The following is a 142,262-nucleotide window of genomic DNA, read 5'->3' as shown; positions in this document are numbered from 1 at the left end:
CCTACCCTTGAGCGGATCAACACTCCTGCCCAACTTGGAGTCATCTGGGAACTTACTGAAGGTGCACTCGATCCCCTCATCCAGATCATTGATAAAGATATTGAAGAGAACCAGCCCCAGTACTGAGCCCCAGCCCCAATTCTTACACCACTTGCTACTGGCCTCTAACTGGATGTCTTTTTTCACCTTTTGTATAATGCATTTTTGCTGTCAGATAACCAAATGGCTCCTGACTCAGGCACCCTGGTTTCTTTCATCACTGTCCTTGCCAGCAGGATAGCTTCCTATGGGACCTTCAGTATATGGACTTTTACCAAATTGCCTGTTTCTTTCCTTCCTCTCCCCTTTCAGCCCCTCCCTGAAGGACCTTCCCTATCAGTTCCCTGAATGTGTGGAAATCTGCCTTACAGGAGTCATTTGGTCTTGCTCTCCTCCTTTTCCACCAATGCATGAGCTCCAATTGCCTTTGAGGAAGTTCCTCTTCATTAGTCATATCTATCACAACCTTATCTGGCCGTGTCTCCTGTAGCTGCCTCCACACTTTGAAACAGAAAGTTGTCCCAACACATTCCAAAAACTTGAGGAACTGTCTGTGCTCTGCTGCTTTTTGTGGTTTTATTTTTGATTTTTCTTACAACAGATATCTGATTAGATAAAGCCCTTGATTACCACTACCTCATATCCTCAGTACGCTTCTGGTAGTTGCTCGAAAAAGTTGACATCGACCTCCTCTTCCTCTTTAGGTGATCATTAGTAGAGACATACTGTTCCTCTCTATTTTATCTCCAACAGCTCTGTCTCTCCCCACTTTCTGGCCATGCATTCATAATATGTCAGATAATACTCCTCCCTTTTCTCCTGCCTGTCCTTCCCACACAAATTACACTCTCCACTAATATTAAAGTTCTGCAATTTATTCTGCAGAGTCTGTGTGATGCTGATTAAAGTGTAGCCTTTGTTGTGTCCCAAGACTTCTAGTTCTTCCTGTTTATTCTCCATACTCTTAGCATTAGTGTAAAGACATCTCAGATGTTTGGCAGTTTGCCCTTACATTATCCCTTCTGTCCTTCTATGGCCCTCCTGTAATTTCCCACTTCCACCCCAGAAATGAGTTGTCAACCAGACCTCCAATTTTTGTATTCACCTGAGGTCTCTCCTGCCCACCCAGATGAAAGCCAGTGTCCTTGGATCCTTCTCACTTGTTCTTCCCTAGCGCTAAAATTCTGTCACTCTGAAAAATAATGGTATTTTTTCTAATTAAGCAATTGCTCTGCAAGATGGAAATTCCCCTGAGAGTCTTCATAAAGAACAGGGCGGAAAGCTGTTAGTAGGAAAGGGGTCTTGGGGGGATAAAAGTCCCCAGTCTGATTTCAGGCTCCTCATCTCCAGAGAGAGCGTCGACAGCAGATGTAATTAAACCAAACACTAATTTTGCAGCAGCTCGTGGTGGCCCAAATGCTAGCATGTGACCAAATATAGGGGCCCATCAGGCTGAAGGCAGGCAAAACTAGTCCCAGTTAAAACCTTGGAAGAACCCTTCCTAATTCCCAGCTGTACAATGTACTAAATAATAACGTGTATTCACTGAGATTGGTCAGATCGAGCGGTACTTTGCAGGGCTGTAGTCATCGAGGAATAGGCAGCTGATGAGCACAGCAGGGGTAACACACTGACTCTCCTCCCTCACAATCACGAACAGCTGGAACATCCACAGTTTACAACCGGCCTGACATCGCAAAGCAACAAGCACAAATATTTGGAAATCTAACGGTATAATATAGCTGGATGCTGACAGAAGAACCCCACTCCAGAGGAAAAAACTCCTTCACGGCACATGGCCGCTATGCGAGAGAACAAATTGCACGCTATTGTAACCTACTGTCCTGCTGCCCAGCCTCTGGATGACTGACAGACCTGAACTTCAGTCACTTGGCTTCCCCAAGGCTTCAGATGTGCTTCTGAGGCAAAGGTGGAGAGATTATAAAGGAAGAAGCTGAATTCAATGTCATTGACTCTGTCCCTCTGCTAACATTTGAGGTTAAACTCTGAGGTGTGAAAAATGGACATGCTAATTTTACATATTTCAGTGAACAGACTGAACTCTCATCTACATGAAATAATGGAGAGGAAGGCTGGAACTATTGGTCATGTGGGGGATGAGGGGGTCCAGCATTTTTCCGCACACACACAAAAAAGAAAGTAAAAATATAGCCCCCCTAAATACATGTAAGAGAGAACTTGGGGTCTATAAAGGGGGAACAGCACTTGCAAAGAAAAGACTTAAGCTCCAAACCATTTCTTTTTTCATTCAAATACTCATTATTTAATTGTTCTGCTGGATAATATCTCTATTTTAGAGAAGTGTATGTCATTTTTTTTGTGTGTTTGAGCAACTCAGCCAGTGGGATGGATGAATTGGGTAACGCTCGCTGATAGGCATCCCACAGCCAGGCAGACTGACCTCAGCTGTCTTCTATCTGCTGGTGTCTGTTCCCACTACTTAATAGATTCTGCTCCCTCTTCTGGCCAGCAACATAATAAAAGAAATCATTTCCCCTTTTCAAACATGATTTTGAGCATGGGGAGTTGAGAAATGGAAAAGAAAATTCATATTACTTTGGCAGGACAAAGAGATCTGAGCTACACATCCACTGAGTTACCATATTTGGATTTCTCTGTAACAAAGGCTTTCAGTATTTGTGGTAAAAGCTGAAAAAATAGTTACTGGTATTTTTGTTCAGCTCGCTGGTTAGCACTTGGGGGGAGAGTGGGACAGGGGCAGAGAGAAAAGACCATCTGTCAGCCCTGCTGTATCCTTACGCTTCTCCTCCTCAGCACTGTGCTTTTTCTCTCAGTTTTTTACAAAAGAATATTGCAGAACTAAAAAAGGAAATGGAGAGAGATTCCGTCTTTAGGAAGAGCAGACTTGCCAAAATGGGCTCAGATGTTACATTAGCTATAGCATCCAAAGGACGTGCTCAACAAGGCCAGCGTTTCCTCTCTTGCAGCAAGTGAAGTCCAAAAGGTTTGTCTCCAAAGCAGATACTGCAGATTCTTAATGCTTAGGTATTTTTTTTTCTCGTTCTCCTAGGAGATAAAAAATCAGAGACATTTGGTAAAGGGCTTTCAAACCTTTTCTGGCCATCAGAGACGTCTCCTAAAAACCGGTTAATGTAGGAGAAGGTACAAAGGGCTCTGCAGTGCACATCCAACACACAAAATCTTCACTGTTGCTTCTTAAGGACTTCTTTTGAGGAGAGTTCTCCTAGGTCTCCCCCAGCTGGACTTTGTCTGACCAAACTCCCCAGAAGCACACCTGAGGTGCACCAGAAAGGAGAGCTCAGTGACACTGCAGCTTGCTACCAAGCGTGCCACGTACAGGCTTGCAACAGAAGCCATACTGGGCTTCACGCTGAAAGGAAACTGCATGAAAAACACGGTGTTAACCAAAGCACGGTCTGTACACCTGATGCAGTTGTGCTCCCCGGTCAGTGAAATCAAGAGGTGATTCATTCAGCCTTCAATCAATTTGCTATCTGTGAATTTTGTAAAATCTTGGCTTTTTACATTGTGTTCATTTCCAGTTTACAGCACCCGACGTGTCTTGATTACCTTTGCCCAGAGAGCGCGTTCCAGCCTGTTGGGTTGTGGATTTTCTGTGTCATTTTTCCATTGCTTTCCTCCATAATGAGAGCAGGAGCTTGGTCCATAGATCAAGGAGGTGGGAGCAGCCACCAAAATCCACGCCAGCCGGAATACCACTTTAAACCCAGCTTTAAAACCAAAGCTCTTTTTAAAGCTGCTATTCCCAAATCTACTATTAGTCATGAACTTGAAGCACTAGTAAATACTAAAGAGAAATATTCCTCTGAAAGTTGTACCGACACTAAGGCTGGACTCTTCTGCAGGTCTCTCAGCTGCTGCTGTTCAGACGCCCAGGCCCAGTCCTGCAGCCCTTTGTTCAAGCACCAGTCCAAGCAGGAGGTTTGCCAGAGAAAAGCATGCAAGATCAGATCTTGTGATCTGGTAGCAATTCCACTTTATATGAAAAGAACCTTGTTTTCAAACACGTTCCACGGTTGCCGCAAGGTAAGCAGCTCTTGCAGGTCTCGGGCATGTAAGATGAGGCTTTTTTGGGGTGTTTTGTTTTGTGACGGGGTCTCAGACCCCCCCGGGCTTCCTGCACTCGAGAGCACCCCGTCCTCTGCACACATTGTCATGAGAGAGGACGGGACTTCTCTTACTGAAACAACTACTCAGTGAATAGTTCTTCATTATCTACGAGATAACCAGGAAAGATTTAATAAATATATTACCCATTGCATCAAAAAAATAAATATCATTTATAAAACATTCATTATCTTTTGCTCATCGTCATAATACAGTGTATATACACGTGCCCAGTACAGATGAGATTTACAAACGGTTGCCTGAATTTTTCCACTTCATGCATTCTCCCACTTACAGTACCGTAAATCACCGCATCAAATGCATAAAATCATAATGCAGCTTCTTGCAAATTTCTGCCACCAGTACATACCAAAGATCTTGTGAGAGTACAAAAAGTCTTCGAATAGGAAGAATGGCTTTAGGTAAGTCTTAAAGTGGCACTTGCTCCAACTCAGCTCTGCAGCATTTTAGCACTGGAGCCAACATTTGAGAGCTCAGATCTGCTTAACCAAAATAATAGAACATATAAAAGCAAGCTGACTTTTTGGAAAAAAAAAAGTTTAATAATACAGTAATAGTTGTAGTATCGTCCAGTAAAGGTGTATTGTAAAAATGTTCTGAATATTAATTTACCTCAGATAACTTTAGAGTTGTAAATACTTGCATTATAGTGAGGTAGACAGTAAAAAAAAAAAAAAAAAAAAAAGTCTTTTCTCCATCATTAGCACAGAATTAAAATCTTGTAATAATATTTTAAGGAAATGATAATGTTAAGTAAGAATGAAATATTTGATTAATGCTTAATTCTGTACAACTCAAATATAAACTTTTAAAAATATTAGAAATTATAACATTTCGAGTGCATATAATGTTTTGTACATTTAAAAAAAAAAAAAGAAATGCCTGTTGTTCATCTCCATTTTGCACTTTTCAGTCTGTTTAAATAAACGAATATTTACAACTTTTATATGAACAACAGTGCATCCCAGGCAAAATGTGCATTTTAAATTATTGCTCCTGGTCGAGTCTTTTTACTAGCATTTTATATTATTATTCTCTTCTCTCTCTTTTTTATTTTTTTTTCCTTTTTCCACCCATTTGTAGCTCTGCGACACCGGAGAAGCTAACGACTCCGGCCATCGGTGGGGGAAAGCCTGAGCCTACAAACAGTTGCATCAGGAAAAGGGCTCGGCACGCCTCCAAGTGCGCTTTCCTCGGGTGAAGCTGAGCCCAAAGGTGGGAAGGGACCAGCAAGCGGACATAAATGCCTTTTCCAGCGCCACTTGTGCGTGTAATACTGCTGCAGGTTGCCGGAGCCCCCGAGCTGGGGCTGCCCAGGGATCCGGAGCTGCCCAGGGATCCGTCCCCGCGTTGCTGCACTTGGTCGTGAAATCCGAGGGAGTTTTCCTTTCCCCTTCACCCCGCTTGTGCTTTCTGTAACACTTCGCTCTTTTCACAGTTTTTTTTTCATTGCTGTCTTAAAATATAACCTAACTGGTAATTACAATCTTGAGCAATTCTTTTTTTTTTTCTTTCTTTCTTTCTTTTTTTTTTTTTTTCCTCGAGGGGGAGGGAGAAGGGGGAGGCTATTTGTGGCCGGTAATCTTGCAGGAATGTGAAAGAGAGAGGGCAGAAATGAAATAGCCCTTTTCAGAGGAACTTCAGAGACGGGGCTCGGTCCGCTCCCTCTCCCTCCCCCAGTTATTTTTTTTTTTTTGTGCTTGGGGAATTGCCTTCACCTTCGGAGGGAGGGGAGATGGCCAGATAAAGCCCGGGGGTGGGGGGGAGGCACGGGAAGGGAGACCCGGTGGGGCGCTAGGAGGAGGAGGAGGAGGAATTGGAGGAGGAGAGGAGGAGGAGGAGAGGAGGAGGAGGAGGAGGAGGAGGAGGAGGAGAAGGAGAGGAGGAAGAGGAGAGGAGGAGGAGGAGGAGGTGAGGAGGAGGAGGAAGAAGATAAGGAGGGGAGGAGGAAGAAGAGGAGGAGGAGGAGGAAGAAGAGGAGGAGGAAGGGAATAGGAGGAGGAGGAGGAGGAAGGGAAGAGGGGGACCATCGTCCTCCCCGCGGCTCCCGGCTCCCCGCCGCCCCCCTCCTCGCCCTTCCTCGCTCTTCGTCCGACGTCTTCCTCGCCCTCCGCCGCCAGGCGCAGCCCCGGCCCCCCGCCGAGGGGCGCCCGCCCGCTACCTGCAGCCGCACGACTCGACCACCATGTCCTCGTACTGCTTGTACACCACGTTGTTGCCCGCGTCGATGTAGAGGATGCTGATGGGAGTCAATTTGGTGGGCACGCAGCAGCTGGGCGGCGTGGAGCCGGGGTCCATGGAGTTCATCAGGGTCTGGATGATGGCGTGGTTGGTGGGCTCCAGGTGGGAGCGCAGCGGGAAGTCGCACACCCCCTCGCAGTGGTACGCCTCGTACTCCAGGGGGGCGATGATCCAGTCGTCCCAGCCCAGCTCCTTGAAGTTGACGTGCAGCGGCTTCTTGCTGCAGCGCAGCCTCGCCTTCTTGCCGTGCCTCTTGCCGTGCCGGCTGGCCGAGGCGGTGCGGCGCTGACGGGGCGGCCGGCGGCCGGCGGGGGGAGGAGGAGGAGGGGGCGGCGGCGGAGGAGCCCCCAGCTCTGCCCGCAGCTCCCCGAGGAGGCTCCGCCGCCGGGAGCGGGTGAAGACCACCAGCAGCGCCCTCTCCTGAGGCGGCCTCGTCCCCCTGCCGAAGCCCAGGCCGCGCAGGTCCAGCCAGCGGCGGGGCGGAGGGGAGCCGCGGCCGGGCGAGGCGCGGAGCTCCAGGCAGAGCTGCCGTCGGGGCCGCTCCCCCCGCAGGCCCTGGCGCACGTCGAACACCTCCCAGCCGCCCGGCCGGGCCTCCAGGCTGCGGGAGCCCAGCGGCAGAGGGGAGAGGCAGGGGAAGAGCTGCAGGACGGGGGCGGCCGGAGGGGGCGGAGGGGGCGGCGGGCGGCCGCGGGGGGGGCGGCGGAACAGGCGCAGCTCGGCCCCCACCAGCTCCTCCTTGTCCGAGAGGGTGGACACGTCGAACAGGTACTTCTGGCGCCTCAGGGGAGCGGGAGAGAGGTCGTCTGCGGGGGGGAGAAAAGAGAATTGAAAGGGAGTGCTCGGGGAGGGTGAGCTGAGGGGGGTACGGGGATGGGGAGGGAGGGAGGGCAGGGCGCCCCAAAACCACCCCGGAGGGACCCCTGGGCCTGAGGTGGGGTCGGGGGGCAGAGGGAGGGGAAGGGATGGGGATGGGGATGGGGATGGGGATGGGGATGGGGATGGGGATGGGGATGGGGATGGGGATGGGGATGGGGATGGGGATGGGGATGGGCAGGGAAGAAAGAGAAGAGAAGAGAAGAGAAGAGAAGAGAAGAGAAGAGAAGAGAAGAGAAGAGAAGAGAAGAGAAGAGAAGAGAAGAGAAGAGAAGAGAAGAGAAGAGAAGAGAAGAGAAGAGAAGAGAAGAGAAGAGAAGAGAAGAGAAGAGAAGAGAAGAGAAGAGAAGAGAAGAGAAGAGAAGAGAAGAGAAGAGAGAAGAGGAGGAACCGCACCAGACAGGAGATCCCATTCCCACACCAGAGGCAGCACATGGCAGCCCCTACTCACGCATGGCCTTGGCCAATCAGCCCAGCCAGCATCCACAGTGTGCTTGGATACATATATACATATGTACATATATACTTATATGTTCTTCTTCAAGAGAAAAAAAATAGACTTCTTTTTTGACACATGGGTGTACAAAATGCAGCACAGAAAGCAAACCAGATTCCCCTGAGCTGCTTTCCAATAAAATGTTTACAGCCCAGCAAATACAAAAATTCCCAAAGCCCCCGGGTTTCCCCAGAAGCTAGTAAAGCTTGTGTATATTTCAATAGTAAAAGTGTCACTGGAGCCTCTGTTCAGCAGCCCCTCGCCGCTTTTCTAAACCCAGCCTGCTCCAGAGGCCGAAAGGGAGCCTAAAGAAATATACAGCCCCTGTTATTTATTGATACCAAAGGTCATCGCTATTCCTAATCAGTGTATTTCACAACCTCGGCTCTACTTGACAGGTCTGGGGGAACCTCCGGGGGGGGGGGGGGGGGGCAGGAGGGACAACGGGATGATTTATGGAAACCAAGACCTTCAGGCATGCCACAGCGATGTAAAAATGAGTGCGGCTCAGCACGCAGGCCAGCAGCGCGGATTTACGCACCGGAGAGTCGCGGTGCGTGGCTGCGCGTTCCCACAGCCACCGAGAGGGAAGAGATGGAGTGTGGGGGCTCCGGTGGGGATGGTGGGGAAGAAACCTGCCCCAGTGGCTGCCCCGGGGAGAGAAAGCCCTCTCGGGGGGATCCCGGGGGGGGACTGTGAGAAACAACCCCCGAAAGATGGGGATGTCCTAGGTGATGGCAACAGCTTCTCTATAGACCCGAAAAAAAAAAAAAAAAAGATAGGTAAAAACGGCCCTGGGGAGCGGCGCAGAGGGGGGTCAGCCAGAAGGGGGTGTGCACCCCGAGGGCACGACCCAATCCCCCAAACCCCTCTCCTCCTCCTCCTCCTCCTCGCCTGTCGCCCCCCCAGCGCTGCCTGCGCGCACACGGCCGGGGGCACCTGGTGGGCGCAGCGGGGGCTCCTGGCATCGCCGGGCTGCGGCGAAGCTTTCCGCCTCCTCCCCTTCCCCAGCGACCCCCAGGGACGCAGAGCAGCCCCTTAACCCTGCCCCCACCCCCGGGGTTAGGATGCGGCCCCCTTACCCCTGCCCTCAGCCCCCGGCTTTAGGACCGGCCACGGCTCCATCTCTGCTGGGGGGCGGGGGGGGGGGGCAAGTTTGGTTCCCGAGGGAGATGCTCGCCCTCTTCGGCACTCCCCTTTCGGCATGGGCTGGAGGGGGGAGCGAGGGGCTGCTTCCAGCCCCGTGTCCCTCCGGAGCCAAATCTCCTCCCCCAGCCCTTTCTCGGGGAAGGGCACAGGTGGCAGCGCGGCGCGGCCCCGCCGGGGGTGTGGGTTAGGAGGCAGGGAAACGGGGGGACAAATTCCCCGCGGGTCCCTGCTGCAGGGGTTGCGAAGGCTCTGCAGACCCTTTTGGGGGGGGGGCAAGGGGGCAGCCAGCTCCGCTCTGCGGCCCCCAGAGTTTGCCCCGGGGGGGGGGTGGCCGTGCAAAACGCGCTCTCCACCGGCACCCTCCCAGGCCGCAGCCTGGCGGGGCTGGGGCACGGCGGTGGCCCGTCGTGTGGCACGGCACGCTGGGGACACGGCCACCGGGAGCAGGAAGGTGGCCCCGGGCGAGCGGGGCCGCGAGCCGGGCTCCGGCGGCAGCAGCTCCGCGGTGGAAAAGTCCCGCTGGTTGCGGCGGTTCCCGGCTCTTCTGTCAGCGAGGGGCAGGGATCCCGGTTGTTTCAAACAAGAGGCTTCGGATCCGATCAGATAAACGCTATTTATTCGCTCTCGTAACCTAATAATTCCAGATGAATACATAATCCTAACCCGGGACTGGCTCGCTCCCAGTGCGGTCGAGAGGGTGGGAAAAAAAAAAAAAAAAAGAGGAGGAAAAGAAAAAAAAAGTACGGAAAAAAAAAATCAGGGAGAGAAAGCGGCACCTCGGGAGCCTCCAGAAGCAGGGCAGGGGTGGCTCTGCTTTGGGGACCTTTGTTCCGGCACACAGGACAAGGAAGGCGAGGGGACACCCGGGCTGTCCCCATCCCTTTGTGCGACCCGGGACTCGGCATCTCCGGGTTTCCCCCGAAGCAGAGAAGGGTTTGGGGCGAACCCCGTGGTTTCTACCACCCTGCTCAAAGCTCTGCCTTTTTCTCGGGCCAGCTGAGGCTGTCCCTATTGTTATTCCTGTTCCTGAATTATTTGGAGAGAGCCGGGCAGGGGAAAGCACACGTCGCTGCAAACGCCCCGAGGGGCTGTGTTTATGCTCGCAGCGTTAATTTAGACGAATGTTAGCTACGTAAGGGGCATTAGCCTTATTTCCACTCGCCGTTGTTTATTTTTGCAGGCCAAGATAAAATATTGGGGGCGGGCAGGGGGGGAGAGAGAAAGGAGCAGGCTACGCCGGATTTAAGCGTGTGCCACCGGCGGGGGACGGAGCAGAGCCCTCCCCAGGGCTTCGGGACAAGGACAGGGGCAGGGACAGGGGCAGGGACAGGGGCAGGGGTCGGGGGGGCTGTGCCGAGCCCCCTGCCCGCCCCTTCCCCGGCTTCGCCCCGCTTGGCGGTGCCGGCGGCTCTGCCGTCCCCGCGGCGAAACCCCTTTCGTGGCCGCGACGTTTCCTTTAGTTCCCCGTGGGAAGCACCTCGGGCTTCCCGGCTCCTCTTTGTCGCAGGCAGCCCGGCCTTTGAGGCGAGCCGGGGGTTAAGGAAGGCTACACCGAGTTTCCCTTTTCATGGCAGATCAGGTACCGGGCTGCCGGCCAATACATCAGGGCTCGGATCTGAACTTTACATCACTGCAAATTATACCCAAAACCGCATTCGAGAAGAATTTTCCCCCGTTCCCGAATTCTCTTTCGAGCCGTATTTAAACTCGCAAACCAAAAGCACATTCGCAGTTTTAAAAGACCCCTCGCAGCCGCTCGCTGGAAATTAAAGCCCGGGTAATTGGGACGGGCTGTCCCTTGCCTGCGGAGTCGCAGCGCTGACAGGTATTTGCCTTCGGAGCCCTGCGAACAAGGGGCTGCCTCCCCACGTGTGGTATTTCCCCGGCTCTCAAGTCCTCGGCTCCGATCGTTTGGTTTTTTTTTTTTTTTTTGTTACACCGGCTTGAGGAGATCGAAACGTTTCGTTCGCCCGGCTGGCGAGTTACAGGGGGAAGACGGACGAATTCCTCGGGCGAGTTCCCAAATCTACCCAAAGCCGAGCAAACCACCGTGTGGGTGTGGGGGGGCTGTTTCCAGCCCCAAAACGCGGCGGGGAGGCACACGGCTGCAACCTACCTTCCATCCCCGGCTCGCAGCATCCGTGCCGGGAAGGCTGCCCCGGGATGGGCAGCGGCAGCCCCGGTCCCCGGCTCGGTTTCGCCGCTTCCCAGCAGCCGGTCCCGGTCCCCGAGAGCTCCGCAGGGGGCTCCGGGGGGCTCCGGGGAGGCTCCGGGGGGCTCCGGGCTCCGGGTCTGCCCGCCCCGCCGCGGGAGATGCGCTGGGGAGGAGAGGGGCTTCCCCGGGGGGGCTCTGCCTGCCGTAAGAGACACCAGCACCCCCCTCGTCTGCCACCGTTTCGCCCCCCGAAATATTTCGATCGACGAGAAATCACGGCGTCTTCCTGCCCCTCCCGGCTTCGTTCGCGTCGCCGAAACGGGACCGAATATCCCCGGGGCTCGGAGCTAAGAAAAGCAGCGAGGGGACGCTTCGGAGGATTATTTCTGGGCTGGAAGAGCCGGGATGCAGGGAAGAAAAAAAAAAATCCAAACAATATCCAGATCTGCCCACAACTAGCAAGGGCTGAAACTTCCCCTCTCGCTCGGAAACCGCATTTCAGGCACACAACGACTCCCGATCGCAGCCTGCCGCGAAATCTCCAGCACAAGGGAACGAGCATTTCTCCGACCAGCTGCTTTTTTTCTCCAGGACTGCGAAGGGAGGAGGAGAACGAGTACGGCGAGGCTGCGGGCTGGGGGCTCAGCCGCTGCCCGGGCTTGGCCCGGGGCTGCTCAGGGTTTTCTCGCCTCCCGGTTCCCGGTTGGGGTCAGCCCAGCCCTGGGCGCTGGAAATTGGGCAGCCCCAAAGCGGAGAGCTCGATCCCACCGTTCTCAAAATAATAATAATTAAAAAAAATAAAAATCATCGTAATAATCATAATAATAATAAAAGGGGGCCTCCTAGCAAGCCCTGCCGGGGGATTTCTGGATTAAAAATAATGATAATAAAATAAAATAAAAATCGGTTGTAGGATGGGGCTCGAAATGAGCATCCTGACACGCTCGAGCCCCCACTACCCCTTAGCCGAGCGACCCCGCAGCGCTACCTGTGCCGCGGGCGCTGCGCGTCCCCGCTCCGCCACTGCCCGCGGAGGATTCCCGAAAGAAAACGAACGCAAACTAAGGAAAAAAAAAAAAAAAGGAAAAAAAATCATCGAAAAAAACCCCACATTTTTCACCCAGTTTGCTCCGGTAACGGCTTTAGCGCTCGCTCCTCGCCCGGGCGCACGGCTGGGCTTGGAAGCGGCTGCTCGCTGCCTCGCCGCGGCCGTCTGGTGTGCATTAGTGTTTTTATAAGGGGCTCAAACAAATCGAATACAAGGTCACCAAATAATTAACAGTTGCGAATTCCCTCCTTCCCCATTAAAATACTTCCCCGCTTATATTTCATTTTCCTCCTGCCAACGACAACACTGCCTGGGCAAAAGGCGCTGCGCGGATTGCACTGCGGCGCAGCTCTCGGTCCGCCCAGAAACCCGCTGTTTTGCATCAACATGTTGCACCAGAGGAACTCCGAGAGGGATTTACGCTCTTTCCTTCTGCCCCACGAACAGCCGGACCACCTCCAGCCCCTGCCCGGGGGCTCTCCCCTTCCTCCTCGCCCCCCTCGCTACCCTAAGGGCAGCGCACCCCAAGCCCATCCGATGGAGCCGGCGGAGGAAAAAGGGAGGAAAAAAGGGGACGAGCTCACGTTGCCGTCTCCCCGTCCCTGCCGGGCGAAAATCCCGCTGCTCCGGGAGCCTTTCGGCCCCAAAAAGGGGGAGGCGAGACGAAACCCCGGCAGCCCCCCCCCCCACCACCACCCGTGGGTGCTGCTCCTCCAGGGACACCCCGCTGAAAATCGCGCATCCCTCGCACGATTTAGTTTTCGGTTTGTTCCGAGCCATGCCGCCGTTCGTGCTCCTTGTGGCTTTGCTTGTTTAGGGGCTGCCTTATCCAGCTCCCTCCCGCTTTCCTTATTTTTTTTTCCTTTTTTTTTTTTTTTCCTGCCTGGTGGAGCCCTTGCAGCTCCTAATTGTCCTGCCTTGCCGTGGAGCGCCAATGCTGGGGGTCCTGAGGCCAGCGAGAGCACCATCTGCGTTTTAATGAGTTACTTCATGTGCCAACAGTAATTTTCCTACATTCAGCTAGGTCCTGTCTGATCTTGCGACCGTAACAAGGGGGAGCGAGTGGGGGGCGGGAGGGGGTGGAGAAGGGGGAATCGCAAATCCTTCCCCCCCACACTTTCTGCACTCTTTCTATCGCTAGGAAAAAAAAATGCATATATATATATATATGTACGTATATATGGCAGTGGTGTGGCTCTCGAGCTAGCCTGAAAGGGATCCTATTAGCTCCAGGGGGAAGGAAAGAAAGAAGCCGAGAGCAGGGTGCGATGGCTGGGGCCGGGCCGGGCCGTCCTGGGGTGCAAACCCCATCGGGGAGCGATGCTGTGCGGCCAAAACCGCCCCCTTATTCCGCTACAGTCCCCCCAAACCCTGCCGACAAGGTAGAGCCACGGCCGTAGGTAAAGCTCAGCCCGTCTAATTGGGTCCATTTGGGCGGCTATATTGTCTGCAAATGAATCGACAGCAAGTTTCCCCCCCCCCCCCCCCCGCCCCGCTTTCCCCGAGCAAAGGCTGCTCATCAGCAGCACCACCGCAGCTCGCCAATTAAGCGGGCTAGGAGCCCACGGGGAGGTGGGCAGTAAACCAGCTCCCACTTCAGAGGAACGGAAGCTTCTCTTGAAGTTTTTTTGGTGATGTGCCATTGGCTGGTCCGCTTCATTACGGGAGACTAGACAATATTTGATATGTTATGACATGAACACTCAATTAGATCACTGAGTTGAAATACTCCAATCAGTGGCTTGATGCTAAGCAACCCTCCGAAGGTCCAGCAGAAGGTCACAGCCTGTGACACATCAAATCAAAATCAATGGGGGAAAAGTGAGGCTTTCCCTTAATCAAACCGGGACTTCTGTTAGCAAATCACTTCCCCCGGAGTACAATCTCCCATGCAGCAAGATGAGCTAAATTTGTTAAATTAACTGTCTTTCTTCGGCTTAGCAAGAATAGGATGATCTCGATTATCTCCCCCGATTTTCCTGCGGGGCAAAAGCGGCCGAGGCCGTTCTTTTAAGGCTGAGCTTTCGAAACCCTGTGCCTGGAAAGTCCCCCACCCGCACCCCCTTTTTTAAAAGACCTTCATGGGGCGAAGGCAGAAAGCAAAACCCTCCTGTCCCCTGCCCCTTGTCCCTTGTCCCCTGTCCCTAGGAGCCGTCTGGGCACCGCGGGGGCACCGACCCGCGCCCCCAGCCCCGACGGCGCCCCCGGCCCCGGCACCCAAGGGGCGCAGAGGGACACCCAAGCCCCCGAGCCGGGTGGGGGGGACACACGGGGACAAGGACGGGGGCCAGAGCTGGCCCCTGCAGGGGGTGTAGGGGAGGAGAGGCTGAAGGCTCGCAGAGGGATCCGGGTTGGTTTTGGGGCTGCGCGGCCGCTGCAGCTCCGGGGAGCCGTGGGGTTTGCGCGGTGCCGTGTTTTGTCGCCAAAATCGAGGGGTCCCGGCGAGTCCCGGGGGATCCCGGGAGGGGGCTGCGGGGTCTTCAAGCGGGGGGGAAGGAAAAGACGCGCAACCTTCGTTAAGAACCTCTTAATGAGTCTGTCATTAACGGCCCGCAAACCGGCACAATGCGAATTAATAAATACCTAAATAAATCAATAGCTATCCGGGGGGCATTTTGAGGGAAGGGAATTTCTGTTTTCCCCTGGACCCGCACGCAACCTGCGCCCTCTGCCCTGAGTCCGAGCTATAAAAGACCGAGGGGAAAGCCGAGCGAGCCCACCCCCCCACCCCCCCCCCGGGGCTGCGGGTCGCGGAGGGGTCCCGGGAGGCCAGCGGCATCTCTGCTGCCTTGGGGACAGCGGGGTCAAGGCCTGGGACCCTGCTGTCCCCGTCCTACCTGTGCCTCTCCCTCCTCCGGGCTCCCCTCGAGGGGCGCAGCCCCTGCCCCGAGGGAGCCGAGGGCCGGGTCCTCCTCATCCACGGCCACCCCCGGGGCTGTCCCCACATCCAGGACTTTTAAAGCAAGCGGGATGCGGCCCCAAACAGGCGGCAGCCCGCAGCTGAGCCCCGCTCCGCCCCCCCCGTCGGGGCCCGGCGCTACCTGGGCTCGGAGCGGCCCCGGCCAAACGCCGCAGCCCGGCCCCGGCGCTTCCCGGTGCTCTCGCAGGTAAATCCCGATAAAGCAGGGCGGCTTTAGGCAGCGAGTGTTTGCCCTCGGTCAGTTTGAACTTTCTATTTGCCTTAGAGCTGAAGCGATAAGGGAGAGATCTTTTCTTTGGCAGAAGGAAATAAACCAGAAGAGCTTTTTCTTTTCTTTTTTTTTTTTTTCTTTCATTTTTTTTTTCCAAGGTTGCATTTACACCCGTGCTTCGCCTGCAGATCGGGGGCTGCTTTCTCCCTGCCCCCGAGCCGATCTGGGGACGACCACGCGTGGGTCCCGCACGCAGCTCCGGGATTCGCGCTGCGGGCCACTTTGCTTTAAAATAAATGCACGAGTTCCCCAAAGACACCGAGAGGAAGGAAAATAAAAAGAAGGAAAGGAAAGAAGAAGAAGAAGAAGAAAAAAAAAAGCCTAACCCAAAAAATAAAGCACGCTGCGGGGAGATGGGGGGGCGTAGGGGGGGGGGTCGGCGCTTACCTTGTCCCCTATCCACGAAACTAGTGATGGTGTTGGCGGACTTGGAGGACTGGAAAAAGCTGGCGTTGATGCCCAGCTTCTCGGCGATGGAGTAGGTCCTGAAGAGGGACAGCATGTACTCGTGGGGCTCCGCCCTGGGGGGCGCCCGGCCCCCGGGCTGTCCCCCCTGCCTCTGCCGGCTCTCCCGGGGGGACCGCGGCGCCCTGCGGCCCCTGCCGCCCTTGGCGAGCTCCTCGGCGGCGGGGAGGGAGGCCGGGAGGCAGCACGGTAAATCCCAGAGGAGGCCGGCGAGCAAGGCGGCGGAGAGCAGGGCCCGGCTCGCATTCATAGCGATCGCGGCGGGGCGGCGGCCCGACGTGAGGCTCCGGCGGCCCGACGTGCGGCGGGGACTGCGCGGCGGAGCGGCGCCGAGCGGGGAACTGCACCCGGGCGGGCCCGGCCCGGCTCGGCCCGCCCCGCCCCGCCGCCGCCCGGACCGCCCCGCCGCCCCCGGACCGCCCCGTGGGGCGGGCTGGGTGCCCGAGCCGGCCGGCGGCGGGGGGCCAAGGGAGGGCCAAGGAGGGCGAAGGGGGGAGAAGGGTGCTCGGTGGGGTCGGGGAGGGGAAGGGGAGACGCGGGGAGAGGGGAGGGGAGGGCTGATGGGGAGCCCCACGGGGTGCGGGGCACCTGCGGAGCCGGGGGGGGGGCGGCTCTGAGCCAGCCCCGGGTCACGTCGCAAGTGACAGTCCCGGCTACCTGAAAGGAGGTGTGGGGAGCTGGGGGTCGGCCTCTTCTCACGGATAACTGGTGATAGGACTAGAGGGAATGGCCTCACGTTGCGCCAGGGAAGGTTCAGGCTGGAAATGGGGAGACATTTCTTCTCAGAAAGAGCAGTCAGGCATTGGGACGGGTTGCCCAGGGAGGTGGTGGTGTCACCGTCCCTGGGGGTGTTCAAGGAAAGGTTGGACGTGGTGCTTGGGGACACGGTTCAGTGGGAGACATTGGTGGCAGGGGGGTGGTTGGACCAGGTGATCTTGGAGGGCTTTTCCAACCCTAATGATTCTGTGATTCTGTCTTTCTCTTAAAATCTGCCTGAGAGGAACCACCCCAAGAGGAGCAGGGTGCCGGGCTGGGGCCCAGGAATGGCAGCACTGGACCTGCACCACCTGCAGGATCAGCAGGGCAGCCGGGGCAGCCTGCTCCCAGCAGGGCCCACCCAGGTCCCTCCTGCACTGTCGGAAGGGTTCACCCACCCAGATCCATGTGGCTTTTCAGAAAATTGCGTCCCCTGTTGTAAGACTTGTCTATCCAAATGATTACATCCATCCACCTCTGTGGTTCACAGCCCTGGACAAAGAGGACAAATTTGCACAATCCCGTCTCTCCTGCTCCCTCCTTGCTTCTTCCCAGCTTCTCCTTGTTACCCTGCCTGAACCATAGCACTCTTTCTGCACGCAGCCACAAGCCATCCTCCTCTGCTTCCCCACGTTGCTCTGCCCTGTGCTGAGCTCCCCTGCTCTCCTCTCCTCATCTTCCCCCGCTGTCCTCTTCCCCATTTCTTCCATGAGGAAGGTGAGGGGGGCACTCAAAGCCAACAAGGGGCTTGGGTCCCAAGTCACCGAGACATCTCCACCAGGGAACAAGACCACGCTGGGGCAGCCCCACACGATGCTGAGCGGGCTCCCTGGGCTGGTACTGGTCCGTGCCAGCCAGCGCTTTCCCAGCCAGCTCCCAGGCTTGCTCCAAGCTGTGGCTTTTGCCAGGGGCTGCCCCCAGCCAGCACTCTGGATGGGATCACGTGGATGTGGGACACGCCGTATCACTTGGATTAGAGAGGGCCAGCCCTTGGCTTGGCTTCTTTCTTGTCTTTCGCTTCTCATGCCCATCCCCTGGCTTCACGTCCCCCCTCGTGTTCGTTCCCTTCCCTTTTATCTGCTGCCTTCTGCTCCCCTCCCCTCAGCCCTGCTGCTCCGGTGCCTCACTTTTGTTCCTTCTGCTCCCCTTTGCCGTTCTCATCCTTTCTACTCCATGCTGAGCATTTGGGCTATTTTTTCTTGCCGTGACCCACTTTCTGCTGGAGCCTTATCACTCCTTCTTTTTTGTTTCCTCCTGCCCCTTTTGTGCCCTCCTCACCCTTTCCACGCTCCTTTCTGCTATCTCCCATCAGCTGCCCAGCTCCAGTTTCTTCTCTGCCAACTTCTGCCCAACCTGAGTCCCCTGGGGCCCATTCTTTTCTGTCGTGCTGCATTTCATTGTCCTATTTTCTCTTTTCTGATATTGTTCCGCTTCCCACATCCCCTCCTTGTGGTGCCCAGCACTGCTGCTACTGCACTGCTGCCCTTTCCCACTCCCACCCCGCTGTTTTCCAGGGTCCCCCTGCAGCTCCCCACGTGCCTGTTCCCTTCCTCCCTTTGTCTCTCAGTCCCTCTCTCCTCTTCCCTCTTTGTTCTCTGCTTTTTCCTCCACTGGCCTCCTGGTGGTTTCATACTAATGCAGAGCTGCAAGGGTCGAGTGGTCCCGAGAGCACCTCTCATCCCGCTGACTTCATTTCTACCTGCTGCTTTCGCGCTTTTTATGCACTCTCTAAAATCGACTCAGACGGCTGCTCTCCACCCCCATTTGTGTATCATGGGCCCGATTCGAAGCCCCTTGCACTCAACGGGGGTCTTTCCGTGGCTTGGGTCACCTCTCGGTGCTCGGGCTGTCGTTACTCCCGCACACCGGGGCACACCCGACAGCGTAAGCAGGTAGCAGAAACAGCAGCATTACCCAACCCGTGCTGCCCCTCGGTCTGTTTATGGCAGCGTCAGGCCCCGTCCTATTGACATGACCGAAGACAATGCCATTGTTCAAGAGCATGCAGTTAATTGTCACGACAGCGAGCTAAGTGAACGACGGAGCGCAAGGAACTGAGAAGACGCGGTGTGCCGCGGTCCCATCAGCGCGAGGGACTCGCAAGTCCCCAGATGCCTGGAGAAGTTTGGGGTCATACTGGGGAGGAGAAAATTGGGAGGCTCAGGGCCCACGAACCAAGGTGGCGGCCCCGGGGCTTGCGGCTCGGCACACGGCACGATGCCGGCAGCAGCAACAATGAGAGCAGGGAAAAAAAGAATAGCCGCGGCCAGAAAAGAATAATAGCATTTTTATTTTTTTTAAAATGGTTTCCTTTCCGGTTTTCTCAACAATAAAAGTTGGACGGATTTCAGGTTATAATTGCATTATAAATATTTTGTAACAATTTTCTGTTTGATATACATTTCTCCAAGCTGAAGCAATTTGGGGAAGCTTTCTAAACCGCAGTTTTAAAAGCTGTTTCCTGAATTTCCTTGCACAAGGACACACAATTTTCACATGTTTCGAATTTCTTGCTTTCTGTCAATTTTTCTATTCTGGAAAAAAGAATCACCAGAGGCAAAATCTGAAAACCAGGAGACGGCTAAAAGCAAATACATTTTTTTTTCCCCCTGAAAACTTAATGGAAATTTCTCTTGTTATTATCACAAAAGGAGCAGCATTGTTTGGGGCTAGTGTCAGAGGTGGAAATTCATCCCTGCACAAGTGGTCGAGCGATGGCCTAAGCAATACCCGGTGCATCTCTATTTTGTGGGTTCTTGGAAGATCTACAAAAGGTGTGCGAGTGGCATTTGTACAGAGCTGACCAGTTTGCAGGCAGTCCCTCTTACTCTCTTTTATTTTTCAATTATTATTTTTTTTTCAGCTAGACTGTGGTTTATTTTAACATGAACGACCCATCGTAGGCTTTTATTTCTGTGACCCCAAGTCATCGTCTGTTAGGATGACTAGCGAATACACCCAGTCACAATATGGACTTCTTCCCCCTTTACCACAAACAGCTCTTAAAGGCTGTGTTCAAATCACGTAATCAGGGGGTAGGGATTCCTACGGGCATGGCAGTCAGCATAACGTTTTCTGAAACGCCCGTGTGGTCCATATGTGCTGATTTCCAGCCTTACAACAGCCCCCACACGCCGTGGCTGTGAACGGGACTTGTCTTCCAAAGGCCCCAGGTTTGGGGCATGAAGCTCCCGTTGGTTTTAGCTACAACATATTTAGCATCTCTGCTTCCTTGCTGCAGCACTCCCGAGAATGTTGTTGTGCAGTGCCCCGTACTAGCAGGAATATTCGTGTTTTCAGGAGGTGGCTTTTGACCCAAAAGTTGCTTCCACTTCCCAGAGCCACCTTCCTCCTTCCAGCTCCTCTCCCTCTCCGTGCACATCGGGCTTCCTGCTCCTGGCTCACAGCATCCTTGAGGACAGAGCACTGAGCTCCCTTGTCCTGGCCCACCACATTAGCCAAATTTTGTGTTTTCGCTCGATACAGCAAACCATCACTTTTTCTTTTTCTCGGCGTGCATGTTTCAGCTGGCACACTTTAAAAACTGTTACATAAACCTCAAAAGCCTAAGCAGACCAAGAATTTTAACCATCAAAACAAGAGCATGCGAACCAAAAGGCGGTGAAAATAGCCAGAGCATGCCTAGATAAATCGGGTTGCTTTAGGAAACCCTGCACCAGCCCTGTGTTGTGGCCCGGCAAGGAAAGCAGCTTCGCTCCCCGGCCACCCCGTACGGGATGCTTGGCTCCCCCAGGGAAGCCCCACACGCTCTGCGGGCACTTGTGCAGTCCCCCAGGCAGGCAAGGACTTTCATGTTGCTGCTCATTTCGCTTCTGTCTTTGCCGGTCGGTCTTTTCACAAGAAAAGTCAAAGTCGGGGAAAGTAACGGGGCTAACCCTATGCGACAACTGTTGCTCTCCGCAGCGTTTTATTTTGCCATGAACCAGTGGCAACGTCGCTTCCCTGCAAGCTCTCCGCATTTTTGTCACTGTCCTAGATTAGAACCACATTGTCTCCTGCTCACAGTTAAAAACTTAATATATGGGCATGAAAGCGGAGCCACTCCTGCATTCTTGGAGCATCAAAACACATCCTGACATCGGGGAAACAAACTGCGGCACGAGAAAGTGGGGATGTTTGTAATATCAGAGTGGTTCTCATTTCGTCCGCCCTGGCGTAGAAAATCAAAATTATGTAGGAAATTGTCTTTCCTGTTTAGGATCAGATTTGTTTTTGAAAAATTACTACCAACTTTGTAAACATTAAAATAGAAGCAATAAAGATGTGAAGGGGATCTACAATGTTTGTATAATTATAAGCATATGGTTACTTTACATGAGGTCTCTGTTATACTTTTATTTACTAGTGCTTTGGGAAAACAGAGGTTCTCAAATTCAGTGTTTATTTACATGTATAGGGAATGTCACAATCCCCGTTAACCTGTCATAATCTGTAATTCTGCTTCGGAGCTCCAGCTATATAAACTGAACCACCAGTTTTATTATCATTTATGATTTGTTCGGCTACGCTGCTCACTCGGACAATTTCTCCTTTTTCTAAATAACGTGCGTGCCCTGCTGCCAGCTGCCAAATGGGAACAACTCACTGCCTAGGTGCCTGGGCAGCTCCTCAGAGCTAATTCCAGCTGCCAGAAGGCTAAAAGCAAAAGGCGACAGCTTTGGTGCAGTTTTTGTCTCGTCCGAGCTTGGTGGCACTTGGATTCATTGTTTTCTGCCTGACTTTCTGCTAAGCCCTGAGTCCAGCCCCGGAGGATACTCGGCATTTCTGCTTTGGTGCTGAGTATCCGCAGTTCCTAATTTTGTAGGACACAAAAGGACCTCAGCCCTGGCAGGATCCAGCCCTCCATTTGTGGGCTGAATTATTTTTGTTGAATTATATTTGTTGTCTTTAATACTTAGTGCCCATATGCCCAGCACTGCTTTCTGTTTCAGTGCAATGAGAGCAGGAACTAATACATGAATAGTAGCTTCAGATCTTAGAAAAAAGGGAATAATTTGCAAACATTTATTGCACTTTTCCATTCTGCATTAGGATGCTTACAGATTTGACAAATTAGATTTAACTGTGTTTGGGGGGGGGGTTGTTTTCTTTTTCCCTTTTTTGTTTTGTTTTGTTTTGTTTTTCCTTTGGTGAATACCCCAGCCGAGGCTTCCAGCTTTGGCTTTGCGCAGGCTGGTGCTTTGAAACGATGTTCGCTGTCATGAATGATCCCAACCACACACTCTGCCTGCAGATTAACCGGGACATGCAGCAAATTCTTTTTTTTTTTTTTTTTTTTGAGAGTGACTCCTTGCAAAAAAATGTATCACCGCGGTTTGGCCTAACAGCACAAAGGAATTTATTTACATCCTTTCATTTTACAATTCCTTTCTGATTTTCCTTGCTTCACTCTCAACACTTCAGCCTTGCAAGGGCACTTTGAGCATGGCAGCTGGGTATTTCGGGTTTCAGGCCCTTTCTACGCAGGGGAATTTAAGATGTCCCAACCATTGTCTTTATACTAGGACAGGCCCCTCAGCCCTTGGGGGTGTCGGGGTGCAGCTTCGTGGAGAACCCAAAGATGTGGGTACCAGCCTCATCTGTACTCACGCAACCTCAGCAGTTTCCCTGCATCTTTCCTTGCTGCTGTTTCTGCCTCTTCCCTCATTTCATCTGAGAAGTCCCTGGCAAAGGTGTCAGAGGAAGCCCCCTGGGAAACATCTCCTTCCAGGGCAAAATTCCTGTAGAGCCGTGGTGATGCCTTGGTGCCAGGAGCTGTGCTGCAGCTGTCCCCGAGCTGCAGGGCATGGGAAGGGAAGGCAAAGACTGAATGAACCCTGTGATGGTGACAGCTCTTGTGCTAATTCCACTTCTTTTTCCTCATTTCTTTTTTATTCTGTTGTACTCCATCTCACCAAATGTCCAGATTTTCCTTTCCTTTCCTTTCTTGTCCTTTCTCTTTTCTTTCTTTTCTTTTCTTTTCTTTTCTTTTCTTTTCTTTTCTTTTCTTTTCTTTTCTTTTCTTTTCTTTTCTTTTCTTTTCTTTTCTTTTCTTTTCTTTTCTTTTCTTTTCTTTTCTTTTCTTTTCTTTTCTTTTCTTTTCTTTTCTTTTCTTTTCTTTTCTTTTCTTTTCTTTTCTTTTCTTTTCTTTTCTTTTCTTTTCTTTTCTTTTCTTTTTTCTCTCTTCTCTTCTCTTCTCTTCTCTTCTCTTCTCTTCTCTTCTCTTCTCTTCTCTTCTCTTCTCTTCTCTTCTCTTCTCTTCTCTTCTCTTCTCTTCTCTTCTCTTCCCTTCCCTTCCCTTCCCTTCCCTTCCCTTCCCTTCCCTTCCCTTCCCTTCCCTTCCCTTCCCTTCCCTTCCCTTCCCTTCCCTTCCCTTCCCTTCCCTTCCCTTCCCTTCCCTTCCCTTCCCTTCCCTTCCCTTCCCTTCCCTTCCCTTCCCTTCCCTTCCCTTCCCTTCCCTTCCCTTCCCTTCCCTTCCCTTCCCTTCCCTTCCCTTCCCTTCCCTTCCCTTCCCTTCCCTTCCCTTCCCTTCCCTTCCCTTCCCTTCCCTTCCCTTCCCTTCCCTTCCCTTCCCTTCCCTTCCCTTCCCTTCCCTTCCCTTCCCTTCCCTTCTCTTCCCTTCTCTTCTCTCTCCTCCTCTTCTCTCTCCTCCTCTGTTTTGATTTAAAAACCCACTGTTCCCATCCCTGATGCAGCAAGAGACAGGCACCAAGAGGGGCAGCCAGAGACCTTGCCCCTGGAAGCACCTTGTCCATGGGGCAGTGAAGTTGTCCTCGCCCAGAGATGCTGTCCCGTCCCCAGCCAGGCACGGCATCCGCATTCTTTCTCCTTCCCAAATTAACTCAGTTATTTTGCTGAGTAAAAGAGGATTAAACAAGTAGTAAGATGTTATCATTAGAGGCTTCCTATTAAACTATTACTATAAATACTGGCACAGGGAGGATTCAGCTTCCTCAAGCTAAGCATGTTAACAGCTAATGTTTCCTTAAACATTGCCCGCAGAACGCATTGGCTGACCCAAATGTTTATCGGCGCTACCCCTCACAAAACCAGACCCGTTTATTTGAAGTTACTCCGACTGCTTTATATTTAGGGCGGCAGTGCAGTTACCTTCTACATAAAACTGCACCATTAAATAGATTCTCCAAACGATTTTCAACACCACAAAGGCAAAAGAATGATGCAAAGGACTGCTGAAGCTCAAAAAGAAGCTTTCACAAGGCAGAGCACAGCAAAAATCCCTGACCCATAGTGTATTTCGACTCCTTTTGCAGTTTAATCATCATCTTGGATTCCCTTATTTGAAACACTTGCTCTGGGATTAATTAAATCAGCTGGTCTGATCCTGGAGCTACCGATACGTACACTCAGCCTTTATTCTTTCCTAATGTAAGGTTTTTTCTACATATAGGGGTACTGGTAGCAAGCCAGAGAAATGCTAGCGTGCTGTAGCATAGCTTGCATGAGCAAAGAGCATTTCCAGCAGCAGACTGAAAATACTAGCTCCTCCAGAAGCAGAAAACATGGGCATTGTTTTTACGCTCGGTGTTTTATCAATGACAACCAAACAGCAGACAAGCCCTATGGAAAGCCAGGCTGGAAACGCACGGTGCAGGTTCATCCCCTGTGCTCACTGCAGATGAAGCAGAGGAGAGATGCACAATGCTTTGGGATGTACTGGTCTGCCTCTGAATTTCCAGGGTCCGGAGAGATTTATCCATGCTGGGCCTGAGACCAAAGCCCTCTGAAGGTGAGGGGAGCCTTGGACGGGGCTGAGGTGAGAGGTTTTGTTTCTAGGGCTTTTGGGAACGAGCTGCTTCTGTTCAGAGTGTGTCTCCATCACACGAGGAAGGGTGTAAGCATGGCTCCGACTGACATCTGTGGGAGTCGTGGCTGTGGTGCCTTCCCCATGTGCTGAGCATCCCGCAGGTAACAGCCCAAGTGCCTGCATGGGAATTCCTTCCCAAGGCTGCACACGTTTCTCCTCGGTGTACAAGAAGACCAGGCACTCTGTAACTGCTAGGAACAGGCTGTCTGAAAGGTGTTTTATTAACTAAAGTTTGGGGAGAAAATGAAACTGAAAAGAATACGACTGCATATTAAACTACATGAAGTGGTCATGACAACTGGGGAATCTCTGTATCATAAAATTTTAACAGCTGGATGCAATCAATGGGGATTTTCCTTTTTTTTTTCTTTTTCTTTTTTCTTTTTGTTGAGCTTAAGAAAGAAATAGAAAAAAAAAAAGAAAAAAGAAAAGCTTCATTTTACTCAAGCAAGCTATTTATTCAGTTCAGCTTTCTCTGCTCAATTGCAGCAGTTGTCTGTCTTTCTCCACAAATATAAGTCCTGCCCATGCCTTTACTATGCCACCCCTGGGGTAGGCATCCTGCAGCAGGAGGTGTTCCATAGAATCCCCCGATATTTCTTTGGCAAAGGGACTAAGCCCCAAAGCAAGGCAATAGCAATGCTCGGCTTTTTGGCAGGGCATCTTCTATTCCATCACCTGTAGTCACAGCCCAGACTTTCCCTTATTACGTTTATTTTGCTGTAGCACTGCTTCCTTCTTGTTGATGTCAACACTTTCTTTGAGGTAGCTTAAGAAGGATTTCACAGACTGAACTTTATCAGAGCTATAGAAAAAGAAAGCACTGGCCAAAAAAAAAAAAAAAAAAAAAAGAAATGTAGTGGGCTTCTTACCAAAAAATTAACGTAGATGTTTAGAAAACAAGGCCAGAATTGTGTATAACTTACTGGAATCATATTCCTCGATAGCTCCACTGAGGACTCCCTTATTCATTCAGGGAGTAACGGGATGTTATTCAGCATAAATAAGTTTGATGGCTCTCAGTCTAACTTGTATGGGTTTGCTCAGGCAGCCTTAGGAACTCACATGTTTCCTCACCTTGTCGTTATTTGTGTGTCTGTTAAAATGCCGACCAAACTGAGACTTCAGACTTGCCATTCCAATGGTTGCATTTCGATGTTTGTTTATTACGATAACTTTACTCTTCATTTACTGATTCCTTGTGAAACTTACCATCAATGTATCCGAGGAAAAATCTTCTGTTTTCATATTTTCTGCCCATCCAAACCCAACTTGTCTCTCAAGCCATAGTTTCCAGAGCAGAGGTTTGCTTCTAGATGAAGCTTCCCAACGTCCAGCCTGGAGAAGAGCAGACACCCAAGGGACTGAACTCCGCGAGCTCCTACGGGGGCGCGGGGTGATGCAGGATGGAGCACCAGCAGTCTGCTAGGGCAGCACCTGGGCTAACCTGCAAAAAGAACAAACAGCCTGGGAGGTTCTCCCATTCAGCCTTCCAATGCCTTTGAAGGGTTACCCCAAATCTCGTTTTCCATGTTTCTCCCACAAAAGTTGATTGGAAACCCTTATTGAAGTGGAAGGGAGTCGCTGCTGAATGCTGGTTCAGGGAGGATGCTGCCGGGGTCCTGGGCAGAGCTGGGTGCTGTAGGCCACCAACTCAACCAGGTTATCAGGGCCAAGAGCCAGGAGCATCCTCGGCTGCTCACAGCAGGGTCACACCGCAGCGGCTCGGCTCGGGGATGCGTGCCGGGGGCCAGCACGAAGAAACAAGCAGTGAGATGGCTTTGCCTTCAGCCCCATCACAAACTGCTCGCTCTCCTCGGGAGAACCATGGAGCATCACCACGCACCACTCAGAATTCACTAAAAAAAAAAAAAATAATAATAATAAACAATAAAAACACAAACGCGACGACAAGCCTTCTGGGGAATAGGCTCGGCTGAAAACCCCGGTGATGCTGTGGTGCTCCCACGCGGGGAACATCGCGGCAGCCCCACGGGCGGCGAACCTCGGCGATTTGTCCCGGCGAGGCCGAGCGGGTCCCGCGGCGGCCCGGGGCCGAGCCGGGCCGGGCCGTGCCCGGGGCGGCAGCGACACCTCGCGGCCACGCGGCGTGGGAACCGCGCCCGGGCACGGGCACGCGGGGGGCTCGGGACACGAACAGCCCCAACCGAGCTGCCTGCGGGGGGGAGGGGGGACCCGGAGTAAGCAATAAGTTACAGAAAAAAATAAAAAAATAAATCACAAAGTCGAATAACCAATTCCCCACATGGCCGGGACGTAATGAAGCGATGCTGATGAAGGTGCTGATTAAAACAGTAGTAGAATGCAAACTTTTTTATTTTTATTATTTTATATTATATTATATTATATTATATTTTATTTTATTTTATTTTATTTTATTTTATTTTATTTTATTTTATTTTATTTTATTTTATTTTATTTTATTTTATTTTATTTTATTTATTTTATTTTATTTTATTTCATTTCATTTCATTTCATTTCATTTCATTTTGTTTTATTTTGTTTTGTTTTGTTTTGTTTATTTTTTTATTTTATTTTACTTTATTTGCCTTACTTTACATTACTTTTACTTTACTTTACTTCACTTTACTTCACTTTACTTTATTCTATTATTTCCTGGGGTGAGGCTGTATGGGCAAACAGCTGAGGTGCCCAGAATTGACAAAACTCTGGCCTGTGGTGTGCTCATTTCTGTGCTCAAAGCAGCAGCTTCCAGGCTGGTTTTCACACATGACGCAAGCCTTTCGCACTGCAAGGATACAGCAGCAACTACACCAGAGATATGAAGCAGCTACAAAGAGCACGCAAGATGAAGAAATAAGAAGGTGGCTGTAGAGACACTGGGCATCCAACCTGGAAATCACAAGCACCACCTCACAGCACAGGGGACTGATGAGATAAAGGCTTTTCCCAGAAAAAAAAAAAAAATGAAGAGGAGAAAAGCAGGGCTATGAAAAAGTGATAGCTATTTCCTCTCCAAAGAGCCACACTTTTCCTTGGACTCAAAGGCTAATTTATAAACCCAGCAAGAGCTATGCATGGGATTACCATCTCGCAAAGGGAGAATTGGGAAGAATTGGGAAGTCTCGAGAGCACGGCTGGGATGAGCAGCACCCACGCAGCCAGAGGTGCCCGCAGGAGCTGTGAGCTGTACAGCCACAGCACCCCATCAGCTGGAGCATCCTCGAGGGCACGGCTGCAGGATGGCCCCATGGCACCCGAGCCCTGCTTGCTGCTCCTTGGGAAGGTTTCCTCTTGATGTAGAAGGGCCTTTTAATAATTTTTTTCTTTTCAAGCATTCACGTACATTTTGTCCTCTCGGCTTGCTGATAAATGTAGCAGTCTGCTTTCCATTTTCACAATGTGTTTTGCCCACGAACTTAATCTTCCCATCAGATGTTGAGAGCTGCAGACGCACTTGGAAAGCTCTCAGCTCACATGCGCTGCCCCAGACCACACCTTTTCCTTGAGGAATTCCCAGGCTTTCAACTTGAGACTGTGATCTCGGTAAACCCTCGTCTGTGATGTCTGAATATTTGCAATGCTTCTCATTGTTCGGGACTTAGCAGCGGCCAAGTGCACGGGGCAGCTTGCCATTCACCGGCAGAAATGTGCCGGGCTTCCTCCAGTGCACCGGCCCCGGAGCAATTTGCAGAAGGGCATTGCTCTTAAAAATGCTCGCTCTGGGCATGAGAGAGTCTTAAAACTGTGCCTGGGCTCCTCGGTGCTTCCTAAGCTTTGGCACAAGGCGAGGGAGAGCCTGGGAGCTGCAGTGAGAGAAAAAAGTCCATGGTACATCAATAAGATCTAAGACTAACGGAGCTGTAAGAACAATAATTGCAGAGCTACACGCTGGTAAATTTTTATCGCACAATAATACACACGGCACCAGCAGAGAGAGGCTCTGATTTCTTTGCTTGAACATACAAAGTACCACACATTTATAAAAGCACCATTCCGATTCTGTTATGCTGCTCGGAATGTGTTTGAAAAGCACATTAAAGTGTGGGGAAGTGTCCAAAAAAGTTGGATTGGTCTGTTTTATGACTGACAGGAAAGGCCAAGCAATTATCTGAACTCCTGATGGGACAATTTTGTTCAGATGTATTTTGGGGTCAGGAGGCAAGGATTTCATCAGAGAGAGTTCTCCAGATTATGAAACGTACAATGTGTCCAAAACAAGGTCTGAAGTTGATTAGACGTAAGTATTCAAAAGGAAATGATTTACATGACAGCATTGAATGTATTGTCCGCTCAGAAAGATCCGACCCAGCCATGCTGAGATAACTCATTTATGAAATAGGACTTGCGGACCCAGCTAGGAGACTTTTTTTTTTTTTTTCCTTATAATGCTTTGCAGGGAATTAGTATATAAATCTTTGTGGACCAGGTGAAAATACAGGAACCATTCTCAGCTGGTGCGAATCAGCGTGACTCCACCGACCAGGCTGAGGTACATCAGCAGAAAGCTGGGGACAAGGTTTCTGGGTGTGCTAAAAGGCACTGCTATGTTTGTCACGGCCACTGGGCATGCAGAGCCCTTTCGGGAGAGGCTCTTGAAGCTGGAAGAGGTGGTGCTGGTGTCTGACGGGGCTTTGCCATGAGGAAAGGCTGCAATTTGCACCAGCAGCCAGCCAGAGGATGGAGCGGGATCGCTCCGCTCTCCTGGGCTGCCTCCTCTTTACCTCACATAAGATGTAGTCACAGTCTTCTTAGGAAAAGGCTGCATAAAAAACATATTTAAAAAAAATAAACCATTCTGTATTTTCTCTTCTTCCTTCTTTTTTCTATCACTTTTTTGTATTTGAGTGGGCAAAGCTGCCTATTTGCAAGTGTTTTATCCCTGGTGTGTTTAAATGCTGTTGTTTATTTCTACGGCTTTTGCATTTTTGTCTTCAAATTCTGGCAGGCGTGCGTATTTCTCTGTGAAATACTGAGAATGAGTATTTTGAAATTCAAACAGGTTCCCCTTTGTGAGCTTTCTCCTTACAGGTGAGATCCCTTTCTCACACCTTCTTAGAGGGCTTTGCAAAGGTCCCTCATGCTTTTAGCAAGACAGGCTCGATTTCTCCGGAAGATTTATGATGAGTCACAACTTAATCAAGGAACCAAGAAAGATTCATTTTTCATACAACTTGTACAGCATCATCACCTGGGAGGCTCGGTCCTAGTAAATCTTCCTGGCATACCATGAAGGGTGATCCCAAATTTTCAGAGGCTCCCCAAATGCAAACTGAAGGGACGCGCTGCTTTGTGTCTCCTTCCAAGCCAAAAAGAAATATGTTTGTGAAATAAGCCCTCTATATGGTAATTTAATTTGTGGCAGATGTGCCCAACGGCGATGACATCACCCCAAAGCAGGTCTTTTCTCCTTCTCCACTCCCCCCACCCCAGCTTCACAGGAAAGATGCAGAACGTAAAGGGATTTATCAGGTGTCTTTTCAAAAATGTGCTTTATATCCTGAAGTGCCTCGGCAAGCTGGTTTTCCTAGGTAAAAACAGCTGTGAGCTCAGGATCGGGCCAGGCAAACAGAGACAAAGACTGCACAAAGAATTTCCAGTAAGCATGGATGTTGTGGGTAGGTGGAATAAAATCAAATATGCATCTCATTTGTCTTTAAGCATGTGTTTCCTTTTGCTTTTCATCTGAAAGCGAATTCGGTGCTGGATTTACCAGCAAGAGACCGTCTCTGGCTGATAAACCAAGCTCCATCCGTTTAATCATCGCCAGCCCTGCCGAGACAGCCAGCACAGTTGTAATGTATGTCAGCTCCCCCAGTGGTTTTGGTTCTCTGCACACCCCTCCTCAAAATTTCCACCTGCTGCCAAGTTCACACAGCATCGGTTAACGTTTGTCGTCGTGCCCAAGGGTTTGGTGTCCGGGACCCGGGGCTGCCTGGGGGATGTAGGCATCTCTGGGGAGAACTAAACCTAGGACTGAGGTGGGATTCTGAGTCCAAAGTCCCAATTTATTTGGATTTTAGGTGGCCGAGATCTTTCCTCTGTTTCATACCAGAAGAAATTTATTAAACAGAAGAAACACAGGACTTTGCAATGTAGCATGCAGAAAGGAGTTTTGGAGCATGGTTTTGCAGACGTAGCATGCAAGGGATTTTGTTTTAATTCTCTGCAGTTGTTGTGTGCTAAAGGATCTCAGAGTGGCTGAGGCCGGCAGGGCCCTCTGGAGCCACCCGGTGCCACCCGCGCCCAAGCAGGGACACCCAGAGCAGGGTGCCCAGCACCACGTCCAGGCGGCTTCTGAAGGGCTCCAAGGAGGAGACCCCACAGCCTCTGGGCAGCCTGTGCCAGGGCTCCGTCACCCGCACAGCACAGAAGGGCTCCTGGTGCTCAGGGGGAGCCTCCTGGGGGCCAGTTTGTGCCCAGGGCCTCCTGTCCTGGCACTGGGCACCACCAGACACAGCCTGGCTCCGTCCTCCCTGCTCCCTCCCCTCAGGGATTTACTGGCAGTGATGAGATCCCCTGCGCCTCCTCTTCTCCAGGCTGAGCAGTCCCAGCCCCTTTCCTTCGAGGAGAGCTGCTCCAGGCCCTTCATCATCTTCATGGCCCTTTGCTGGACTCTCTCACGTATGTCCAGATCTTGTTATTGGGAAGCACACTGGAAATACTGCAGTCTTTCCACTGTGGTCCTACACAAAAAAAAAAAGAGGGATCCCATGGCACAGGGCATCTCTCTAGCCTGGTTGTGTGAGGGGACATTCAAGATACGTCATCACCCTAGCATGGGGACACCCATCACCCTAACCTGCTCCCATCTACACAGTGGAAAACCCCCATGCTTTCACCACCAAACCCCACAGCTGCAGGAAAAACCCTTTCCTGCAGTGCCTGCTCTTTTTGCTCTTTAAATATCAGCAGCCAGAAATGAGCGCAGCGAGTGCCAGAGACGTGAAATGGTTGTTGGAGGGCGAGTGCCAGCACTATCAGCGTGGTCACGCTGGCTGCTGCTGGACCCCACCTAACCCCCACAGCCCTGCTTGGGGGGGTGCAGGGCACTGCCAGCATCCTGACCTTTTGGGGATGGAATGGGTTTGGGGAGCACTGAGAGCTGTGCTGACCATGCTGGGGGGGCAGAATTTATCCAGAAATAGGCATATTTCAGGAAAGAAAAATAGATTAGGACAAAATTATTTTTTACTGTAGCCATTTAGGTCTTGGCTTTGTGCAAATTGTTTCAAGCCATTGCCTCTTGCTAGGTGGGTCAGTGGGCCAAATCCGATGATAAATACAAAACTCTGAGATCATTATTCCCTCCTTGGATTTTAACTGATGAAAAGCTCTGTTCTGTTTGGCTGGGCTGCAGTCCAAAGCCCGGTGACCACCCCGCTGCAGCAAAATGCTGAATTAAGTTATTCTCGAAAAACTAAAACATCGCCGGGACTTTTACTGATAGGAAACAGATAAAGTCCACTGTGTCTCTTTCCTCAATATTTTGTGTCCTTGCAATCATCTTCCTCCAGGCTTGAAAAACCTCTTGCTGTCCAATAATGTAACAGCCAGGGCGCCAAGGAGCACCACTGATTTTTTCTCTAGGATTTTGTTCCTGGAGGGCAGGGGGAGCCCGGGCACCGTGGGCAAAGCACGGCAGGACAGGGCTTTCTCCTGCCTCAGCACTGACCAGGACACATCTCTGCTGTTTGCGAGTGCCCACCAAAACCTGGGTTGAAGCATCATCCTCACAGGTGTTAGCAGCATGGACTGGACCTTGGTTAAACTCATGCTTTTCTTCTGTAGGTTTTAATTTGGGTCATGACCTGAATGTATTTTCGGAGGAGGTGTAAATTGTAGGCTTATTGCTCAACTCCACCTTGCTTCTGATTCCAAGCGGGGATGAGCATTTCGGGACAAAAAGAGAGCCAAGTCCCTCAGACACATCCACCTCCACTGCAGTAGGTGAAACTTGCTTTCCACGAGGGTTCCCAAGCACGTTATGGCGAACTTCCCCAAACCTGCTGCAGCTGCGCTGGCGGTGGGCCAGCAAGCTGGAGGCAGCGTGGAACTGAATATCGAGGTGCAACATACATAGCCCAGAGCTACCAGAGCCAGAGGCTCTGCCCCGCACGCGGCAGCGGTGGCAGAAGGAGTGCGTGGGGATGGGGATGGGGTGAAGCATCCCTCACTGAGTGGGGAGGAGGAGGTAGGGATGGAGACGGTGCCTGTGGCATCCAGCACGTGCTAGGACATCCCTTGGAGGAGCCAGCCGGACTCGGATGTTAGCATCCTCCAGTCTCAGGAACTGGTTAGGAAAAACTAAAAGAGGGCAATCAGAAAGTGTAGCAAAAACTAATTGCCTCTTCTCCTGTGAAGAGTGACAAAACCCTGAGCACCAGGAGCACTTCTGTGCTGTGCGGGTGACGGAGCCCTGGCACAGGCTGCCCAGAGGCTGTGGGGTCTCCTCCTTGGAGCCCTTCAGAAGCCGCCTGGACGTGGTGCTGGGCACCCTGCTCTGGGTGTCCCTGCTTGGGCACGGGTGGCACCAGGTGGCTCCAGAGGGCCCTGCCGGCCTCAGCCACTCTGGGGTCTGTGGTTCCCCACCAAGGAGGGTATCTGTGACCTTTCCTTCCCTGCAGCAGCAACCTGTCCTGGTCTGGGTATAACAACGTCCCTCTGTTTTCCTACTTCTCTGCAAGGTCTACATGTTAACATCAGTCCTCTCCTGAATTGAGGAGAATTATTTCTACCTTGAAATGGCAACAGTTTTACATGTGACAGGCAGGAGGTGGTGACACACACCTTGACCATAGTGGGGCATTTGGATCCGTCCCTCACGAGGTTCTTGTCAGGCCAGCTAAGAAATGCAGCCCAGATGAAGTCATTAGTCGGTGGGTGCGCAAGTGGCTGAGAAACATGCTGAACTTATCACGGCTTGCCATCGAACCGAAAATTCTTCTTTAATGGGGTCACCCGGGGTCTGTCCGGGGCCTGTTTCTGTTTGATATTTTCATTGGTAACTCGGATAATGGAATAAAGTATGCTTATAAAATCTGCCCATCACGCTAAGCCAGGAGGATTGCGAGCGTATTGGGGCCCAGGATTAAAATTCAAAATAGCTCTGAAAAATCGGAGAGGTTTTCCAGAATCAACAAATGGAACCAGATAGAGACATGTGCAAAGAGGTCAAAAGGGCTCGTAGTCAGACAGGGGATGGCAGGCTGGGTGGATGGCAGAAGAGACCTGGGAGCTGCTGTGGAGCAAGCACGGACCGGGTGACCATAGTGGCACCAATGAGTGTACCCATGGGATGGGAAAGGCAAGAGCTGGGTGGTAACGTCGTGGTGGTGGGAACGTGCCAGCTCGAGTGCTGTGTCCAGCATCACCTCTTTAGAAAGATGTAAGCGAAATAGAAAGCCTGGAGAGACCAACAGGAGAGTTCAGAGGTTTGTAAAACCTGACCTGTGGGGAGGGGTTGAAAGAATTTGGGGTTGTTTGGTCTAGAAAAGATGGATGGGGCTGGAGGGAGCAGGATAACAGCCTTCAGAGGTGACTGTGAAGAGGGTGAAGATCAGTTGCCTTTATGTCCAGTAAGCGTGGACAAAGAGTAGTGGGTTTAATTGGAAACAAAGGAGGTTTAGGTCAGATATGAGGACAAACCTCCCAGCTGTAATCAAAGATAAGCTCAGGAGCAAGCTACCTACATGGGCCTGGGGACCACAGCCATTAGAGGTTTTTAAGAATCTCAGGTACCTGAAGGCAGCAATGGAGCTCTCTTCTAAAGCCTCACTCCTGAAGGTTAAGCAGATCTGGTGCTTGGGAGAGGCTCTCAGGAGCCATCTAACACCATAGCGCTGATGTTGGAAATTGAGTCAGTCTCCACAATGCTGTCCCTAATTAAAGTGCTAAAAAGTGAAATACCAAAGCTGCAAACGGCAAAGGTAGCTGTGCTTCTTTGTACCTCAAACCAATTGTACACTGGTAACTCATTGTCCTTCTATTTCCCCACTTTTTTCCTTGTGAGACAGCCTGGATAAAGTGTGCTTTAAAAAGCACACGGTTAAATAAGACATGCAATCTGCTTGCTATTATAGATCCTGCCTCGAGCCATGAATCAGTGCTTCTTCCCCACGACAGTCCTGGGTTATTCGAGCATATAGGTTTGTGTTCTAGGAAACAGTAAAAATTGTCTCCTCAATGATAAATAATTGCTTCTCCTTTAGAAGCACTTGTTATCGCCTCCTCGAACTGAATATTTTTAGTACTAGCAAAGTATCTTCTTTTCAGCTCCCTGGAGACATCTGCTCTCCATATGGCTGACTTGCCACTGCTTACACAGCCTGTTTCTGGGAAGGAGACTCTTGATATGACAAATTGCAATTATTTCCAGCTCCTCGAACCCTTCACTAGTTCCTGATTCATGTAATCAAGCTTAAAGAATTCTGCACAACCGTACGTTTTTTAATCGCTCTCGGCGACGACGTTCATGTCCCATTGCTTCTGCTGTCAGCGAGCTGCCCTTGGAGCATCAGGTGCTGAGCCCACCTAGGGTGTATCATCCCCAGGGACACTTCTGCTCCCCCCAGCCCCTCTGATCCCCTGCAGGAACCCATGGGATGCATCACGGTGGCACCATCCCTCTGGCCTTGCTGCTGGCACGGGGGTGCAGCCCCTCTGAAGAGCCCCAGAGCCATGACCCGTGCTGGAAAAGAGAGGGACCATTGCTGTGCTGCTGCTTTCTGTGGTTTCTAAACCTCATGCTCTGAAGCGAAAGCTTATTCTGCCATCACATGGTGGGGCCATCTTTTTTTTTTTGTCCAGTTTGGCAGTGCCTGCCAGAGTATGGATCAAGAGCTGAAAGATAATGCATTGTGCATATATCTATAGTTACCTCTTATTCCCTGGGGTACCCTGTGATGTATGTGTACTCTCTGATCTCACTCTGTAAAACACATGCACTATTCAAATGTATTTCCTCGTGCCTTGCTGCAGGAACTGTCAGTTTGAATCTTCATAGAAGTAGTTACAGTAAAAAGAGACACAAAGCTATGTCAAGTAATTCATTCAGCACAACGGAACGATATTGCAAATAGCAGCAGAGGAAAACCTCACAGCTGATATTTTAAGGGCAAGACCTTCATAAAGATTTAGTGGGCAGCGCTGGATATTAATACTTTTCACTCTGGATATTTACGTATTTTAATAAGTCAAAGCACGCGCTTTCCTTCCACACTATCAGAAATCAAGAAGCTGCCATGCAACCGATCACAAAAGCCTTGTGTGTGGGAGAAGCTCTGCCAAAGCCCTGCTGGGCTGCAGAGATTTGGGCAGCACTCGTGTCAGAGCAGCGTGTGATGCTGAGCCCCCACAGCACCCTCAGCCATCCCTTGTACGGAACCAGTGCTGATTTCAGCTTGAAAATCTGATGCTTGGAGCTTTCTGCACACTATCGTTCCCAAGATCTATAGCTGAAACTCCAAGGGTATAATACGTGGCCATGAGAAACTCATACAGCCATACTATCTTTTCTGTAGTATATATTATATCCCTCTTAATTAGAAATAAGAGAAGTAATTATTTTGGCAGCTGAGTGCCACATATGAAATTCTTGGAGAAAAGTACTCTGGATCCCACTGAAAATACCATGGACAAAGTAAAAGCAGAGTAGCAAAGGTGAAGAATAAAACCTGGGGGGGGGGGGGGGGGGGGAACAATGTTTTTGTTAAATTTTTGGTTAGTGAGAAACTAGCCTACCTGTCTTTTTATCCGCTAAGTAAGACATATGGGACACAGATTTTGTTTCTTGCAAATTAAAATAACATGTGGACTTGCTCTTTTGAGTGAGTTCAGAAATCTGTGCTTTATGGATATGCAAATAAATTCTGCATATGAGGCAGCATACAGGGCACATTCAGCAAGCATGACATCGCTTAGCTCCTGCACACACGACAGTTTCTGCAGTTAAACAATATTAAACGCCTTGGCAACTCATTGCATCATTAAGGACCTAAAGGGCAAGGATGTGTCAAACTCCGTGCGCTGCTTTGTCTGAACCTTTCCTACACCCAAGGTTAGAGCAGGGCAATTCAGCAGCGTGTTCCCCACTCTGAGCCACTGCCAACATTTTTTTAACGGGATTAAATTTTGCCTTGTTACTGTACGAAGACACATTTTAAGCATGCTTGGCCATTCATTTGGAGTAGGATTCTCTTTCGCTGAACTATTATTCTGGATTTGTGAATAGTGAAGTCTTTATTTCATTACTCATCATAATTCTTCTCCTTGGATTTATCCAATTAGTAGTAGAGCTAATAGAAGGAGAAGCAAAATGGATATTTCAGATCTACTAAAACCTTTAAAAGCTTTCCCCCCCTGTTAGTATCTCTACCAGTAATCGAATAAATACTGGGAGGAGTGCAGCCTTTTGATGTATGTTTAATTAAAAAAAAAAAAAGAATAAGCAATAAGCAGAGGAACTCTCCTGAGGTGCTGCCCTGCCTTACCAAAGCAGAAGGAGGTTCACAGGCTGCACCAATACCAACCACAGCTAAACCAAGGCACGGGCTGCTCAGGGAGAGGGCTCGGAGGCTGGGGTGGGGATGGGGATGGATAGGAGATCCCTGCCAAACTGTGGCCCCAGCATTTGCTGCCCCAGGCAGTAGAGCAGCAGGGGTCACCACTCCCAGCAGAGTCTTTCTTGGGCCACGATGCAGGTGGCAGTCACAGCCACGGCAGACCAAACCTGCTGAAAACACTTCTGTTTGCTGCAAATGCTGCATGAAGCTGTAACCAAAAGGCAGTTGGTGTTCAGAGCTACCCAGGCTGGTTTTCCTCGCACCGCTGAGCAGCCACTTGGGCTGTGCACCTTGTACCAGCAGAGACAGATCCATCCCCAGCACTGCGGTGCCACTTCATCCTCCAGGACCAGCACGGGGCCTGTGCTGAAGTCCACAGCAGAAGGGAGCAGTGCACACCTGGGTCAGGCTAAGGGGGTCGGGCAGGTGCAGCTCACGTCCCTGCACTGGAGGATACCGGGAGCATGCTGCGACTCTGCAATAGCTGCAGTCTTTACAAAAAACAGGCAGCGGGGCAGTATCTGCACTACCACAGACACAAAGTCTTAGCCAAGGCTTGTTCACCACCATTAAATGTCCTCCACCATATTTTTTTGAGCACTCGGCTGTGAACGTATCAGGAATGGGAAAAAGCAACCTTTGGGTCCTGCAATAGGTCGGTAGGGCAAGTCCCTCACTTGCTTAAACGTGGATTTATTAAGGACTTGATTCTGATCTTATTTCACAGCTACATAATTCCACCGCTATGAAGTTATCCCAAATGACTTTTAAATGCAACACATGAACGTGGAAAAATTAGGAGGATTGCCAAGATGTGCTTGGGGAGAGCATTCTTAGATTTGATTGTGATGTAGAAGATGGAGCACAAAGCCGGATTCTGCCCTCTGGAAGAGTGGTAGCAGCCAGGAGCGAGGATGTCACAGCTGCACTGGTAAACAGGAGAGGAAAACTAAGACAATGGCTTCTATCACAGATGGACATTTTCTTTCTAGTTTCGTTCCAAAACCCTTTCCATTTCTGCGGACCAAGCATGACCATTAGTAACTAATTGTGCTGTGTAATTAAGCAGGGTCGCTCAGCTACTTCTCGTACAGGGCCCAGGACAACACTTCTAACAATGACTGCACCGCTTCCAGCCCAAAAGCCGCTATTGGTAGAATTAAAAGAAATTTATGGCAAAAATTAAAACATTTATATTTTAACATCTCCAGACTTTATTAGGTGTTCTTTATACAGTCATCTGGTATGTTTAAAGAGTGAGCAATCATATAAAAGGAAATATGGTCATAACTGATTGAAGTAATAAAACCCTGAAACTAAATAACATCTCATAACTCATTACACAGCATATATTAGATTTCATTACATCAGTATATGACTTAGTAGTAAATTCTCTTGTTGGTCATAAACCTCCAAAGTGTTGTCATCCTGAAAAATGAAATTAAAAAAGAGAAGACAATGCCAGGACGCTCTGGTGGTGCTTGCACTGTTACGGCACAGCCCCACCTGCCGTTGGGGCCAACCAGCCTCGAAGGGATGAGGAAGGGACGTCGGGGAACCAGGCCACCAGCACATGTCACCCCATGGAAATGCCAGCACAGGAGCTTCCTAAACCCTCCCCTCTTCCTGAGGCTCAAGCATCAGCAACCCAACGGTTGGGATGCTGAGGCCTGAAGGCTCTTCAGGACACTGGTGCCTTCTGCTGTCCTTCAGAGCACGTCCTGTGAGACCCGTGCCCTGCTCACGGGTGGGGAGGAGAAAAGCAGGGCTCGTTCCCAACACGAGCTCTCAAGGTCTCCCGCGCCTGGCTCCTCCCCTCCTCCATTTAACAGTTTATAATTACAGAGCACCCGATCAGCAGCTGTGCTGCTCGCAACATCTGGGAGATCTTAAGGCAGATCCTGCTCCAAGCTGCACTGATGTAATTGTTTTGCTGGGTGAAGGATGATAACTCTCCCCACGTGTGTATATACACTCCTTCAAAATAATCCAATGGTTTTTTTGAAGATCGCTTATGTCAACACGTGCTTTATTGTGTCTTATGTGTTTTTAAAGTGCTGGATGGGAGCAGCTGGAGGAGAAGTCCCCTTTCAAAGCACACCTCCTCTCTTTCTCCTTGAAACAGTTTGTTGAATCACGGCGAAGCATCGAGGCTTTAATGGCTGCTTTGGAGGTGTCTGGCCACACAGCAGATCCACGGGGTTAGATATATGGATTAAAAGGTAAGTATAAGAATTAAATACATTTCCCAGTGCCCTAGGGGTGGAGATGGCTACTCCCCTCCTTTCCACAGGAAAGCTCACAACCAGGTAAGGAGGAGGCTGTGCAAAGCTTGGCACACTGTATCCTAAATCTTGCACCAAAAATCTACCCTGGGGACCAGCTGCAAACCTACAAGCTGTCCCGCAGAAGGTGCTGCTCCCAGCAGAAGCTGTCCTCCAGGGGTGGGCAGCAGATGAGCCACAGTGATGCTCCTCGGGGCAAGCCAGGTGGACATGGGCTACCACGCAGAAACTTTACCCTACAGATATGAAACGTGTCATAATTGTATTACCAGTCCTACAACGGGTGTAGCAGCGTCTCCTTAAAGCAGCTGTAGTTCTGGAAGGAAATATAGTTTTTATACTGTATTTTGCAGGGGGAGGAGAAGGCATCCCTGCCCCGATGCAGACTCAGGTCCTGATTCTGCCCTGCTGCAGTGCAAGGATTTCTAGCAGTGCCTCAATAAAGCTCAGAAATGCTGATCTCACCTCTCCTCTGGTAACTCGGCGTTTGCAATGCACAGAGCAGAGCTGAGCCAAGCCTCACCTGGCAGCAGCATACATTTTGCTTTTTATCAGAGCCACCTCCACACTCCTGTGACAGTCTCGTTAGCTCTAATAGCCAGGCTGGGCTCCGAGCATCAGCGCGGCCCTGCTTGTACACCGATGGAAAATTAAAGGAGCTTTCCTCCATCTTCTTCGGAATGAGAACGCAGCTGAGGATCTTTCAGCATTTGGAGAACTTTTGGTCAATTGAAGCAAACCAAACATACCTAGATGCTTTTACGACTGTTTCAGAGCAGTGTCTTTTTGAAGCTAATACTCCACCAGGGAGCACAGCTCGCAGACAAAAGCCGTCTGAAGTGCCTTGAAGAGATCTGAGCCTTGGGCTCTGCACTTTGCTGCTTATAAACAATCATTTCAATCTGCCGGGCCGCGGCGGGAGTATGAGGCTTCATAAAAGGGCTTAGGTGTTGTAATACTGAGCACAGCAGCGTTTCGCTGGGTGTCTCGCTCTCCAGCCTCCCCGTGCAGTCCAGAAGATTTAGACACAAAGAACCAGATCCGCGCAGGCCAGCAGGGAACCACTTTAGGAAACGCTGAAGAGAGCACAGCCCAGCTGTGCTGAGTGAGGTGCCTCTTTCTGATCAGGTTTCAAGCCCCAGCTCCCTTCCCAGAGTAGGGACCGAAGCAGCACACACTCATAAAACAGCAACAGCAATTAGAGCACTTGCTTAGGCTTTGGAAGGGAAAGATCCAGGTCTCCTCTTTCACTGCAGAGATGTGAACTCCCCGCTCCCAGACCCGCGCTACGACTATTGGGGTATCCTCCTGAAGCCCTTCTGGCTTTCATGGAAAGAAACGGATGAGGTTGGGCCAGGGGAGGTGGACACTTCAGTCATCCCTGAGCACTCCGGCAGCAGGACAGAGAGCTTGAGCACCTTTCTGGCCCAATTTGATGGGTAACACTCCAACAATCTTTAGAGAAGACTGAAGCCTCAGTGAGTGCCACGAACTGGGGGTTCCCAGAGTTAAGCCACACAGGTGTCACCCTCTCCGGTGGCCTGCAAAGCACCAGCTTTTTGTGAAGAAAAAGGAATCGAGCTCACGGCCTGCCAGCATAAACTAATGTTAAATCACTAGTGAATTGAAAGTATTGAGGTGGTCTTCTCCAGGCTTGCTATGAGAAGACCCACCTTGCCAGGAAAGCAGAAGCCAAGGCGATTTCTGGCACCCCAGCTTATCAGAGCAGCCTGCCACCTAGCCCAGCACCACCAGCACTGAGGTCCTGGGCAAGCCAAGATCCATTCAACACTGAAGCATTTACATAACTTTACTTGAGGAAACTTGCACCTCTGCACAGCCTGCAGAGGAGTTTGGGGAAACCGAGCTCTGGGATCAGGCCCAGTTCTCCAACGGTACTTAGATACTAACCCAAACAGTTTACAGCGGAGATAGTCGCCTAAATATTTTCCAAAATCTCAGTCCTTTGGGCCTCAGACTAGCTGGAAAAGAGGCTAAGAAGTGAAGTCACTCAAGACACTTAAGGCAGCTGCATACCAGGAGGGACACCGAGTTCCAGCTCTGGTCTCACCCCAGAGCAGCGGTGGTGCAGGTTGCATCTCCCTGCCCTGCAAAGTTTGCCCTTACCACGGCCGAAATTTCAGTCCACGAAAGCTGATGGCACAACACTGCGGTGAAACCCTTTGGATAATCTTTGACTTTTGCTACCTAGAGGGAAAATGCTTCAAGTAGGAATGTGTTTAGCATAATAATGCTAAAACAGTTCCATTGCAATGACAAGCATGATGTTTCATCAAAATTCTTAGGAGATTTGTATCTGCTGCAGCTCTCCTTTGGATGGGAGTTGGATGTAAAACAAGCATATGTTTCTCGTTACGGAGCTGCAGAAAAATCCATTGTTTCTTGGTTGACTGATGTGAAATTTAAAGAAATCAGTCTGCCATAACAAACACGATCTTCAGCAATCAAAACCTATTCTTATATTTCACTATGTATTTAATCGAAGAACTTGAAGTGAAAGTTCACTTAAAAATTATGAAAATTAATTCAAGCTAAAACTGTCAAACTGCAGGATTAATATTATTAACTCGGACTTTCTTAATTTGACACAAATAATTCTGATGTGCCTAAAATGCTGTGAACTCAGGCTAGAAAAAGATCCCAGTAATTTAAGAAATCTACATAGAATTCATATAATATATATGAAGATCAAGGTTTTAAAATCAAGTTTGGAAACTCAAGATGCACACTGTTGCCTTGTGCATTATGATATGACCTTAAGTTACAGGTTCATTTTTTTTTTCCAGTAGGAATCCCTTTCTCATTTAAGAATACTTTTCAATCTTCTGTACACAGCACAACCTTGCGTACTGCACAGGTCACAGAAGTATCAGCTCCCATATTTTTACACTTACCATCCTAGGAATGAGGAAGGAGGTCTTTTTCAACTCAAATTCCTCACGAGATTTGCTCTCAGTACCACCTCCTGTAGTATCAGTGGTGTGCCCAAATGAATACCAACACTTGTCTAGAAGTTTTTCAGAACAGAGATATTGAAATGAGCTAACGCAAATGGAAGTCAGAGATCAGTGAACAGCCAAAGTGCCTTGCACAGTGCTACAGAAGAACCTAATGAAAGAAAAAATAGTTTTCCAAGACAGGATGCTGTTTTCTTCTTCATCAGACTCCCTTTCCATCCCTGTCAATCTATCCCCCTTTAGCGCTATCAATCTTTTCCTTAAAATCAGACAATTTTTCAGATTGTAAACCCATAGCTGCAAAACCCTACGCTCTTCACAGAACAGCACACAGCCTACACCAGAAATGGGGCAGGACCCCACGGCTGCACAGGTAGGATGGAAGTGTTACAAGGAGATTATAGATATATGCAATTCCCCCCCCACCTTTTTTTTTTTTTTGCAAGACCATTCATCCCCACCCTAGACATTTTTAAGGAAAAATTAAGAACTCAAAAATGGCAATCACACTGACCCTGCATCCTGTCACTAGCAAGATTCAGGTATTTCGTACAAACTCTTACGTTTCGGCTAGCTACAGATTCACACTAGTAACTCAGAACACAGAAAAGAACTCTACAGGGTGAAATATGAAATGTCTTCCAAGTTACTCAGCTGCTAGCTGGTGGCACAAGCATCCAAATCCTACATTACGTATACTAGATAAGAGCTTACAATCTCTAACATAGAAGTGCTACAACTCCTGGTTCCAGGGCAGAGGTCCCCCTTGCACACTGACCTGCTTCCTCCCTGTTTCACGTTATTTTTAGATTCTCTCAAATGTCTCAAAGAATACTCGCCCATCTCTGCCAGAAAACCCAATACATTTTCCTTTCCAATATCACACTGAGAAATAAGCTAACAGTCCTCAATGAACTCTTGAAAAATACTTCAACGGAAAACTACTGTACAGTATGGGAACTTCACACTAATTAATCTACATCAGAAGCATCTGAAAAGATGCCTAAATGGAAGCTGTCAATCTGAGCTAGTCAACAAGTAAGCTTTTGACACTGCTTCCTTTTATCTCCTCCCCTAAAACTTCAAGAAAGATTGCTTGGAAAGACTTTTATTAACCTCCACCACTTGCCTCTGGCTCTTGAAACATGATATATGAGCGTAAAGAGGTCAATGATTTCAGAAGCGTGATGCCAATTGGCACATGGATGCTTGGCATCCTCCTCAAAGGTCAGACTATTTTCAAGTGCTCATGGCCAGCAAACCCCTTTTGTCTACCCCAACTTATTTTTGAAAACCTTTGAACCTTAATCCAAACCTATGGTCAAATAAACAGGTATTTCTACAAAACCGTAGCTTTCATAGAACTTTGACCAATTATGCCTTTCAAATGCTCCTTCCATTAGATAATTAAGTTCTCTAATATTATTTAACAGCTAATGAAGTAGTTCTAATTCCACTAGAAAAAAAAAAAAAGTATTCTAATAATTCCATACAACAGAATTGTGGAACTTTCAGGTCCTACCTGTCCCTTGAAGAAAATTAGGAAGTTCTCAAAAACCCATCAGCAAGTGACATATATACTCCAATACGATTTTGCTATAGGAGATGAAGGAAACCTCACATTCTTAATGTAACTTCCACAGAAATTTTTAAGGAATATTGGTAATGCAGATATTTTTGTAGCATTTTGTTTTACCATACCAGGTTGTGAAGCGTTGAAATAAATATTTCACCTAGTAATCGCTCTACCCACTTTACAGTTGTAAGCAACTGAAGCAAGCAGATAAGACTACTCTGAGTCACAACTAAGATACGGATTAGAAGTAGGAATGGAAGCTATTTGGTTATATATTAATCCAAAGGTACAGGCACGATTTGCTCTATATTTATGTAATTTTTTTAACTGCTCTCTAGCTTTTGGTCCACAGATTACTGCATGTCGCAGACAAGCATGCATAATAAAAGAGATATGTTACTACTGCACAAGATTGTGCACTTCATACTGAGGGATACAATAGGCCTCAAATTCTGCAATTTGTGTGCAACACCAAAGACTGTCTCAGAATTAACACTACCATTATACTATGGAAGACTAAACTCAAGGTCTTCAGCCAGCAAGGGCTGGCACTTTCTGGACACAGATGAACTGCTTCTGTGTTTAAGCAGAGCCCAAATTCTGTGCAACTCTAATATTAAAGTCTGTTAGCATGATGGTTTAAAGTAATTGGTGCCACTCACTGTAAATGACATGCTCCAGGCCAAGAAAAAAATACATGGGATGTTAATTATACTGTAGAAAGCACATCAGCTTTTTAAAAGGATAAAATCAAGATGAAATGAGACAGTCGTTAAGGTTTATATGAAAATAATCTTGTAAGCATAGACAACACACATGGTACAAAGAGCTAGTAAAATATTTCCTGATTTTATGATTAAGGAACCATTTACATTTGTCATTACTGAAATATATATGTGCCTAGATACACAGAGTATCCCATGCTGCTGTCTCATGACACCACTGTCACATCAAACACCGGTCCAGTATTCTCATCTCCAGGGAGAATTGGTGACAAAGGAAACAGCACCCCCATTTTAAGTTAACAGAGGAACTAGCAGCAGCAGCCTTGGGCAATTCTTACCTTACCCTCTAACTGCAGGAAACAGCTGTACTCTGAAAAGAGTAAGAAGCTGGAATGAAGACTGCATACCATTAAGCTAATATGTAATGTATATGCTCATAGGAAAGATTTGAACATTAGCCTGTTAACATTTACAAAGAAGTCTTCCAAGGAGATTTTATACTTTGACACATTTATTTTAGTTGGATGAACAGAACCCATGCACAAACTGAAACAAGTGTTCCTTCAGCCTCACATTTGCCTCCCTGAAGACTTCAATAACCAAATGTTTAGAGATATCAGAAATATGTGGATATTAACATGAAGTAGTAGTTCAATAGCTATTTTTTGTTCCATGCTTCTCTTTCAAGCCGTTCACGGATTACTTCTTTAAGGTACGGTTCAAGATAATGCTTATCCTGAAAAAGAAGAGAATATTTAAGATTAGTTAACTTAAACTCAAAAGGGAGGTCCAGAAACAATTCAAACCATCCTACAGATTACTTCTCTCTCATTCCTCCTCAGATTTAACTACAAACCAATGTACAGAGGGGGAAGAGAAAAAAAGAACTACGTTACTCACTCTGAAAAGGTAAACTTGGTATCTACCAAGTCTGCAATGACAAACTCTAATGCAACCACTGCTAATTCTTAATGCTTCCCCAACATTAACAAGTAAAATGATGCCTTCAGCTATAACTTCATGATTTTTTTTTGACAAATATCCAAGTGCGCAAGATTCACTTTAATTAGATCAAGTCCAAGTAAAATTTTCATCACGCTGGAGAAGCTTATTTTGAACTTAGCTTCTAAACAGCACTGCAAACAAATTCAAACAGAACACCTTGTCTGTGCATAACTGCAAACCAAACTGCTGCTCAAGCAACTTATGCAGTCAATACCAAAATACGACCAATAACACCACAAGAAACAACCTCCACTTCTATAGAGAAATTAATGCTCTTATATTATTTTCCAGTCCAAAGTTTAATGAAAAAATTCCTGCCAGGTGATTTGGAGAAAGCTGAAACGAGCAGTAATGCAAAGTCTGAATTATTCCACTACAAAGAAACACGTTAATTAAAAATAAAAAGGAAGGTGTAGCTTGATTTGGTTTTCAAATTACAGTAAGACATGTATTTTAATACAAGGCTTTCCTTTAAATTATTGACATTTTCATGAATAAAAGCTTTGGCTCAAGATTTTCTACAAAACCAAGAAACTCATTCAAAAGAATTTCCAAGCCAGTTAGAGCATACTTCCTTATCTGACAGCTTAGAATATTTCATCTGAATATACAAGTGCTATAGTTTTGAGCCGTAGTTTAAGCCTTTGTCATCTTGAGCAAAAAGATAAAATTTCCAATGTTAAAATATAGATTTTTAAACAGCATTCAAAAGCTGTGTTTTTCAAAGGTATCGCAAGAGATGCGCACTCATACTCGTTATAAATAACATGGAAGCATGCATATCTTCAGAGATTGAAAATCCCAATGACCCTACAACGATCAGTCTTAAAGACCTCCACCTTGAGGCAACTCTGTACACGTACCTCTTCGTATTTTACCCACTGGTCTTTTGGAAGGATCTGATGTTTCAGGCTTAAGTCAAGTGCTCGCTTTATGCGAAACATTCTTGCATTGTAAAGATCCTCTGGAAGTCTCTTCAGTGCTTCTTTTACATCATCATCTTCATAAAACGTATCATCTCGCATTAATCCTGTACCAACGATATTTTACATTATCACTGAGTAGATGTTCCTAAGTAAGATTTAGGACCAACACAGGTGTTTTTGCGTAACATAGACATGACACTTAAAATGCAAAATTATGAGGGAAAAAAAGAAACAAACCACAACCCACACAAAGAGAACCCCTAACTGCTCACAGAGAACAAATTGTGAACGCTGAAATTCACATACTCTATTTAATTGCTCTTTCTCCTTTTCTTAAGGAGGAATATGGAAAATCAATATTTGATTTAATGTGCTTCATAAGATTATACAGAATATATGCAGAACAGTAACTATTCAGGATCTGATGGGTAGACTTACGCTCGCTTTATTTCATATCCTTGATTTCAGATGACTGTCTAGGTAAAAGCTTTAAAAGCTGATTCTATCACAGTCAGTCAACTGCAGATGTGACTACTTCAGTACATAAGAATTATTTTCTAAACTCCAGTGTGCATAATGTCTTGATCTCCATCAGCTACAGCAAGCAATGGAAACATGAACCTACTGATTTTTTTTTGTGCCTGAGTTTCCACTTCTTCCCTCCATCAGAACTTAGTTCAGGGAGGTGTAACTAGCCTTCTGACAGCATAAGAAGATCCCCACACTGTTTTTGGAGTGAAGAATTTCTGAAATTTAACCAATCCCGCTTTAAATTTCAGCATTAGCAACAAAGAACAAAATGTTACTTCCATAACATTTCAAAATTGATACAGATCACAAATGCACACCTACTGCCTTTAGGTTAAAGGTCTTGCTCTCATGTGACTGAGTTGGCAGGAGTCTCCCAGTAAAAAAGAGATTTCCTCCGAGCTATATATTCTTGAAAATATAAGGCGTGGTTTTGCAGTTTCTGTTTAAAGGCATAAGATGCACGGCTGCTAGTTTAACCCGTAGATTTCAGTCACATTCACAGAAAATGGAACAAATGTATTAATGCCATCAAGAATTTCAGTGGATAGATAGCACTTCACCTCTAGAAGTGAGTGGTCAAAGAATAAACTTTAGTCTTTCAATTTTCTTTTTTCTTTCTAGCTCTCCTGGGGCAGGCATGTAAACTTCTTTAAATGATGTCCTGAAGTTGCAGCCAGCACTAGCAACAGTCTCTGAATATTCAAATTATCTTGTCATTTATGAACAGTTTTGCAATCTATATTGTTGAAACAAACTTGGTAATAACATGGGACGAATTAATGGCAATACCATCAAGGCAATTCCCTTTGCATACGGAAACGCTATTTTTACAGCTACTTTCCCATTATACAGGCCAGAGAGACATCAGCTCAAGTTACAGTGATACAAAGTGCAAAAATAGCTAAATCCTTTTATACAGGTTGGATACTTTGCAAAAGTAACCCAGACAGACCAACTGCTATTAGCAGCAATCTCCCAGTTTGGAATGCAGCCCTTGGGAAGGTAACAAGATTAGCAGGTACTAACCCACGCAATTAACTCGGTGGGAAATTTTTTTTTTTAAAAATCAAGCTTTCAGGACTGCTTTCTGGAAGTTTTTTCAACAGCTCCAGCTTAACCTTAGATGTTACAAGTTATTTCACTGAAGAACAAACACAGAAACAACAGAAAAGAAGTCACTGACTCATTACTAGGTAGCGGTCATGATGACCGAAGCTGTTGATAACTTTCTTCTCGAAAGAAAAGTAGTAGCTATCACTGATAAAAAGACATGCATCAAATTGCTCATACATATAACAGCTATGAACCATAACTAGATGGAGAACTGTTAATAATGCAAAGTTTTTAAGGCTTAACAAAACACTCACCGAGCTTGTTGAATCCAGCTGCATTATAATACCACTTGCGGATTCTGTCAATCAGACGGCCACCTCCTGAAACTGAAAGTGACTGTCATCAGTCAGGGAACACGATGAAATGCAACCTTACGCACCGCTACAACAGTATGCAAATATCTGTTGACCTCTTTCATGTACAGTAACGCAACACCACGTCAGGTTTGAACTTGAGCATGACCAGGCCTCTCTGCTTTCCAGTACTCTTACATGGATACCGAGCATACGGAACGAGTGCTTGTTCCACACAATATTCTGACCTCTGTTTCACTCAATTTAAAAATTAGAGTACTTTAAGACTTGGAACACTGCTAACAAGTCATTCCCAAACACATCAGCAACAGCTTTAAGCTCCATAACTCTTACTTGAGCTAAAACCATAGTGTTTACCACCCTGTTTTTCAAAGCATTTACCTAAGTTTCACAGCTCTCATTACGGGTTAATGCGATTTCAAGACCAGCATATTATGTTGTTAACCTTCTGCTCCCCTCTCCAATTACCTAAATACTATTCCAGACCTGCTTTTTCAAACAGCTGCCAAAGTCAGCGGGAAGGTCAACGCTGAAACCTCAGAAGAATCGTTGGCTTTAAGAAGAATTAAAGCACGCAAAATGCAGGATACTGATCTTTTCCTAGCTGTGATTTTGGATATCAAAGGTGGGTTGGTTGGTTGTTTTTTAAGTGTAGTCAAGTGCTGTGCAGCACCAAATTAAATTTGACAAGGGTCTGGAAACCTAAAAACAGCATAGTTCAGGCAATGCAGCGAACACAAGGTTGTATTTCACGACTTTAGGTTGGTTGCCTTATGAAGCCACTCCAGAAAGCCAGTGCTATGTGTGATACCAGCACACTGTCGGCATATCACCTGATCAGACTTCGACCTTCACATTTTAGGAGCTGAGAAGAAATCACACGAAATGAACCAAGCCCGAAGCCACTACTTATTACAGGATGGTTTGGGTTGGAAGGGACCTTAAAGCCCACCCAGTTCCAGCCCCCTGCCATGGGCAGGGACACCTCCCACCAGACCAGCTTGCCCAAAGCCCCATCCAGCCTGGCCTTGAGCACCTCCAGGGATGGGGCATCCACAGCTTCTCTGGGCAGCCTGTGCCAGGGCCTCACCACCGACCCCCGCAGCGCCCCCCAGCCGCCCCCCCCGCTCACCGCTCGCCCTGGCCGCCATGTTGACCTCGGCGCGGCGCGCTGCCTGCTGGGGAGCGCAAGGGGCGCATGCGCGGCGGGGCGGGTTCGATCCGGGCACGGCCGTGAGGGGAGGAGCGGGGCCGGGGCTGGGGCCAGGGCCTTGCCGGTTGTCCCTGAAGAAACGTCCCGCTGCGCTTCTAAAGACAAAAGTAAAAATAAAATGAAGAAAAAAAAGTTGAATTATGCCATCAATCTTGCCCCACCAGGCAATTTCAGGCGGCTGAGCGCGATGCGCAGCCTCCCGGCAGCACTGAGGGCGCCCTTCAGGCAGCCGCTGCCCCGCAGCAGGAACAGCGCCGCCGGAAATTTTTGTCAGCTTGCAGCCAAAAAAGATTTGGCGTGACTCGAGGTGGTCTTCCCCCCCCGCTCCCCTTTTCTTTTAGCACTTCTCTCGGTTGTCTTTCTACACGGTGTTTCTGGGAAGCGATTTTGGCATAAGCTCACACAGCGTTTCAAGGAACCGGTTTAGCTCTGGCAGCGGTATTTTTTTTACATTTAAATTAAAAGCTCAAAGTTTAAGAAATTCACAACATATGTATTCTATAAATTGTAATGGTTTAGCACACGGTGATTGTGCTAAGGGCAGCCAAGTAGAATTAATTTAGCATTCTGAACCCGCACGTTTTCTGTAATCATTACTCTTTACTAGATTGCTTGAAGACTATAGTTTATTGGCATTTAATAGTTAAAAACCTAATCTTAAGTTAGATTTAGATCTCTGGGTTTGAAAGGAAGGAGTGGGGAAGTGTGCAGCCATCCCCTTTTCAGCCACCACTTCAGCTGATGTTCGTGCATCTCCAGCAGGAACAGTCAACACGACAGAGGATTTCAGTGATCAGTGTCGTGATCAGAACAGGAACACGAGAGCATCATGAGAGACGTCAAATGCAGCTTTTTCCTGCGTTTCAAATGAAGATGTTCTGGTAAATCAATCTGTGTACTGCTTATCCTGATGCCATTCCTTACCTTGGGTGGTGTTGCAATTCAGATTTTGATTTTGATTCTGGGTAAAAGTCCCAAGTTGTGATGCCGAGAACTCACTGCTCTTCTCATTCTTTAAATTGCCCTTTAACGTTACTGTATTTCCCCCCTGATTAGGGGAATTTAACCTTTTGCATTTTATTCTGCTATCTGCATACAGAATCTTCAGGCTTTTATTCCTGTGGCCCAAATGGGTATTTTAAGTTCCAACCTTTAAAAAAAAACGATATTTTCATTAAATAAAAAGCTTAAATACAAATGACAACATCTGGATTTCAATTTCCTGACCTACTTTAACTGAAATAATAGAAACTTGTAAACAATAAACTATTAGTTTGCATTTGTGCAAAGTTAGTTTCTTCACTTTGCCCAAATACACTGTGAAACATTTCGTAATTCTGTATTAATGTGGTTTATTCACTGGTAGTATTAACTACTTTTAATACTCCCACAATTTCTATTTTACTTCAGTTATAACTGAGCAAGATAACTATCAATTAAGTACACGCTATAGCTTTTTTTTTTGTACAGTTTGTTATGTTTATACTAAAGCCATACAAATCACATCAGGGTGGAGTAAAACTGCTTCTGCCTCTCAACAGTGCAAAAGCAAAAGTGACTTAAAACTAGACGTGTCCCTGAAATCTAGAAGGAGCTTTTCTTCTTATAAATTTGCCTAGATTCAATTTGCTGATTTTCTGTTACACTTCAAGCCTAATTTCACTGTTTAGCTTTCAGGATACTAACTTCAGCAGCCAGCTTTACAAAGAAACACCTGTGTAACCTGTTGAAAAGTGCCTTCTTTTATGATGGGCTCCACATGTCATACCGTACTTCTCTCTACCATACAAAAGAATAAATAACATTACTAGCTCTTAAGATGACTGGGAAAAAAAATTAAGTCCCTAGCCATTTTTTCCATCTCCCAAGCTTCTGAAGTTATTGAAAGAAAAAAAAAAAATCACCTTAATTTACTTTTGTTAGCATGCTCCATCATTCATACTGAATTAAAAGTTAGCAATTAATTACAAGGATCACATCAATAGCAATCAACATATACTTACCTAATCCTTTTGAAATATACTTTTTAATTCACTGTAAAGTTACTGTACGCCTTTACATCCTACTAGTGTTTCATAAATAATGACTTCTTAAACAAATAATTAAACAAGTTTGAGACCATAAAAGGGAGCATTTTTAAAAAAATGTTTATTTTACAACTTTATTCTATTCCTTTCTACATGTGTTAATAATTAAATAGTTTTTAAGAATTTTTCAAAGTCCTGTATAGAGGCTTTGGCAATCTCTGTACAAAACACCTCATCCGGCAAGGATACTAGCTGGTCCAGAGAGATGTAGCTGGGTTTTGCTGGGTCATACTGGGCTCTTCCCAAAAATATAAGGAACATGTGTCTCTCTTTGATACGTAATAGCTTCGAGTTGAAAACCTAAGAAAGAAAAAAAGGGGAGAATGTTTTAGGTAGCCTAAATTTCAGATTCTGATGAATCTAAAAAACAAAAACATTTTTTAGACAAAATGGGGATCTAGCAAGAAAATATTCTACATCTTCTCCCCTCATTTATGTCAACCATCAGTTAGGTTGTATTTAAACACAAAAATGACAGGCTCCGCTGCCCTAGTCATGTCCTGAAACTCACCGGTTTTGAAGATGGCAAGGAACAACAGAAAGACTGACGACACCAACAACACAGAGTGGAGGAAACTAACCACTTACTCTTCCAGAAAGAGAACAAAAATAATGAGGTGAAGCATCACAAAGCCACAATAAGACAACTGAGAAGGAAGTGAACAGGACTTGTGATCACTTACAGGTCAAGGAGGACAAAAGTGAGACATGGATTGGAGTTATAGAAAGCATTGGTGCTAAGATACGTTAGATACCAAGATAAATAACCAAAATCCAGACGAGGAGTCATATTTCCCCATACAAGTTTGGCTTTTTAGCCAGTTAAATAAGAATCAGTTAGCATTAGACTTGCTTTAGGAAAATTGTTGTTGCAGTTTGGAAGTAGCAATTTATTTTTTGCCTTGTTCCTTTTTTTTCCCCCTTGTAAGAAGTTAGAGTAACTGCCTGTCAGCGCTTGATGAAGTGAGAAATACTTTGAACTTTTAGTTTGTGAGGAAATAACTGTAATGAGAAGATGGAACAAAAATCATCAAGAAATTCATTTATTTTCACTGTTTATTGCTGCAGCAGAAGGAAGGTCAATCTGACTGCATAAAGGATAAAACTTCCTTTGCCTTTAAACTGTATTTTCAGATCTTGGGATGTACAAAATTTAATTTTTAATTAAGCAAATATGAAATAAATGGTTATATGTTTATCCTGCTTACTGAGCAGATCCTCTGCATAATCTGTCTTCTTTCGTGTCTCATACACGCAGAAGATTTCAGGACAAGGAATCCCTAAGCTGGTAGTAATTCTCTTTTATGAATCCAAAAGAGACGGGCATGATTAGTTCTGTCAAAAACTTAAAATTGACCAGACTCGGGGCTGGAAGGGCACATACACAAGGGAGAGAAAAAAGGCACTTTTATACTTGAATACTCAACAGTTGCTGACTTGCTAATAAAAGTCTTCCCAATTAGAGTAAAAGCCACATATAAATTGAATAATTGTGTCCTGCATACAGCGAGCCTCCACTTTCACCAAACTAGTGAAACAGTTATGCACACAATTTATCCCCATATTAACAGCTCACCTGAGGAAAGCGAGTAAGCATGTGGTGGGGAATGCCCATTATGTTGTGCAGGTAGTCAAATGTCTGTCGGAGTCTCTTTCTACTTGCAGTTAAAATCTTGGGGGTTTTATATGCTATCTGTTGAATTTCATTACGTTGAAAACCGAACTCAATTTGACAAACCTGAAAGAGAACAGAATTTGATTTTCAGAAGTCAGCTACAGCAAACAGCTTATTTTAACATGCCACTGAAATAAACTCATGCAAAATTCTTCTACCCTTTGTCACACGGCAATATGAATGCAAGCCATATCATCATCTTCCAGTTCTCTGAAGTCAGAGTTTAATGCAGGATGGTAAACAGTTTAAAGTGCAATTTGCTTATGGAGTACTCCTGAAGTTAAGATGGCTTCTGTGAATGCTATCTATTTTTCAGTTTGTCCAAGATACGAACAAAAAAGCTTGTGTCTCAGTACGCATGGCAGTTACAAGCGTAAAAATTCTCCCCAGAGAATCCTTCCTAAGTTGAACCTGAAAGAGTTGTGTGGAACATGCAGTGTATTCAGTTTATTTTACAGTTGGTTCATGTCTAAAGTAAGATGTCTTTTTCAAAGACCGCCTTGACTTCAATTATGGTTTCCCAAAAGGAAAAACAAAACAGATTTTTTCAATAAAATCATGAGAACTCCTCCCAACACGCAGGATGGCAAGCAGTTCACTGAGTTGTTGAGAAAGGAATCCAGCATAGAAGAGTGTCTGGTAATTCAACCATTTCTTCTATCCTCCAGTGACATTTACAAGGAGCTTGTTTTCTGTCATGAACTGGGTGTGCTTGCCAGGCAACATAGCCAGACTTTCAAATCCAGCTCAGGTACTTCTTCACAGCTGGCACAAAGATGGTGCTTTTGTGTGTCCAGTTTGATGTGCCAAGACAGCTCTTTTCCAGGACTGCCTGGCAAACGCAGAGGGAAGGGCATGAAACTGGGTTTTGAAGATACTGTAGGATTTCCAGGTCCTTACACGCAATTGTTTCTAGAGATGACTTTAATCGGGTCTTTCGACTCCTGATTCTTCCTTATCTGCTTTATAAATATTTGTGCATCACAAGGAATACTAATCAACTAAGACAGCATTCAAGTATGAAGAGATGTGTTTGCACTGTTGTGGTGCTTTCCACAGATTTGAGTTAGCAGGGGTAGCTCACTGCAGTAAGAAGTATGACTGCAAGTAAAACTTGTTAAGTCACTGAGACATACAGCTGGCCCCACTGCAGTTAACTGTGGCAAGTCTCTTCACCTTTTCTTTCCTACTCCGTGAAACGTTTTCCTCGACATAAATAGTGAGCTCAAGTGTAATTTGCTTTGATTGCACTCAGATAATACATTTAATACTCAGTAACTCTCTACATCATGTATGTTAATATCCTTACTGTGCAAGTCCTGGCAGTGATCAACATACTCTACATGATTCCCACAACAGACGGTGGTAATGCAAACTTTCCAGCTTTACCCTCTCAATGAATCTCTAATTGTGCTTGAAGAGACCTTTGGAGGATAGAATAATCTATCCTTGAGCCTGCTTAGTCCATGATCAGTATCTTCTGAAAGCCAACACAAGTCGCAACCGTTATTTCCAAATAGCAGCCCACTCAGTGAGGGGTAGCACCAAATCACTCCTGAAGCGGCGTTACAGGGTTATGCTTTGAGAATGCTGCTTGCTCACCGCCACTTTAAATCACACAGGTCTGACTTCAGATTCTGAGTCAGAAACATCCAACCTCCTGAAAAGCTGGAGCTTCTAATCATCCGTAGATTCCAATATCAAGGACCTAAAATTCCTTCTCCTCTCTTCATACGTTAAAAATAAGGATGCTACACTTCACATTTCCTTGCAGATAGACAAGATAGTCACATAGAACAGCGAGTCTCAAAAAACGCATTCATTATAATATACTGAATCCCCAGCCTGTGGAAACAATGTTCATTAAAAAGAAAGCAGTATTAATTGGAACAGGCTGTTACTTTCCAGTCTCCTCCCTTACCACACACACACATTTCAGATTGCAAGATTCCCAGTGCTTAATGGTTTCAGAGCAGTCAGTCTGTGTGAAAATTATATATTTTAATTCATAGTTATGCATTATAGGGTAATGGGATTTCTCAAATTGTTAGACTACATCATGCTGTTTGGCCTAGCTGGCTTTACAGCACAATAATTAAACCAATACACAGTTACATTTTCAAAGGGGAAAGGAGTCCCTGTGGGTTTGAAGTTATTTACCCAACAGTTGTTAATAACGACCATCTGCTATCAGACAATAGGTGTCAAATGCACATTTTGGCAGACTAGCTACCTGCCAAGAGGAAAATAATCAAACGCACATTTCTTGCTCCTAAATCCTCATGAACAATTCAAGTTAGCAAAAAAACATAGTAATTAAGGGGGAAAAAAAAGGAGAGAGCAAGCCCTATTTTTCACTCATTGTAAAAAAATGGGTAACAATTTGTGTCATCAGATAGCAAAATCTGGCAGGAAGGGACCCAGATGAAGTTTCTAACCTACATCAGAATAGAAGACAGAATAAGACATTGTTCCACGTATGCTGTACACTGGCAAACCGTAGAGGAAAAGAAGTGGTCTGACAAAATCCTCAGTTATTTTCCATCTTCACTAAAATTATTTCATGGAATTCTTTCTGTACAGGATTCTTCTCCAGAGAATTTTACCTTCTGTCAACTCTTAGTCTATGCAGGTACTCAATATATTTTTAACTTCTACTAACAAGCTTACCTGAAGATTCTCTTTTACAGGCTCTAATTTGCCAGTCAGTAGCCTCGGCAGACGAATTACCAGATCCTTTGTCTGCAATTAGGGAAAACACACAAGGAAAGATTACCATGAGAGCATGGTGCAAATATATCCGTGAAAGAAAAATACAGATTTTTTTTTTTTGCAATTGGAAGAGCGATGCACTTTCACTTGCATTTCATTTTCTCTCTAGCCCAAAGCTGAGTTTGCATGAAACAGCTATGTATTAAGATGCAAAAAGTTACTCAAACATCATGTTAATTTGGAGAACAAAAAATACCATAGCCACTATAAAACCGACGGGGAGAGGGAGTAAAAACATTCCCCCAAATAGAAATCATGCTGGAAAGCCCTCTCTCAGTACTTGAGTTGTTTCTTCCCATCTCTTTAAAGAGAAGTAAACAAAACACTACCTGCTAGAGGCTATAAAAGGATTTTTCAAATGTAGTGCTTTATTTGTCTACCTTGGGATCTAGTAACACCATAACATTATGGCAACACAAGAAATTACTCCACATCCCCTGAGCCATGGGACTACTTGTAATCCACCCTGAGTACAAGGCAGTGACTAAACCCTTTTCCAGAGACATCTCTTACCTCAAGCCTGGAAAGGCCAAGAACAGGCACTGTGACAGCTATGACTCTTCAACTAATAGAAGCCAACAGAAGAACGCACGATTCCCCTTGAAAATTGACATTTATTGCAATCACCAGCTACTGCAGGAAATAACTCACATTGCCCACTCACATTCTAAGCAGCTCCAGCTACTAGCTCTTCTGACTATCCCAAAGCATGGTGCTAGATACCTGCTAAGCATGTTACCCTGTGGTAGCACTCTGAGAAACAAAGACTACTCTTGGTGAACTAGCACATAACTTGGCATTTAGTTTGATATTGTATTTGCAGATTAGACTATTTTTCACTGACAAGTTAAGTGTTACAGTATCTTGAAGAGATGGAGAGCGCCAATTAATCTGCTTCAAGTTAAAAAGCTGCTTGCACCAAAGGATTCAGTCCTGTGAACTACTGCAAATAATAAAACTGGGTACACACATGCTTCTTTGTCAATATTCTGCAGCCGATCGTCTTCAAGAACTGTACTTCAGGATATTTTGAATGTCAGATGTCCTATTACATCTATAGAAGGTTAAAATCATGTTATACCTTCCTGTAATCTTGTGTTACGTTGGTAACGTCAGCAGGGCTTGTGGTAACCTCCCAGCACTGCCATGTAAGCATTCATGTTCTGAGACTTTACAGATGTCATTGACAAGGTACCTAAAGACTTCAGAGTATAGTTTTTACCTTTTTTACACTGAGGCCAAGTTCATTTTTGAAGAAACCCAGTCTGTTATCCAATCTTTCCACTGAAAACAACAGCAAATATGGAGCTCTTGAGACCATCTGAGCAATTTCTGCGTTACCAAATTTTTTTGATTTTAGGTAAGCCACTCTAGAAAGAGAACAAAAACAAAATAAAATCGAGTGATGAAAATTTTATTGCCTCCATTTATTCAGTACTTGCTTAAATTCCTCAGTGATATCTTATAAACGGACAGATGTTCTAGCATTAACATGCAACTCTGCCAAAAATAATTAGGGGGAAATCTGCAGTTATCATAAAAGCAAAATACCATCCCTTCCAATTAATTAGAAGTAAAATAAACCTCAGAGCAGAATGTCAATACCGAAGACAGATTTTAATTCCTTCCAGCTGTACTTAAGCAGATAACTATGTTAACCTACATTTAACTACCAGCCTGTCTCCTAGATTGCAAACACATTAATAGATCATCATAGGGTATGGACAAGAAGATATACACAGCCTCTTGCTATTTTAATCAATTCCATTTCTACTGCTGAAAGAACAGAGTACTATACCTCATACATCCCTGTTTTGCCAATAGCACTGGAGGAGAAATATCATACAACAATGCCATCTGTAGGGACATTGTCCAAAGAGACATTTCTAAATCAGCTGAAGTTACTTTGGTTACCATAGGTCCCTACTTTCAGTCGCTGGTCCAAGCATTTAGTCACAAAACATCTGGTTGTCAGAAAGGTGAAGGGGCTGACTAAAGTTTTTATGTTTAACAGATCTTTGTTTCTTTCCAACTCAAAACTTTTTCCAATTTCTATTGAATTCAGTGAAAGTGAAATCCTACTTCAAGTACTACTTACAATAGATTATTACCATAGCTCCCAGGGAAAAAAAAAAAAAAAAAGAATGGGAGGGAAAATACAGCATACAAAAGAGACATGATTAACCCATTTGCCACCATCTACAAAAAACATACTGGTATCTGAAGAGGTTCCCTTTGGTTACAGATGATCAGAAACTTAAGTAACTTGTTGTCAGATAAACTTTGGGCATACAAGAACTGATTTCATCTGACTAATTAACATATTGCATAGACTGCAGAACATTCTGCAGAAATAGATACTCAGCAAAAGATGCTTGGTCTTATAGTGGGGAAAAAAAGCTGTGTTTAATTATGTCTTGTGCAGAGAAAGAAGTAAAATACCTTCTAGTACCTTCTAGCCACTACAACCTCCCTCTCTTTCCACAAACCCTCAGAAATGAAATAACTGTAAATGAAAAAATCTCTTCAGAGAAGATGTAAGAACATCTAGAGAACCAATTCCCAACTGAGCAGATATCCCAACACAGAAGGTAGCAACCTAGTCTTCAGACAACGCCGATGGAACTGGCTACAGAAACCTGAGAGACAAGGACATCAGGAGGGGGAAGAAATGCAGAATAAAATAAATAATTGTCCCTTCAAAATTTATCCCATTATGTTTTGAATGCTGCAGTTTGGCTATGCTGTACTTCTTCCATTCCATTTTTCAAGGACACAACTGCCAAGCATCCTAGAAACAGAGCTAAATGAACAGATTAAAAATAATTAAAAAAATAATCTTTTGTTTGTCCTGACTCCCCTCCTTTTTTATCCTGGGAACCAGTCATTAAGATTCATACTTGAAGCACTTTTCTCCAACCTGGAAAGGCAAGAAGATTCGAAGAGAGACAGCAAGATCGTAATCAGCTGACTCCAGGAGATGGTATATCAGAGAAGAACAGTCATTCAATCTGACCATGGCTTGAGATAACTCTGTGAGCACTGGCACCAAGGTCAGCCCTCGTTCTCCTACAGCAGTCAGCAGTTGTGTGTAGCATGTTAGCAGTTTTAAGTCATCATTAACAACACCATAAAAACAAAGCATCTGGTGCAGCTGCAGTACAGACACTGATTTGCAACTGTCAGAATTGTTATGAGTTACGGAATGTTTTGACTTTTACAGTGTTTATCTGAAGTCAAATGCCAAATCTATTGAAATTTGTGTTTTGTTTCCTGGCAACACGGAATCCACAGCAATAAAACATTCCAGAGTGATGTAACCAATACCGTGTCCATCTGCAGTGAAGCGTTTATGCGAAGGTGATACTCAGCTTTCAAAGACAGCTATCTGAGCCACATTCACCCTCTGCAGCACGCTTAGCTTAGAGATTACATTAAACCATTCATCAATGCCAAAGCAGGATAAACTTACTGAAAAATCAAGCCGTTGAATAAGAACAAATTGGATTGTACTGTTCAGCCCCCATTTCACTAACTAAATAGTGACACAGGACAGTCACTGAAAAACAAATCTGACTTCACAGGTGAGTTAGAATGCTTGTCAGAGAAAGAAAATACATTCTTCAGGAGAGTACAGGCAACTCTGACGATCTCAACTCAAGACTACTGCTGAAAAATGAACTAGTTTCTTTCTGGATTCTGTTTCTGAAAGTCCACTTACTGAACAAAAGGATGGAACAGAGGTCAAAAGAAGGAAAAGCCAGGTCTGTGTTAGACCTGAGTCTGCTAGTATACCTGTTTCCAAAAAGCTGTATTTTCAGATTTCTGTCTTGGACAGCTACTACATGCAAAATCTAAGTAGGAAGCCTTTCTTTTCTGGATTTTCTAAATACCAAGATATTTTGAGTTCATTACAAAGCACACATGCACACACAAGTTGTTCTGCAAAAGAACTGAATTAATGCAATGCCTAACGTAATTTTGAGAATACGTGCCCATTCTCCTGCATTTTTTTCTATAGTCAACACACCCAACGAAAGTATGGACCAGAAGAATGAATTAATTTCATTTCAGAATCTGTTATTAAAAAGATACACAACAAGCAAACACAGCTGAGTAAATAAAGCTAGGATATATGTAACTACAAGAGAAACCAGTAAAGTACACTCCTGTAGTCTAGAGCTGGTACCTTGAGTATCTCATATCTTAACGTTATCCCACCTGCCAGAATCTAGAAAGAAACAGTAAAGCAAAGGAATAAAGAGAAACTGTTTGTCGCCATAAACCAAAAAGGGAAAAGACTGGAACACAGTTACAAGCTACCACATTGGCCCTGTAGCAGGAACATTTGCACAAAAACATCTGCTCAAAACCTACACTCAATTATTTCAGATAAATAAAGAATTAAGAAGGACATTTTTGGGGAAAAACAGATTATTACAATGCATTATTTTAAATATCTTGAATATTTTAAGTTCAGGATATTTAACTTTAGGGAGGATTTTGTTTAAAAGTGAAGGGTTTTCTGCCACAGATACAAACTTTATCTTGGAAGTTCTGGAAATAATCCTCCAAAGTTAACAGCCCAAAAATACTGAGGACACGCTTCTGTGAATGTGTATTCAGTCACAACCATAAGACCAGCAACAGCACAGGTATCTCAGCCACTGCAGTATGAAGCCCAGCACCCCAGCTTAAGCTCATTGCACAGTTGAAATCTGCACAAAAGCAGCCAAGGTGCACATGTATGTGGCAAAACCCAATGGTTGATTTTGGACACAAGAATGAACAGCTGCTGTAAGTAACATTTTAGACCCTGCCACACACACAGCTCCTCAATAATTGTGTTTTACCCACTGTTATCCCTTCAACTCAGCTACAGTTTTATAAAGCTACTTAAAAACCAAACAAAACAGTATTATCCCATTATATCTTTAGAACTGCTCAGACAAATAATTGTTAATGAAATAATGGCCACTGAAGAGGATGTTCCACTGTTGGCAGAGAACAAGCAATACTACTAAGCAGCTTGATTCAGACAACGCTAAAACCAGTGAAATTAACAGTCAGACTTCAGTTAACAACTGACATGTATCCCAACTTTCTAAATCATGCTGCTGGAAAAAAGGAGTATACGAATATGTCTATCTTATTTCTTCACTGCTTTCAGTCAAGTAGCTGTTATATTCAGAATGCAACATGTTCTGAAGTTAAGTGTTCGCCAGACAGACAGACTGTATGAAGTACAGTCTGCAGTGCACAGGATCTAGATTTGAGACATAGGACTAGGAGGAGGTGATGCAGAAAACAAAAGTTTGACAGTAAATGGAGAAAACAGCTTGTTTCCCTTACAGTCTCTGAATAAAGATCCATGAACGCAATGACTTTTCTTAAGAAAGTAAGCCATTCCACCTCTAGGGGTTTTGGTAAACACATGCATACACAAAGAAGCTTTAAAAAATAAACAAAAATCACATCAGCAACAACAACAAAAAAAACAACTCCAAAAGGCAGTTAACTAAATAAGCTTTGGTCTAAGACATGAGATCTTACACAGAGACTGGCATTCATCCTCATGCACATACAAGCTTGAATGACACCACGGGACAGTCTAGTGCAATACAAGTCGGAACACACAAACAATGAAAATTGGTTCATGGTAGTCTTGTGCTCAGTTTGGGCTGGACAACAAGAAAAAACTCACTAAAACACTGTGCTGCTATTAAAATTAAGCACAGAAAATATCTGCTCTGCTTCTTTTACTGCAGAATCCACAAGATAAAATTACATATATCATATAGAATATGGTTTTGAAATATGATTGATAGAAGACAAAATCCATGACCAGTCATCAGTATCTCCACATCTGCAGATGACTACATGCACAATCAACATCTGACAAAAACAATACGAAAAAAGAGGTTTACATTGTTCTCCAACTTAATGGAAGCCTCAGGGAGCGTAATTTTGGAATCTAATCTGACATGGGTAAAGCGAGCGGCTTAGGATGGCAAGCTGCTTCTTCTGTGGCAGAGACAGGAACAGACATTTTAGCCTGAGCAGCCGATCTTTGCACCAGTGCTGGACAGGTAAGTAGGACATCAGGAACTGCTGCAGGGTGAGCACAGGCACGTACGCACATGGGTAGCATGAGAATTGCACCTGACGAGCAGCAGTGATTGCTTGCACCTCCAGACACGGCAGACACAAGGAACCTCGTTCTGCAGAAACCCTTTCTTTCTGTGCACCAGCAGAAGCTGCTGCCAGCCACGTCTTGGCCAAACTCTCCTCCCTGCTCTTAACCCACAGATGTTAAGGCTCCTGATGGAAGGACTAAAAGAGGTGTATACCTTGATACACAGCAAAGAATTGGTCAACTCAGCTATCCTACTCCCTCATTCCCACTGTTCCCGCTATACCTTACCCGCAGCTGATGCTATCCAACCTCTCCTGACAGCTTCCCACCTACTAGAGCAATCCTCACTCTTCCAAACTTTTAACTGTCCTGCCATTGCAAGCCAGCCTGCCACACAATTCACTTAACCAATGGTAAGCAACAACTGCATGGAGAGAGGTGGCTGAACAGCCCCACACCCAAGCGTTGAGCCCATTCAAGTACTTGGCCTAATGCAGTCCCAAGCACATACTTACAGATGGATAAATCAAGGCACGAAATCTTAGATAACACGTATGCAAGGGGCAGTCTCCTTGGTGAGTCAGTTCCAAGCTGCTACCAAAAGAGATGGTCTTATTCTGTTTCCCCTCCTTTCTGAAATACGCTTCTCCTCATCCTTTGCATGGAAACTAGCAGCACACAGCCACACATCTCACAAGTCTGACTGAAAACTTAAATGATAAGTTTTGGTAATGGTCAGTTTTCAGCTGGATCAGGGGGTTGACTCAACTTGTAACACCGCTACCACATTAATGCTGACTGATGACAAAGGAACACGGAGCCAAGGGATTAACTGAGGAAGTAAGCAGCAGCAGCAACGGGCGTTCAGACAAGCTTAAGACAACTCCGAAACTACATCTTCAAGGCCAGGGGCTTAACATCCTGTTGCTACTTAAAAGGCATACCTGGTTTCGAGAGCTTCCAGATCTTCACCTAGGATGTACGGATTTTTGGTCAGGAACAGTCCCAGCTGATTGTCTTCTACACCCACGTCCTTAAGAAACAGGAGTATTTTTTTTATATCTTTCTCAAAGTCCAAGGTCAGTAAGAGCTGACCTGCCTTTTGACGTTTCTCCACTTGGGATAAGTCAACTCCTACAACAAATAAAATGAGATACTGTTCTAATTAAACACAGACCTCATTCCCTATAAATGTTTCAGAAAGGCATGCTGATGTTTCTAGGACTTCTTTTTTTTCCCCTCACTTATTTAGTATACTTTGATTGCTTAACACAGTAAGGTCATGGTACCTCCTACATGATGGAAATATTCCAGATAAAACAAGCAGATTGGTTTCAGACTTTTGCTAAGATTATTTTCTGAAGGATGACATCTCCAATGAATCCTGCACGTGAGGAATCAAACACACCAGTATGTGCCACATGCAGTGACCTACTCTTGTCGCACGGAAGCGTCTGTACAAGGAATTCCTAACTCCATTATACCTGGGACAATTTTGCAATGAATGATTCACACAACTATTTCTTACTGCACAGTGCCAGATCTCCCCATCACATTCATTTGTTTCACCAGCCTTTCTGGTATTCCTCGTGCTTTTGGGAAGCGAGGAAGAAGCCAGCAGCCTTGGACTCAGCTATCTTTCTTGCACAGTCCAAATGCTTTCTGATGAAAACTCCCACCCCCTCATTCTTTCCTATTCAGTCTACTGTGCCCCATTTTTACAGTTCTGCATAGCAATCACTCTCCTTCCTTCCTGGGAGGGAGAGCTGCAGTATCTTTCGCAGCAAATTAAAACATCCTTATCCAGCCCAAATTAAAAGACCAACCAACTTGCACAAAGCGCTCCCTACCTCCAGAAGTTCTGGGAGATATGCCAAGGGACTAGAGCTAGGCAGCCTTGTCTTTAACTAATACAGCATTCAGTAAGTCATACAGCCTTTTCTTTTTCCATTCACCCTGCACAGCATTCTGCTGCCTGTAGCAATAGTCACCGTTCCTATAGCTTGAAATTTTCAAATTTACAAAGCCACCACTAAGATCAAAGCACAAATTACGGGAACTCCAAAGCTCAGGGAAACCACACAAACAAAATCACACATACCTAGCTGGACAAGCTTCGTTAGGGTTTCTGAGTGATCAACATAATCTCGGAGCGTGGAAGACTGAAGGGGAAGAAGTGGATCAGCAAGGATCTGTACGGCTTCTTCCTCAGAAATCTCCTCCAAAGCAGATGAAGGCGGAACATCATCCCAGTCTAGGAAATAAATACAGAACAAAGTGCATTTTGTGAATGACAAAGCCGTTCCCCTCAAACGCTATGCAGATCTTTGAATCCATTTCAAAATGCAAAAACACTTTGCAAGAGATGAAGAGCCAAACTATTGCTGTGTGAAAGCACATGAAAACAGGCTTTGCTCCCAGTTTTTGCTTCTGTAACACTGCCTTGCCACTGCCCATCAAGTCTTGCTCACATGGCCAAATCCGAGCTTAACCCCCAGGTAGCCTGCCTTCGGTCTCCCAGCTTGATCACTGCACACAACAGGTCACACCACCTTCTTGAAAATTCTTCTTTCATGTCTCCACAGATTTAATCTTGCCTGATTACCTCCAAACCAAAGCTAACGTGAAGATTTTTCATAGCCCGATAAGTGCACTACCTGGCTCCTCTTCCAAATCCAGTGCTTGAGCTGCAGTTGTTTCTAACCTTCAAGGCGTTTCACAGACAACTCCAACTGAGCCGTGATGTCTTACCCATTACAAGATGGCTGCTGACTGCCAGCAGCTCTGACAGCCAAAGAAACAGAGCTCTGCCTGCTCATTAAGGTTTCCAAGTAAGCATCATTACATTTGCTTCCACTTAAGTGTGTTCAAAGTCACAGAACTCCGTGGGTTTTTTTGGAAAAAATTTCTCTAAACTCATTTATTTTTCCTCTGATAGAAGCTCACAGAAGACAGATCAAGATTGCTGTTTTGCAGGCTGACCGCTAGCATTCACCTCAATTGTCAAGCTGATCACCCGTACTAATTACAAACTCCTCAGGATGGCAATTTTCTGTGTCCTGTTCCTTAGCATGATGACTTCCTAGAAACTAAGGTGACACTCTTGCGTGTTAAAAACACAAAGCTACACCTGAACAAGAAGAGGTTCCAAAGCCAGCAGGAAGATTCTGATGTTCTAGGAAAAGTTGTATAGACTAGCTCAATTATTGTAGCTCTTACCACTTCTTTTTCTCAAAGCCTCATAAACAGAAGCACAGTGGAACATTTTTAGCAACGTTAACAGTTTAAACAGTAATAACAGCTCTCTATGAATTTGTATGGATATGAAGCATTTTCCTTCAGAACCAAACCCATACACACCAAGGTCCATTCTGGTAGCACTTTTTTGCTACTTTTTTTTTGGTTAGACATGCATTTTTTGGCCACTCCAAGTTCTTTGAACCTCCTATCAGAAAACAGGCCTCAAATGATAAAAAATAGAAAAAAAACAACAAACAATTATGCTTCTTCCATTATGCGCTGCCAACTAGGCAAATTGCTCCACGCATACCAGTAAGTCTGCCTGTGGATAAAAATCTGGCACGTAGATCAACTGTGTCGCAGGTGTGGACACATACAAGCTGGCTGACCTGTCAGCTTTGGTGCACCACTGTTTCCAGAACCAGCTGCAAAAACACACAGACCTCAGCTGCTGCTCTGAGCCACCCCAAAAATAAGCTCTGTAGGATCCAAGCTGGCTGGACTTAAAGCTGAGTCTGAACATACAGGACTGCTTAGTAACTCCAGATCAGGTTTCCTCAACATACATACAAAAACCATTTTTCGGAGGGTGGGATACGTTATCCTCCCTCAGATGTAAGTATCTGAGTAAGGATAAAGAAATGCCACTCCGAAAACATTTACTGGAGGAAGGTGAGGCTATTTTGTCAGGTCAACAACACTAAGGAGACCTTGCATCTATCTGCTTTCCCTCAGCAGACGGTTTGACAAAGCATTTCTCATCGTGACAGTTCTTAAGGAGGCTTCACACTCTGCTGCCTCCTGTTGCCCATTCCTAACCATCCTGGAACACCCCTCAGGCGTATGGCATTGATGTGTGAGCTGCTTCGGGAGTGGCCTCCCTGACACCTGCTCAGCTACGACAAGTAGTTATGAGAAGCTCCTCAGCTGGCTGCTCTAGACTGAGGTTTCTACCCAGCATGCTGTATTTTTATATTAGCTTAAACGTACTCTTTATAGACTAGAGCTATCACAGGAATTCTGCATTAGCTATGGGGCTAAAACCAAGTGAAAGTCACGAAATTCAGGTAAATATTTTAATTAAACTGGACAACAAAAAAAGAGAGCCAATAGCAATACAAGAAACATGACTTGAAGATTAAGAAGAAAGGGTATCCTCAAGGCCTCTTACCTTCACACAGTATTTCTGTGTTCAGGTCAGGGATTGTTTCTGGTTTCGCTTGTTCCTGTTTTACTGGTAACAACAAATTACTTTCAGGAGAAGATGAGGATCCATCCTCGGCACTGGCAGGCTTCGAACAGTTCTCTACAGATACACGTCTGTACGTCTGCAATCCCCACGGAAGAAAGCTGTGTCTAGAAGCCAGCAAAACCAGAGGGGCAGCCCCCTGACATGCCTGCACCGCCTTGCTGGAGCTCCTCAGCCTCTGCAGCTCGGCAGCACAGGCTGCTTTCAGCCAGCAGCAGCAGCGGGAGGCTGGCCGAGCCCACAGCGCCATCCTCCACCTCAGCGAGGCATCCTGCGGGGAGAGAAAGGCCAGAAGGAGGAGTAAGGACGGCGCTGCCCTCACCTCACCCAGCGGGCAGGCAGCGGAGCGCTAATTACCCCCACACGGAGCCTACCGCCCCCCGGGCAGCCATTTTAGAGCTCCACACACCCAACAAACTCCACCAGCGGAGGGCTGACCACCTCCACAGCCACCGGGGAACAGCCACCGAGCCCGGCGGGGGGACGAGAGCAACCGTTGGGGACCGTTAACGGCCGTTAGGGACCACTAACGGTCGTCCGGCCGCGCCGCCGCCTCAGCTGCCCCTCTCAGCGCCCTCCTCCCCACACGGCCGCGTGCTCCCGACGAAACCATTCCGGCGCAGGCAGAGGGGTGTCCGGGCGCGGAGGGGCCGTCCCATAGTCCGTAAAAGAGGGGAGGAATGGCTCCGTCCCCCCCTATTTCTCCCGTTTCGTCTCGCCCTCCCCCGGCCGCGGTGGCCCCGCCCGTGGGGGGCGGCGGGCGCGGCGCTGCTCCCTCAGCGCCTCAGCGGGAGGCGGCGGCGGGGCCCGGCCCGGGCCGGCCCGGCCGAAGGCGAAGCCTTGGGGTGAGGGAAAAGGAGGGGAGGGGGGGAAAAAGGTCCCGAAATGGCGTCGTGCGTGGGCAGCCGGACCCTGAGCAAGGACGACGTGAACTACCGGCTGCATTTCCGCATGATCAACGAGCAGCAGGTGGAGGACATCACGCTGGAGTTCTTCTACCGGCCGCACACCATCACCCTGCTCAGCTTCACCATCCTCAGCCTCATGGCCTTCGCCTTCACCAGGTCAGCGGCCCCGGGGGGGGGCTCTGGGGTGAAGGGGAGGGGGCTGGGGTCCCTATGCGGTCCCTATAGGGTTGTGGGGGGTCTCTGTGGGGTCCCTATAGGGTTCTGAGGGTTCTCTGTGGGGTCCCGGGGAGTCTCTATGGGGTCCCTATAGGGTTCTGGCAGGTCTCTATGGGGCTGCTATAGGGTCCCTAAGAGGTTCTGGGGGGGGTCTCTATGGGATTCCCACGGGGTTCTGGACTGCACGGCCCCCCTCAGGCCCAAAGGGGTGGAAGACCCCCTTCAGAGAAGCACCCCTCTCTTCTGTGGTGTTTTCAGACTTGGGTGGTCATCTCGCTAAAAATGAGCGTGTGGCTCTAGCAGCGCCCAAAAATGGCTCTTTGCTAGGTTATCATGGAGCTCGGCATTGATATCACACCGGCAGGTAGTTTACCAAGGGTTCACGGACAGCACTGGCTGTTCTGTGTCATCGTTTTCATGCAGCGTGTTTTATCTGGGGCCCGTCGCCCGTTGGTGTAGGCCCCGGTACTGATAAGTGTAGCCACATCCTTTCCCTACCACAGGAACAGACTTCACCACCGCAGTCGTGCATGGAAATAAAGCTGAGGACAGGCACGCGTATCTTCAGGAGCCTTATCTGTAAGCAAAAGGTATAGTAGGACAGGCTGCGGGGTACCTCGCAGTGTTGTTCCAGGTAGTCCATATCTTTTATTGCCTCCTACTGAATGGGACTGTGAAGACAATGTTAGCATCCTCCTCTAGGTTCAGTTTCTCGTGCAGTTTCTGGGCAAATAGGGATTCCGGAGAGGTTCTGGCTGAGCTAGTGCATCAGGTTTTGGATTCATTTACGCTTTAGTGATGTTGTGTGTATGCAATTGCAGGTTCCAGTGGCCTTGTTCGTTATACTCTGCTTTTGACAGAAGAACATCCTTACTTATTCCTAGGCCTGAGATACAATTCAGCGTGTAATTTTCAGTATCTGAGGGATTCCTTTTTAATAGTTAAATCAGAAATGTTTCTTTGTGTCGGTACAATATTTAATCAGGAAGCCTTGCTATAAGTGCTCCTCTTGCCTCATATTCCAGTCTGATAACTTGTCCTGCTGTCGGGCTAATTTAGGTCAAATTGACGACGTATTGGGGAATTCTCATCCAGACATCATTCTGAGGGACTAATGGAATTGATTGCTCACCTTTGGGAGAAGAAAAGGCTCCTGCCTTTAATTCTTCCAAGCAGAGGATGAGTCAGGCAGCAGGTTCAGGACTATGCACTCTTCTCGGCCCAAAGAATATTCCTTGAATTCTCAGGTGGTTTTTTTTTTTTCTGAAGAGGATTGCTAGCTTTTCTTCCCATTCGTCTTGCTAGCTTTCTAACTCGCTTCGGTTTCATGTTCTTTCCCCTTTCTCTTTCTCTGCTCAGCCTCACTTCCTGTGTTTAAGTACCTATTGACTTCTCTTTAACACTTCACTGTTACTCCTCTCGTCAGGTTGTGGAGTTACTATTTTTTGGTGTTTTTTTTTTTTCCTTTCCCTTTTCTGCTATTTCCAGCCATCACAGGAATTCCCTAAATCTGGGTGATACCAGAGTGCTGCCTCTGTTGCCTTATTTGGGACATTGCTCAAACCATACGTTCTGCCTGAAAAGCCGAGGGGGAAGGGAATAGCTCCCCATGTGCTTCCAGTGTGTGCTCCCAGCTCTGGGCTTTCTGCTCCCATCAGCTTCTTGCACGAGCCTCCAGTGGCTGTGTTCATATTTCTTCCTCCCGTGCTCAGTAAGGTGTGACAAACGATTCCTCTTCCTTGCTTCCCCTACGCTGTCAGATGTTCCTTAGCACTCCTGATCAATTTATAAAGCAGGGGATTTTTTCCATGATACATTCATATTGATGTTCAGCAAAATGTTTTTTCAGGAACTTCAGCATAGGCAGAGGAAATCTGGCTTCCCTTAAAGTCTCTCTTGCCTCTTCTGTAATTGTTCAGTGCCAGAAATACACGAGGGTTCACATGAACTTACAAAATGCTTTTCCCTCGGATATACCAAGCCTCCCTTGGGATCGCTGGGAGCAGATGACACCGCCTTTGAGCTGGCAGATGAGGGTGAGACAGGACTTCAGGTAGCAGTAATGTTCACGGAGCAGTAATCAGAATCCAGAGGAAGAAACGTGAGTGTTTTTAGCTTCTCCATTTTAAAGTGTGGGGTAGTGGGCATTCTGTTTTTAAAGCACATCCTTCTGGTGCCTCTGACAATGGCTGCAGCTGCCGAGGTTGTTTCCTGCTGAACGAGCCAGATGCAGGCTCCTCTGCTTCGAGGCCGCACCCCGGAGCAGAGGCATGAAGTGGCTCTCGCTTTCCCTGCCCCTTTCCTCCCTGGGGGAGAGGGATGTGGCCCTTTCCCAGCCCCGAGGCAACCTGCAGGAGGGCAGGTGGCTGCTGGAGGGGATGTTTGTGGAGCACAGCAGCATTTATGGAAGATTTCTTTTCCCCTACACTCTAAATTTAGCGTCCTTGCTATTTTTACCCAAGTTCAGTGTCCTCAATTCTTCTCATTGTGATTTAATACCTACTTAATGTTTTTGCAAGATACTAGTGGAATGCCGTGCCCTGGAACAGGGAGAAGATCAGGAGAGAAGAAAAGATTATGAAGTTATGAGGTGCTTTGTTTTTTATTATTTCTTCAAAAAGCCCCAGACTTGAAAAACGCATTTGTGAAGTGGGTTTAAACCGAGAGAATTTTCTTCCGTCCTCCCACACGAGTGTTAGAAATCTCATTTGTGCTGCATGAACGCCGATATTTCCAAGTCAGCATCAAAGTTCCTGAGGCTAAGCGAGGAGATGATTTAGCACATTTTCCTGATAGCAGCTTGTTGTGATCGCGTCTTTCCTCCACCGGTTATTTTGCCTCCCTGTTTCCTTCGGTGTCCTCAGACTAACTCTTCTGGGCAAGCGTTATAATTCTTATCTTAACTAGCACGCCGCAGCAGGTCTCTTGCTGCTGCCTGTCTTTACCTGCTTCTGGCAAGAAGGTCGGTTATCTATCCCTTCTGAGAGGCACCTCCAAACAAACCAGCCAGAAATGCTTCTGCCACTCGCGTGGAATGAGGAGCAGTTGAGCCCTGCCTGGCCACGCTGAGTTGTGTGGCGATGTGACTTCAGTAATGTCTTCAAAATAAAGAAATCCCCCCCCCCCAGTTGGTGGCACCAGCGACAGCCTGTGGTATTTGCGTGCATTAAAGCAGGAATATGGCTTTGGCTGAGCCCTCAGGGCCTGAGGCTCTGTCTGGGAAGGGCTGTGGATGAGACGAGCTCTGGGGGTTGCCAAGGGAGCCAGAGTTAAGTCCTGGGGCTGGCGTGAAGTGTCAGCCTGTGCAGCGTGGCTGCTGGAAAATGACTGGTAAGTCCGGAGTCAGCTGGTTTAAGGAAAATGCTGTAGGGAGTCCCCAAGGCTTTATGGCTGCAGCAAATATATCTACTGTGGAGCACATTTGTGCTGTCACAGATTATTACTGAACCATCCAGAAAAGTGACAAATGCTCTGCCAGAAAGAGCTGTAGTCCCTCTAAAGTTGTCTGGGACTTTTTTTGTGTCTTGGGTTGGGAATAAATAAAGGAATTTATTTAAATCGATAAACTGATCACAAGTGCATTAAAATTACCCAGATTGAGAAACTTTGAGCAGTAGTAGCTGATACATTGTGAAATAGTAGTTGTGCTTATTACTGTAGTTTGAAGCTTTTCTAATTTCATTGCTGAAGTCTCCTAGAAGCTGACTGCTGGTGAGAAGGCTTGGGTGTTGTCTTTGTTAATGTTGCTGCTGTATTCTTTAAATTCTACCTGCAGGCAAAAGAAGAACTCGGTCAGGTGTGTCTTGAATTCTTAGATCTTTATTCTGGTCATAATATGACAGTAGCACAAATAGTACCTCATACGTTATTCAGAACTTGGGCTTAGTAGATCACAAAGCAGGTTAATGTTTTCTTTTAGGTTTGGCTGTGCCTCTGTTATACAAAGTTTCCAAGCTGTGTGAGGCGAGATGCTTTTCTGTGGGTTACCCCCAACCCCAGCAGAGGGGGGTCTGTGTCAAGGGTACGCAATCCTGGGACAGTAAAATATTAAAGGCTGATTGGAATAACACTTTTCCCTGACCCTGCTCTCGCGTCAGGCATTTGGCATTGGGAACAGGCCAAGGGAAGTTAAGGGGATTGCAGGGTCAACCAAAACAGCAGAAGGGAAGCTGGGAATTGCGGCCAGGCTTCCAGAGTCTTGGTCTTGGTCACCATTTGCAGTGTAAAAGTACTTTTGATGATTTTTCTGTGGAAAATTAAGACAGTAGGATTTTTTTCACGTTGCTTTAAATTTAGTTACTGTTAGAAGTCACTGCAGAAGCAATGCTCCTGGCTTGCAGGTGTGGATTGTGTTTAACCACCTTGTAAGAAAGGATAGCCAGAAGTGCAGAGTGAAAATCATTCGCTGCAATTACTGTCTCGTCTTGGTACATAACCATCATGCTTATTTCTTCTTATTATTTCCATTTAATCTTTTATTTAAGTAAGTACATCTTCAGAGCCTTTCAACTTCATCTTCAAAATAATACTTTAACACTTTGATGTTCTCTCTCTCTCTTCAGGGATGATTCTGTCCCAGAGGAAAACATTTGGAGGGGTATCCTCTCGGTGATTTTCTTCTTTCTAATCATCAGTGTTCTAGCCTTTCCCAATGGTGAGTAAGGTCCATACATCACTTTTTGCAGCGTGTGAATTTGCCTTTATTGCCACTACATTTATTTTGATTAAAGTGCCACTTTTAAATGTAATTTTTCTCTACTCTTCTGAATTCCCTTATGTTAAGGGACAGTATAAAAATGGGTTGCAGTCGCGCTGAGTGGAGATAACAGTGAAGTGCCAGTTATTTATAGCTTGTCTGTACCTAACAAGGAAGTTGGGTTTTCAAAATCAGCGTCCATATTTGCAGGTGCAGAGCTGCAGCTCAGACTACAAAGTAATGATGCTGCCAGATCCTTCAGTAATGTTTCAAAACACGCTACCTCCGTGTGTTTTAACAGAAGTGTAATTCTGCAGTAATTCTGAGACGTACTGCGTAAATCACCTGGTGGTGGTTAGGAACCCTCTACATCACATTACAGTGTAAAACCACAGTTGCTCAGTAGAGATTTAAGTCAGACAAAGATTTTGGAAATCGTATGGGGAGCAGAAAGTCCAAAAGGGGTAAAATCTGTGGGTGACACTTAGTTCTGCAGAGGAAATGCTGTCCTTCCTGGTTTTATTTATTTTAAATTTTTGCTCGTTGCTGTCAGCAAGAGCATAATTCTTGGGTCAACTCCAACCAGTCTTAGGATCGGCAGTGTTCAGAAATAAATGAACGGTGATTGTGCTCATGGCATGCTCCTGGGATGTATCTTTCTAATGTTTGAGCATTATTAATTGATGGCTTTCACAAAACGCTCCCTGAAAAACCAAGTGTCAGAGAAAAATGAACTCCATGCTTACAACTGTGAAAGAGCAATCCACAGCTTGCACTGAAAAAAATAATTAGCTGTATCTTGCTCCCTAACTGTATGTTTCATGTTTAGATGTTTCCTACTTTTTCCAGGCTCATCTTTTCTGCATTTTGCATTAACTCAGGTGTTTTTAATCTGATAAAGTCAGGTTAATCACTGGCTTTAAAGTAAATAATAGTGACACTGGTGAAGAGCATGGGTATTTTAGATGCTATTAGATGTAGGATACTTAGTATGGAAGTTTTAGGAGGCCTGTTTGCTAACACTTCATGGTCATCTGAAGGCTGAGCACCATGTTTCTTTGCTAGCGTGCAAAAAGAGTGTGTTTGACTTCACTGAGAGCAAGCCGTGAGTTAGCTGTGGTCTAGAAAGCAGAGCAAGAGATTCTCAGCTGAGATATGGTATATGCTAAGCAATGGTGTACTGCTGTTTTGGGAACAGGTCCCATTAAAATAATTGAATGTTATGTTTATGTCCTGCTAATTGGCAGTCTCCCTCCCCTCTCAAATCTGCTGCTACATTTTTTTTTTTTAATATACAGGCAGGAGCCCCAGAGTTTCGGGTATGTTATACAGCTTGACAGAGAATGATCCGTGCTTATGTCAAACTTCGGATGAGAAATGCCGTTCTTACTGACTGTTTTCTAACAGGCTTTTTGTTTACCCTCCACAGGACCTTTTACACGCCCCCACCCTGCAATATGGCGAATGGTTTTTGGTAAGTTTTAAGTTGTGTTTCTGACTCAGTGCTTCGGCAGGACCAACCATTTTTCTTTTCCGATGAATGGATTTGTCATGAAACATAATTTGTGTGTCAAACTTCTGTGAATAACTCTTCCATCCCACTTCTGAGCTGTTGCTTATAATCTGTTCTTAATTATGTTTGGGAACATCGTTGGAGTTTCTCTGTGGTGGGATGGTGTAAATTAAATCATCAGAAAAGGAGCATTCCCTCTGATTCTCTGTTTTAATCCTGTTTTGTCCATATGCTTCCTAATTCCTTCCTCCCTCTACTGCCATCTCTTCCCAACTCAAAAAGTTTTTTTCATAGCTGCTATATGAACTAGCTTACTTCTAACTAAATCCAGTTCAGTAGAGTAATTATTTATCTGCAAAACATGCTATTTTTTCTTAAATAGCAGAATTGCGTAGTTGAATATGCATTTATTAATATTCCTAATATGTATTTTTTCAATTTCTTCAGCAAAATTACTGTAAATATTAATTCTATTCATAGTTGGGGAAATAATTCCATTAACTACAGAAGTTACTGAGTGAAATCCCGTTCCTTAAACATCTGAATTACGTGGCAGGAACATAAACGTTTTAAAAATAACTTAGAGTTCACAGAGCACAGCCTAAATGTTAAGCATATTTACAAAGAATTAGGCAGATTTGATTTAAAAGCTGGTCCCTTTCTTTTTAACGGGACTATGAATGTCCCTCTCTCCTGCCACTTCATAGAGCTAAAAATAAGTAGCTTCCCAAAGTAGCTGATTACTCATCTGTTGACATTGGGAGGATACTGCTGATTAGATAGTACTGGTTAAAGAATCCTGCTCCTTTTGGAGCTGGGGAAACACAGGTCCTACCGCTTGCTTCCGATCACAGCAAATGTAAATTAAAAGAGCTTTCCCAGTCGGAGCTTGACCCCCTGTATTTCTGGGGAAAAACTGCAAGGAAAAATAAGTGACATTTTCCCCTCTGTAATCCTGCTTCCTTTTGGCATGACTTACGTAGGCATGCTAGAGGTCTCAGGTCTGTGCAGTCGATGAAAGGCAGGAATGGCACATCTTCAGCAGTTCAGGACGCACCCCCACCCACAGGCTGCACTTATTTTAGCAGTTTGGCATCTGTTCACCTGATGCATTTTAGGGATACACTGCAGAAGACAGTATAGACTCCCTGTACATGTGTGTGCACTTGAATGGAACTTTTCTAGCACATCCTGGGGGTTAATAACGCTTCAGTTCTTCTTTTCATAATTGCTATAGTTTGTTTTGGATGGCAGATACTAAGTTTATTCATGTTAATTTTTCTACCCTCCATGACATCACTGCAGGACACAAGTAAGTTTGAGCACTAGACTGTAGCGTTGGTGTGTTTATGTGCCTCTTCCAAATGTGGCCTTAGATATCTGTGAACTTGTGAGTAATGCAAAGATACGCCCCCAAAAGCAGCTTCATCTATCTACAGATCTACACCTAGGACCCTTCTTAACTTCATACAAGTTTTGATTATTTTTTTTATAAAATCCATACTCTGACGTTGGGAGGAGAGAGGAGGTAGTCTCAAACGCAATGGTGTTTCTTAATTTATAATGGTATGAAAGCATATCATCATCTTTATCTTCAAAAGCTTCAAACAGCAAACTTTCCAACTCGCAGAAGTAACTCAAGCATGCCAGTCCTCCAGTTTATATTTGTAACCACTCTTTGTTGTCAGATTAGTAAATTGATCTTGGTGCTGAAATCTGCATTTAGGCTTGGAGACTAGGATTAATGAGACCAACAATACTTAAAGTAAGGCAAAAAGCCAATCCAGTACTGTGATCGTAATACGTCTCTTACTACAGAGCTTCCTGATCTCAGACTTGTGTCACTCATGCCCAAACTGTCTAGACTGATTCTTTTTTGACTGGGTTGACAGAGCTGAGCGTATATCGTATCACAAGAAGCAGGAGATAATACAAAAGACGGAGTGCTCAAGGATTACTACCTGCCTTGTTTCTTAAGCTTCTTTGCTTGTAGCCACTGTATGTAGAAAACTTAATTGTGCAAAGTGGGCATGTACTGAGTAACAGTTTGAAAGCTTTTTGGACCTTCTGTGTCCAGAATTTTTTTTGTGAATACGATTCTAAAGCGGAGTCTTTTTGCAGGTCTCAGTGTGCTCTATTTTCTGTTCCTGGTGTTCGTGCTCTTCCTTAACTTTGAGCAGGTAAAAGCAGTGATGTATTGGCTGGATCCTAATCTTCGGTACGCCACAAGGGAAGCAGATATTATGGTATGTATCCTCGGCACCTTATTGGACATTTTGGCTACTTTAGGTATGTTTCGCATGAACGGGAAGGGATAAATCTGAATTTACTGGCATGTGCAATGCAAGGTTGTGCCTGTACTTGATAGAGTCAATGAGCCTTTTGTGTCAAGTGCTATTTAGTGACATTGAAATCAGTTGGTGTGAAAAACAGTCTTCTGGGAGAGCAGATTCAAGAAGGGGGGAGAAAAAAAAAAAGCAAAATTTGGCTGCACAACAACAACTGGGAGACAGGAGTGAGAAGCAGCCCTGCAGACCCCAAGGCCACTGCAGAAGGAGGGCAGGAGGTGCTCTGGGCACAGAGCAGAAGGTCTCCGGTGGCCTGTGGCGAGGCCCCTGGTGGGACGTTTTGCAGGACATGCAGTGGTGGTGGTGAGGCACGGGCAGCCTGCTGTTAGGGTGCCGGGAGGACACGTTCCTAAATGGAGCCTGAGCATGGGCGGTGGTGGTGTTGCTGAGCAACAAAAGGGAGCTGACACGAAGAGTCTGCTGGTAAGCCAGGCTCACCTGGCTCTCCTGTCATTTAAGCTAGAAATAAATTCAAGTCAGGGGAGGACTAGTATTACTGCTGGCACAGAACCACAGTACAGCAGATTTCCTGCCTGTAGCAGCAGCAGAAACTTCTTCTGAACTACTGATCCTGATAGCTGTCATTTAAAGAAAGTTGGAGTAAATTTTTGAATTGCAGTGATAATGGAGGCTGCAGTTTGGTCTCTTGTTCTGGCAAAGTTGCTTGAGTATAAAAGAAAGTTAAACGCGTGTCATTGTATGACTGGCAGAGCGGCAGCTGAAAAGATGATGTATGGGTTGGGGGGTCCTAGTAAAAATAAAAGCAAAAATGCTTTTTTCTCTTCTCGTATATATACCAGGTGAGAGTCCTGAAAAAGAAGTTTACTTTTAAAGTATAACCTTATTGTGTCCAGTCATCACAGAATTTCAGATGCCATGGCATAACTAGGAGCCTGTACCTTCCTTTGTATGTTGAGTGCTTCTTGTGCTTTTGCTCAAGAAGAGAAACACAATGGCTTTAAGACTTACTCGTGCATGTAGATCAAGGTACCAAAATGACTTCGATTCAGAGTTTGCTGAGATTTGAGCCGGGATGTTTTTCTTTATTTGTGTGTGGGGGAAGAGAAGCAGAAATGAGGACAGCAACTCGTGTGTGTGTGTGTGGATTTGTCCAACACCCTGCCAAGCTGTTCCCAGTTGTGCTTGGAATGCAGCTTATAAACCAGTTTCAGATCCCTTTGGGTACTTGCACTGAAGCTGCAGCTTTGCCATCCTTAGGACAGGTGAAACACCTTTTTCTGAATGATAACAGCACTGGCATCTGCAAAAAGCAGTATCACGCTTTCACGTCGGGGAGCACCGCCAACAGGGGATACTTAGAGTTCCATGGTGGGACCGATCTGCCTCTTGACAGGGAATGTGAGAGATGGGAGGAGTATTTGTGTGAAATTCTGCATTCTTGTCTTTATGGAGACTAGGATTTAATCATTTCTCTACCATCCCTTTTTCAACTTGATCACGGTTTATTTGTGCAGGGTTAGCAGTAGTTCTGGCCTGAGGGAGAAGCCTTTCTTAATTCAACAGCTCTGAGCAGTGCTGTGTTGTTACCTGCAGATGGCAATGTATATTTTAGGAGGGTTGGAGAGCAGAAGGTTTTGTATGTGTGCATTTCCAGTTGGGGGTAGTTCAGTTTGTGCCCAGTGACAGACAGACAACCCCTCAGATTCAGCCTCCTGGTAGAATCCTGATTTATTTATCTATTTCAAGCGGGCAGTGATTTCTAGCTCTTGCTGTACAACGTGGTCAGAGAACACATTTCCTTTGATATTGGTGACTGAAATATTAATTGATATTCTTAAGGAATCGACTGCTCATCTATAACAACTGTTGCCAGTTCACTTTGATTTATTTTTTCCCCCCTTCATCCATATGACCTTCTCAATACGAGTATGTCCTTGGAAACTGAGAAAAATAAAGCAATAAAGATATTCAAGTGAAGATTGAGATCAATATCTTGACATCACAAACTGGTGAGGATTAACTATTGATGAGCACTTCTGAACCCCAGACATCACGAAGGTGGGGAAAGGTGGTTATTTCAAATCAAAACCCTAAAAGAAAAGCAAATAACTGCTTTCTGGAGTGCTGTTGTTTGCTGTTATTATTATTGATTTTACTGCTTCTGCTGTTCCTCTATCACGTGAGAAATACATGCTCCACTAAGCACCAACGTCTACGTTATCTCCCTTTAAATTAGAGCTGTACTGTGATGACCTTGAGTCTTGGTCTCACAAGTTTTCCTGCAGAGTTCAGGAGAAGAAGGGGGTATATTTTAATATCTTTATAATTCCAGGCTTGTTGCACTGGGTAGAAAGAAATTCCCTCGTTCTAGTGTTTCTGCAGCTGCCTGTTCATTGAAGTTCTGTTTGTTTATATCTTTTATCTTTAACAGGAGTATGCTGTGAACTGCCATGTGATCACTTGGGAGAGAATCCTCAGCCACTTTGATATATTTGCTTTTGGGCATTTCTGGGGCTGGGCTATGAAGGCTTTGCTGATCCGCAGCTACGGGCTGTGCTGGACTATTAGCATCACCTGGGAGCTCACGGAGGTAGGTCACCCATTTATCTCAAGTGTAAGAAAACACGTGAGCCTTTAATTGTTCCGGGGGAGAAGGTGAACGTTCCTAGAAGGGTGACTCACTAGCTCTCAGTACAGATTTATATTTTAAGCCTTATAAACCAGGTGCAGAGCAATTAGTTTGGTTGCACTAGGGGAGAACAGCAAGCTGAGCTTTAGGTAAGCTGGGCAGATGATGGTTTACCTGAGTAGAAGGGAATTCTTGGCCAGCATATTGATGCCATCCATACTTTGTATTTCTGCTGTAATAGGTGCCAACCCTCATGTTATTTCAGGTGCTGATTTGTACACACTGATTTTGAGCAGTTATTCTCCGTTTTCACCTTGCAGTACCTGTCATCAACTGTCATGATGCCCTTACTCCAAATATAATGGCATTTAAACATTTTGTATGGTTTATACACCATAAAAATGTTTAAATACTGCACAGTGAAAAGGAGTTGAGGGATCCCCAAGGGAAGTGAGAGGACCCAAGGGGAGAAGTCTATATGAAAGAGTAGGATATCATGCAGTGTGCTGTTTTCTGTCATGAGGCCTGAGGGCATAGCCACTTCTTTAGTTAAATCATACCCCACAAGCCTCATTTATTCATGTTCACTGACATAAAAATGAGGTTTTTATTGGACCAGGATTTAAATTAGTTCACATTGTAGTCCCCTGTACCATGGTTTGGGGGACCATTGACTTATTTTTGTTATCCAGCTTTACCATGATTCTCCCAAGCACGTGTTTAAGTCAGTTAAAATAGGATTTAAAAGTGTCAAAAGTTATTTAAAAAAAAAAAAAGCAACTACAGATACCTAAATTGTTTTAGTCAATTGACTATTGCTTGGACTGCCGATCTTTATTGTTAGATCTGTTTTGAGTGTTCAAGCTGATTAATTAGAATATGTCACCAAAAACGCAAGGATGTGTTTTTATTAAAAAAAAAAATAAAATTCATGATGTTCTTTGATGGGACAATTCAGAGGAAAAAAAAGTCCCCTTTTTATCAGCTTTGGGGGCAGTGTGGTTTAACCTGTCATACTTAAAATACCGAATGTAAACATAAACACATGAAATTAATCTTTAAAGGTAGTCTTCTATAGAGCTTACCTTCTTGACAATGCTTGGCTTATCTGGCAGTGCATTTATTTATAATTCAGAAATATAGATAAGGATCTAGTTGTCTGAAATTAAATTTTTGGGTTTGAAAATATTGGTGCCATGAACTCATATTCAAAAAATGTTTTGTTCTATGGCATTCAAGGATACGCTGTTTTTTAAGCCATTTTGAAACTGTTTTAAGCTCAGAATTTCACAAGTACCCATTCACAAAGAACAACTTTGGTAGTTATTGTACTCATTTTTCCCCTGGAAAAGAAGTTTAAATTTGGATTTGTTTCACACACTCTCCTATCGTTCAGTTGATCTTTACACAACCATCGTCTTCAACTTGACACCGCATGGAGTGTCTAGTGTTCCCACTTGCTGAAAGGCAGATCATTGGGACAGACAATGTGTTAGGTAAGGTTCAACGTATGGAGAGGTTATCACCACCCAAATGGATTTTTAATGAATTGGTTAATTCAGGAGAGTCATTAGAAACCTGCAGAAGTTATCAGGGCAGTTACATAGGGATTTAGCTGTGCATCTCCTGTTAGCATTAATGGATTTGAGCTGGCTCCCCATTCTGAAATGGGACACTTGGCTCACGCTGCTTACTATCGGATTAAAGCTGGGACGTGGGCAGGCCTTGGTCTCTTGTTCTGAGAAAGCAGCGAGCAGCTCCGAGACGGACTGCCCAACACCTGTGGGCTGTTCTTTGCTGCCTCACTATCTGTAACTTCTGGTGCCTTTGTCTGGATTATTGCATACTGAGATTCATAGCCTAGTGTCCCTTTTTGTGTTAAATTTACTTAAAACATGAAAGGGAAGCTGTTTGTAGCAAGATAACAAGCAGCACTGTATAGCTTAAGGCCTGAAGAGAAGTCAAATTTTCTTCTTTACAGGTTGAAATTCAATATAGCGTTGGCAAAGACAGCCAAGCTGCTTTGATACATTTTGCAAGAGTTTTCAAAGGAAAGGTCACTTGTCAACATCAGGCACTGTGATTTATCTTAACTTGACCACTAGTCATTCTTGCTGTACACCAAGAACATTCTTCTTGTTCCTTTTCACACATCTGATTTTGGGGGTATTTTATATATGCATTTGTCAACAAAAGATACTCTGCCACAAAATTGTACCAATAATCTTCCACAGATGCAAAAATCAAATTATGTATGTTCATTTACTGACAAAACTTGTGCCGTGCTTATGGGAGGGTTATTTACTTACCTATGTGTTTTGTTAAGCATCTGCATGAGTATTTCAAGGGGACAGCTTAACACGTGGCTCTGTCGAGTGCCAATCCACAGCTAGATTTTTTTCAGTCTCTAACTTTTGGGTTGCTCTGATTTTTTTCTAATTATTTTATTTTTTTTCCCCTTGCAGAACAAATAATAAAATTATTTTCCTTTTAAAGGAGGATGAGAAGAGCTGAATCCATTTCTCAGTAAATTATGCTTGTATCTTGCCTCAGCTGTGGCTATCTGCCCAATTGTCCTCCACTCTACCAAAAGCTATCAAAATTATCTGTAAATACATTTAACTGCCTTTCTGATGTCTCACAGTAGTCTTCAGTTAAGCTGAGGATTAAGTTCAGAAAGGAACTGATTGCTAAAGAAGTAAATCATTTTCCAGGGGAAATTTTTATGGGCCTGAATTTGTTTTGCTCTGTCCCAGTGGTGGCAGCTTTTCAGTCTGACATCGATTTGTTTCTGGGCTATTTTCCAGTATCTTCATCTCAAAAGTACCTTCGCAATTAGTGCTTACCACTATGCTCTTAACTGCTGGAGCCATTCTGGATCAAGTACAGCAGCAAAGCTTGTAGTGTCTGAGTTATTGGTGAATTCTAAATCTTCTTACAGTCACTAAATTTTCTAAAAATAGTATATGAAAGAGTTGTGATTTTTTTTTTAAATTAGAACAAGTCTTAAGTTCTGAATTCCAGCACGTTTTAGTGCTGACAGCTGTTTAAAAATAGGTCCATTCTACTTGCTGCATCTTTTTTCTGGTTTAAAAAGCATTCTACTTAAAAATGGTAAGAAAAAAGAGACAAAGCTTATTTTTCCAATTTTTTTAAAGCACAAAACACCTGCTTTCCTCCAAGAAGTGCAGTAGTCTTGCTTGCTTCATCATGCACTGCTGTAAATGTTCCGTATTTCCTCTTTGAGGCCAAAAGCTGAGTGATATCTTTATGTACAGCATTGCCCCAGCAGGGAGTGGTGAGAAGGAGCCCTGAGGTCTTAGTACTCTTACCCAAAGCCTTCCAAAGTTAATGGAAGGACTCCCATCAAATTTCAGTGATTGTGGCTCGTGTCCTTGAAGTATGGCGTGTACTGAAAAGCTGACATTTGAATGTGTTCTTAAAAATGAATTTGTATTAATTCTGTGCCGTTCCTCACCCACAATCTTTTTGCTGTATTCTGTAGCTCTTCTTCATGCACCTTCTGCCTAACTTTGCTGAATGCTGGTGGGATCAAGTCATTTTGGACATCCTGCTTTGTAACGGGGGTGGCATCTGGTTGGGCATGGTAGTTTGTCGTTTCTTGGAGATGAGGACCTATCACTGGGCAAGCTTCAAGTAGGTCTAAATTAAAGCTTAATTAAATATTGTTTAATATTAAATTATTTGGAAAAGAGACCTTCTTTGCATATGTAAAATGCATGTAGTACAGAAAAAACGCAGTCTGCACATGCTAACAGTGCTGTAACTTTATTTTAAGTCTTAAAAATCAATTTGATATTAATATTACTTTAGAGCATATCTTTGCAAATGTGATTATGTATATATTTTTTCTTTGCAATCTAAGTTACAATTATTGATGCCAAATGAAGGAGGGGGGAGGAAGTAAAGCTATTTGCATTTTCAGTTTATTTTGTACAAATAAAACTTTGAAGAAGGCAATGAACAAAGCTAATTGTAAATGTTTTTCTCCTTTTACAGTGTTTGCGAACTCTAGGTTTGGGTTCGGCTTGATGAGGTGTTAGTGTGGCAGTCTGTCATCACTAGTTGTCAGTGCAAAAAAGGAATCAGGCTGGGTTGTCCCTCTGTTGTGAATTACCTTACCTGCTGCTGACCCTCTACAATATAGAAAGTATTTTCAAAATAAAGTAGCATTTGCTGTGTAAAAGGGCAACAGCTTGTGGCTGAGTAGGCTCCAGTTCTTAGCACTCCCACTGTGGTTTCTTCTGTAGTTTTTGCCCACCTTCTTCCCTGCCAGTAGGTGACCAGTGTTGTTACCTGCACTTACCAGTGGTATAGATGAAACAGGGTTAAGCACAATGAGTTGCCAAAGGACAGCGCAACTTGAGTCAATATCAGAGAGATTAATGCCTTGAGTTAGTATCAGAGGCGGAAAAAGAGCTTAAACCTTGACTTCCAGATTTGTACCCTGCGTGGACTTCTGCGCTGCTTTCTTCTTTTACTCCCAGGTTCGTTCATTGATCTGAGAACCATCCAGCCTTCAGTCTCAAATCAGTTTTCCCACATTTCAGTTCAGGCAGAATAATGAGCATTACAGTTGATGTTCCCTCTGATTTTGGAGAGTTTACTGAGAATTAAAACAGATAGCAGAATATCTTTGGCAGAACTAGTTTTTACTATCCTTGTGGGATATTTTTCTTGTAGACTTTTTGGACCTTTAATGTGAGGAGGAACTGCAGAGAATGAGAAGCTTTTGCTTATGCCCTTTTGTTTTCTTTTCCCTTTTTTGATGAATAAACACGGATCTTAAAAATTAGAATATTTCCCCCCACCCTGCCCCCCTTAACCTCTTTAACCTTAGATTCCAGTAGCCTAAGAGAACATAAATATTACAAAAATGAACTCTGAATCTTTTTTTTTTTTTTCCCCAGAAGGGCCAAGGAAATAGGTTGAAAGCTGACTTCTAACCCAGGAATCTCTGGATTTTTTTCTTAGAATTCCCTGTCCTTTGGGTGGTGTTGCTCATCTGAATTGTTACCAAAGGCAATAACCATAACTCATCTGACAGATGAACCTCCATTCACATCCCCTTTCAAAAGGGAATTTAAAAATCTGTTAGCTTATGACAGTGCTACCACATTTCTCTGGAAGAGAGTGCATCTAAATATCAGAACAGCAAGGGCTGTGTGTGCTGTAAGAGCAATATGCTTGACCCTGTGGAGCCAGCCTCTTAAACATTTGATGAATAACAAGTCTGACAGATCCTTGAAGGACTGATGTCTGTGAGCTCTGGAACAAGGAGGCATTGGGATAAGAGCAGTGGCAGCATAGACTAAGGAGAAATATCCTCTAGATTCTTCAAGGTATTTGGAGAACTGTAATCCTCATCTCTTTTTCCTTCGTGGAGAAAATGAGAGATATGTTTTTCAGGTAGTTACTGACTCAAGGTAGAGGTGGGTGGGCTTTCATAGCAGAATGTGTCCTGCCTGAAATGCTTAACAGATCACATTTCTCAGTTCCCCCTTGCCTGGTACACAGTTGTTTCTGTAAAGATCTTTGCTATCCAGCAAAAAAAGTGTGATAGTTCTGGAACATCCGTAACATGGCTATTGCTCTTTTTTTTCCTTGCCTCTTCCTTGTCTTTACTACAGCCATTCTCTTTTTCTAGGGATATTCACACAACCACAGGGAAAATCAAAAGAGCTGTGTTACAGTTCACCCCGGCCAGCTGGACCTACGTCCGCTGGTTTGACCCTAAGTCTTCATTTCAAAGAGTGGCTGGAATCTACCTTTTCATGATCATTTGGCAGGTAAGAAATAAATTCTGTGAAATCAAAGCTGCCATCAGCTCAGTTACTTATTGGCTGTGTTCGGCTAAAAGATATTCTGATGCAATGTATGGCTGTGACTGAAATGCACAATTAAATGAATTGATCATACAAAGCTAGTCGGGGCATTGTTCACAGGAGTTACATGATAGTTCGGGAGTGTAATTACAGAATCTGTGGAAAAGGGGGAAAAAAACACAAATGTTACAGCTTGCTGCACTGGCCATCAGTTTACTCTTTGCAACTGATACAGTTTTAAAAACTGCCAGACAGGTGTGGGGTTTTTTTTGTTTTTTCTTTGCCATCGACTTTTGGATGGATCACTGATACTCACAATTCTGGCTGGGATCCAGCAAGACTCCATATTATGTCCCAGTTGCCTGGGTGCATAGTCAGGCAAATGCTGACAGAATTCACTAAAATAGATTGTTGTTGTTATTAACTTGCCATATTTAGTTTTTGAAAGGAGAACTAGAACTGTTTAATGGTTTTTTGTTTTTTTTTGGTTGGTTGGTTTCTGTTTTAAGTAGGTAAGATCTCTTCTACCCCTCTACAAAATTTGCCTCAGTTATTTGTGCCTGATTTAGTATATGAAAGATTCCAGAAGCCTTCTGCAGTGCAAGTTAGTATCTGGTCCAGGTTTCATGAAAGAGACTAAATACTTTCATAGAGGTGTCTAGGGGAGAATTCCTTGTTTTAATTGTTCATTCCTTGCTTCTCCTAGGCACTTTAAATCCTCAGTCTAACAAGCAAGGCTATAGTGGAGCATTAAATAGTCCTTCTCTGTTTAAGTTACCATATTAATCTTTGCAATTTTTCTGTAGTAACTCATTAAGAGTTATGCAAGTTGAACACTACTAACTGTCTTTTTTATTTTTCTGTAGCTGACTGAGTTGAACACATTCTTTTTGAAACATATCTTTGTGTTCCAAGCAAGCCACCCTTTAAGCTGGGGGAGAATTCTCTTCATAGGAATCATTACAGCACCCACTGTAAGGTAATTTTTTTCCTTATGTTCAGAGTAACTTGACTTGTAGGGACCCAAGAACAACATGCAATTTGTGAAAGATTGCAGTTCATTTCAAGGAATTTATACTTTAGCCACCATGAAAAGCAAAAACAATCACCACTTCTCAAAGTGTCTTTTCTGCCCAGTAAACTAGTAAGGTAAAATGTACGTAAACATCTGCGTTTCCATAGGGATGCAGAACCTGTCTGTTCCATCTTCGGTTTGTATAGCAGCTGCATACTTTATCCTTGAGGACTGAGTGCGTGCAAAATTTTGAGTTGATGATTCAGATGCTTGCAAAACTGTAGATGAGGGGAAAATAGAGCTGCTGTTTTTTCTGAGTTCCTTATGTTGCTTGTCTACAGGAAACGTTAGCATGTTATAAGAGAAGATAGAACATCACCTTATTCTGAATAATAGAACAACATATATGCTGTGTTTACTCTTGTGTAGAAACTACCTTGCTTTTATTCATGCATGCTATTTCATATTGTCACAGGAAAAAAAAAGAGGACGTAGCTGAATGTAGACAGAATTCACATTGTTTTGATGTTAAGAAACAAGGAATTTCCCATTCATGAGTAAAGTGATGTTACCTTGGACAGTTAAATAGCAGCCATGTGTTGTTTTATTCCTAAAATAGTGTTTTTTAAAGCTGGTAGTTGCTAAAGTTATGTGCGGTGATTTCACAGTGTTAATTAAATCACCTTAAACATCCTATAATCTCTTAAATGAGTTTTCAGGTGTTTTATGGCACTTCACAGCCTGTAAAGATCTTTATTCTTAAGCAATCCTTATGTTGTTTGATTAACAATGGCTTCCCCATCTGTCAGCAGAAATCAGAGACTGGGGAAAGGAACTTTGTTCTCATTTATTTAGGGTTCTCCTCTCTTTTAAAAGAGAGGATTTTTAAATTCTCTTAACAATTTAGGAGCTTAAAGAAAACAGAGCAGAATGGTCTTTAGACTGTTTACAAAGGAGTGAGAAAAGAAATACATGGCGGTTAGAGCACTCACCCAGGATGTGGGGTAGCCACGTTCATTTACTTCCAAGATTCAAACCCACGTCTCTCAAGAAAGCGCAATTGTTAGCAAATTAAACTGTGGAAAAAGTGGGGGATTTTCTAATTCTTCTAAGCTGTTGCGTGTTGCCTAAAGGAATTGCAGGTTCAGTGGAGAGACAGGAGGCAAATATGTAGCTCTGCTAGCCTACTAGTTTGGGTACTTTCCCAGTCCTTGCTCTCAGGATTGTTTTCTGTGTTGTTTCAAGCTATTTGATCTATGTGATAATCTGTCCTGCTAGAATTGAAGCCATCTGGTAGACATCCAGATGATTGCATGTGAATTCAAGCATCAGCACTTCGTTTTCAGTACAGATCCATTTGTAACATAAACTAGATTTTAGACTTTTCTGAATGTAAATGTTCTGGGGACTTTCAACATCGCTGAAGAATTTTCTTGTGTTTTCCTTCGCAGGCAATACTATGCCTACCTCACAGATACGCAGTGCAAGAGGGTGGGAACTCAGTGCTGGGTGTTCGGGTAAGTGTTCTTGCTGCGTACAAACCTGAAGCACTTGGAGAGGTATTAAGTGTGAATCCAGTACAGAAACAGGCTTGAAACTGGGTGAAGCCAGTTCCTGTCTTGTAGTGGTTTTAGTATAAATAACAGTAAAGAGAGATTTTCTTCTTTTTGCAAGTTCAGAGGAAAGGAAAATTCTGGATTTAGAGGTAGAACATGAGAATTGATGGAATGAGTAAGGAGAAGAATAAAAGGAAGATCTAGAAACTGCTGGATAAAGCTAGCCTCCTTCAAAGTAGCATTGACCTTGCTGCCGTATTCTCAGTCAGGTGAGAAGGATAAAGCTTTTGCACCTACGGCTTTCCGGTCATTATTTACCAGGCTGTCGAGGTGGGCATTGCTGCTATTTGAGGAGTCACAATAAAAGACGGTGAAACAAACCACAGTTCTCAGAAATTTCTATTCTGCTCTTAAAGAGGGAAAAGAATAACACTGTGAACAATGGTTACCTTGGCTACGATCTCTTTTCAACATCTCTTGGAGACCTTTAAACGAAGAGTTTTCAAGACTGCTTCTGGTGCGAACTTCCTTCTCTAGATGGCTTGACTAAAATGCAGCCTTCTGGAAGCCAGAAGCGTATGCTGTTGTGGTGTTGTAAAAGCTCGCAAACAAACAACAGAGTAATGTCCCTTCTGGTTCATGACTTGGAAGCTTACAAATGGGCAAGCATAAAAGATCCTAAATCAAGTCTTACGGAAAAAAATATATGTCAATTTTAAGAAACTATTAAAGAAGCTCATTTCTGATGGCAGTGATTTTAAATGAAAACAGGCATTTCATTCTCATTGTCAAGATCAGTGTATGTCTTATCTCCAGTTGTCTAAATCATTTTTGTGCTTAATAGAAGCAGCTGTTGCTTAAATTAGCATAGCATTTCAATGAGCCATAAAATGCTCAAATCTAATTTCGATACAGTGCTCTGGCAAACTGCCTCTCACCTTTATTGTTGGTCTCAGGATGTCCCAGCATTTAAGGAAGTGCTGAACTGTCAGGCTTGTGTTCGGGGACACTACATCACCATAAGCAATACCCATTTTTCAACAGTTAGTTGAGATGAGAGCAGAGCGTGCTGCAATGTAATTGAAGGGATTTCTACTCTTGCTTTAAATGTACCCTGGAGAACATGACACACGTCTCCTTGGGTTTGGAAGGACTTAAATATTCACCTCTTTCACTGAGATTCCGCCTTCCTGGATGAATCTATTACTGTCTTCAACTCATGATCATAACATCCAATGGATATTCAAAAGGTAGTAACTTTCTGTTCTTGTTTAGTTTTACTGGTGCTGAGTAGGAGTTAGTAATGTATTCTGTAAGCCTAAATCCCCTCGCCTCAAAACATGCGTTATGATTACTAAAGAGAGACTGCAACGTACATAGTCCTTAAAAAGGCATAGGCTTTTTTTAATGATCATTACAGAGTAACCTGTCTTTCTGGATTTTGTATGGTTGTTGCTTGAAGATGAAGGTAACTTATCAATCAAACAGTTAATATGACTACTTAATTTACAATTAGAATCAAATAAACTTGCTCTGTTTGTGCATAAACATCTTAGTAGCGACAGAGCAACTGAATTAACATTTCAGAGATTCACACTTACATATTTCAGTAAAATGTCCGTATTTATTTAAATGATTTAGGAATTGAGAGGTTTGTAGGGAAAAGAAGAATTTTTCAGCTACAGATGGCAATCTCAGTCTTATAAAAGATGCAATTTAAACTATTTTATAATTTGGGGGGGGGGGGGGGAATTCTCAAAGTTTGTGCTCCGAAGGAAGAAAGATACCCTCCCTATTTCATCCAAGAGAAATAATGTCAACATATTCTTTTACAAGATGAAGGGAAATGTAATTCTGAATGTTTGCTTTCTGACTCAAATCATTGAGGATTGATTACAGCAACTGTCAGCCTTGGTTCAAAGCTCTCACTGAACACGTTTGTATAATAAGTCAGAAAATAGATATTCAAATAAGTTTTTGTGATTGCATATCTTCAGTCTGATCTAATTGTGGAAAGTGTGCACAGTGCAAGTATTCTTCGTGCTGCTTGTTGCCGTAATCTGCTGGAAAAAACAGAGCAACACCAGGAGTTGGTGGAAGCTTTGGATTCATATCCCCTTCATTCCACCCCAAGCAGCAGAGAGGACTCCATAGCTTTGAGCCTAGCAAGATGTGATGAGAGAGAGATGGAGCTTGGTTTTATTCCTACAGTGCTGAATAGGAAAGTAAATATAGCAATTTTCCTCTCGATTTCTCCACAAATCCTCTAATATTATAGCATGGACCTGAGTTTACACATGAACCAGAGCAAACGTGTGGGCTCTCAGAGAATTTGGAATACTGTTTCAAGTTGTTTTTCTCATTAAAATACTGAGGTGAGCAAAGTAACCTATTTAGAATTGTAGTAAATTTGTGCATGCAGAAGGCATTTATATCTGGTGAGGGCTGAAGTACAGTGGTAGGTATCAACTGAAATTCTCTGCTATTGGCATACATTCCTGCTTGTTCCTTGGACAGAGGCTTGTGGAATTGTGGACTACTAGCGCAGCACTTTCTGTGGGCTGCTTATGCTGAAGAAAAATAAAGAATGAAAAATACATTTTCCAAAGACTTTGAGTTAATGCTGCTGTTGGGGAGATGTGTGCTCACTAGAGAGTAGTACTTGTTTAGAGCTGACCGTCCTGAGTCTGGGTTGTGGACACGAGAGTTAAGTCCTTTGTGTTTGTAACCACTTTTTTTCTTCCCTTTCTCTTTTTATTTACTCACAGGGTTATTGCTTTCCTTGAAGCTATTGTGTGCATAAAGTTTGGACAGGATCTCTTTTCCAAAACACAAATACTGTACGTTGTGTTTTGGCTTCTCTGTGTGGTAAGTGAGATTTCTCATGTGAAACATAAGGCACAGCAAAGGCATTGAAAGCATCTAAATAGCTTCCTCTCTGGAACATTGGCAGCAGGGGATCATTGTGAGGGAATGCTGGTGAAGAACTTTGTGCATGTCCTAGGAAGAGCAAATGTGAGATCATTTAGAACGTACTCTGAAGGGACAAGAATAACTTTTTTCCTCAGTTCTTGAACTAGTAGAATGTAGCCACTTAACCAGTACTTAACAAACAAACAAACTGTGGTTATAGAACTTAGCTTTATGAGAGAAAATGACAGTTCAGTTGAGGGTAATTTGGGAGCTCCTTCCAATGGTGCCCTCTGGAAGAGAACAGGAGGAGTTAATGAATAGCATTAATAAGTAATGCATGTTGCTTCACACTGAAGTCTTACAACTGCATAAGCCCTGCTTTATCAGGAAAATCGTTTTCACTCAGCCTGCAACTTTCTGTACTTCAGTGTGATGACTGCAAATGCAGCATGAAATGCCCATTTTACAACAGTAAACACGTTAGTCTTGCCCGACTTGTAACTCTGATGCCAAACGCATTTTAATGAAAAATAAGGCATTTCTACTGGGCTGTGACAGATAAATGCTGCTCCCTTCTGACTGGGAATGCAGTTTGAACAGGTGATAGGAAGTTGGAATTTATTGTTCTGTTATTTAGCTTGATTATTTTATTCCAAAAACTTCAGGGTTTTTATTCCAAAACTTCAGAAGTACTGAATTGCTTCCTCTATCAGATCACCACAAAACCAGAAATGAAACCCAACCTGAAGTACGGAGCAGGGAGAAGGAGAATTGTTTTTCTCCCAGACTGATTGTTCTGGTAACATACCTACAAATGCTTACTAACTGCCCTTTTGTGGTGACTGTGCAGGATGAGGACAAAAATCATAGTGACAATGGATCCTGCATGTATGGGAGTGATCACACGTATTCTTATGGTCCCACTGAAAACTGGTCCGTATGCCTCAGGGTGGCACAATGTACGCGTATCCTAAAGTTGGAGCACAAGTTTTAATTGCTGTGAAAAAAAAAGATGTAGAGAGAAACAGAGAATGAAAGTCTCCAAATGTAGAATCTCCAGGAATTCAAAGACCTTGAACCAGCAAGGAATTTGGAAAAAAAAAATAATAATTTTTTTCTCTCTCTTTCCTTGTTTAGGCCTTTACAACTTTCCTGTGTTTGTATGGAATGGTTTGGTACGCAGAATACTACGGCCACCGAGAAAAGGTACTTTACTAGGAAACCTGTTCTTGTTTTATACCAGAGTTAAACAACAAAGCTACTAGATGTTAGGATTCTTTACCAGAACTAACATATGTGGGGGAGAGGGGGGGTGCTTTGGAGTCTAGCTGAAGTCAATAGAAAGAACTCTGAATTCAGTGAGCCTTGGACAGATCCCAGCTTGCACTGTGGTTTCTAAAGAATGCTGTCCTCTTGGATACTCAAAACGAGGCTGTAATTTTGGCAAAGCATCCGGGGATGAATGGTCAGCTAATGTTCCCATTGTACAGGTGGAATGCTAGGGGAATATTAAGAACACTTGGTTACACAACAGATCACCTGGCAAGTGGTGAGTTCTTACTGTGCCATCTGTGTTGTACCTCTTAACTATGAAGGGAAACGTCCTGAGTGCTGGTTGTATGCTTTACCAGGACTTCTGCCACAGTTTCAATCTACAAGTCTGTGCTGATCTCAAGAACCAGCATCCCAATGATGTGTCCCTCTTGTTTTTTGCAGACCTTATCAGAAAGTGAAGACAGCCCATACAGTCCAGATGCTTCCTGGCTTCATTCTAAATTCAGCAGAGGTATCGACACTTTTACATGCGTGTTCTTAAAGTGGGAGCATTATTGCTTAGCATTAGGAAATGAGGCTTGAGAAACTTACCTTGGAGACAGCTGGACTTCCTTAAACATCCCTGCAGGAGCCGTACACATAAATCATCTACAAAGCTATTTGGTTTTACTGCCTTTTTTTCTTCCAACTCTTAGAAATGTATTTATCTTTTCATGGAGCAGTTTTTTTCTCCTGCTATTCCAGATCATTCTTGCGTTCTTGTAGGTTTAGGACATTATATATTTCATAAGTGTTCTGGATGGGTTTTCTACCTAAACGTTGCATGTTTGATTTTAAATATGAGTGCGAATTATACTTTTACTCCTCCTTTTTAAGAAAGTAAAGTATGTGCCCTGGAGCTTATGTTCTTGCTGACACTTGCCTAGTTAGTGCAGTGCTGGTAGTCATAAACAGCTTCTTCGTACTTACAGGCAGCCCACCTCTCTAACTACTCCTCCCTACACTAGAGGTCAGTTACTTTACTCTTTCTTTTACTCTTTAGTGTGGGCTTATTGAAAAAAAAACAAGCTTCACATCTGGAAGTGACCTGTCAGAGCTCACGCTCCAGATGTGTTAGTATCATTAAAATATTTCTTATTTATCATATACTTGAAAAGCACCTACAACTGAGCTTTTTTATATACCAAATGTGGTTTCTCTCGATGCAGATATTAACTTATTCTCAGTTTAGTGCATTTGTGGACTTTTATATGGAGAAAAATTGCTTGCACTCCAAGTCTCGCCTTTATACATGCTGGAGAAATCTAGCCAAGCAAATATTTGTTCTCTGACTTTATCAGTTTCTTCATTAATTGCAAACTTCAGCCTCTTCCATGGTTTCCTCTTGGAGTCTTGTTTCAGTCCCCATTGTCTCCCTTTGCTTTCTCAGAGTCAAACACTGCCTGTCAAGAAAGACTGAATCTATGACTTCAGTTTCATAGTTCTTCAATTCTGATAGTAATGAAACTTCTGCCAGTAACAAAAGTGTAGAGATTTGAATTATTGATGTCATCTCAAAATAGAAGATGCTTCACCACTATATTCTGCTATGAGAAACTTCTGAAATTTCTTATAAGAGGAGGAATTTTACAGGTCTTAAATTTGTTTTCATTCTTTTTTTTAATTAGGCCACTAGATGGAGTACGAGTACCAGTCAGTTTGTATTAGCTTGAATTATTCCATACTGTAAATGCTGTAGCTCCAGAAAGCCTTCACTGTCTTCCAAACAAGAAATTTGTCAATGTCAAATAGTCAAAAAGTGTTTATTTCTCAGCAGGTGCTGACAATAGCCCACCGAAACATACGGTCAATAGTGAAAGCCATTCATCTCGGAGGAGGAATCGGCACTCCAAATCAAAAGTAACAAATGGAATTGGCAAGAAATAAGAAAGGTGTCTGAAGATACTCTCCGATGTGATTAGAGATGACAGAGAAAATCAGACCTGGTTCTGAGTTTCCAAATGGAAGATTGATTTATTTTTTTTTTTTTTAAATTTTAAATTTAAAAAAAGGTGTTGAGGAAAAAGGATTGTTAAGATGGAGCCACTGGTGTAGTGCAACTCATCGCCTGCTGATACTTGCCATACACTGATTTAAACCTAGTTTTTTCAGCATGTGGCAGCAAAAGCTAATGAAGAGTATGCTGGAAAGAAAAACAATTTTGTCATAGCAGGTACACCCTGTTGTGTGTTCAGGTGTTACAAGTGCATTTTAATATCATAGCTGAGGACATAAACATGAAGGTTAGTAAACTGATAATCAGTTTGCATGGTTGATTGGATTGTTCTGTTTCACTGTGTTTTTGTTGTTTTCTAGACGAGTATGCAATCCTTTGACTAAAAGCCACTGCCCATCTTTCTCACAACTAAACTTTTCTATACGGCAGTCAGTAAGTATTTAAAATGTCCATACGCGTAGACAGCTGCTTGCTTTTATTTAAAGGCTCTACGGACCTGGTGACAGCGTTTTACCAGCTGAGTAATGGGTCCAGGTTTCTTGTAAACGATGTGAAATTGACCTTCAAATATGGTTCTTTTGTTCTGTATTGTCCTTCTGCTTGACTGTTACATATTCTATTTCTTTGAACGTTTTAAAATCCTTGTATAAAAACCTGTTGCAAAATAGAGAGGGCCGTGCCTCCTGCCCTCAGAGACAGATATCTCATTTAGTTGGTTTTGCTTCTTTACTGCAGCGTTTTGCATCTTCAAGTGCAAGTCTGCCATTCTTTCAGCTGTGTCACATTGCGTGCAGTGTTCCTTCCTGCTCCCCTTTAATTTGCCTCTGCCTCAGCTGGAACCAAGAAATCCCAGCTTCTTCAGACTGAAAGCAGAAACTGCTTTGAAGGCTCTGGTGCCCTACCAAGCCTGATGATAAGGCAGGGTTGTGGTTGTTGTTTTTTTTTTGCTGGAGCCGAGTTGCTTACTACTTCCGTAAACATAATTATTTGTGAAGACTTGCTGTAGTCTTTGGTGTCTGAGAGCTAGCATGATATTACTGTGATACGCTGCCTTGGTTTGTGCTTCCTATCATGCAGGTGGACACCCAACAGCAAAGTGACTCTTTCATGCAGATTTTTTTTCTTTTTTTGGGGGGGGGGGGGGAGGAGGAGGGGTTTGAAATATTAAATCCAATGTCTAGTAACGTGGATAATGCTCCAGGTGTGACCACGATGATTAAATCAAGAGGTAAACAATCAAGAGCAATCTGTTCCTGTGTTAAGTTATCAAAATGTTTTTGTGCCAATTAAATTTGGGGGTTGCTAGAGGTAGGTAGCTTAGGTAAGGGTAATACCCTTAGCCACTAGTCTTCAGAAGAACCTGGGATTTTCTTTTTCTATTAGTAAGTTACTTTGATTTGCCACGGAGTAACTACTAAAGAAAATGCAGCAGAGACTTTATACAAGTGTATGATACTGTAAATAGGAGAAAAAAAAAAGTATCCTGTGTAATCCATGAATTCCTGTGTGCCACAGATGATCGACATTTTCAATGCACTTAACTGTTGCTGCTGAACTCCTCAAAGACCCCTTGTTCCCCACCCCCCTTTTCAATCAAGTAAGTGTACAACTTCAGAGGTGACACAGTGGAAGCTGCTAGAACAGCATTGCTACGGTGACATTAAATGTTACGTGGGAAAAAACGATAGGAAGACTTTCAGGCTTTCCTGCAACTACTTGGTTTTCATTCGTATTAGCAGACCCATGTATTATTGTCTCTATCTCTTTATTTGTGGTGTGCTGCGTATTGATGAATGTATTTGTAGCTTTCTTTGGATATTCAGCTCGTTACTTTGTTATTTTCTTGGTTAATAAGTCAGTCTGTGTAAGACTGAAGAATGGCATTGTAAATTTTCTATTGATCCAATACCAAAGCAAGAGGTTGGAAGCCGAATGGTTTCGATACAGTAAGTGCTGTGGTTGTGCAAGCTGAGAGCCTGTTTTGTACTTGCAAGGTGTACGCACACCAGCTCTATCTGCAGCGCTTCCGTGTGCAAGCAGATGCTGCAGTACACCATCTAGCTGCCTGTGGGGACAAGCACACCTTTTGTAACCGCAGACCTTGGTGCTTACACTGCTGCGCTGCGCCCTAAAAACTGAAAAGGCAAATACAAAGTGTTGTCTTGTTGGAAGCTGACTTCTCTATGCTGTTACAACAGCGCCGGCCTTGAAGAAATGTTGTTTGACAACATCTTTTTAAATATTTCCCATGATTTTTTTGTTTGTTTGTTTGTTTTTGCTACTCTGAAAGAGGGAGGGCTAGGGTGAGGGGAAACAAGTAAACTCTTCAAGTGCTGCTTGGAAAATGGTATTTCCTGTCCTCTGTCAACAGTTCTGCCTGGAATTCACACGTGTTCTCACAAGTCCTCTGCTGACTGACAACTGTATTTTCAGCTCCATCGTCTTTGGATGTGAGCTTTGCACTAGCAGGCATTGGAAAGGTGCTTTTGATCACTGCTGTAAACTTCAAGTGATCCCAGTTTTATCATTTTACTACGCTATTGCTGAATTTGGTATGTGTGCGACTCCTACAATGACAAATCACCGAGCTGTTTAGCAACAAGCGTCCATGTATGAATTCTGCTGCTTGAACAGTATTTTGTAATAGTCACAGATGCACTGTCCTGTTTTTAACTACTTATTCTGCCTCAACATCTCCTCCTTACTCTCCTGCTTCTGGTGTTCTTTCTCTGTCCTCTGGAGATCTCCCCTGCTGCCAGTGAGAGATCTGAGTTGGCCCCCCAGAGGCTGTCCATCAGCGATGTCAGTCATTGAAGGGAGGCTAATTCGGGGCAGCAGGGCATAAGCAGAGGGTTGTGGCAAGAATTTATGTAGTGGACTAAATAAAAACGAAGAGTTATAAGGTGCAGGCATGAAGTGAACCAGTGCTAGCCTGGAGTACTGGATTCCAGTACTAAAGTTGCTGTATAGATCATGTACAGCATCCAATTAAATAGTGGGAGTGTAATTTCAACCAGTGCTTTTGTTACTCTTCTGTGAAGATGATCATTTATTGTTCCATCTGTTAAAACTTTTAATATTTTTTACCATGTTATCGCAAGAGGACACAGATGTTACCATGTATTTAATAGTTTGGAATAGAGTTGCTCTGTATTGATTGCAAAGTATTGTATTTTGCAATAACTCAGTAAATCAACCCATGTCACCCGTGTCTGTGTGTCTGTCTGTACTTGCAAGGCAGAGGAAAAGATTACATACTTCAGAAGTTATTACGTGCCTTTAGAAGTTATTTCATTGTACGTAATTGCACGCTGACAAATGTAGCAGTTCCTGCGCAGCAATTTATTATTTCAGTGCAACAGATCTGATAATACAAACAGTTGTATGCCTTCTGAAGCTTCTGTAGCATATAGGATAAACCTTGTCTTAAACAATCCCGTTATTCTTTTTGGATTTGTTTTGCTACTGGACGAGAGAACTTGAGTTGCGCGATGGCCTCCAGACAGATCTTCAAAGGAGAAACGAGACTTCCTGTGGAAGAACAGTGAGGCAGGCTGCTAGCGAGTAAACTTGTGCCAGCATAATGGTGTCATCGAGTATCACAAATACTCTGCTTTGGCTTACGCTGCTGCCATAGTTTCCATAACAGCAGTTTCTCGTTGTTTTTGTATATATAAAAAAAAAAAAAAAAAATGATTGTGAGCTGCTGATTGCTCCTCTTCTGTTAGCATTAGCCTGATGCCTGGTGTGCAAAGGCTTTCCCTTTTTTCCTTGGTTCCTTCTCTCTACTTGTTGGGAAAGACTTCAACATAACTTATCTTCTTGAATACTAATTTATAGAGAGAGCCAATAAATTCTGAGGTTGTAGTGAGATGTGGAAGTTTTTTCAACCTCTGAGGACAGCAAAGAGGCAAATGTTGAGTTTGTAGATCTTCTGAGGAATGGGAAAAGACCTGATGAAACAGATTATAACTACTCCCTTCCTCAAGACAGCTTACTGCATTCGAGATGTTTTTTATATCCTATTTCTGATCAATTACTGTTGTAAAATACTGGAGAAAATGAAGCATCCTTTAACAAGTAACACATCAAAAACGTGTTCCTTTGTAAGCATGCAACCTTGCTACCTCTGAAGGATTGCTCCTTGTGGCTGTGTCCTGGTAGTTGCTGTTGAGGGTAGAGCTGTGGGCTGCAGTGTCAGAGTGGAGTCAGATGAGCCAGGTTAGCCAATCCATAGCCACGTTAGTTACATTTCTACTCGCTCATCCTGTGGCAGAACTTGTGTGCTACGCTTGATAAAGGGATTTGGCACAGACAGGAAGCTGGAGCCAGAACTGCTGTGGTGTGTGTCTTGGGGAATATGACCCAGTGCTGACTGAAAAAGGTACTGGTGCCCGTGCCTGCTTTGACAGCTGCAGTTCTTTGAGTTGTAGTGTCTTAGAGGAGCTGCTGCTTCCAGTTACTCAGAATTGCGCTCTCAGAAGTAGAGAGGAGCCCAGTAACTTTATTTATTTTTATTTTTTTTAACTTTTTTTTTTCTTAGATATCTGAGTGCTCACATTCAGCTACATCCTCATTACATGCCCATAGGTCTAGGCACTGCTCTCCCATGCCACTCTTCTCCCACGGGTATTTCTCCTTATGACTATGTTGGAGGACTGTGAAGACTACATGGTCACGGGGTGTGGTTTAACCAGAGGTTTGTCAGCTGATTTTAAGCCTTTTATGTTCAAAATAACTTGAAATATTCTGCTTCCCTCCCCCTCTGGGTTTGCTCTGCCTTGTTTATCTATCCATTGTCACCACGTAGTTTTGTTTTCTGGAGCCCTCGCAGAGACTGGTCCTGTCTCAAGAAATTAAGGTAGTTCCATAAAGGTGCAGTTTCACAAATGGATAAAATGAATTTTGGACAAACACCCCCCAAGTTACTCAACTTAATTTTGTGGCTGGGGAGGCTGGTCAGGATTTGAGGACACGCGTTCTTAAGAAAGTAGGGCTAGAAGCCCACAAAGCCTTCGTACAGTAGGCTCAAAGCACAAGGACAGCATGACTGCTGGTGTTCGCCCAGGGAGCTTTGTGTACCTGCCCCCCTCTGAAGCCAGCTGATGCGTGGAGCACGGTTTAAGAGGTGAGCCCTGGAGAGAAGTGCCCTGGCACTGTGGCAGTAGGTGGAGTACACCTGTGGTGGGGCCATAAGACCATCCAGGTGGTCTCTAGGTAGAGTCAGCCTGGGACTAACGAGGTCAGGTGTTAATTTGCACCAGCTCTGCCTGCTTCCAGCTCCTTTTGGAGTTACTGCTATGCCTTCACACTCCTCAGTCTGTCTGGGTCCGGAAGGACTCACCAGTGAAGGTGTGAAGATAGGGAGCTGTCAGGCTTAAAGCAGCTCCTCGTGTTTTATATGGTACCGATCAATCCGATAACCCGGCTGTATGTGAGAGTCCATGCGTAAACCCCTGCTAGAGACCCAGTTTGGGTCTGGAAGGAATAGCAGTACTTCTTTTGTTCTGAAGGATGTCAGATCCGTTGCCTTTGACAAAATACACTGGGCTATTCTCGACAGAACACCTTGAGCAGATCCTCTACAACTCTTCTGGAGCGTGTCTTCCACCCAGCTGCTCACTACAGACAGCTGCAGCAAAATGTATCAACCTTCTTCATGCTTTAAAGAAGAGTCCAAGCCGTGGTTATCTCAAAGGGCTTTGGAAATGTTCGGTAGCAATCATTTTTTCCCAGCTCCTTTCTATATCTTTAACTTGGATCCTATCTTGTGTTTCCTTCATTGCTCAGACCAGGATCGGTGTCTCATGCTTGGACTTCGCTTCTCTCACACAGGAGCACTCGTGCTGCCCTCAGCAGTCTAAATTGTATTATGATAAGGCCAAGGGAGTTTTTACTTCAATTTGGGGGGAAAAAAAAGTCTGGGAAAGAATGTAAATTGTAAACATTGAATTCCTATAATCAGCAACAACGTAAGTGCCAGACTATACTAAGCATACACATGGATTTAATTTTCATAGTTTTCATGGATCTCGGCTTGCAGATGATCGTGAAATAACTGGATAGCTTATTTAATGCGTTTTGGAGTAGGGGAATTTACAGCAGTAGCATTCCTATGGATGTCATCCAGAGTATGTTCTGCAATTGCTGTGCCCTCCAATTCAGTGTTTCAGTGGGTTTTGCTTAAAAAAAAAATGCATAAAATGCTCTCGTGTATGTACATATATATCTATCAGGTGAGCCATCTCATCAAAACGCTCAGCCTGATTGAGTGTAGCCTCTGTGACAGTGACTACTGTGTGTCTGGGTGCTTGAAGGCGTCCAAGTCTGTCTGTATGCACACAGTGTCCAGGAGGATGGACACGAATCCGAGCGGCAGCCTCTAGGTGCTGCTGTAACACAAACACAGAGAATGGGACCTGGATTTTCAAACGTTGCTTCTAATTTTGGGCTGCCAGCTTTAGCCACCCTGGCTCAGTTTTAAAGGCTTCGTAACTCCTGTTGACTTTAATTACATGTGCCAGACAAGCAGGCCTGCAAAGTGCCCGTGTTGTCAAACTTGCTGCAGAACAACCAAAGCAAAATAAAATCAAATGAGTAGCTTTGGGGAGGCTTTTAATTAAAACGTGAAATGATAGCTCTTGTCTTCGGAGAATAAGCGAGAGAAAGACTTCTATTTTGGTTGCTACCAAGCGTACAGACTACCAATTTGTTGTCCCAGTACCTTCCCTGTTTGCAGGAAGCTCTGCTCTCTGCAGAAGATCTTTGGGCTGAAGCCCTGGGCAGGGCTCTTCTGGCTCTCCTCCTCTTACCGCTGCCATTTGTGCAGGGCATCGGGGTGGGACAGGGTGACCGCTGTTGGAAGGGGTGGTTTGGTTTCTGCTCCCAGGAGCGCTGCCGCACCAGGCTCGCCTCCGTTTCAGCCTGTTGCAGCGAAGCTCTGAGCTCGTCTGCTTGCTCAGATGAGCCCGTCTCTCCTCCCTGCAGCCTGGTTTGGGAAAGGGAAGCCGCTGTGCAGATCAATATTGCCTCGCGTCTTTATGTGGCTCAGAATTTGGAAGAGTTCAGTGGGCGTTCAGGACTTCATGCCATCCCCAAAGAATTTCCATTTTTCCAATAAGAGTCAGTTGTCATCGAGCATTTATTTTAAAGGTTTCGAAAATCCTTTCAGTCCCAAACCTCAATGGGGCACCTGACTTGTACCATTTACCATGACTTCTGTCTGTCAGCTTTGAGATGTTCCTATTGACCTAGAGAAAAAGAAGTCTAGATCGTTTAACTTGCCTGTGGGGAGCTGGGGGAAGAAATTACAGCTCTCATTCCTTGGGACGAAACATGATGTCCTTGCTTTTCTGAATCTCCTCTGTACAGGGTCACCACCAGTAGAAACCTGTAGTGGTGTCCTTGTAGCCTGACTTCAGTACTTGCTTTCACAAAGCTCTCAATGGACAGGAAAAAGAACATGGTGAAAAGTACCACTAAAGGGAACATTTCCATTAATTAAATAAATGATCTGGAAGAAAACTAGGACCTTGTATTGAATTAGCAGAGACATTTAGGGTTGGTGCTGTTTTTTTTTCTCCGCTCTGTGCTGTACGAGCAGCAGGTGATGCAAAATGGTGCTTGGAACTCGTTGAACATTCGTGGCTCTGCCCACTAGCTGACTTTGCTGTACTTGGATCACAAATCCGGATCTGCATGTTCCGTTTGCCCACGTTTCAAGTGCATTTGGAGTGGTGGCACGGAGATCGGGGCGGAGAAACCAGCTGCGTTAGAGCTGAAATGCGATTTCCTGGCGATGTTCTCTAAACAACCCAAAACATCTCAGGCTGAAGCGTTCCCCTTGTTGACTCCAGGTCCAGGCAGCTTGTGTTGTTCATTGGGGCCCATTGCTTTCCACAGCAGTAACGTCATTACCACTAACGACCTTTCATGCTGTACGTTTTTTTTTTTTCCTTGCACCACTCCAATGTCAAAGGAATTTCTCTGAAACAATGCATAGGACATTGCAACATTGATGGGGGGGGTCAGTAAGTTCACGTTGAAGATCAGAAACGGGGACAAAGGGTAAGTGACTTGTCTATGTTTCCTCAGGAAGCTGAAGACAAAGATTAGAGTAAGATCCCAGATCTTCAGTTCCCAGGCTGTAACCACAAAATTATCATGGGACTCGCTAAAAAAAAAGTGCTTCTGTAGTAAATCCAAAAATGTTATCCACATTTCTTAATCCCTACAAATGAAAACACGCTGTACTACACAAAAACGAAACAGGAGTGAGGTGACACCACCCCCATTTCTATTCTGGTCTTCGTTTTATTTAGCTGTGTTACTTCAATTTACCTACCTTTTCCAAGGAGCTTTCACGACCTATACCTCGGCTGTTGATTTAAAACTAGTGTTTACTAAGGTAGGTAAACACGCGTAGGGCAAAGTAGATCTCCAGAGTGCAGATTTTAGTCGGAGCACACACATTTCTCTTTCTGGCTGCTCGGTGACTTGCGCTTCTGCTGTGCAAAGGCGTGTTGTGTTAGATCACCGTGGTTCCTACCAGACCTAGCAGCTCCATGCTTTTCTCCTTGACACCTGTGGCCTAACACATCAGACTTCCCAAGCAAGGAAACAGGCAGGCAGTTTGTGTTCTCCACAGCTCACCCGTCCAAGCGATGCTGGGTGAATCAGGGCCGCAGACGGGACATCAGCCGGGGGCTGGGAATGAGGCTCTCATGCTGGTTTTGAATTGCAGCCAGTTTCAAAGGGAAATCGTAGCCCTTTGGAAGACCAATGCCCATTGTTAGCCCCCGCACACATAAAAAAAATAAATAAAAAATTGCAGCTGGAGCTGTTCTAAAATAAATAACACGCAAACGGGTTTGGTCTCACGGGCTCCTTGCTGCTTGTTGGGGCACACGCAGGTGCTGGACCCGCTCTGGCTGCAGAGCCGGTCCCTGCCACATCTGCCCTGAGGTGCGAGGTTATTTCAGACCTTTTGCTTCTCCCACGTGTGGCCATTTGTCACGAGACCACGATCACTTCTGTCTCTCAGCTCACTGACTGCAAATCTGTCCCTGTTTTGGGCCTCTGTTATGATCATGGCTTGCCTCTTGCGTATCCGACCATCAGCCTCCTAGCAAGTTTCCAGAGGGCTTTTCTGAGGAAAGCTGCGGCGATTAGCTGATAGCACAGGCCTGTATCTCTCAGCAGATCTTGCAAATGTAGGTCCTCGCTGCTGAGGCATTGGCTTGGCTATGGAGGTGGCTGTGGATATTCCTTGTGCGCCACCGGTTGTTCAAACTGGCTGCATACAAGAGCCATGACTCCATGCCAAATTACCACGGTATTCCAAGCACGTTCTGACTTAAAACTACTCCATTATAGATCACCTGGAGTGCCAAGTACTGAAACATGGTTGCCTCTCTGAAGACCTCAATGTCTACAAAGCCCAAAGCCAAGGTAAGGTAGGAGTCTGGCCACTGCATAAACTTAAACTTTTCCTTCTTTTTTAATGAGAAACCTATTTTCCATGGGTTGGAACACCCAGGCAGGCATTATATTCTTGCACCTACATGAGGAAACTGTATTTTGTAGAAGTGGATGTTTTAACACGGTCCTGACCCTAACGCCAGGACTTAAGTCAGGCCCTCAAGTTTTGGGGTTTGCATTTATCAGAATTGCTGGGTGGGCTGATCGCCTTTGCATCATGCTGTTTTCCTTGTTTGGTTAAAGGAAAAATAAATGAGATAAAGACCAAAGTGAGTTTGCACCAGGTGAAAGTTTTGGTTTCTGCTCTTTAAATGCTGTTCTCAAACATGTTCCAGGCCTGGGTGTTTGCTTCCATCAGCCACACTCTTCCGCCTTGATACGTCAAAGATCTCTCATCAAGGACTAATTACTTTTTGTACTTGACAGGATGCCAACTATTTTAAAGTAAATATGAACCAAAAACGCTGCATTTGTTTCTGAGCAGCGTTCAGGGCTCATCTCTGTCCTTCCATCTCACATGATCCCACAACGCTTCCCCTTTCGGTGGGCGGCAGGGGACAGCGGTGGCCCCTTGAGAGTCTGGTCCAGCCTCTGTTCTCCTGCTCCATTCACAATTGTTTTTTGCTCATCTCCCTCAGCAACTGGAGGCCTAGATTCACCCTCTTGTTGAAGGGGAGGTGGGGGGGAACTCGTCACTGTTGAGACAAGTGACAGAAGCATGGGGTCACCACAGGACTCCTTGGCAGTCAATAACGGGCAATGTTCAGGAGGCACCTTCAAAGAGCAAGGCAGATCACAGATGGTTTAAACACCCTCTGGAGATGTGGCCAACCTCAGAAGAAGCCTCCAAGGATCACAACGGGCGTGTGGCTACCCCAGCACCCCCTGAGAGTGCCTGAATTGCAAGAGATGGGCCCAGGCCTTTGTCCCGTGTCGCTCCACTGATTTCAGCCACCCATCGCTTTTCCCTTCTCCTCATGCCGTTCTGCTGTTTTCCAAATGCCTTGGAGAGCCCTTTATGCACTCTGGAAAAGTTTTAGAGCTGTGTGTAAGCACCTGAATCTTAGCTGTGAAACCCCGAGGGCACACCTGAACTCGTATGTCTGCCCAGAGGGGCACTGGGGTGGAAATCAGGACCGGTGTGCTCCAGTGATGGGGAACTCCCATCGGAGGGGCTGCTGCATATCCAACACCTCACTGGTGCAACTCCCAGTTTCACCTTCACTGGGGCACTGTCTGCTTTCAGGCTGCCACTGGTACTCTGAGCCTGCCACAGGGTCAGAAAGGAAAGACGAGATCAGTGCCAGAATGAACACATAGTTCATGTGTTTTCTTATAGGACCCGCTAATTTTATATGGTTTTCCTGCTCATGTGATAAACGATATTCAACGTAGGAAAAGATATGAGACAAACCTTTATTTCTTTGAACTATCCCAAGATGTAATTCATATTCCCCAGCTCCCTCCCTTAGGAGCTAGCTACGGCTGTTAGAAGAGGGTTAAACCATCTCTCTAGGAAGCAGAGAACTTTATCATAGCTAAGCAGGATTAACACACACGTAATCCCCTTACAAAGCTACTTGCCTTCCAACTCTGGAGCATAAAAATAAAAAAAAGGATTGGATCAATGTTATTTTTCTCATACCTAATTTGAGAACAATAGAGCACATTAAGTAATTAAAATGTTCACCTTTAAGGTGCTTAAAAGCACGGCTGCTGGCAGATGTATAATTAGCTCCAGTTAGCTGCTTGCTTGTTTACTTCAGTTAATTTATCTCATGTGGGGTCTTTGGGCTTGGAACTTTATTTAGAAAATAGTTTGTGTCTGCGTAAGGTGATGCAGCAGAATAGGTGGGAACCACAGCAAAAATATATATGTATATAAACGGTCATCTACTGAGCCAACATGCATGCTAATATAGGGCATTTTGGGTCCCCCTTGTTATGCCATCTGCATTTATCTCTTGTCAGAACTGCGGTTCTTAATGGGCTGGGTAAAATCACCCCAAATAGTCTCATTTTTCTTGTGTTGTTTTTCTTACACGGGGGCACCAGTCTGCTCTGCCTGCCTCTGCATATGGCATACAAAGAAGAGTTTTTTCAACTTTCTTTAATGGGGTTGGCTTGCAGAGAAGTGGAACTGGGTGCTCCCAGACCCTGTGGGCATTTTGAGAAGCAGGAAGGTGTCATTTGGGGCAGGGCACCTCCACGTGCACCAGATAAAAGCCAGCCTTCAGTGATGATGGTTGTCTTGCCTTGGTCCCATTTTGGTTGTGCGCGTGCATCGGAGGCTGTCTGAAGACATAAGGAGCAGGATTTTTGCACATTTTCATGTGCCTCCTGCTGACGGCTTACGGACCGTCTGAAAGCCAGAGGATGTGGGCTGGCAAGACGTCAGGACAGACGGACAGAGCCCCGTGTGGATGGGAGAGGCGGCAGCACTGCAGGCAGCACGGCGGGTGGGTATGTCCCCTTTCCTTTGCTTGGTTTTCATCGGGTATCTTAAAAAATCGGACAGCAATGGGAAAGCAAGCCTTGGGGGATCACTTGTGTGCATTTATTGTCCCGGTGCTGTGCGGGACTCTGCTGAAGAGCCCCCAGGCGGTTAGCATTTATGATCCAGATAAGACCCATGGGAGGCTGGAAGATAATGACTGACACCAGGGAGGAGGGAAAAATATTCCGTATTATTATGCTGACGCTTTGTGAGCACTGCAGAGGAAGTGAGCCTTCAAAGTGCGAAACCTCCAGCACTTTAAATGATAAGCAGAGCCTACAGAAATCAGCTTGTGGGATCTGCCTCTCTTGCTAAGCTGTCTTTGAAGGTTTGGGGGTTGTTTTGCTTTCAGTTCCCCCTGGGAAGCTTTCCCACCTCTCCGGTCTCGCTTGCTGATGGGAGCTACACTCCCACATCTGTAGGCATCTGTGTTCCAGTGGCAGGCAGGGATAAAACCCAGTATTTTTCGCACAGTATAAATGATTGTACTTCCCTGTAGGTCTCGAGTTCAACAGCCACAGGAGACTGAGCCTGTCAGCAAATGAACCCTTCATGGTTTTTGCTTTCTTAGTGAAGTGTTGGTTTCATGGCTCCCGACAAGTGCATCTCAATAGAAAAATCATGTGTGCGAGGTTAATTTTTTTTCTGTCCTGTTGAAAACTTCTCTGTAGCTTCCCGTTTTTACTGTCTTGCTTCAGGAGCAAAACCCACCACGGCAGCTTCTCTGCCAAACCTGCAGCAGCATCCTCGGTGTTCCAGCAGCCCTGGACAGGCTAAAGGTCCTGAAGAGCTCCTCCCTCACAGCCCACTTCAGCCTTTCCAGGTGCCACAGAGCTGGAACCGAGCGTGGACAGCTGCTGGTCTAGGATAAGGCCACCAAAGCTGGTGGAGCTTGACCAGAGATGGATTCACCCGCCGGATGGGGCCTGCTCCTCCTGCTCTGCTGCCGAGCCAGCGTCGCAGCACCCGCTCTCAGCTGTAGGCCGGACGAACATAACGAGCCTTCAAACTTGGCTTGGCCAACGTTTACTGGGGTGGAAAGAGGACAAATCCCAGGCATATGGTGTTCCCTGCTTTTCTGTCCCCTAACCATTCCTCTGTTTGGCCAGTAGTGAGCCCACGTCAGTTAATCAGCTCTCACAGGGTGTCCGTAGTACCTCCGGCCTTCAGCTGGCCCTCACCAGATGCTGAAGGAAGTTGAGGAGCTTCAGCTTTACCAGACAGTGCCCAGCCCTGCAGGGCACTGTCCTAGACCTGGGAGCCCCCAGGACTGGGTCGAGTTGTACCCCAGGCCTCTTAGAGGCTGCAGGAAAGAAGCAAGATCTTATGTCTGCCAAGCAGAGAGCCGGCTCCTTCCAGGGATGGGCCGTGTTAGGCTGAGTGCAGCATGAGCACAGCTCAGAGCAGTCAGAGATGAAACCAGCTCCAGGAGAAATGCCTACGTGAAAAGTTGGTGCACGACGGGGACTTGAAGCCACATCTCCAGATGAGAAACTCCAGGCCTTGGGAGAGGGACTAGGAAATGGGACAAAAGGTAGCAATTGTGCGTGTTTATCACTTCAGAGATCTGCCTCACCCTCTGACTTCACCCTTCCTGTAGCAGTTGGGTCACCCTGACCTACATTTCAGACCGCTATTTTGGATTTCACAGGACCACAATGAAGACAAGGAAGAGCAGAGAGGGCTTTCCTGGTAGATTTGCGAGGTGCAGGTGGGCTTGCATCCAGGTCTGGAGAGCAATGTACTGAAAAAAGTCTTGAACTATTCCTATCCCCAAGTCCTGGAGTACGAGCTTTTCTTTACAAACCCCCCTTTACCAAAACCAGCCACCACGGGGTTGCACGGGTGCTACTCGTGGAGAAATCCAACCGGCGGTTCCCCATTAAGGCTAAATCTCCTTCTCATGGGCATGGATAAAGATTAGCTCAGCTGTGCAAACTGATTTATATTCGGCTGCACGTGGCCACAGATCGCACCTTTTGTTCCTGGCAGATGCGAATATGGTGTGTTTGCTCTGAAAATTCACTGTTTCTCATGCAAAATCTTTCCCCTCGCTGTTCATCACGGGGACGTGGAGTTTTGCTTGGCAGGGGGACAGCACAGGAGGGTGGGCAGCCTGGGTGGGAAGAGTCGGTGCCCAGCGTGTGGGGTTTCCTCTTCTCCTCTGAACCCCTGTGCAACTTCCAATAGCTTGGTGAAATGCAAATGGGAAAAGTCTTCCAAGCTGCTGAGAGCGAAGGGAAGACATCTTTCAGTGAGAGGAGGAGCAGGACAGCAGTGCACACAGCCAGTGACAGAAAACTTGTCTCAAGTCTTTTTCCAGCCTGGAGACTGGATTCAAACAAGGGAGCTGTCAGGGCTCAGGGCTGTTTTTCAAAGGTGTAGCATATTTTTTCAGCTGCCCTCTCTGTGCCGCCTTGTCTTTGCTCTGGATGTGAGGGCCTGGCATGCCAGCTTCCCTAATTACCTGAAGGGATGCACCCAACCTCACTCAGCTGGTGGTTGCTATTGTGACCAGCACATCCCAGGTCCAATCCTACATTTTTGGGTAGCCTATAAGGGGGATATATCAGACACATCTCTGCTCAGTTACTCAGCCAGCTTTGACACTGCCTAACAGAGCTAGCTAAAATGGCTCTGCCTGGCTCTGAAAGTCACTCCATGAAGAATTTGTCAAGGATTTAAAATTTTAATTTATAAGAGCTCTTTACCCTCTCCCCCCATTTTATATATTTATTTTTTCTGAATTCCCTCTTTTTCTGGAATTATCATCTCTATTCTGTGGCAATTATAAAATGACCTGAATAATTTAATCCATACAAACTCTTATAAGAAATTTCTGCTTGAGCTTTGGATATAATGGAGAAACTCTCCCCATGAATATTTTATGCTGCAATGTTAGAAAATGCATATATACATATATACATACATATGTGTATATATAAGTGAGCATTTGCAAATCATTTCCCTCGCTCTGTGAGCTGAGAAAATAACGAAGGAAAGTTATTAGATAATATTATGCTGTTGGCCACAGGGCTGTTTCAAGGTTATTATCCAGCCTGTTGCCCTCAGCACAAAAAAGCTGACTGCACATTCTGCCTGTTCCAAAACTCATCGTGCTAAACACAGGACTAAACCGCAGGCGCAGAACCAAGGAGCACGGGAGAAATGGAAAAGCTATTCCTGAAGCTGGCAGTCGACAACAGGATCTTGAAAAATGATTTGCTTGGATTTAGCAGCATTTCTTCTTCCTCTGCTCCAGACAGGGCTCTGCTAGGAGACGGTTTGGTCCGCTGTGGTTGAACCAGCTGTTGAAATCCCAGCCAGGTCCTGAATGAGCTAAAAAGTCATTAGAAGCTGCCTTCAGCGAGCTCTGCTTTCCCAAGCATCGCTGTCTCCTCACCTAGGCAATTTGCTGCCTGCCATTAAAACAACAGGTACCTTATTCCTGCTCGGGCTGTGAGCAGGTGTCCCTGGCTCCTGGCCCCGGTTGGTCACATAGCAGCACTCCCGTGCCTTCAAATGTCATTGTCCCTAAGCACGGGGATCTTCTGGTGGTACTGGTACACTTGCATTAGTGGTTGGATGAGTCCTGCTGAGATGAGAGTGTCGAGGGAGCTTGGGGGTTCTGCATGAGCATTTCAAAGCTTTAGCAGGTCAGCTATTTTCAAAAGCAAGACAGAAGTGAGGGGCTGAGCTGGAAAGCCAGAGAAGTCTAATCTGTGAGTGCCTCTCTGGGGGTAACTTTATTGAGCCAGAGGGTCTCTCCTGGTACTGGTACGGCTCCATTGGAAAACCTTGCTGGTATACCAGCCTAGTAACGTGAACGTGAGCCAAATCAGCTACGCCAGGGAAAAGTTGCTGATGTTTCTTAGTTTGCCCACTGGATTTCTGCCAGTACAGCACTGGGATGTAGGACTGGGGCTGTTTGCAGATCTGACACACATCTGTGGCTGGCTGACATCTTTGACCAAGAGATCAAGGGGACAGGAGACAGAGGCACTGCTCCAGGGTTGGATTTGCTGATGGGCAGCAAATTGTTTGGGAGAGCAGGCAGCAGTGCTCAGGAAAGCAGAGCTCCACAGAATCACAGAATGGTTTGGGTTGGAAGGGACTTTAGAGCCCACCCAGTTCCAGCCCCCTGCCATGGGCAGGGACACCTCCCACCAGACCAGGTTGCCCAAAACCCCATCCAGCCTGGCACCAGCAAGGCAGCCCTGGCTTCAAAGGCAGAGTCAGAGTTCATGCTCTTCCCTCCCTTTAGCAGTTTCTGGCCATCCTACTCCCACATCTTCACTTCTACTCAGGTGGAGGACATTTCAAGACAGCATGTCCCCACTCTAATGTGCTGTTGCTTGCAGAACTGCTCTGGATGTAAAAGGAGCGATGTTTTACTGGCTTGCTTCTACCTGGCTCGGCTGCCCATGGGTGTCCCCAGCGCTGGGCTGTGGCATGGAAGGGGATGCAGGTGGCCACGTGGAGCTGAGTTCAAGCTTGCCCTGCCATCTGGCTCAGCTGTGGAAACAGGTGAGGAGCCGGAGCCCGGCGTGGTTTCAGCAGGTTCAGCACAAGCCCAGCTTGGGCTGACACCATCCTGGCCGCGGCACTGCACCCCGGCTGAGGCCACCCGAGATGCTCGGGGTCCTCGTGCCACAGTTCTCCATCGATCCTTCTCACGTGCACATGCTGCAGACCCTCCTCTGATGATTCGATAACACGAATTGCCCATTTACTTTCATTTCAATTGTGCGTGACTGGATCAAAGGATGCACTCTCTCTCTGCTTCAATTACACATTTTGGTTTAATGTGGTCCAGATGGCTATTTCATCTCATCTTTTATATTTATTCATGGCCTTTCTATTTATCTTCCCTAAAACAAATACTCACTCGTAGGCGTATATTAATTCAGGGACAAGAACTGCCTCGATCAATATGTCGAGGTTAAGTTTCTACACCACAATATGTCCTATGTACATAATTTCTATTTTTATTACCCCACTGCAAGCCTCAAATATATGAGCAATTTCTTTAAAGAGTTTACTTTGGCTTTTTCTTAAATTTAAAAAAATTACATCTATCCCGATCATTAGATTTACAATATGCAGATATTCTTTCATTGACCTTTCGGTTAAACCCCTCTGCAAACTTTGGCTGAACACTAGCAAACTTGCAAAAATACCAAGCAGCCAGATGTTTGCCAACATTATATTGCAATGCCTCTGACCATGGTGTGGGCGTCCAGCAGAAGATAAGATTTGTTGTCAAACTTATGTGCGACCAGTGTGTGAGTAAAAACGGGGAAAGCTTGAGAGACCAACAAGAGAAAATAACAAGACTTTTCTATTTATGTCTACGTTGTCTCTCAAGCCGAAGCTGATAGTTGGGTGCTGTGGGTTGGCTTTGGGGGGATTGTCTTTTGTTGCTGGTGGGGACCTGAAGGCAGCACCCGGCACAGAGGTGGCATGAGCACAAGGAGCATGGGATGTGTCTGGAAATAGGGCTCGAGCCACAGGACGGCTGGTTGAATCAGGGGAGGGAGCTGAGAAGGAGCTGTTTAACCTTTCTGGCATTCGATTTGGGCTTTTGGTTCTTGTTTGGATAATGGGATTGCAATTCCTTTTGGTACACTTATTCTAAGAACATCTGAAACTCGGCCGCAGCCAGGCAACAGACTTTCATTTCGTGTAATCTGATTTTAGCTTCAGTGATTAGCCGCTCTGTTGTCAACAGCAAAATCTAATTGTCATTGTAGTTTCTCTTCTGGAGCCAATACGTGCTAACGCCTTGCAAACAGGGTTTTGTCTCACGCCTTCTCTTCTCATGTAATGGCTCCCAAGACATTAGCAAACAGAAATCTTCAGGGCAGAAATAATTTCAGGCTGAGGCATGAGGAAGCTGGCAGCAATCAGTAGGCAGTTTTTCTGCTGTATAAAATAGGCACAGTGAACTACCTTTTAATACTTGGGGCATTAATAATGGCCTGAAAATCTGATATCTATATGCCTTTTTTTTTTAGCATACTTAATATAAAGTTACCTTTCATGACATACATTGGATCAGGTGTCCCAGAACCAAATTGTCGGCAGCATTTTTGACCCCTACTTTCATGAGTGAGTGTGGTAGCTCCAGAAATCAGTCTTAAAGTGGGACTAGATGGGTTGTTCCCTTCCTGACAAAGTTTCATTGTGAATTATTTTTTGTCGGTAAAATGATTTCCTATAGAGAATTTTTTTTTGTTTTGAAAAGGAATGGGGAAAAAATTTTCAACAGATTTTTCCCTCCCCTGCCAATCCCATTAAATCAAAGAATCAGTTAGTTATCTTAAATACAAATCCTCAGCCTGGGAGGAGAAGGAGATGTCAAAGATGGCACGAGGCAAGATTCCTTGGGACGTGGGACAGTGCTGCTAATGCCACATGTGTGTGTGACAGCATCCACAAAGTGCCATGCAGCAGCTTTTGGACTCTCTGCCCTGGAGCTCCCTTTGGGATACCCTGCACACTTTCAGCTTAAAAGTAAGTTAAAAGTCACCCCAAGTTCATGTTTCAAATAAAAAAGAGAAGAAAAAAAAAAACACGTGAGAAAACATGAGCTTTCCAGTGAAATGACCTCTGACTAACTGGAAAAGCAGGAACAGTACACAGTCACCCTCAATGCAGTGGCATAAGAGTTTGCCCGCACGAATTAAAGTCCATCTGTTTGTCAATATTTCTCCAGTTGTGCCCTCGGGATTTCTAGGGCACCTGTGTGTTTGTTTGTCCCGAGCCCCGAGCCACGCCAGTCGCCGCAGATCAGCACACGCCGCCTGGTGCTGCCGGCGTAGGAGGGGGGTGACCCCCGCCAGGCTGGCCGCCGTCCCCACCAGTCTGGTGAAGTTTCTAGATGGCTAAACCACTCTTTTCCCACTCAAAATGTACCTGAATGAGGCATCATCTCTGCTCATAACAGCATGTGTAAGGCTGGAGCTGGCCTCGGGCAGTTGGACTTGACCTAAATTGGAGACCTCACAGCCAGTAGACCCGGGCAGGCTTGGCCCATCCAACATTTTCCCCATATCCAACATTTTTTCACCCCAGTGGGGTGAAAATTTCCACACACGGGTGGGCTTCCATCTACGGCCCATCACTGTAGCTTGGCTGTAGGAAGGATGCTTGCTCTGGTGTGAGGTGGCAACTGGTTCGGGTGGTGGCGTGCACGGAGACGGGGCACAAACAGGAGCAGAAAGGGGCATGGGATTTCGAGGGTCTGTGAGGCAGCCTTTCCAAAGGGAGGAGGGGAGATGATTGTTTCACTCCAAAATCTACATTGGCAGAGTCTCAGCTATAGCTGCATGCTGTAACTTGGCTTCAGAGTCACGGTGTACACCCCGGGCAGCACAAATGCTTTCAGTTGTGGCAGCTATAAGAAGAACTGTTAATTTGTCGATTTTCTGGGTAAACAATAAATACACATGTTACAATAAAATCTGACCACAAATTTGCTGGTCAGAATTTCTGTTCCTTAAATATAACATCTCTGTGAGCGTGTTTTCCAGATCCCTTCCCAGGCTTACCCACTGCAAACCACCCGGTACTTTGGAGGGCGTAGGCTCGCACGGAGCCAGCCGGGCAGGAGGACAGCACAGAGATTTTGGTTGCACTCATTAGTCCCTGCATTAACAGTTGAAACCTGCAGTAACTTGGATTATATCTGTACGATACGTCCTGCACATGCACCTGTAGTGATTTCATAGAAGTTTAATAACCATTCATTCTGCTGGAAGGGGAGACGGGTTTCTTATTTCTTGCTCTTGCGCATGTTATCCCGGATTCACTTTCCTTTATTGCTGTGATTTTCCTTCCTCTGTTTGACCTCAGCCCCATAGGCCATCTTTAGCCAGATTACTGACAACTGATTTAATCGGTGTTATGGGGATGAACTCTGAGAGGCTCTCGTGGAACAACGTGAGCTGCCTGGTGTTGGCAACCAGTCATAACATGCCCCACTTCATTTTCCTTTTCTATTAATTCTTGCAGTGTTGAGTGATGATGCTCCTCCTTGTAAGTGGATTGTTTTCGGACAGAAACAGGATGCTGCACAGTTCTGAGAGTGGTTTTGCTATTGCTTTTAATAAATGTCACTGCAGCACTAGATGGGAATTTAACTCATGGTGTGTGGGGTTGGAAAGCAAGAAGCCAGCGGTCCTACGCCCGGCTCAGCTGGACAGGCTGTGATCCAGGTCTTTTGGGTACCTCTGTGGAATAAGGCAGTGCGAGCACAGTGCTACCAGGGCACTTCATCTGGAGCTGCAGGGTGCTGGGGAATGGACCCCATTTTGGGCCAGCTTATAGCCGGGGCTGGGGCAGGCTTGGCTCCTTTGGCGAGGTGTTTTCTGGGGAGAGCGATGTGTGTGGGGTGGTGGAGTTAGTGGTGTCACCAGCTCTTCTGGCATGTGAGCAGTATCCAGGAAGCATTAATTTTAGCAAGAGAAAGTGACCTCGTGAAAGGGCAAGTACATGGAGAGCTCTGAGTAAAAGACACATGACTACCAAGGAGCATGATTGCTTCCGAACCATGAAATAATGGAAGTGGCTTGTATATTTTCTTTCTCTGGTGTTGCTTATAGACAGCAGTTATACAGCAGCACTTGAGTTTCCTCTCTGGAAATACGCTGTAGACCACAGGAAATTGCTAAGTCTAAATAAATGGACTTATTAACTAAATAGGAAATCTACCAAGACAAGCCTCCTTGTGATCACATTTCCCATTGCGTTCTAGTAACTCTTTGAAACTCATGCAGAAATCCTGAAAATCCAAGTAGCTGGAACCACATGGATCGTCCCTAACCAGCACAGCTGCGTGAGGAAGGACATGGGGGTGGATCCTGCAGGGGGACAGAAGCATTGACTCACACGGTACCACTAGCAGATATCTCCCACAGCTTTCACAGCATGGGATCTTAGGTGGTTCTCTACATTTTGAATCACAACTCTCCCACTTTCTCAACATTTTCTCAATCCTCTTGCCTTGTTACCAGGGTTAGCTCCACACTGTGGAGCTAATTGCTCCCCATGCATTGGGATGTGGCACTTTCAACGTGACAGAAATTGCTGCAGCCAAGCATGCCAGCCTCTGAGAACCCACTGAAATTGCTTGACTCACCTTGGAAACACTGTAGGTAATGGCAGGATTGTATTAACTTAATACTGCCATGAGGGGAAAACGAATCCCACAGAGACAGGCACAAGAGGCTGGTAATAGCAACTGCTGCCCACAAGACATATTAGAAAAATCTCATGCTGAAAAAACGTTGTTTTAAAGCTGTTTGATTCATTGGCTTCTTCCTTGGCAATGTAAAAGAAGTTGAGAAAAATACACTAGGAATAGAACAGAAGGCGGCACTACTCAAGTTCAGGAATAAGAAGAAATCTTTTGCTGCCATGGTGCAAGCAAGGATTGACTAAATGCTATCGCAAAAGTCTAACATCTGAGAACTGTAGTGCATTTCTGTAACTGCACAACGCTTCAGGAATCGGCTGTTCAATGCTGCCAGAGGTCCTCTGGGAACACAGCTGGGTCTGTACCGATGGGACAACACGGAGCCAACAGCTTCTGAGGAACCTGGGGCACGCAGGTGGCTGAGAAGTGGTCCAAAAACTCACTGAGGTCTTTGCTAAATGGGCCAAGCTCCAGCCCAAGACTCTTCAGCTCCTTTTATCCCCACTGTCCTGGGGCAGCTGCCCCAGAGGAGGTGCCCCCGGAGGCAAGAAGGGGCTTGCTGGCTGTGGTTGCCCAGACCTTGCTCTGGCAGGCTGAAGGACATGTGGGACAGGCCGAGCACGTACACACACCAAGGTCCAGGAACAGAAGTCCTCCTGGCTCAGACACTCTTGATGTGTCCTGCTGCTCCTGCCCTTTCCAGACTTAGTTTATCTTTTTCAACTTCTGGTAGCCAGAATCGAAGGCAAACCTCTAGGTTACATCTTACCAGTACCTTGAAAAATAGGATCAACAATTCCCATTTCCACTGGAAATGTTTCAGTACTTACTTCGTTGCTTGTCACATTGTGTTGGTGATTTATAGCCTGCCAATAACTGAGGCACCTGCAATTTTTCCTTCTGCTCTTAATTTAACTCCTGGTTTACTGTAGGAATCATCGTTTCTGATCCCTAAGTGCCTGAATTCCCATTTGCCATTCCATTTCTATAATCCCCATTTGTTACCTTTGCCTTCAAAGTCACCTCATTCTCCCCATCCAATATCCCAGCCCAAACTGATAATGTTCTGAGGTCTGTCACAGGCACACTGTTTTAAACCACACCATTAATCAAGATACACACACACACACACAAAAAAAAAAATTGCTCCTCAGTCTGACTCTTCTACCAGAATTGTCCTCTAATCCTGTAATTCCCTATTCATGCTTTTTACCTATTTCTTTTTCTTGGCCTTTATCGTTAGATCCCCTCTTCCCCATTTCAACAAATAATTTCCCCTGTGTTCTCCCATCAGTTGGTTCACTGGAGTCCAGATAGATGAGATCTGCGATCTGTAAAATTTCCATCATCCACACGATCAGCTCCTTATTAAAGAAAAATCTCTACACCTACCATTTTAAGCCATTTTCCAGTTACCCCCATGCTTGTGATTACCTTTCCATGCAAAATGCATTTTAAATCACAGAGTCTTCCAGAACCAGACTTTATGGAGGGAGAGAAATAGTTTGGGAATTGCCTAGATCATTTTCCTCTCTGGTGCTTCGTTAAATGTAGGGTTTTCGTTCTCTTCATTCTTAAGCCAAACAGTGCTATTCCTTACCTGAGAGATTTGCTACAACTCACCACAATCAAATCTTCTCTTTCACAGAGTAGGTCTTGGAAAGCTTGAGCACACAGAGCTCTCCATGTATTGCTTCTCCCCGTGACGTGGCAGGATTTGGTGACAGTACAGGTGGCCAAATGCTGCAGAAGGTGTTTTGACTGGGATCAGAGCTTGGAGGGGATGTGTACACCCTGCAGGGAGAAGACAAGGAGCAAATGCCTTAGTGATTGGAAAAGGCCATGGATCTGTCAGGTGGCTGAGCTGCCAGGAGCTGCCCAACAAGAGCAAGCCTGGCTCTGCCAGGAGGAAGAGAGTTCAGGCCTTAAAGACAGCACTGGCAGGTCGCTCATCCTCCATGGAAAGGAGCTTTGATGGACAACCATCTCTCTGTCCAATTAAGAAGCAACACTAATGAGCGTGGTCTTGCCAGACCACAGCCTGAAGCACAGCTCTGGGATGAACCAACAGGACTTGGATGGTGTTTGTGTGCAGCCCTGCAAACCTCTCCAGTATCTCCACCAACTTTTTAAAGAGCCAGTTCTTGACGCTGATTTCAAAAGGGTTTTGAAGCACTCGCAATTTTGTATTACAGCCACGTTGGGCTTGAAGGAAGAAGTGTCCACGAGGGTTGTTCAAATGCTATTTTTACTTCTGCAAACAAAGGAACCCTTGATACCGAATGAGTGAGTATATCCCTCAAGTATGCTGGCCTGTCTAAATATGGAGATATTAGTAAGCATTTATTTTCATTGTCCGAAAAAGGAGGAATTACTGTTTCCTTTTTTTATTTTATTTTTTTTTTAAATTTTAATGGAGAGGAGAAAAAAAGCCCCTTGGACAAGGACACTTTTTTATTTTCCCAAGAAAGATAATTCTTCTCTCTGTGTGCAATATTGGCCTTGCTTCTGCAACAAAAATATTCTTTCAGGATATTTTGATTATGTCCCTTGGGGGGATATCATCATCAGCTGTTTTCCAGATGTTTTAGTCTTTCTTAATCATACTTTCTCACTGGTTGTGAGATCTGATTCAAAACCAAAGAATGTCATCCCATCCGGCACAGCTCTTCTGAGTCCCCAGGAAGTGTTTATTTTTGCAGCTTACATACATGAATTTAATTAAAAGATAAAGTGAAATAAATCTATCTAGAGTGTAGTTAGGCATACAGCACTCTGCTGGCAGTCTGGAGCTACCGGCATTGCCACTAGGAGGTAAACATTCAGGAGTTTTTACCATCTGTTTTCTCCATCAGGTTGAACTTTACAGCTCTACTGTGGGGAACGCTGGGTGCCTTTTTCTGCAGTCTTTGGGTTCAAAGAGTGGAGCAAGCACACGTGGTACTAACCTTCAGTCCTCTCCCAGCCTCCAGCTATTTTCAGCCAGAAACCTCCTGAGCCAGCTGTGATTCCTGTGTCTCCAGCAATTCTTCAAGGACCTCCCCCTCGTTACCATGTCCAGGCTCCCTTGAGTCCTTCCAACGTGTTCCTTAGCTGGGTGTCCCACAGATGCATCCTCTGCTGCCTGAAGGACCACCTCCTTTTGCTGGTGTTCAGCATGGCTCCCGCTATCTCCACTTCGTGCCAGAAGACTCTTACAACCTCCCCAAAATGTGTCTCCTTACCATGGAGGGGAGCCCCTCCTTGCTCCTCTGATCCGGGGCAGACAGCCATGCCTCCTCTGCCGTCGCCCTTGCGTGCTTCACGGGATGCCCTCTGGTTACCCCAAACCGATGGTCCCCTTGGCCATGAGGGGACAGAGAATGCATCAGGTTGCAGTACTTGGGCAAGCCATGGAGATCTACAGTGATGTTTTCCATCTTGTTCCTACTTCCCTAAATGGCTTAAAATTTACTTTTTGAACACTAGTGAAAACTGAGAGGAAATTTTCACAGAACTAGCTGTCATAACCACAAAGTAACCAGTTCCTCAGCAGTATAATTAGCCATGTTTTTTGTGAAGTTGAGATTTTTCTTCACTTATTCATTGCTTTATATTTACCTGCAACATTCTCACATTATTGCTCACCTCCTAGTCTAGGCCATTTACAGGTAAATTGATCAGCATGTCCTAGCACAAATTACAAGGTAAGTTGGTGTGTTCCTCCACTGCAAACCACAGATTCCAGAGTGACTGAGGCTGGCAGGGCCCTCTGGAGCCACCCGGTGCCACCCGTGCCCAAGCAGGGACACCCAGAGCAGGGTGCCCAGCACCACGTCCAGGCGGCTTCTGAAGGGCTCCAAGGAGGAGACCCCACAGCCTCTGGGCAGCCTGTGCCAGGGCTCCGTCACCCGCACAGCACAGAAGGGCTCCTGGTGCTCAGGGGGAGCCTCCTGGGGGCCAGTTTGTGCCCAGGGCCTCCTGTCCTGGCACTGGGCACCACTGGAAAGTCATGAAGTCATGTTTCGTTTCCTCTCTTATGCCCACATCTGTTTTCCCTAAGAACTGGTGAGGAGTTCTGTCAGAAGCCTTTGGTCGAGGAGCCCTGGCAAGGCAATATGATTCTCTGAATCTGTTGAGAGATTCTTCCACCAGCTCCGTGATGCAGGAATCTGCCTCTCTCCAGTCACCTGACTGGTTTTTAGACTGAAATTCTCCATCCAAAAGACTGTTTTCCCCATTGACTCCATAGTCCAAGTCATCCTTTATTCCTGCATGCAATAGAGGTCAACTGCTCCTTAATCAAAACAGCACTTTCTACATCCATTTCATAGTGTATAATAACAGCTCCTTGTGTACTCCTGCTCTTAAAACTAAGTTTCCCGTGCATGTCTCAGTGGGTTCATGCAGCACCTTGTTTGGTGGGGTCCTGGCCGTTGATGAGCCTCTGGGATCTCGCTGGAAGCCCAAAGTGCAGATGACAGCCACCCTGGGCAAGTCAGACCGCACCTGGTGCACACGCTGCCAGCCTGGGATGTTACCTGCTGCATAACAAGAGGCATTCCCTAACCAGAAAAACAAAACGTACTTTTGAAAAAAATAAGCTCTATTTCTAAAAATGTATGTGGTTTTGGGAGGTAGTTTTTCCATTAATTTTGATGACAACTGAAATAATTTCTTTTCATTGTTGTTACATTAATCCTCCAGGAATCTTTGTTCTAGGGCATGTTGAGTTCAATGAATTTCTGTTGTTTCGTTCATAAACGCCCAGATCCTACAAACACCTGAACACAGCAGAGCTTTATGGGCAGACAAAAAAAAAAAAAAAAAAAAAAGGTCCTATATGTGGCTGTTGAAAATAAATATTTTTTAAATGGATGCCAAATATTAGGCTAGCAACCTTGAGAGTTTGGACACTCCTCCTAGAAATGCAGATGAAGGGAAAAGTCTCTAAGAAGTTTTTAAATATTTTACTCTGGATTTTCCTAGTTATCAGCACCCCTGGGATTTGCAGTTTTGGGAAGAAGGATGTGGTGTGGCCCTGTGGCTTTGCAAAGCCTGAGACTGCATGAGGTGTCCTTTGGCAAGGCTGAAGACAAAACCTATCACCTCCTTCCACTCCCCCAAATTTTCTGCTGGGCAGACCAATCACAAGTCAGGCTGGGGCCACAATGCTGCAAGCATCCCAGGGTGAGCCGAGGAAACTGGCTGGGAAACATGGTCCTGCTGAGGTGGTCTCAGTGTACGTGATCACTCGTTTCTCTTCTTTTCCTCCTTCTTTTCCTCTGCCACATCTAGACACATGAGGATGCCTTCACAAAGCTCATCACTAGTCGGTTTTGAGCACACATATTTTCAAGGTTTTACCCTCCCCAGACATCCCTTTGTTTCTTTCTCTTGAAATACAAGTTGCCAGCCAGCTAGGACACTGGGTCTTATTTATGTGTTACCTCAGCATTTTCATAGAATCAGAATCATCTAGTTTGGAAAAGACCTTCAAGAGCATCAATCAAATCATCAACCTGACCTACCATGTCCCTCAGTGCCACATCCACACATGTCATAAATACCTCCAGGGATGGGGACTCCACCACTTCCCTGGGCAGCCCACTCCAATGCTTGACACACCATGAAGAAATTCTTCCTAATGCCCAATCTAAACCTCCCCTGGCATAATGTGAGACCACTTCCTCATGTTCCTTTGCTACTGTACAAGACCTGAGTCTGACCCCATCCATTCTCACCTTCCCCAGGACAGAGACAAAGGAGAAAAGAGCCCAAACATCAACATTCTCAAGAAACCAAGGCAGAATAATTATTTTACTGGTAGGATTTGCCATATCTGCCATTTACTTTTGATGTCAGACTAATGCTGTTGCTGGAGGAGAAGCCCACAGATGCGGATGGTGGAAGAGGGTGATCCAGGAGCCTGTGCTTGGCTGCTGTTACATTGATCCATCTCCAGTGGCTGCAGGGTCCTGAGGGGCTGGAGATGGAAGTCCTTCTGACCTTGGTATGCCTGAGGTCATTTGGGCACTTGTTAACCTACTGCAGAGTTACACAAGTCTCGCTTAGAGGAAGAAAGAACCATAAACCACAGGATGAAAACATACACACTGGAAAGCAATAATTTCCCATTTTTTTGGCTTTTGCAAAGGAAGTGGATGCAGGTGAATTAAGATTGGAATGCAGTTTCTAATTTGTTGACATTTGGTTACTCAAGTGCTTAAGAGATACAGCAAAACCTTGCCTGCAGTGTAATGCAATTGCCATCCAATAGGAAGTGCAGACTGCTTATTTCTGTGCTCTTTCTGATTTATAGCTCCCATGTAAACTCTACACAGACTTCACAGAACAGGGCTGTGACAGGTTCAAGGATTAAGGTCTTCACTGTACATTTCCATTAAAAAAAATCCTCATATTTGCCAGAGGCAGCCTGCAGTTTGTTTTCATAAAGAGGAAGTGCAGTGAACTTCTTCAGAGACTTCACTTACGATCTTCCTCATTTCATGTCCCCTTAATCTTAAAATAGACCTTCTAGGCTGAAAGTCGATGGTTCCACTTTGTACAGGGAAAGTATAGCAGAGCAGTGTGAGATGAAATGTAGGAACTAGTCCAGGATGATGCAATGAAGAAAACTTCTTCAGCTGCAAATGCTGAACTAGCCAGGATGTGCAAATCACCTCTCTCCTTCAAGCTGAAATGAAAATGCAACTGAAAATATAATTTCTGGGAGGGATGAGTGATAGTCACAGGATCAGCTGTAAAAAAAGGAAGTCGTTTAAATGTATGAAGTTTGCATTAGCAGCTGTTGGAGGGCAGATGAACAGAAATTATTTGCTGATCATGCCAAACATTTTTAGAGGTTCTTCTCATTTATTCTAGTAACATATGTGTGCGCTGATTCTTTCACTACGAAACGCTATTTAGCCTGCAGAGAACCACATTTCACCGTGCTTGCATTGTAAAACCACTATAGGAAGAGTTTAGCGAACAGTTAATGACTTCCTTAAAAGAATAATACAGTTAACAGTTGAGAGGATGTACAGCTAAATATGGCCCTTATAAAACTTAGCAGATTGCATTAAAAAACAGACGTGCAGGAAGTGTCTAGTTCCTATTAGAACTGATTGTACACAGTTGCATGGGAAGAAATAAATTTAGTGTACAGAATTTTACATCACATCCTTTGAAAGCAGCGAAATTCTCTGGGGTCCACAGATCTGTGCATCTGGTCCACATGCACATACATACACACACAAACAATTAACTGGCGTGCAGTTACTTTAAAGGAAAATACACATCTAAAAGTCAGAGCCTGTGCAGGCTGAAGCAAACATCAGTGTTCGGACTGACTGCAACAGTCCCTGCTTGGGTTGCACCCAAATCTGAGAGCTAGACTCTCCTCGTCTTGACACCACACTCGCCTGGGGGAACTCCATGTGTGTACAAAAGAGGGAGAAGTACACTCCTGTGCTTTGTGTGTTAAAAAAAAAAAGTAATTCTGATCTCTTCTTTGATCTAATTTCTATTTTAAAAATAAGACCAGATCTAATTCTAAAATGTTCATCATCAGACGGATCATTTATTATGAACAGCAGGTATGCATTCTGCCTTACTCTAACTGACTGATTTTATGGGATTCTGCATGCTTATTTTGAGGGTATTTTCAGGGAAAAGATCTGAAGCCGGAATAATCTAGCATTAAAAGGTGGCTGTTCACAGGAGCTTGAAAAACCTTTCTCAACTGTATTTGAAATGATTTTTTTATTCATTTGCAAGGACATCAAAGAATCAATTTGCCTCTAGCCACAGTCCTGACGCCGGCAGGCACAGCCAAGGAAATGACCCAGAGAGCAACAAGACAGATCTGTGATGAAATCCAAAGTAAAATTGCCTACTAGAAGCCTAAAGAACTAGACTCAGAGTGTGTCCATGGACTCAAACCCGAGGGTTTAGTTCCCAGAAGACACACTTCCCATCAATATTTGGTGAAATTTCAAGCCTGTGCTGTGAGGATGCCCCAGCTGGGTTTGTGAGGAGGAGGGAGGCTTCACGCATCGGGCTGCCTGCACACAGTGTGGGCTCTCACCTTTGAGTAGTGGCTTGGGCTGCTCTGTAGTCCCCAGCAGGGACAAGAGTCATGCAAACTTTCCTTCCTGGAAAAGAAAAAAATTCAGAAAAAAAAAAAAAAGAAAGAGGAACTTTTAAAACCAAGCATCCTTGAAAGCCCTTAATCTGTAGCACCCCAGAAGGATCCCCCATCCTTTGGTGCCCAGTCCATCACAAGGAGAAGGGTTAAAAACCCAGACTGACAGAACAAAGCAGCAGCCGTAGTACCACGGAGAAGACTTTGGCAGGTGGATAACGAGGTACCTCCTTCCTGTAGTGACATATTTTCATATTCTAAGAAGCAAATGAAACCAGCGTGGCTGACCCATCTGCACTCGCGGTACCACTAAGCAAGAGGGAAGTGAAGAGCAACACTATTGTAAAGAAGAAGGTTTAGCAAACGAAGAGGACTTTTTCATTATGGGGTCTGGGTTTTATGTTGTATTTTTATTGCTACAGATGGCTTTGTGTGGGATATAGCAGCTATCCTGCTGTGTCGGAAGAATTATGTTCAATTTAAATGTCTGAATTTCCACTCTGCAGGTTTTGTAGGAAATAAATAAACAGTTTCATGCAAGAAATGAGCAGAAGGCTGTCTGCTGTACACGGCATTTACAAATCATTTATTTGTCGTCTGATATTTAACGGAGTACCTTGCATCAAGAATATTGAGACAAAAAGTGAAATTAAATGACTGACACTGTCTGGTATGTGCTGCCAGGGCAGAATTATTCTTTGCTCTGACCAAAGGTGCCTGTTCCAGCCATGCCTTGGCAGCTCCGAAGTCGATTAGCCAGTATGCAGGGTTGTTTCCACTGGCACCTGCCAGCTTTGAATCAAAACGGTGCAGCAAAACCTCCATCCACAATCAGGGCATGAGCAGCATTTCATTAAAATTAGGTAACTTCTGAACTATAGGAGAACTTTATATTAAGCAAATTCAAAGCAGCAGCAGAATGTCATTGAGCAGCATGCTTAATGCATTGTTATTATTTACTATCTGCTAGAAGTTAAATATCATTGATAAATATTTTTATTTGCCACAGATTTGAAGAGCCCATAAGAGCCACAGGGAAATCTACCAGAGCAGAAACAAGTTCTCTGATGTTCTTCATAACAGTAGTCTTACCAAGTCTAATCACTTTTCCTGCTTAGTGCTATTCAAGCAATAGAAATGTTCAATAGCAGGACTATGTGTCATTTTGTACGGTGTTGCTTAGATAATCCCTCTGCTGAATTTATCTGGCCAGAATGGGAGATTGCCATGTGAAAAGGATGACCCCCCTCCATCAGCTAACCCATGTTGCTTCTTGGGACATCAGTAGATTGGAAAAAAAAATTAATTTTACCCACTAACAGCAGCATCAAGCTTTGAATGATCAAGTTTGTCATCACAAACAGCACTTACAGTCACCTTCCTGAGAGCCCACACAAAAGGAGTGGAGCCCCCAGCATCTCGTGACACCATTTTCCAGCTCTGCTGAAGTGCTTGGGCTAACAGCCACTCTACCTGTGGCTCTGGCATAGGTCGTCCTGAGCTGGAGTGATATGTTTATGTATTTACACATACAAATATAGGCAGAGGTGTTGTTTAGAAACTACTTACAGCAACAGGACTGGCAGAGATCTGCTTCTGTCGAGCCCTAACTACTGAGCAGGGGTAACACCAAGTGCTGCACAGCAGGGCTGTCACCACCCAGCCGTCCTCGCCTAACCAAAACACCACCAGCACTGCAGTTAGCACACGCAAAAAATCTTGCAATTCACCCTGTTTGCCCAAGACGTCAACGAGGGCTCAGGAGTTTCTTGTCTCTGCTTGCATTTCTGGTGAGACTCAGGTTCCTGGTCCAGCAGCAGGGAGCAGAGGCACGAGTCCTTGGCAGTGCTGCTGCCACCTGCAGTCACAGCTTGGACCTGGGAGAGCAGCCTGGTGTCATTGAGGAGTTCATTAGCTCACTTCTGTGGCATCATGTCACGTCAGGCTCTCAGCCACAATGATACCCGTGGCCACAGTTGTCTCTGAAGTCATCTTAAGAAGAGTGGTCATCTCAGCAGAGTTTCTTCCCCCTCTTGGGTTGTGGAGAAGTTGCTCAGTAAATGCTCTCACCCAAGCTGACATCCTCGTACAAGAAAGTGTCATCCTGAGCAAGATCTCCCAAGTGTTTTCTTCAGCTTCCAGGCAGGAGATTGTCTTTCACCCAATGGTTCATTGACCCTCTGTTGCACCATCCTCCGTTGCTTCAAGCCAGCAGCCCTCTGAGCAGGCACACGACCGCCATCCCCCACGTCACACATTTCACAGAGCCCTTGATACGTGGAGAACCTGTTGTGTCCCTTGTGTCCTGCAGCTCCATGTAGAACAATGTGGCTTTTCCCAGGACCTGCCACTTGGTACCATTTCTATGTGGGATCCAGCTTCAGAGTCCCAATATTTTTTTCTGCCTGATGCTTCTTTTCTAACAAAGCCTTTGGGGTTTTCTGCTCTGGCTGAAAGACCAGGGCAAGGCTGCCCTCTGTAAGTTCCAGTCTTAAATCATTGACTAATATCCTTTGTCTGTCACAGGTTAGACCTGGGGCTTCCAACTGCCTATTACAAATGTCTTCAAGACAAAAATCCTCTAAGTAAAGACAACGAGGATCAGAAAAAAACAGGGGAGGTAGGTTTTTATCTTTATAGCAAGGACTGTAGAAAGAAATTAAAATTGTCAGAGCTGGAGGCATTTCCCTGCAGACATTTTTATATACCAGAGACGTGACGTGTTGAGACCATGTAGGTGCACGGCCACACTATTACAGTAACACCACCAAACAGCCACCAGCCCACAGCCTTCTCTGTGGGAAGAAGGTGGATCAGGGGGAGGGTTAGACCTCCAGGAGATCCCTGCATTGCCAGCTGGAGGCAACTCACATCGTTTCTTAAGAACAAGCCCTTGAGCTGCCTACCTGCGTGACCCTTAGGCAAGGTTTTGGATGACCCAAGTGATGCACTCCTAGGTGTATATCTGCAAGATATACAAGAGACTTTTTGTCTCAATATTCTTGATGCAAGGTACTCCATGCAAGGTACTCAGGGCACATGAGGTCATTAGGGAGCTGCTAATGACATGCATGGACAAGAAGTGCTTCCCACCAGAAAAAAAGCTGCAGCAGCTCAGGTTGGTGGTGTATCGGTCACCAAGGTGCTCCATCTGTACCTCTGAGACTCATCACCCAACCCATGTCCCCATGGAGCACATCAGACACAGCCCTGGCTAATTGCTGGTGGCATCCCGGCTTACCAAGGGTCAGCCCTAGCCCTGCCTTTCTCAAAACAAGCTTAATAATGATTAACTTCAGGCTGGATGAGGAGAAAACAAACGTTGACTAATAACCTTGATTTCCCAGCACACACAGCTCCGATTATTTTTTTAACATTGGCTCCTCTTGCCTTTCTGTTCGCCTGGGAAACACCAATCCAACGCATTGCCCCCTTTCTGCAGCTTTATACCGAGGGAACGGCGGAAAATCTGGGGTGGTGAATCAGTGATGCAAAGCGAAGCCTGCGACCTGCCAGCATCGCCGCGGCTCCTTTTCTTCCTCTTACCTTATGAATTAATTTGCCATCATGTCAGTTCAATTGTAACTAAACCGGCTTCTTTTCTTCCTTTTTTTTTTTTTTTTTTTTTTATGATGCACTCTGCAGTGCTCCGCATAGCCTGAAGGTTTCGAATGGCATGTAAATGGATATTGCCCTGCGAGCTGCATTCTGCCGTACAATCGCCACCGTCTCTTAAGTCTTAAAAGCCAGAGCATGATGTGAATTATAGGCTTTTCTTCTCCATGTGGGGCTCACAGCTTATAGTCCTAAATTACATTTTGTCAGCCTGTTAACAAAGCAAGATAGAAGACCATTAAAAATAAGCTGCAGTTATGTAAGTGTTCATGAGTGTCTAAATATTAATGTCAGGACTCTGCATAATGGAAGTGCTCTAAATAATCCTTTTTAGCCTTTGTAGTTTAATCTTTATTCATATTTTATCCATTAGTTACCTTTAAATAGCGTGGTTCTTTTGATAACTAAGAGGCTGTGAATAACACTCACTGAAATTACAACATCCTTGTCTTTCACTGCCGCAGTCAAAAATGACTGTATTCCTGGGGCTGTTTTGTCTTTGGCATTTTAATTGCAAATGATCCACGCTACCTGCAGCAGATTAAACAAAAAAATGCAAACATCCCTTTGCCCATCTCTTGCCTCACTCCGCTGTCTGCAGGAGTACTCGAAATCTCAGCCCACTCCCATTACCGAGGCTTAACTCATACCACTCTAATTCCCAGCGTTATTTACTGGTTTCCAAAACTTACCAATAAAATGCTGCCTCGATGATGTCAAGGTGATAAGATAAAATGATAAAAGGCAGGAATTAAAAGCTTTCATGCTGTTCCTAACTAGCTGCCACCATCCACAACCCATCTATTGTGTTAGTGAATTGCAGGGCTTGGCTGGAGGCCACAGCGGTGTGCTCTGCGTATGCTGTAATATCCAGCTGCGGGAGAGGAGAGGTTCATTTATTTTATTTGCTCTCAGTATGGTACCTTCCCTGCCCTACCAGGGCTTTCATCTAGAAAACACACGAGCAGTAGCTGAATGCAAGGGGTGTAATATTTGCACATTAAACGAAAAGAGACCTCAGGTAGTCATTTGTCACGTCGTGGCAGCAGGCTGTACCTTGCGCACAGGCAGCTGAAACATCTGCCGGAGCCCAGAAGGTCCATCTCCTCTGGTCCTCCCTCCTGGTCATCACATCCATTTACATCTCACAGCTACTCTGCCATGACTGGTGGCACCTGCAGGCTTCTCCCTGCTGCATGGGCAAAGCACGTGCCCACCACAGAGGGCTCCCCCTCCACCAGTATGGACTACTCGAAGGTTTGAGAGGAGAAAAAATTCCATAAATATCCAAGCCTTCCATTTCTCAGCAAACGCAGTGACAAGCTCATTGCTTCGCTATTTTGTAAATGCGTGTCAGCATTTACAGCTGGTTGTAAAGTTTTGAAATCTGTCTCCAAAACGCTCAGTAATTTTTTTGTTAGTTTAGATTGCACTTACTTTAAAATAGCCAAGCAAGAGGGACTGGAAAACTGTGAGAGGGCTTCCAGCAGGACACTGATCCAGTTTAACTTAGTCCGTCATCACTATTAAGGTCATGGCCGTTCTCGTGTCCCCCAGCGCCATGGGAATGCTATGCAGCAAGACGGGGAATTGCCCTCGTGAAGAGATTCCTCACCATCAGATTTACGGGCATGGATATATCCTAGGTTGAGACACAGTCTTGGGATCCTGTTGTGAAAGCTTTGCCATGACGGTCAGGTTTCTAAGGAAGCTGGGATCACGTTATGTGCTGTTGAGAAAGTTCTCCGTGCCGGTGCCAGATGATTCACGGGGTCACACTGGAGCACGTTGCAGAAATAGCTGCTGCTAGGAGAGAGCACCCCAAACTGTGGCCTACAAAGCAAACCCTACAGCATGAATCACGTGGGAGTGATTTTCTCCCCTTACGTCCAGCTGCTAAATTGCTTAAAATGTTGCTAAAAATATGACTATTGCTTAATATTACCCTTATACGTAGTCTTTCTGCAACAGAGTCTCACAAGTTGTATGGGGAAATCCTCCCACTCATGTGACAAAAATATTTGATAACTCTTCAGCATCTAAATTTTCCAGGGGAGGCATCCGTTTTCCCTATTTTTAAGCACATTCTTCCTAAATTGGTTGAATGAATGTGGTTATTAGATCATCAAAGAAGTGAAAAGGAGGCCCCAAAAGTGGTGCTGCCAGCCCATCGGTGGAGAGAGTTGGAGCAGTGAGGGGGCCAGGGGACACGATGCCTTGCTGCCCTGAACCAAGGCGGCTGGCATCAATACCCCCTGGTTTTGGAAATACCCATGGGGATGGATGCTTTTATTTTCTTTCAGGGCTTCTGTTGATGGTAATAACTTTAAATGAGAACATAAATTTTCACTCCTATTACCCATTCTCTCTAGAGCACTGCAACATCCTGAATTATCGCAGAAATAAGTAATTAGGTACCATCACAGTGTCTAAATGTTATTTGATTTTGAACAGTGACTTCAAGGAAATCAATGACAGAAGAAATTTCAGCTCCCTGGCTTGCTATGAGTAGGATTTTTGGCTGCTAACAGAGCAATAAATCAAGTGAGCATACAGAGATTTTGTACCATAACAGGTGACTCTAAACATTTCTTTAAGCTTTGCAGAGGGCTTGCAAAGTGATATATTTTCACAATAAAAGCACAGAAACTGTAAATGTGTGCAGAATTTGCACAAGGTTGGTCTTTTCTTTTTATGTTTGTGCATCCACACACACCCCTACACAAACATGCACACGTATGCACACACACATAAGGCTGGTTAAATGGTAAAAGGAATCTACATTTTTGATATCTTTCAATACCCCATGTTCAGTTTGCTATAAAGTGTGGAACGAAATTACTGACATTTTGACAGTATTTGGACAACTGTTGATGCCTGCAAAAATCCAGTGGAAGTTTGATGAACTGTAGAGCAAATGTGTCTTCACAGCAGAAATGCATTGTTTTCTGCGTGCCATTCTCTCCTCTCCTCTTTAAAATACTTCAGCCATCTAATCCGGGATCAGAAATGACACCGTGTCACTTAAATTGCCAGTCGCACAAAACAAGTAATGAACGGTGAGTAGCTGAAACGAAAAAAAATTGGTGCACAACCCGTAATCTGAAAATCATCTTTACAAGCAATCCCATGACTGCTTAGAAACAGCAAATACATTTTAAGAAATTGGTGCAGGCTCACAAATTGATCTGCTAACCACAAACCGGGACAAAATATTCGTAGCCCCAGGCAACAACTCTCACATCATTATGGCAGAAGAATCGGGTGGTGGTGCCTAGGAGGTGCTTCTAGGGGAGCCTGCTGTGATCTCTCTGTGCTGCCTGATATTTTGGATTGTGCCAGGTGCTTGTGGTCCTCTCCTGTGATGCTCTGATATTGCTCTGGCACCGCAAGAGCCCCTACCTCAGGGGGAGAGGGTGGCCCTCAGTCCCGTGTTTCAACACAGCTGAAAGCACAGGAGGATGATGTTTGCCCTGTGCTTTTGGATGTTTCCAGCTCTGAGCTGGAAGTTTTGCTGGCAAACGCTGGCAAAAGGTGCCTGAGACCTCTGCAGGAGGCACAAAGAGGGTTGGAGGGATGCAGGGAGAGGTTCAGTGGCACATCCATGTGAGCCAGAGTTACCGCCCAACTAAGGGCTGTGGGGCTGTAATAAGAAAACCTCCCCCTTCCTTACATCTCCTCTTACACACAACCTGCAAAAAGCATACATGAAGAAGCATGAAGTAGTTATGTTTTCCGTCAGCGCTGTATGCCAGAAATGGGCTTTAGTTCTTTGTTGGCTTCCAGTTTGTGTTAACAGCATAGAGTGAAAGCGATTGCTGAGCAAAGGCAGAACTGGAGAGAGCTGCAGAGATTGTGAAAAATGAATGGCATCTCTGACCTGCTGCATGGCGTGAACGTGGGCTGCACGGCACCTTTGGGATCTTGCAAAGCACAATCACTGACCAGGCATCACATATTTTCCACCTGAAAAAAAAATAAAAAAAGAGCTATTTTCTCTATTTTCTCTTTGAAATCCTTGGAAGCTCTGCTAGAATAAACTCTCTAATCCTGTTTGAACAAGTGCGATTTTATATTCTCAGTGTTTGCTTTGAGTTGCGTTACAAACCCCCATAGCCGCTCACTTGGAAAAATGCTTGTGGCTCAAATACGTTGAATAGATAAAAACAAACACTGCTTGCTTTTCTGATTGAATTAAAAGCATTTTATTTAATGTGTTTACAAAATCTTCTACACGTAATAGGAATTCACTGTAAAATCGGAACAGCAATTTTAGGACTTTTTGAATTTGTTGCCCAGTAATTGCAATAATTTGATTATGTTAGAAAGACAGATTAAAAATTCAGGAAATTGGGTCTCTCTTCAGTAAAATGAAAATAGGTTGTAGGAGAGAGATACTTGGGCAGCAAATGCTACACGACTTGCTTCTGCAAACAGCCAGCTGTTCCCATGCGGCGTACCGAAGGGGGTGAAAAGTTTTGATTTGGGATGGCAGCACGCTGTGCTTAGTCATCCAGCCGTCCTTGGGCAAGGGGACAAAACTCCCAAAACCCCTTTAGGAAAGCACAGGGCAGCAAGGTCCCGTCATTTCCTGGCTCGGTACTTGGAGGCTGCTCACACGAATGACTCAGTGAACGCGCGTACAGTTTGTCATTTCGGGTTTCATCAGTCCGTGCGTGTGCCTCGCAGTATGTAGCTGTCCTGGAAAAAGTTCTCCTTGAAAGTTTGGTGTGCCTGAATGCCCTGTGCCTGTATTGCACCTTCTGTACCTGCCCTGCCTGAAGGCAGGAGCCCTCTGAAATGAAAAGTGGTGTTTGGAGTTGGACTCGATGATCCCTATGGGTCCCTTCCAGCTTGGGATATTCTATGATTGTATGATTCTAAAACAGCTGGGATATATGCCATGGGGAGTTTGGCCTTATATTGTGTTTTGCACGCTTGGGGTATGTAAAACAGTAGAGTAAGTTCATCAGATCGTAGCAACCCTGCAACCATACCATGCAGGTAGTTCTTGGGTGCAGCAGTCCTGATGGCCTTGAATGTGTATTGCGGCGTGTCTCGTGGTCAGAAGGAGTTTTGGCGACATTGCTGGGGTTACACATTCACTCTTCTTTTTTGAGGAATGGCACGGGATTGATCTCTGAACCGGAGGGTGGCACAGAGGCGACCTGTGTGTTTTCCTCCCGTGTCCGACAGGAGAGGAGCAGGGAATTCAGCTGCCCTCTTCCAGTCACTCGGGGTCTGGTGTTGGTACTAGAGAGAGCAAGAGAAGTCTGCCTGAGTAGGAACACCACCAAAATCCAGACATCACTAAAAAAAGGCCATTCTTCCCCATGGACTGCCAGTTCTCCTCTGAATCCTCCTTACTGGCACCCATTCCCATGGGAGGCCGAACCTTTCCCTTCCCCAGGTGTGCAGATTTTGGGAACCTCTGGAGGAAAACCTTCTGGTTCTGTTAAATCGGAGCAGCATCACCCTTACCTTCCCCACAGCCACTACAGCCTGAGGAGGCACTTCTGGCTCCCACTGATGCTCGCCCACTCTCCTTAATCTCAGTTTCTACCTGTTTATCCCTCACTTTCAGAAAATTTATTGTGAAGTTAATACAGATGGAAACCTCCACCCACGAGGTCACAACTCTGATGGAAATCCTCTAAACCATTTATACCTCCCAAAGATTTTTTTTTTAAGCACTCATGTTGTCAGCAGCACATTTGGGATTAATCTCAGATTTCCATTAAAAAGGCACACTCCTTATCTGGCATGTTGTCTCTATTCAGTACATCTTCCTGATACTTTTCAAAGAGCAGGTCCGGACTAGAAATGTAATTTTTGAACTATAGGAGGTAGAATAACCCTTCAGAGTTTCACCGGGGAGCTGTATTGTGGTTGAGTTATTTTTCTTTATTGCTTTTTGGTGCTGTTGTGACCATAAACCCCAACGAACTGTTGTGGGAGGTAGGAAGGCAGTGAGGGCACCCCAGAAGAGCACGCTGGCAGAGAAGGACATGAGCCTCTGTGGCTGCTTTCTGTATTGTGGTGCAGCATGGTCCAAAAACGCCCATGCTGTCACACCATCAATTATTATTACAGAGGCAACATAAAAATTCTTACAGTAAGGGTTTGTGAAGGCGAGCATAGCTGCAACTTGCCATCACAGAGAGCTGGGGGTGCAGGGGGCTGCTCTCGGATGTGGAGGAAAGCATCCCCACATGGTGCTCACAGAAGCACAGCATCACAGGGTGGCTGAGGCCTGCAGGGCCCTCTGGAGCCACCCGGTGCCACCCGTGCCCAAGCAGGGACACCCAGAGCAGGGTGCCCAGCACCACGTCCAGGCGGCTTCTGAAGGGCTCCAAGGAGGAGACCCCACAGCCTCTGGGCAGCCTGTGCCAGGGCTCCGTCACCCGCACAGCAAACAGGGCTCTTGTAGTTCAGCCATCCTCTCTCCTGCCATTGACACCAGCCAATTATCAGGCAGAAATTCGGGTCTGGGGGTCTCTTTAGATCCGTACTAGCCTGCAGGGAAGATGGACACCCCACAGGGGCTTGCCTGGCCCAGCGTGGTCATTGCATGACAAGCCAGATCCTCAGGCACACAGCAATGCCCGCAGAGCTTCTTATTGATGTGATGCTGGAACACCGGGACAGCAAATTGAATTTAGTCTCTTAATAACTTTTATTTAGATTTGCTTTAGTAATGGATAAAAATTAAGGCCTAAAAGCCTTGGAGACCACAATCTTTTTAGACATTCAAGCTCTTGAGAAGTGAGAGGTGAATCTCCAAATATCATGGGAAAGAAATGCATGACTCAGGATTGTGCCCTGGCCACAAGAAATGCTGGAGATTGTTTCACTCTGAAGGAGGTGAGCAGGTGCTTCAGAGGTGTCTTTTCTCCTGGCTTTTGGGTACTCCTGGACCTAAGAACAGAATCACAGAATCACAGAATCACAGAATCGTCTAGGTTGGAAGAGACCTCCAAGATCACTGAGTCCAACCTCTGACCTAACACTAACAAGTCCTCCACTAAACCATATCACTAAGCTCAACATCTAAACGTCTCTTAAAGACCTCCAGGGATGGTGACTCGACCACTTCCCTGGGCAGCCCGTTCCAATGCCTAACAACCCTTTCAGTAAAGAATTTCCTCCTAATATCCAACCTAAACCTCCCCTGGTGCAACTTTAGCCCATTCCCCCTCATCCTGTCACCAGGCACGTGGGAGAATAGACCAAACCCTACCTCGCTACAGCCTCCTTTAAGGTACCTGTAGAGAGCAATAAGGTTGCCCCTGAGCCTCCTCTTCTCCAGGAAGAACAATCCCAGCTCCCTAAGCCTGTCCTCGTAAGACTTGTTCTCCAGACCCCTCACCAGCTTCGTTGCCCTTCTCTGGACTCTCTTGAGCACCTCCATGTCCTTCCTGTAGCGAGGGGCCCAAAACTGAACACAGTACTCGAGGTGCGGCCTCACCAGAGCCGAGTACAGGGGGACAATCACCTCCTTAGACCTGCTGGCCACACTGCTTCTTATACAGGCCAGGATGCTGTTGGCCTTCTTGGCTACCTGGGCACACTGCTGGCTCATGTTCAGCCGACTATCAACCAATACTCCCAGGTCCTTCTCGGCCAGGCAGCTTTCCAGCCACTCATCTCCCAGCCTGTAGCTCTGCTTGGGGTTGTTGCGCCCCAGGTGCAGGACCCGGCACTTGGCCTTGTTGAACTTCATACAGTTGGCCTCAGCCCATCGGTCCAGCCTATCCAGATCGATAGGCATCATAAAGACAGGGACTTAACTGGTGAAAATGAAATTGTCTTTCGATATGTCTGCAACAAGCTCTCTCTCTTTTCCGAAATTTTTTGAGAGAAGCAAGGAATATTTTGCAAAATCCACACCATGACTATCAGGGCTTGAAGAAACAGTGCTCTAAGCTGCTGAAAAAGGATCAAAGCCTTCAGCAATGGATTTATCAAAATGCTTGAATGAACCCTTCTGAATGTGAAGTGGACTGGTATCCTTGATAATAAGGATTCTGACCTTGTTAAATAATAATGTAGGATTTTTTAAGCAAATAAACTCCTGGGGCCTACTATTGTCACTGTACTTTTCATCTCAGTAAATTCAGAGGACTATAACTGTTGAAGATTTATTTTATTGTGAATTTCTGAAGGAAAATTCACGTTAGAAAGCAAGGGCTGGAGCTGTGGCAGATGGTGCTATTCTGGAGAAGAAATTAGTGTTTAATAAAGATTGTAATAGTGTGAACCAGATGTTCATCTCACATTTTATCTTTGAAAAGATTTGGGAGAGTGCCAGATAGATACATATGTGCATCACAGAGCCTGAAAAAATACACAACTGGATCCCCTGGGGCTCGTTAAGGGAGGAGTCACATTTTGCAAGCCATCAAACTCAACTGAAAAAAAAAGCAAGATCTGTTTAAGCTGTGACTAAGTATCTCCTAGGAACTCTCCTTCACTGCTCACATGGCAGAGCAGCACTCCAGCAGAATAAGGGTGGCAGTAATCCATTTTTCCAATGAAAAGAGCGAGTCTGGTTTGATCACGTCACATAGAAATCTTTTGGAAAATAGTACTCAGCTCAGGCAGGCAAGCTTGTAATGAAATGTTGCTCTCCTCGGGCTCTGTCTAGCCTCACACGTGGTGCAGCTTCTCAGCCCAGAGAGAACCCTACACACTCTTCACGGGGTGACATTTTTGGCTCGGCTGCCTGCAAGAAGCACAACTGTGCTTCCACTTCTGCTCAGGCACCGGGTCCTCCCTCCGTTCCTCCATCCCCCAGGGCTGGCCTTGTGAGAGTGACTTCACTGGATGACTGTAAAAATCGGTTATTTTGACCTCGTTCCCCTTCTGAACTTACAGTAGACAGGTCTTTGACCCAAATGATACCTCTAAGGTGCATGAGGCCTGACTATTTCCACCTAGCAGAGATGCACCCTGCTGTAGTAGAAGAGCTCTGGATGGATAACTGCATGAACCCAAGACAAAGGAAGCTGCCATCAGTACCTATAGGCATAGGATGCGATCCTTTTATTTTTAGGGGGAGGCTTATTCCCAAAACACCATGTGCAGTAGGTACCAATGCTGGCAGCCATGTTACTGCAATGAAAGCAGGCACCTATCACAGGATGCAGAATTTATTATCAGCTCCTCTTGTTAAGGTAGAAGCCAAAAGTTCTCCATAAATCTGTAGAACCTCTGAGTTCCTGCTGCCCTCCTTTAGCATCCAAACAAGCTCAAGAAGCAAGGATACTTAAGGCAGAGCAGAGGAACACATGGGAAATTATCTTACCATAAGCCTGTGGTGGATGCACTTGCCAGGATCTCTTTTTGTGCACGGCGTTTGTACTTCTGAGTGTTGCTGGGGGATTCGACATCACAGCCATTTTTGCTGTCAGAGCTCAAGGTGCACTCTCAGAACTTGTTTTGTACATGGGCAATGTGTTTTCCATAAACTCAAAAACTGCATTTATTAATGGGATTTTAATTAAGAGGACTAGCTATACTGTGCGCACTTGCTTGAGAAGTGATTCACATCAATTTCTTTGTTACTAGCCAGTTATAAACCAATAAAATATGTCCATACAGAGGATCTGACTGGTATAAAATGCAAGGCTGATTCACAGACTGCTTGTATTTACATTCCAGTTCAAGGTCTCCTCAGTGGGGCGAGGCGTTGTCCTGTAAACAGCACTCTTATCTTCTGCAGTGTATTTTCTTGTGGCTCAGATGCAAAATTCAGCTACTGCTATTCAGCTGTGGAGTAAGTGCTTTAGCTTAAAACTCTCCCACCAGAGTTCATGCTGAGTTGCTTTACCTTGCAATTAGAGCAGGTGAGGAGATCACAGAGATGATTATGGATGCTTATGGGAACTCAGTTGATGCAAGGTTAGTTACTTAACTCAGTTTTCCAGTGAAGCCCTGGAACTAAAATAAAGGTTATTCTCAGTGACAGCATTTTTTGTGTATGTAAAAGTGCAGGAGAACTCATTAAGGACTTTATTCTTCTCTGAAATTCTTAGCAGTCACACCAAAACCCTGTGCTGCTGAAAGTGTCCTTACAGAGTTGGAAGCTAATGAATTTAAAATGATGTTCATTACAGAAAAGAAGAGAGAAAAATTGTAAGTGTCATCATATCACATTAGTGAAGAATTTGGAAAGGAAATAAGGAGTCATCTTTTTAAATGTGAAGACATTTGCGTGGCTTTCCAGCTTTCCTGTGCTACTACAGAAGCATTGCAGCTTGTACTGTCAAGCCAATCCCACTTCTCTGAAGAATTTCTTAAGAATATTAACAAGTAAAAGCAGCTCAGATCTGTGAAGTGAGGGCCACACCAGAAAGAGTGCACCAGCAGGCAGAGCCCTCCAGCATAGCTGGGGAACATGGGCTCATTGCTGACCAAGGTGCAGCCAGCATTGCACCTGGAAATCAACAATGTCACCTGCCTGAACCATCTGCCTCTGTTCACGGAGCACCTAAACAGAGAAACTAGTGAGACAGAAGCAACATTTTCCCTTGTGTCTAAGGAGTGGTTGTAACACTTCAGGCAACGTACAAGCAGATAACTTTAACAGCAAATTGTTCATAATTTTCTTGGCCACAAAAGACTTCTTCTTTGCCTTTGTCCCAGGTTCTGTCCTGAAGGTCTCCAACACTGCCCAGTGTCCACTGCACACCAATGCTCTGGCCAGATCCTGCAAGCACGCATGCACGGGCAGTGACTCACAGAGCAGTCCCAATGGCACACACATGGGAATACTCAAGGGAGCTCTGCTGCTCATATGGGTTATCATTAAGAAATGGGGCCTTTATAGTAATGTTTATGACTGTGCCTACTGCCCCACATAAAGAAAGAGGGAAGGAAGAAAGCACCCACTGCCTTCATCAAGGTGCAGGAGATGATTCCCACTCCACTGCATGTTGCTCTTTTTCCTCCCTTTTGCTCGCACCCTTCTCCCTCCCTCCTGTCCTCCCATTTCCTTCCGCCACTACAAAGCCCTTCAAAGATCAAAGTCATCATTGACCATGAGTTTGCACAATGTTTCTGTTTTGACACTGGCTGGGAGCCAGCTGGCATGTGTTAAAAACTATCATCAGAATCTGTTTAATTACTGTTCCCAATGCAGTATTTTAACAAAACACTGGAACGGACACAGTTCCAGCAAGCTTGTGCCCAGTGATGGGACACTGCAGAAGTGCAGCCATGACTTTGATGTTGGCTGTTGTAATTCCTTTTTATTTCATTCTGTTAATCCACCTTTTGGCCTGCTTGAAAAGATGCTTTTGTAAATAGAGTAAAAGCAGATCCCTGAGATTTTCCCCAATGTGGTATGAATTTTTTAGTATAAGAGATCCCATATAGATTTCGATTGAAAGTGTACTGCTCACACAAGGATGCTTCCCCTGCTAGGGCTTCCCCTACCTACGACCTGCTCCTGGATAAGGACACTTCCAGCTAGCCTCAGAGCCAAGGCCTAGCACAGTGACCAGCTGCTCCAGGCAGGGTCTGCAATTAATCTAATTGTTAACATCCAGGGGAGGTTTAGGTTGGAAATGAGGAGACATTTCTTCTCAGAAAGAGCAGTCAGGCATTGGAATGGGTTGCCCAGGGAGGTGGTGGAGTCACCGTCCCTGGGGGTGTTCAAGGAAAGGCTGGACATGGTGCTTAGGGACGTGGTTTAGTGGGTGACATTGGTGGTAGGGGGACGGTTGGACCAGGTGATCTTGGAGGGCTTTTCCAACCTTAATGATTCTGTGATTCTAAAAACCCATTGCTGCTGCTTCTAAGCATTTCCTTTGATACATGTTGTGACTTCTGGTCTTGCTCAGATCCACTGGGTGGTTCCTCTGGCTCACACCTTCCCTGATCTGGACATTCCTGCTGCCTGCGGGGATCACACACGGCCTAGACCCAGGTAGCCAGCAGTTCCCTGCACTGCAGGCCCCATGCCATGCTGGGCGTATCATCTGCACTGCTGCCCAGAATTATACCACATGGTTGAGAGCCACAAGTCTCCAAACAACTGTATTCAAACTGTGGGAAGGCAAAGACTCCATGGGACAGAGAAGTCTGAGGTACCTGGCAGCAAAAGAGCACCCAGTCTGTGATACTACAGCACCATCCATTGACATATAACTACGTCAGTCTCTGGCCATTGCACAAGTTGTCTCTGTTTTGAGGAGTGAAACTGTGTTATCACAACTGCTTTGACTATGGCTAGGTATCTGTTAACCTTCTTGGCACCCAGGAACCTGAGCTCCAGGTGCCCAGGGTGGATGGGGATGACAAGGCAAGTCCTGCAGCCCAGGCCATGCTGTCCTGGCACACACATCCTCCAATGAGCCAGGGAACCACTCCTGCCATTCTGCAGAGGACGGCCTCTTTGGCAGCTGGAGGGACTGTGAATAATCCATTTGAGCTCCTGCCACCAGTGCTAAAGTGTGATCAGTACGCAATGATGCCAACAACACAGTCTGAACCTTCTCCTACTTCAGTGACAAACCCAGCCACTCCAACAGTGACAGACAAACGCCGGGATGCAGAGGACATTCAGAAGAACATTCCCCTTCACACAGATCCTGGGACAGAAAGGCGGTCCCACTGTCAGAGCGCAGGACAGCGTTGCACACAGGTCATGTATTCTCCTGGTGAAGCGAGGGGGACATACACCCCCACTTTACCTCAGCCCATGTGACAAACATGGCTTCTTGCCCTACTTCCATGCCACATCACACAGCCTGATGTGGCCCTCAACCCCAGGAGCCCTGACTCCTATTGTCTTGCCACAAGTGAAATACAAACAGGACAATTATTCATCCTGCTCATCTCTCCTAAATCCCACGGAGAAGGAGTTCTTCAGGACCTCCTGGATTCTGGACTGGGAGTCTCAGCACCCAGGGTGCCCCAGCAGGACCTAGGATGTGCGGTGGCTGGGGGATGCAGCACTGAGTCCTGTGATGAGGCTGTTTTCACCTCTCACTGATAACTCCTCTACTGCTCTTTCTTGCATATTAATAAGCTCCATCTCCCCCTGGATTTAATGAAGGGTGAACTGCTAGGGGCATTTGTTCAAGAAGACATCAGAAACTTCAGATACATAGTCAACCTATCTCAGCAACTGGGGTCTGCGAAGCTAGCCAGGGTTTATCCTGAGGATGAGGCTAAAATCTTACCATCAGAGAGGTGAAATGGGAATTTTATCATTGATTTGGGACTTCCCCCAGTTTTTCAGTGAGATTTCCAGCACTTTAACTGCATGTTGAGATAAAAAGACCGCACATGATGCTGTCGCACTGGTATTTAGCTGTGCTGCTTCCAAGCTTGGTTTGACCTAAGACAAGAGTTGGGAGTGGAGGGGAGGAAGGGGAGACAGGCTGGGCAGGAAGCAGAGTCCAGTGAACTTTTACAAACCTTAAACAACTGCTCTTGGCCTGGATTCAGTGTGTAAGATGGACCAAGGTTCAGGATGATTTATTTCATCTGGAACTGTTTCACATCTCTGGATGTAATGTGTGGGGTTGGCTCCCTCTCCTAAAGAAAGCAGGCCTTCCGACGTAGGCTTTCAAAGTGATCAGCCATTTATCTGTAGTGCAGCATTTGCCTTCTCTGCATTCACAAATTTGGAACTAATACCCTGTACGACATAGCATTTAATGAGTTTGTCTCCCGAGTCCTGCAAAGCATTTAAAATCCTTTTGATGGCATTTTCTCTTCAGTAATTAATGTCTTATCAGTGAGTTTTGCAGAGAACAATGGCCTGATTCTCCTCCGATGCCATTTTACATCTCTGTAGCTTCGCTGACTGCAAATGAGTTACTCCTGCTTTGCATAGTGTGAGGGGAGAATTAAGACCTTAAGCCTACCACTATTTAATCGCATGCTTTGAACTCATTTTCTCTCATTCAGAATTTGTCCTTTGCTTGCAGCACCACATAATTCCCATTTTACTATCATTAGGAAGCTGGTCATTACCGAGAATGTGTATACTATCCTTTGATTTCAGAAAACCCAAATGAGGAGCACTCCAGCCTCCCTTGGAAGCCAGCCAGGAGAAGCCCCACACCTCATGGTCTCACGGTGGTAGGTGGTGGCTCTTCTCCTCCCCTGGGTGCCAGACTGCCCTCAGGGACTGCTCTACAAGCACTGAAGGACATTGATCATTATTTCATTTCATCCCTAATTAGCCACCTCTTATAGATACTTGATGATTTTGCAATTACATTTACATAAAAAATAAAAGCCCAAAACATGAAAATGAAGCTTTTTCTCTAGCATGAAAAGTCCAGCTGCGTTTTCTCTTAAAAATGGTCAGGCTCTCCTTGTACTGCAGACTAATTTGTTTTGATGCTCACAGGATGTATATCCTGAGATTGGAACAATTATGCTGAAACACGCATGACCTGGACTCATCTTTAATTTATTTTTTTGGCTCTGGATCCAGTTCCATCATGAGAAGGTAAAAACAACAGCAGCAGACGGAGAAACAGAAATGCAAAGAAAAACAAATAGCTACGATAAGGCCTGACATAGACAGATGCCCACTTGTGGTTGGAATATATTTTGTTTTGGTTTGGTTTTATATATGTATTTATATCTGAACTGTAATTTAGGTAGCAAGTACTGCATTAAGATGCTTTCATCAATTACAGACGACTCTGAGCTAACTTTAGCATGCTCAGTGTGTTATATGGGCAAGTCCTGCAGTACCTGTTTACTCACCTCAGTTAGGAGGTGATAAGTGGTGCCAATTAATGTCAGTGACTATTTCATATGTGCAAGCATTACTCATGTAGGTAGGGATTTCCAGAGACAGATGGCAGAAGTCAGTTATCCAAAGTGTGACATGTTGTGCACTATATTGTAAGAGTAACATTAAGAAAACCTTTGCTACAAGAGCCTTTAAGCTACAAAGCAAAGTGCTCAGAGTTGAGAAACATCCAACATTAAGGTTGTCCTTGCAGCTAGTGCCTTCTGATACCATCTTTAATTATAGTCTTCTTTGTCATTGTCTCTGTAGCTTTCAACTTCTGCAACAAAACGCTGCACGGATCTCACTGGCAGCATCACCTCTCGCAACACAGCCTATTATTTATGCCGATCGGGCCACGCAGAGTGCTGGGGCAGACAGACATCTTCCCTTAGCTATTTGCTGACAGCAGAGGAACGTGGAGCCTTACAAGCGGAGGTGTAGTTTCGAGATCTGGAAGAGAACACAGCTGGCCCATGACTGGCAGTTTCTGCCTGGTCTTTATAGGGTATTCTCCATCTTCTTCTCCTGAGTGCAGGACCACTTCGCTTTCCTTCCTCACTGCCTCTGTTGGCATCTCCCATCGTGGCTCTGCCCTCCTGCCCCCTCTTCCCATGCCAACACCTTCCTCCACCCCTGCTCTCCTCCTGCTCTCACCATGCTGCTCCTGCCCCTCCTCACTCTCCAGCTCTTACAACCACAGCCCCTCTATTCCTCTGTGGGTAAACCAGGTTCCCTTCTCATCCCCCTCGATGCTCAGGCACACACAGCAGACCTTGTCTCTCAAGGGCTGGGAGGAAATCTACAGCAAGCCCTTTTATTTGGAGACCAACCGCAGAGACATTTCTGCGGCTCTCAGCTGGAACGTGCCCGGCGGAGATGGGATTTTTAGATGTCAGAATTCAACAAGTCTCTACCGAGCATGTACAAACTGCAAAGAG

General features: G+C 45.5%; 4 protein-coding genes and 1 long non-coding RNA gene across 9 annotated transcripts; 2 read left to right on the top strand and 3 right to left on the bottom strand.

The window, feature by feature from the left end:
- Nucleotides 1–2,295: 2,295 nt before the first annotated feature.
- GDF6 (growth differentiation factor 6) lies at nt 2,296–16,151 on the bottom strand. The gene is made up of 2 exons (XM_083823364.1): nt 15,735–16,151; nt 2,296–7,238 (listed from the first exon to the last, which is right to left on the bottom strand). Exons 1-2 carry the CDS (start codon nt 16,060–16,062, stop codon nt 6,349–6,351), a joined length of 1,218 nt encoding a protein of 405 aa, XP_083679490.1. The 5' UTR covers nt 16,063–16,151; the 3' UTR covers nt 2,296–6,348.
- A 28,847-nt stretch (nt 16,152–44,998) lies between these two features.
- Nucleotides 44,999–49,613, bottom strand: UQCRB (ubiquinol-cytochrome c reductase binding protein). The gene is made up of 4 exons (XM_083823359.1): nt 49,527–49,613; nt 48,335–48,406; nt 46,374–46,540; nt 44,999–45,241 (listed from the first exon to the last, which is right to left on the bottom strand). The coding sequence occupies exons 1-4, from the start codon at nt 49,543–49,545 to the stop codon at nt 45,164–45,166; spliced, it is 336 nt and encodes a 111-aa protein (XP_083679485.1). The 5' UTR covers nt 49,546–49,613; the 3' UTR covers nt 44,999–45,163.
- A 3-nt stretch (nt 49,614–49,616) lies between these two features.
- LOC310893881 lies at nt 49,617–50,811 on the top strand. Its single transcript, XR_014579387.1, has 2 exons — nt 49,617–49,914; nt 50,367–50,811. It is a non-coding gene; the product is annotated as an uncharacterized lncRNA (long non-coding RNA).
- A 928-nt stretch (nt 50,812–51,739) lies between these two features.
- On the bottom strand, nt 51,740–67,328 carry MTERF3 (mitochondrial transcription termination factor 3). 2 transcript variants are annotated; one of them, XM_083823357.1, is made up of 8 exons: nt 67,176–67,328; nt 66,689–67,037; nt 64,379–64,531; nt 63,222–63,411; nt 57,364–57,511; nt 56,040–56,111; nt 53,271–53,432; nt 51,740–51,994 (listed from the first exon to the last, which is right to left on the bottom strand). In XM_083823357.1, the coding sequence occupies exons 2-8, from the start codon at nt 67,014–67,016 to the stop codon at nt 51,800–51,802; spliced, it is 1,248 nt and encodes a 415-aa protein (XP_083679483.1). In that variant the 5' UTR covers nt 67,017–67,037; nt 67,176–67,328; the 3' UTR covers nt 51,740–51,799. The 2 variants fall into 2 exon arrangements, with proteins under 2 accessions (XP_083679483.1, XP_083679484.1); XM_083823358.1 differs by having other exon boundaries at nt 67,208–67,321.
- Nucleotides 67,329–67,505: 177 nt separating this feature from the next.
- PTDSS1 (phosphatidylserine synthase 1) lies at nt 67,506–96,847 on the top strand. Of its 4 annotated transcripts, none has more exons than XM_083823356.1 (14): nt 67,692–67,830; nt 68,394–68,469; nt 72,453–72,544; nt 74,016–74,060; nt 76,221–76,345; nt 78,840–78,998; nt 82,543–82,694; nt 84,706–84,847; nt 85,750–85,862; nt 87,350–87,415; nt 90,223–90,322; nt 91,505–91,573; nt 92,084–92,153; nt 93,456–96,847. In XM_083823356.1, exons 4-14 carry the CDS (start codon nt 74,051–74,053, stop codon nt 93,566–93,568), a joined length of 1,119 nt encoding a protein of 372 aa, XP_083679482.1. In that variant the 5' UTR covers nt 67,692–67,830; nt 68,394–68,469; nt 72,453–72,544; nt 74,016–74,050; the 3' UTR covers nt 93,569–96,847. The 4 variants fall into 4 exon arrangements, with proteins under 4 accessions (XP_083679480.1, XP_083679479.1, XP_083679482.1 ...); XM_083823355.1 differs by having other exon boundaries at nt 68,394–68,480; XM_083823354.1 differs by lacking the exon at nt 68,394–68,469 and having other exon boundaries at nt 67,506–67,830; nt 93,459–96,847.
- Nucleotides 96,848–142,262: the final 45,415 nt, after the last annotated feature.

The sequence above is a fragment of the Anser anser genome (genome assembly GCF_964211835.1).
Source record: "Anser anser genome assembly, chromosome: 2".
NCBI classification, from domain to species: Eukaryota; Metazoa; Chordata; class Aves; order Anseriformes; family Anatidae; genus Anser; species Anser anser.
This window is presented reverse-complemented; position numbering and strand designations above follow the sequence as displayed.

Excerpts from the sequence above, each read along its gene's own strand:
- MTERF3 (XM_083823357.1), bottom strand. The coding sequence starts at position 67,016 with ATGGCGCTGTGGGCTCGGCCAGCCTCCCGCTGCTGCTGCTGGCTGAAA. Across the intron at positions 63,412-64,378 it reads AACGAAGCTTGTCCAGCTAG|GAGTTGACTTATCCCAAGTG; the intron begins GTATGTGTGATT and ends TATTTGTTGTAG. Across the intron at positions 51,995-53,270 it reads TGCTTACTCGCTTTCCTCAG|GTTTTCAACTCGAAGCTATT; the intron begins GTGAGCTGTTAA and ends TTTCTTTCTTAG.
- GDF6 (XM_083823364.1), bottom strand. The coding sequence starts at position 16,062 with ATGAATGCGAGCCGGGCCCTGCTCTCCGCCGCCTTGCTCGCCGGCCTC. Across the intron at positions 7,239-15,734 it reads TTTCGTGGATAGGGGACAAG|ACGACCTCTCTCCCGCTCCC; the intron begins GTAAGCGCCGAC and ends TCCCCCCCGCAG.
- UQCRB (XM_083823359.1), bottom strand. Across the intron at positions 46,541-48,334 it reads AGCTGGATTCAACAAGCTCG|GATTAATGCGAGATGATACG; the intron begins GTGAGTGTTTTG and ends TCGTTGGTACAG. Across the intron at positions 45,242-46,373 it reads AGTGGGTAAAATACGAAGAG|GATAAGCATTATCTTGAACC; the intron begins GTACGTGTACAG and ends CTTCTTTTTCAG.
- PTDSS1 (XM_083823353.1), top strand. The coding sequence starts at position 67,652 with ATGGCGTCGTGCGTGGGCAGCCGGACCCTGAGCAAGGACGACGTGAAC. Across the intron at positions 74,061-76,220 it reads AATATGGCGAATGGTTTTTG|GTCTCAGTGTGCTCTATTTT; the intron begins GTAAGTTTTAAG and ends GTCTTTTTGCAG. Across the intron at positions 91,574-92,083 it reads ACTACGGCCACCGAGAAAAG|ACCTTATCAGAAAGTGAAGA; the intron begins GTACTTTACTAG and ends TGTTTTTTGCAG.